The sequence below is a fragment of the Anastrepha obliqua genome, chromosome 1 (assembly GCF_027943255.1).
Source record: "Anastrepha obliqua isolate idAnaObli1 chromosome 1, idAnaObli1_1.0, whole genome shotgun sequence".
Lineage (NCBI taxonomy): Eukaryota > Metazoa > Arthropoda > Insecta > Diptera > Tephritidae > Anastrepha > Anastrepha obliqua.
In genome coordinates this window covers 104,453,691-104,583,597 of record NC_072892.1, presented here as the reverse complement: position 1 = coordinate 104,583,597, position 129,907 = coordinate 104,453,691, and the positions used below count along the sequence as shown (strand labels likewise).

The 129,907-nt window shown below is 36.6% G+C and overlaps 3 protein-coding genes across 10 annotated transcripts; 1 reads left to right on the top strand and 2 right to left on the bottom strand.

Moving 5' to 3' along the window:
- Positions 1-11,641: 11,641 nt before the first annotated feature.
- On the top strand, positions 11,642-23,079 carry LOC129253501 (ionotropic receptor 93a). Of its 2 annotated transcripts, none has more exons than XM_054891912.1 (14): positions 11,642-11,766; positions 11,834-11,986; positions 17,549-17,685; positions 17,753-17,861; positions 17,935-18,476; positions 18,534-18,642; positions 21,086-21,231; positions 21,311-21,493; positions 21,573-21,641; positions 21,710-21,865; positions 21,926-22,076; positions 22,142-22,362; positions 22,423-22,840; positions 22,900-23,079. In XM_054891912.1, the coding sequence occupies exons 1-14, from the start codon at positions 11,649-11,651 to the stop codon at positions 22,986-22,988; spliced, it is 2,601 nt and encodes an 866-aa protein (XP_054747887.1). In that variant the 5' UTR covers positions 11,642-11,648; the 3' UTR covers positions 22,989-23,079. The 2 variants fall into 2 exon arrangements, with proteins under 2 accessions (XP_054747887.1, XP_054747886.1); XM_054891911.1 differs by having other exon boundaries at positions 22,420-22,840.
- Positions 23,080-23,088: 9 nt separating this feature from the next.
- Positions 23,089-24,070, bottom strand: LOC129253502 (FAU ubiquitin-like and ribosomal protein S30). The gene is made up of 3 exons (XM_054891913.1): positions 23,987-24,070; positions 23,667-23,757; positions 23,089-23,553 (listed from the first exon to the last, which is right to left on the bottom strand). The coding sequence occupies exons 2-3, from the start codon at positions 23,742-23,744 to the stop codon at positions 23,233-23,235; spliced, it is 399 nt and encodes a 132-aa protein (XP_054747888.1). The 5' UTR covers positions 23,745-23,757; positions 23,987-24,070; the 3' UTR covers positions 23,089-23,232.
- A 10,279-nt stretch (positions 24,071-34,349) lies between these two features.
- On the bottom strand, positions 34,350-129,705 carry LOC129253500 (protein single-minded). Of its 7 annotated transcripts, XM_054891907.1 has the most exons (10): positions 129,250-129,705; positions 128,904-129,130; positions 58,406-58,600; positions 51,538-51,704; positions 50,236-50,337; positions 49,943-50,140; positions 49,644-49,843; positions 42,113-42,219; positions 41,735-41,882; positions 34,350-36,172 (listed from the first exon to the last, which is right to left on the bottom strand). In XM_054891907.1, exons 3-10 carry the CDS (start codon positions 58,578-58,580, stop codon positions 34,834-34,836), a joined length of 2,436 nt encoding a protein of 811 aa, XP_054747882.1. In that variant the 5' UTR covers positions 58,581-58,600; positions 128,904-129,130; positions 129,250-129,705; the 3' UTR covers positions 34,350-34,833. The 7 variants fall into 7 exon arrangements, with proteins under 7 accessions (XP_054747882.1, XP_054747879.1, XP_054747885.1 ...); XM_054891904.1 differs by having other exon boundaries at positions 128,904-129,705; XM_054891910.1 differs by lacking the exons at positions 128,904-129,130; positions 129,250-129,705 and adding an exon at positions 98,369-98,435.
- Positions 129,706-129,907: the final 202 nt, after the last annotated feature.

Sequence of the window (129,907 nt, the reverse complement as noted above, 5' to 3'; positions counted from 1 at the left end):
GCAGTGCGGCTCGATTTAAGAGTTCAAATAACTCGGGCGTTGCAACAGCGCTGCTGTAGTTGACACATCAAATCGGCCTACCGCCGCTCGAACGCAATTGGTTAAGGGGTCCCGGTGGTCTAGGGCTCGAAAATGTTGGGTATTTTCAAGAATTTTTTTTACAATAAAAAAAAATTTAAAAAAACTGGGAATATCCTTTCAAAAATTTGACAATATATTCTTAAAAGCCTTTCGAAATATCAAAAAAAAACAAAATCGATTTTTTGAAAATTCTAGACCACCGGGATCATTTTTCTTGTAACTTCTCTATTAAATCTTATCAAAAAAATCATCAAAATGAGGCTTTTTGAGTGACCGCTATTCCATTGCGGACATGTACGATATTTATTTGTGCATGAAAAGAAGGGAAGAAAATAAGAGGAAAAAAGGCGATCAATTCGGGGACAGGAAATATAAAAAAAAAAACCAAAACGATTTTTGTAAAATTCTAGACCACCGGGACCCCTAAATTTTACTTATTTACTTTGAAGGTTATTTTTTTTAATACAAACTTGTACTTTGTTGATTTTTTGGTATACATTATTCGGTATACATTTTACATTTAAAGAATCGCAAGATGGCACTACGCAGTAAATCAGTAATAGGAAATTTTGCTTCATGCAGTTTTTTAATGGAAAAACCAAACTAAAACTTGTAAAAAAACATAAAATTTTCAATCAAAAATAATTAAAAAATTTTTTTTTCGAATCATAATTTTTTTGTACTATTAACGACGATTTACAATTATTTTAGTTTTATATCCCTTTTACTTTCAACACGAAGTGACTTTCCTTCTAACAATTTCATATAAAGTCGGTGTCCGCCAGGAAGTCAGGACCGGAAAGAAATTGCAACGGGGCAGCGAGTAACGGGTGGTGATCAGTTGATCCACTTCCGCCGGTTAAACACAATTGCGACAGGGATGGAAAACACTATTGCGATGGGTCGATTTTCAGCAGACATTTTGTGGTTACAATAAAATTAATTTCGTCTATCTATTTGTGAAGCAACTCGTTAAAAAAACTCCTTTCTATAATAAATTATTGATGATATGCAGGGTTGCTGTGCAAATCGAATATTATTTGCTTGCTGTTGCTTGTAAACAAATAAGTCGTCATGAAGTAATCAGAAAAGCAGTGAGCCTGAGTGTTCAACCCGTCAGAGGAAATAGAAATGAATCTAATTATTTTGCAATTTCATGCTATTCTGTGCAATTTCATGCTATTAAATGTGTTATAATTTTGACAGCGGGTATCCGTCAACCCGTTACCCGTTGTCCGCTGCAATTCTGTTCAAGCGGGCAAAGAAATCGTTCCATAAAAAATAACCCACCCTAATGTTTGTGCGTACACATACTAGCCTTACAATTTACTGGAGCTACATACGTACTTACGTTCTAGTAAATTCGCAAATCTTTAGGAACTAACAGGAATTCCGCACTAATCCGCTGGCTTCCTGTTCAAGTAGCGATTTAAACAAGGGCGACCCTTTGAAAGGTGTCAATCATCTCCCCATTTCCTTACATCTTTCATTCAACACAAAATTCATACCATATATTTCGTTAAGATCAGAAGATAGATTTGTTAGACAATCTGTAACAGTAAACTATCTAGGCATTTCGCTAGTCTGAAGAGTTCAACTAATTCAGTAGTGAAACTAACTTCTCTTAGCTATTTCCACTAGAATTTGCTGAGCAAGGTAGAAATAAAATGTACAACTGATATCTATAAACTTATATATATTTTTTTGTTCAATTAAAACACTTTCATTAAATTTTATTTTAAAATTACATACTCATACTTTGGAAAATGGAGGTTAATTAAATTTGTCGCTATAATCGCACTTTTAGCTTTCAGTTGATTACAAATTTCAAAAGTAAAGCTATTAAAAAAACTAAAATATGGCAACAAAAATTTTGATTAATTAAACAGACTTAATTTGGAAGAAAAAACCACTTTTATATAAATGAAAGCTTCGAAAGCAAATTTTTCTCCTTGTGGAAATACTTTCTCGACAAACTGTACATATTTGTTTATATTTTATTTGCATATTTTGTTGTTGTTGTAGCAGCATAATCATTCCCCATACATATATGGAGAATGCTGCTGAAGTGACAGTCCTTGGCCGGATATACCTAAAACCGGGTCGTTCCGGTAACATAGAACCGACTGTCGTGGGAACGTTGCATATTTATTCTTATGTATTTATGTATATATATGTATATATATTTATATTTATTTTAATATATATTTGTTTATATATTTTCATATATTATTTTCTTATACAATATATATATATTTTTTATATATTCAGATATTTGTTTTTTTCTAAACGTTTTCAAATGCACTCATAGATTTATTTTCAATGCTGTACTTCAACATTTTAATATACATATATCTTACTCATATAGAAGTACTGAACAATAGGGACCACAATTTGTGCGGATGAGCTATCTAAAGTATATTTTTAATGCAGTTAAATTACTTTCCTAAGTTGCTCTTATACAGGTCTCTTACTTCTTTTTCTTTTTCTTTATTTGTGTAGGTGGGAGGAGAGGCGACCGCTATTAGAAAAAAAGTTTTCTATTATTTGGTGTTTCATACACGGAGATTCGCACCTGTGCACCTCCGAATGGTAGTCACGCACCAACCCAAACCAAATAATGCCAAATCATCTTCCTTTTGGTATTTTGAACGCATAGGAAGTTTTCCACACCTCTGTCAGCACTAGCAGGGCTGCGTACGACATGACATAGTATATGTCGATTCCATCGTCGACGGTACTCCTTGCCTATAGGCGAAGGAATGTTCATCGACTCTTTGAATATTCATATCGTCCAAGCTTTTGTGCCGCACAACAAGTCTCATCACATGTGTGACGAATAAAGCAGCCTCGCTTTGTTAGCCGAAAAAGCACTTTACTGTTCAATTTCCTACTCAGTACAATGAAGGGCAAGAGAGCTACACCATCTGCTAATGCTAGTTACCATTCGCCTAGCGTCTCTGTCTATTTGCTGCTTAGCAAAAACAGAACTAATGGCGCGGTTCTTGATCTGATTATTGATATAATCATATCATCGGTGTACGCCAGCTATTGTACGCTCTTATAAAAAATGCTGTCTGAGCAACACAATTCTGCAGTTCAGACAATGTTTTTCCAGCATCAGCAGAAAGAATTAAACACTAGGGAGGCATGATGCTCATCCGCCATGTACAGAATGCAAAGATATCGCCAACATCAAGCCACTAATCGGCTCTCAGCGAATTTTAAGGGATCAGAAAGCGAATTTTCTGGCGTATTAAGGGGTTACTTAAGTCCAGCAGCGCCAAAAATGCGCTAAAAGAAAAACTGTTTTTAGAAGGAATGGCAATAGAAATAAATATAGAAAAATTGTATACATTGTTCATTAGTACTTAAATTTTATAAGAAAATTTATTTCAATTTTTCTTTACAAAAATTAGTATATAAAAAATCACGTGACTCAAAGTACAGTGAAAAAAGTTGCTCCACGGTCTGCATCATTTCTCCTTGAAATGTTGATGGATTTGTATTATATTATAAAAAGTAAAAAAAATCTTCTAAAATAAAGATGTAGTTATAGTCTGCCGAGCGCGACTTTTGAATTTCGAAAAATTTTGCAATTTACAGCGTTTAAAAAAAAATTATGCGTTTTACGTCATAAATGTCACACTTTAATTATGTTTATAAAATTATTCAATGAAAATATCAATAATCAAATTGATAAAGAAATCACTTTCGACTATTTAAAAAAAACTGCATCAAAAATAATAAAAACTTTATGAATTTTTATGCAGATCGTGCCGGAAAAAGTAGTTTCGAGAAAAACGAGTTTAAAGTTTGAGGGAGCGCGCGGACCGCTTTCTACCTAGGTAATGGGCTGTAGAAGCTATAATATTGGCAATTTCCACATGAAAATTTTACAGTGGATTCTTAAGATACTATACTTTCGCAATATCGAAAAAAATCGATTTTTTGAAAATTCTGGACGTATGTAACCCCTTAAACGAGTTGGCAGCGGTCTAGTTACAAGTAACTCGGCGAATGCGACATTTGCCACAACTTTTTAGCTATATTTTTAATATTAAACTAACCTCACTTTAGACATTTTGTTTTAATTTCATTCGCGTTCGTTTTTGTCAAATCACCTTTGAAGTAGCAGCCACAGTTACTCTCACACTTTTGTCTCGCATGACCAAATCCTTTACCTATCATTCCTGGTGTTTATCGGCCATTCTTACCGAGCTGTTTCAAAGAATTGGCGTGCTGCGAATATCTGTCAAATGATAGATCTACCACGTCTGAAGTGACACTGATAAGGTCCTAACCTTATATGAAATATTAAAAATACTTTTTGGAAATTAAGACACGCACACTTAAATTTCAATCGACAGTGATGACAGAGGCATGTGACCATATTTGCATACGAGTTAATGCCTCCTCCTTCACCTCCTAATCACCTTACCAGCTCTTCACCGCATAGTTGCATATTGTAACGTCAAATCCATCGTTGACAATTGGGGGATCAAGGTCTTCGTTTTCCCCGTGGCTTCCACTGCTGTTATTTTTTAAAAGATTTTAGATTTTTTACCTTATTTATCCTTCCAACAGCATCTCAAGCCCGTGCAATTGTCTTTACTTATAAAAGGAGTGCAAGGTTACTCCATATATTACTCTCTATATTAGGAGTAAAAGAAATAGGGTCTAAAGAAGTAATCAGGCGCAGATACCCCCAAAAGGATGGCGCAAGCAAAACGAAAATAACTAAAATATCCCTTTCATACATTACGAATACCCTTTTGAAGTAGGTAGCGAAAAAAATGCTAGTTATACCATAGAAAAACTAAAAGGTAGCAAAGCAATTTTCTTTGTTAATTACTAGAAGTAAGTAAACGGGCATTTAATATTTATAATAATATTGGAATTATGCTGTAGCATACAAAAAACAAAAATCATCTAATCAAAACTTGAATATAAAAAAATATCATTTATAAAAACAGAAAACCTAAAAGATATATAGCTAAGAAAAATCAAACACTTTATTAAATACGCACAAAATTACATAAACTGCTAATTTACGGTCTCAATATCTGCTCACATTAATCTTTACAATGTAACAATCATAAATCTACATAAACAATGCTTTAAAATTCCCCAAGCAAACATATTTACTTATATACATACTCCAATGATATTTACATATGTATTTTATATAAAATATTTGTATGTATGTAGGTGCGTTCTTCCTTTCTGTCATCAGCCCAATTTAGTATATTAAAAACGAAATTGTAGTTGTAAGCGATTGAAATGTAACAATGTAATCATATTACAATTAGTAATTCATAGTTAAATAAATCAGAACTCATACTCGTACACACATAGTTACATTCATAGACACGCAGATACATTTAAACGATAAACAGCGGTTCACTAAATGCACACAGAGATATGTATTTCTAAACTAAAATAAAATAAAATTGAAACCCAAAACAAAGGTATTTTGTGGTGGGCTCATACACGCAATTCAATTAATTTTCAATTCGAACTCAGTGAAATGCCAACCACACACCGACAGGCGACCAAATGCATATATAATACATACTCGTATATGCATATGTGTGTACATACCCTGCAAGGAAAACGTGAAGTAGTAAACCAACCAACTAATTCACTAACTGTTACTCTTCGAATGCATGCGAATTTGGCTTTGAAAGACTAAATCGCTATTGTGATACCACTGGATCTTTTCCTTCCACAGTGGGTTCCTTTTTAAACCATTCTGTAGCTTTTGTAAACGAGCAAATCTTCTTTAGTTTTAGATGCGCTATATCTGGGACATCTCGTCCCCTTAGTATAACAATAGCCTATGTGCTCATAGGCTATTATTTTTTTATTGAATTTTTGGATTCTCCATCGTCGATTTTATATGTGGTCAAAATTTTCTCAAATTCTAGTTCCACAAAGTGGGTCAAAACGTTAGTCAAAAAATAATAAATATTTACAGACATAACGAGATTTGAGTGAGAGCTACTTTCGACAAAAAGTTTGAAATTCATTTTCTCAAAACATCAAAAAATTTATAGGATATATTAATACTAAGGGGACGATCTGTTAATACACCTCAAAGAGTGCGATTTTTCCTTCTGGCTAAGCCTTCACACTCATATAACTTAAGTGGTGTCTGATTGTTTTCTCTTCTCCGTCAAGACAGCTTCCGTAGCATGGAAGTTCCAAACTTCTGGCGTGGTTACCTATCAAACAATAACCAATTAATACGCCTATCATTTTTCTTGTAGCTTCTCTGTTAAATCTCATCGAAACAATCATCAAAATCAGGCTTTTTGAGCGACGCTGTTCCATTGCGGCCATGTGTGTTGGCTTAAGCTGGGCACAGACGGAAAACAAATCCAAACAATCGGTTGAAACTCATTTTGCCACACATCTTTGGATTTTTTTACAGTTTTAGTTTCACGCTTATCGTCGATGAGTAAACATGGAACGAAAAAAAAAATGTTAATAATGCATGGTATTTATTTGTGCATGAAAATAAGGGAGTAAAATAAGAGGGAAAAAACGCGATCAATTTGGTGGCAGATGATTGATGTTGCAATTTTTCCGCTCGTGTGCACACTTCAAAAACTCAAAAGAAATTTAAAAAATTGCGTTGAAAATCGGGTCATACACACGCAACCGATTACAAAACCCGAAGGAAAAATTGTTGATGGCACACGCAATCGATTGCAAGTTGACCAAAATTGTTGTCAATTTTTGATCGGTTTGTCAACTGCGCCCCACGCACCATGCATCACTCTGTTGAAATTTTCCTTGGATTCTTCTGCTTTGGATTGGTTTTCCGTCTGTGCCCAGCTTTAGTCCGCATGTTGTCAGGTTTTGCCAAATTGTATTTACCATGTTGATGGTTACCCTATGTATTAGTAATTTAAAAGTGGCTATAGGCATAGATATCAACGTTTTATCCAATTGGATATTAAGAGTTGTACCTGTTCTAGCAAGTTTATTGGCTTTATAGTTTCCTTCTACAGTTTCCTTGTGGCCTGACACCCAGATAAGGTGAACTTTAAAATAGTGAGATACATCATTTAGAAGTTTAAAACATTATATGACTGTTTTTGACAAAAGTGTTCTGGATTCTAGCGCTTTTATAGCTGCTTGACTGTCTGAGTAAATGAAGACTTGATTTCTGGACAATACCCTCGTTTTTATCGCTGTAAGTTCCTCCTTTATAGCTAGAACAGCTTAAATAAATCAATATATTGTAATGTTCCCTAAAACATCTTCGTAGGAAATCTTATTATAACCCGAAATGTACAACAACAAAAATTTTCCTGATTGTTTATATACCGGAAAGCCTTGCAAAAAATATATTTTTTAGAGCATTATAAGACATTAAAACAATACTTTAGACGATTATTTTCTGAATCTTTTACAAACTTTCCTGCTCCTTAAAAGCTTTTTACAATATTAATATTATAGCACCACCGATTATAATAATTTTTTTCTGATTTTTTTATAATTTATGTTCTTATGGTTACCATAAGAAATATTATTACAACATAACCTGCAATTTGCAAACAAAAAATTTTCCGAATTGCTTATTGAAAATGGAAAAGGCCTACAAAAAATTATATTTTACAACAGCTGTAATAAATAATTATTTTCTGAATCTTTTACAAATTTCTGCTGCTTAAGCCAAACTTCTAATCTTTTATATTATTCTTACAGCACTACAGAAATTTGCAAACGAGAAATATATATATATTTTTTTGTTTTTTTTTTGTTAGATTTTTCATAAATTATTGTTCCAAAAAGCTTACAAAATGTTATTATATCGGGTGTTTTTTAAGCTGCATGCGAACCATCGACACATGTCTGGCAGCTGAAAATTGCAATCTAAGTTGAGATTTCTGTTCAGTAAGATTTGGCAAGTCATCATGAAACGTTTAATGCCACACCGCTTTTAAATTGTGGAGGTTTATTTTGAAAATAATAAATCTTTTCGCGAAGGTCTTAGAGTACTTGCCATACAGCGCGCTTAACACTCGATTATGCGCTTTACAAAACTCTGTAACTAATACATTTAAGGACATAAAACCGCAAGCTAATTAGATATAAATTCAAATTCCTAACATTTCCCAGCAGGGTATTTATACACTAATCCAAGCACACGATTTCACAGCAACTTGATTTTTATAGTCAATGATGGCAATAAACGGCAACACGTCCTTAAATCGTGCGCCCACTGGCTGCGCACACCTGCGACGAGCGTGAGGTGTAATCGGTGAAAGGTGCAAAAGAGCGTAATATTAAAATATAAAATGCATGCAAACAAATGCTATACTGCGTAAAAAAGGGTTAAACCAAAAATACTATTGCAATAAAGTTAGAAGCTAGTTTTCGCTTTTTCTATTGGGTATGGGAATAAGTTTCCGCTCTAAATAATCCTGATATTACGTAAAGTATGTGCCATTGGAAGCTTCAACTTTACTCCATCTTGCAGGTAGCATACGGATTCCTCTGACGAAAAATTCGAGTTCTTTTGACTTGATCCATTCATTGAGTCAGTTTGGGATTCTCTCTTAAGATGTAAGGGTTTTCCAATAAGGTCTAACTGCTCTGATCAAAACAGATGGTAATCCGAAAGTGCAATGTCTAGGGAATACGGCAGGTGGGGCAAGATTTCCCAATTCAGTTCCTTTAAATGTTTCTGAACCGATTTAGCGACGTGTGGCCTGTCGTTGTCATGCAGTAAAATCAGTTTATCATGTCTACCGTCCCATTCCGGCCGCTTTTGTTTGACAGCTCGTTTCAAAAGCATTAGCTGCAGTCGGTAACGATTGCCAGCGATGGTTTCAGATGGTTTAAGGAGTTCATAATGACCCCCCTTCCGATCATACCAGATGCACAACATAACCTTTGAAGTATGAATTTTTTTTTCGCTGCCGATGGACCTGGTTCACCTGGCAGGCTCCAACATTTTGGACGCTTAGGGTTATCATAATAGATCCATTTTTCATCGCCAATGACGATGCGATGCAGAAAACCTTTTCTTTTCTGCCGTTCAAGAAGCATCTCACGTGGCACCAAACGTCTCTCGATATCCCTCTCCTTCAATGGATGTGGGACCTAGTTACCTGCTTTCTGGACCATTCCCATCGCGTGCAAACGCTTACCGACGGTTGATCTGTCCTCATCCAACTCTTTAGGCATATCGTCAAGGGTTCGACATGCGTCTTCATCCAATAATTGTTGTAATTGCCAAATCCAAATTGCCACTTTGGAAGCGTCAAAACCACTCTTTACAAGTTGTAAATATTTAATGAAGCGTGATTACCATAAATGTTCATCAAAATATGACACGCTTCAGCTGCACTTTACTTTAAAAGGTAATAATGAAGCATGACTTCCCGCAAACGCTGTTTTTTTTCGGGACGAGCATAGACATTTTTGGTGTCAGATAAAAAACAACGACTACGATCGAGACCTTACATATACACGATCAAATTACCATATTACTAGAGCGAACACAAAAATAGTATCAGCAGCGCACCTCTTTTACGAGGGCGGAAACTTATTCGCATATCAATATTACAATACATACCTACTTACATACATTTTTTTCTTGAAACTCGTGACCTATTTGTTAGCAACTACTGAAAAAATGACAGCATTAGTATGTTAGGTAGTCTTCTCAGGCTAAGTAGACTACTCCCAGGTGGTTTTAAAGCTTACTTATTCACACTTATCTTTTTTTCTCGCAAAGTCTTATTTAAGCGAATTTGAAGATCTAGAGGTTGCAAGTTCAGAATGGCATTAAGGGCATCACCAGATGTCGTACTTATGGCACCTGTGATACCCAAGCACACACTTCTCTGTAGCCTGTTTAGGGATTTTACTCTGGAATTAACCATTGTGGTTTTCCCTTAAAAGAAAAGTATACGATTAATAACCTGCAAGCTTCCCCTATTACCAGTACCACCGCCAGGAAGACACTGCAAGTATTGGGAAGACGCACAGATTTTGCAATTCGAAGTCTATGAGCCCAACACCGCAATGCATTTTCGAGCCATCTGTATAGGCTGTAGTGTGGAAGTTGTTTAGTAAGAATCCCTTAGTCCATTCCTCCTTAAATGGAAATAAAGTGGTAAAATTCCTAATGAATGTTACCGTCGGGATGACGTAATCAGTCCTCTGCGAGGTGTACTGAGTTTGTCCCAATAATAGACTGGCATGACGAAAAGTGTTTTTTTTTTCAGCGACCCATTTCATTTAACCTAAATACACTCATGGTTGCCATCTTTTTCAAATGCAGATCTTTCGGAATAAAGTTGTCAAAGCATTAAGAGCCTGGCTAGGACATGGCTTATTGCACAGGCTGACCTTTGTATTTTGCCAAGTAATTTGATTTTTTAATCTCTCCCTAGAGTTTTCCACCAAACTACCGATCCATACGATAAAAGTGGTCGTAAAACCACCTTATTCAACCATAATGTATACTTAGGTTGAAGACCTCATCTTCTTGAAAGTATGCATTTACAGACATATAAAGCAATTTCTGCTTCCCTTATTCGTTCTTCAATGTTTAAGCCAAGTTTGGAGTCCAGAATTACCCCTAAGTACTTTGCACTGGGGGAAAGTGAGAGAGTTTGTCCATTAATATTTGGACGGGTGAAAATTTGGTGCCCTGTATTTGGTGCCCCTAATCAACCTTCTCATTTAAATTTTTTTTTTAAATTGAAGTTCTTTTTATTCAGCCACAATACAACAATTACCTATAGCAAAATCCTGCGATGCATTTGTTAGTTACCACTCTTAAACCCTACTCTGCTATTTAATTCACACCTTCATGCACACTCTGCTAAGTGAGGATACATGTACTACATATGAATGTGTTTATATGTACATTTGTAGATGTGCACGGGTATTCTTCGGCTCGCAGTGCAATGGCTATTCTTTCAATTTCAATCGTTAAATATTAACAATGCCAATCTGGCCTATGCTCTCTTCCACAACACGGTTCATGGGCAATAGGCAACATTAGGGCTGAGCGATTGTTGACTACCAAATCGTATGAACTAAAAAAGTTCAACAAATTATGCTCAAAACTAATAATTAAGAAACCAATACTGCGGTTGCTTCAAAATATTATCCAAAGCTAAAGAAAGTGCGCATAGCCAAAATATTTTTCGGAGTATAATAAGAGAGTTGTGAATTGAAGAATAGATTTGTGTTACATATCCAGATACTTAAAGCAAAAACTAAATTTTCAGTGTAAAAAAGTAATATTTTTTTAAACAAGATTGTCTAATATACAATTTTCTGTCACACAAATCGACCCAGCCTAATGTGCATATATGAGTATTTTGTTGTGTTAGTTAGGCGCACGCAAAATGCAATCAGAAATTAATAAATATTTTTTTCAGCTATCCTTTTGTACGATATACCTGCGTTTTATTTAACCTCCTTCCCAATTATTATAGCATTCAATCCATTCGTGGTTAATTTTTGAGTTAAAACCCCATTCGTATTCACTGAAGTGCTTAGTTAGTTTTAGAGTGCTGACAAATAAAGCGATGCGCTTTCACACTTCAATATGGTCGATTATCCTGCCTCTGTGCCTCTTTGTACTGCTGCCTAAAAATGTTGAGGCCAATGACTTCTCTTCATTTCTAACTGCTAACGCCTCTTTGGGTAAATGAAATTATTGTTACTTTTCAAGTGTAAGAAAAACAAAAGCTTTAAATTTTCTTATCTACAGCCGTAGTAGTGGATCAGGAATATATGCACCGACGTGGTGAAAATATTTTGGCTAATTTTCAAAAAATTCTGGGTGATATTATTCGTGAAAATCTAAAAAATGGTGGCATCGAAGTGAAATACTACTCATGGAATCAAATAGCATTAAAAAAAGGTAAGTAAATAAACTGCCGTTTATATATTGAATATTAAGGTTTTATTTTGAAATAAAAAATAATATTAGGCCATGTAAAAAGTTCTAACCATTTTCCACTAGGTTTAGTTAGTGAACCATATTTCACGGTGTGTGCATTGCATTGGGTGATACAGAATATATCGTAGAATAAAAAAAAGTACTTTGACAGTTTTGTGTTCAGTGAAGCTCATTTGCGTGTTACAGCGCTCCAAAATAGAGGTGAAAAGAGAAATTTCGTTTCATTCTCCAGAACTATTAAACTGAAAAGTCAGATCAGGCGGATAATAAAATGTGTACTGTTTATGCGCCCAATAAGAATAGTATCGAGTTCAACAGCAAAGCGGTGACTCCATTCTGCTAGTCCAAAATCGTAGCTCTAAACATGGAAACCGAGAGTTGCACTGGCATGAAAATGGTTTCATTGTTGTTTAAAATATTCTCCTTAGAAGTCAATACACTTCTGCATTCGCTTGACTTGGATACTACCAAAACAAGCTATTTAAAGGTTTTACACCTTCTTCAAGCATTGAAAAATGTTTACCTAGCAAATTTTGATGTTAGGGTACAAAAAGGAATTATTAGGTGCCAAATAAGGACTGAAAGGTGGATGGCCCATTAATTCGGTCTTTTAAGTGCTCTAAAACACTGAAGGTGAAGGATAATTCGTCTTCGGCGATTATATATAACTTCCTTTAACTCTGGCTGAAGCCTAGTGCCAGATGTTTTCCTTCCCAACGGTGGTTGGTTTTCCATAATTATCCAAAAACTTTTGGCAAACAAATGGCTGTGTACCAATTAGAATTGGCTGTTTTGAGTTTCTCTAGTGTTACAGTTGGTCATTACCAGCTTTTTCGAAAAAATAGGCGGCCCTTTGTTTTGAGGTGCATCGTCTGCAAACAATGTTTGTTGTACGAGGTGTGTTGAAAAAGTATCGCGAATTTTGTGTTTTTTTTCAAAATATTTATTTATTCATTAATATCTATTTTGTCCCCTTCAAAGTAATCCCCATGAGATATTATGTACTTGTGCCAACGTTTTTTCCAATCTTCGAAGCACTTCAAAAAATCATTTTTTTATCTTGTTCAGCTCCTCCTTCGATGCCGTCTTTATCTCGTCAATCGTAGTGTAGCGTCATCCTTTCATGGGCCTCTTCAGTTTCGGAAACAAGAAAAAGTCACAGAGGGCCAGATCTGGGGAATACGGTGGCTGTGGCATCATTAGTGTGTTGTTTTTGGCCAAAAAGTCGCGCACAAACAACAATGTGTGAGCAGGGGCGTTATCGTGATGCAAGAGCCACTTTTTGTTCTTCCACAAATCCGGGCGTAACTTGCAGGTAATATTCATTATTGACCGTTTTACTCTGTGGCAAAAACTCATGTTGCACAACGCCCCTGCAATCGAAGAAAACAATAAGCAAAAAAATAAGCCAAACTTGGCGCGCTTTTTTCGGTCTTGGTTCGTGCGGCAGCTTTCATTGAGATTCTTGAGCTTTCGCTTCCACGTCATAGCCATAAACCCACGATTCGTCACCAGTTATGACCCTCTGAAGTAAGTTTGGGTTGTCGCGGACAGAGTCCAACATGTCATTAGCAATGTTCATGCGATGCTGCTTTTGGTCGAAATTGAGCAGTTTTGGTACGAATTTTGCGGCGACCAAATCATTGAAAAAAATCGAATGGCACGACCCAATCGATATGTCTAGGTCCTCAGCAACTTCTCTAACGGTGATTCGATGATTGGCCAATACCATTATCTTCACTTCGTCAATTTTTTCGTCTAATGTTAAAGTGCTCGGGCGTCCGGCACGCTTTTCGTCATTCACATCTTCTCGGCCTTCTGAGAACATTTTGTATCACCGATAAACGTTGTTTTGGTCCAAAGTAGCTTCTCCGTATGACACAATCAACATTCGGAATTCATCCGCGCACTTAATTTCGTTTTTCACACAAAATTTGATGCAGGTTGTTGGATCCATATTTTTGAATAGGTAAAAATCGAAGACGAGCCAAAACTCGTGCAAGCAAAGCAGCTGCCAACAATTAGCTGAACATTCAAAATGGCCGAACTCGTCGACATGAGTGAGAGACATGAGTACCAACATATCGCCACAAAAAAATCGAAATTCGAATATATTTAACCTGCGAAAATTTAAAATTCGAGAAACTTTTTGAACACACCTCGAAACAAGCTCGTCCTGGAATACCCATAATGTCGATTGCTGTTTTTTTCGGCTCATATGAATGGATCCAAAATTCATCACCTGATACGATGTCATGATGTGCTTTGAATCATCGCGGCTGAATTTCTTCACCATTTTTTTACATCGACACGAGCCCTTTTATGGGGCGATTGTCAAATTGTGTGATATCCAATGCAAACAAATCTTCTTGCTGACCAAATGTTCATGTAATATTAAATGTATGCCATTCCCAAGGAAGCCTCTATCTCGCGATATATCACATAAGGATTTTGCGTTATCACTTCACGTAGAGCATCGATTATTTGTAGCACAACAACCGTTTTTGGGCGGCCTTCACAAAATTCAACCTACAACGTTGGAGCTCGTTGTATCAGCTTTTCATAGTGGCTAAGTTTGATACTTCAACGTCAAAAGCTGAAAAAAAGCAGGAAAATTTTCACAAGTTAATTCCATCTTTTAGGCGAGATTAATTGTTCAACTCATAAATACTCAACTCAAAATATCAAATTACTGCTCATCTCACGTAGTGTTGCAAATGCGTAAAATATCATATACTACGAGTATAAATGGCAACGCTTTTTTCATTGAGAAAAATATATAAGGACAGCAATGAAGTGGTCGATTCAACTGACCCTCAGAGGATCCGTGTATATATACATATATACGTAATATAGTCCTGTAGCAATCGGGTATACTTTGCCGGAACGAGCCGAATTTACAATAGGCTAAGGACTGCATCTTCAGAAAAAACCTCAAAAATGTATAGTGAATAATTAAGCTGTTACAAAAAGCATATATTTTTTTGGCAACGAAGGACATTTCTTGTTTTATTAGATTCTAATAGTAGTGGCGCAATATTATCATCAATTTTTTTTAATAACATTTTACTAAACAAAACAGTTATTTGCATTGAGGAAAATCTTTATTTTGGCCTTTACGCGCTCCATTACTTGTCTGTATACTGCAGCTGTCTAGTTCATAAGTGTGAAATACGATTGACGTGCGACGCCATTTGCAAAAATTATAAATTTTCCGATAAGGTAATTATTTTTGCGCCACTTTGTTTTACATCTTTCCTGATCGAATGGCATATACGAGAGCACCCTTTCAATGGGGATTTGGACGATGAGAAAGATGCATAGAATAGCACACCACTCCTCATAACTTATTGTTCTGTGCATAGCTGGAGTATTTAGAGGAAGCATTTTTACTGCTCTAAATCAAGCACTTAAATACCTCTTGAAACACTTTCAGAATTAATTCTAACTGGTTAGATTTATCACCACCGATAGCTAAATATCGATGATCTTAAGAAATGATGACTGTAATGTAGCACCTTCTATATTTGTGGGATAGCTTTTCGTATTTTCAAATGGAAGGTTTTAAATAAAAGAAAATTTTAATCAGGAACTACATAGAATTGACTATAGCACGATGAGAGCAAAGTTAACTGTTTAAGCGCCAGTTAAATAAAACAAAAAGAGTTATTGAAGTGAAAACTTCTTTAGAATCGTTGGGAGTGATTTGAGAAAAAGTGAAACGAAAAAAGCGACATTCTTGGCTACGAAGCGTTGTATTATATGTTTATATAAACGTAGCGACGAACTAAATAACTTTTAGGCCAGCGCCCACAGCATGGCGCGATAGCCGAGCGGCTAGCAATGTGAGCTTCCGATCCAAAATCCTTGGTTCGAATCACAAGAAAAAAAATTTTTTTATACAGTTATTTTATTTTATTTTATGATATGTTTATGAGGAGCTTTTTTTCATAGCAGAAATACACTCGGTGTTTTGCCATTGCCTGCTGAGGGGTGAGCGCTTTTAGAAAAATAGTTTTCCTTAATTTTGGTGTTTTCACCGAGATTCGAACTGACGTTCTCTCTGTGAATTCTGAATAGTAGTCACGCACCAACCCATTCGGCTACGGCGTTTGTTTAATTTTACTGATGCAAAAATGAGGAAAAATATAAGAATAAAGTTTGCTTACTGTTTACACATTTTCCAAAGGTGACGGAGAACCAAAAAAAAAAGTCGATTTTCAAACAAATACGAGTGCATATGTGTAATTGTGTTAGAGTTTCGGTCACGCCCCAGCAAAACCTGCGTGCATATGTGTTTGTAACATTCAAAAAAATGTAATTGTGTTAGAGTTTCGGTCACGCAGGTTTTGCTGGAGACGCTCATAATAGCAACCGCGTGTGTATTTTTATATTCGTAAATATTTTCATTTTTAAATATTTACCGCAATTATGCCGAAAAATAATGCAGAAAAGTGTCGTGAATATCGACAGAAAAAAAATCAATAAATAGCATCACGGAATTCATTCACGAAAATTTAATAAAGTACAGGGTTGGCCATATTAAACTGACCCATTGAGTAACCCTATAACGTTTTACTGTAATTTGAAATCTAAGGTTTACGTCAACAAGCCAAAGACACTAGGCGCACTTAAGGCCAATATCCGACGGGAAATAGCCGCCATATCGGCCGAGACGCTGGCCAAAACTATGGAAAACGCCGAAAAACGGGCACATTACGCTATACGAGCTAAGGGCGACCACTTGCGCGATATCATATTCAAAAAGTGATGTAAACGAATCTCCTTGAACTAAATTAAATGTTTTTCACAATGAAACACAAAAAAATGTTTCTTTTTCCATATTTTTTTAATAATCACATGGGTCAGTTTAATATGGCCAACCCTGTATACACCAGAAGTATCGCGGATACTTAGAAAAGATTACGATAAAGTTCCAATGATTTTAAGTGGCGATTTTAACGGAAATTTTGCATTGGACACATCGGTTCCTTTAATTGACTTTCTCAATACAACATTCAATTTAAAAATGTGTAACAATCGCACTGAATCGACAACACGATCAAAAACAACCATTGACGCGGTATTTCAAAGATATGTTGACAACATCGAAACCAAAGCATTTGTATCATATTTTAGCTATCATAAGCCACTCGTATCATTTGTTGAAATTGAAAACATTAAGGATGAATAATAATAAAATGAAGAAAATAAAATATGAACTTTATAGCAATATTATAATGAACCTATAATTATCCCGCCCCTAATGCTGCTTTCGTCTCATTCTCTCTCAGTTTGTTTTACGGAAGGTTTCACTTCTATCGCGTCTAACCGTTTGACTGGTATTTTTATTATTATTATTACTATAAAATTTTTTCAGCGATAAGTATGAGCTTTAAGGCAATAATATTATAGTTAGTTGTAATTTAAGTTATTGGAGCTTATGCTTAATGGCAAGCAATGTCGATTTTTGATTTGCATCCTTCATTCATTTGTCATTTCACTAAAAATTAAACATTTCAGATTTTCTTGCTGCTATCACAGTGACCGACTGCAAGAGTACTTGGCGTTTCTATGAGTCCACCCAACAGGCTTCCATACTACTAATAGCTATAACAGATGCCAATTGCCCCCGGCTGCCGTTAAATCGAGCCATTATGGTACAAAAAGAAAATCACTTTACAACGAATATTTACACAAGAAAAAATTTTCGATTTTCTTTTCTAGATTCCAATACTCGATGAAGGCCAGGAGTTGTCGCAGATTATTTTTGACATAAAGGTTCAGCGAATATTGCGTTGGAAAACGGCCACTTTGCTGATCGATCAGTCAATATGTAAGTAACAAGAAAAATTTCCAGAATCGCATCAGTTTTTCATCTGTTTCTCTACCCCCTCGCCCCACAAAAGTGAATGACAATCCCACATTGGTGGAATCGGTGGTGCATGAAAGCGCCAAAAATCACATTACGCCATTCTCTCTGCTGCTCTATAAGATCGATGATTCATTGCGCAGCCAAAGAAAGCGCACCGCCATACGCCAAACGTTGACCCATTTCCAGGATCAGGCACATACGCCTCGGCAATTTATTGTGGTCTCTAAATTTTATGAAGATATCGTGGAAACGGCTTCTAGTATGGAATTGTTTCATGCGTACAATCAATGGGCCTTCTTTGTGATGAGCGAGCAGAAGCGTAGCTACGACGCCATGTCGGTGACACAAAGTTTGGGGGAGGGCGCCAATATTGCGTTCATCTTGAACTCAACAACACCGACTTGCATCAGCTCTATTAATTGTACACTCGCTGAATTGTCTATGGCATTTGTTACATCCATTTCGCGTATGATTGTTGAGGAGCAATCAATCTATGGCGAGATTTCAGATGAGGAATGGGAAGCTATAAGGTACACCAAGCAGGAGAAGCAAGACGAAATACTGGGTTATATGAAAGTATGAGTAAAAGAATTGAACAACTTGTTTAAGAAATAATCACTTAATTTATCACAGGACTATCTTAGGACAAACGGAAAATGTGGCAGCTGTTCGTATTGGAAAATTGAAACGGCATTATCCTGGGGGAAAAGCGAAGAGCATCGTAAATATCAATCTAATAAAGGTAAACGTAGTGCCTAAGGCATATTTTGAACATAAGTTGCATATCGTTTAAGAAAAAATAAACCATTCGAAGCAAGTTAAGAAATTTGTCCAAGGATCCCGTAGGTAGAATTTGGCCGAGCTTCTTTATCTGGAGTTTCTTATGCGGCTTGGTTTTTTGTGCAATTGAACTTTTACGCGAACAACACTGCTGCAGACCTTTCGAATTTTTAAAATATATTTATCCACTTTATGTTCATCCTTACTCAAGAAGTATTTAAGAGCAGCTTTTTCATGACAAAAAATACATTCGGAGGTTTGCCATTGTTGGTGTTGAAAGCAAATTCCCCTATTTATAGTTATTTTTAGGTGATGGGTCAGTTTCTAAGTTACCATTTTCCAAGAACCTTCTTTAGATAACTCAGGACATGTTTCGATATCTAGGGGTCCATATCAAAACAACCAAGAGTTGGTTACTGAACTAGTCCCTAGAATTAGAACTCTCAATTGGCAGGGCTTCAAAACGCAACGACTTTTGGTGATAGCAAACATTTTTGATTCGAAAACACTACAAAATTAGGCGGAGGGCAAATAAATTTTTTGGATCATTGGGTGTAGATATCAAAGCGGTGTCCTTCCGCCTTGCTTTCCAACTTCAAAACCTATATTTCTTCAACGACCAAAGTTAGTTTCCTCGATCTCATACGCTGACAATTCTTCTACATTAGCGTCCGGCAACAACATCGATAACTCGAGTTCCAAAGTGAAAGATTACCTCTCCAATCTTTCTCGCTTCTTCATGGCAAGGAATCTTCAAGCTTCTTCACTTAATCCACAGGGGCCTTGTTTACAGAATAGTCGAAGCTGGTCATCCTTTCACTTGAAGTCAAAGTCTACAATACACCGATTCGGCCGATAAATACCCCTACTTTCGATATCTTGCTTGCAAGGTTCAAAACCGCAACAAAAACCTGAAGACGCCAGCCCTTAGCCCTTTAAGGAAAGACCAAGAAATGTTACTGATGGCATTACGGGAATCGGCCGGTTGGTTTTGAATTATGCAGCAAGCAGATAAAAGTTTGGGTGGAGTATTTGTGGGCTATGAACTGTGGCTAATTTGCGGCTGTGTTAGCCGCTTTATACTGCTGATGAAATTCATCATATTTCTGATATCAAGACCTGCTATGTCAGCAGGCGCAAAAAAAGTGAGAACCAAGATGCTTAAATCTTAGTCCCGCGAGAGCGTGGTAGCTAAGGAGCAGGTGCTGAGATGATTTCCCCTCATCCTCCATACAGCTAATGCAAAAAGGACTCGAAATAATTCGGAGTCTCACGGCACGTGTACCCCGCGGATAGTGCCCCATGAGGATGCTCACGAAATTTGAGAGCTGAGATTTTGTCATCCTCAGAATTTTCTCGAACGCCTCCGATCAAAACGTGGCTAGAAGGATTTCGCGACCTTACACGTTGGTGTACTTGCCCAGTGCTCGCTGAGTTGGTGCAAAACCCATCATTCCAGGAGTAGAGTACCAGGTACCCAGATTAACCTTATGTCGAAGAATTCTGATGCAATCGAAAGTGAGACCAGGCTCTCTCTGACCAGTTTCGAGTGCAGCATAATAGAGCCCAGGGCCCTAATTGCCGCTGGGCTATCGGAGTAAATATTTACGTTCTTAACAGTTATTACACAAGTAAGTAGCCAGTTAGCTGCTTCTTTAATTGCGACTCTGACAGTGATACGGTAACCTGAATTTGAGTTTGATGGGGAGCTCTTTGTAGAATACTCCTCCTCCAACCCTACCGTCCAACTTCGAGCCGTCCGTGAACAGGTTAACCAGGCCATGTCCCCAGGTGAGGCCTGGACCTTAACTTTATGCTCAGCTAACAGTTCTTGCTGGAGTGCAGCTGTAGGAACCACCCCAGTAAGCACTTACTGGAAGCTAAGTCCCCTTCTAGATGCGTCAGAATTGACTCAGACAAGTTCAACATATGTCCGGTATGTAAAGGTACACCGCACGACGCTATCCACATGTCCATTTAAAAGTACTCATTTAATACCAACTCGTCGAAACAGTCATTTTCCGGGCCTTCCGTTAGATGAGATAGACGACGTCAACCGATGACTTCACTGCGCTCTTCGCTGGGTTTTTTTGAACCGTGACAACAGTAACAACAAAATAACAACTGGAACTGCGCTGTTGCCCGTACACCTGACGGGACTGTTACTTCACCAGAATTCATGAGAATTCATGTACGACAACAGCAATGGAACAACCGCCTATGAGAGCCTTTACTATACTTATGTATGTACCTGCCTGCATTCATATGCACATACATACACACAAATTAAGGAATAATTTACGTATGCCAATAAATCATCTTGCCTTTAAAATATCTACTATCTGAGACTTAATTTATTAATGACTAAAAATGCATATGTACATGTTTTCGTTTCCATTCTGCAGAGCTCCGCGATACACGCAATAAAAATTTTGAATTCATAGATGTTGGCTACTGGACGCCGATATTGGGATTTATAACACAAGAGGTGATGTTTCCACATATAGAACACTTCTTTCGCAACGTTACATTAGATATTCTGACGGTGCATGTAAGTCATATCTGAGCGATATGTTTCCTATGCCAAGTCTATTTATTATTTTTTTTAATTCTTTTTTACTAATTTGAAGAGCCCGCCGTGGCAAATACTGGAGCACGACAGCAGTGGTAAGATTGTCCGGCACAGCGGTATTGTTATGGAAATCCTTAAAGAAATGAGTCGAATGCTAAATTTTTCCTATAACCTCCATGAAATCAAGGTAACTGCTGTTGATTTAGCTGGCGAGGATGCGCAGCAGATTGGCAATGTCACGGTATGAATACATTTTCACTATAACATGCAAAAAAAACTGTTTCCAAAAAATATTTTTGAATAAATACTTCTAATTGTAGGATGATCTCTTGGGTTCATTGACATTCAATATACCCTATCGAGTAATTGAAGTAATGCAATCGAGCAATGTGAGTAAAAGCAAAATAACATCTTTTACAAAACATTACAAAAATTCTTCATTCCTTCTTAACTACAGTTCTTCATGGCCGCTTTGGCTGCTACCATCGATGAGCCAGATAAAAAATCATTTAACTACACGATACCAATAAGCGTGCAAACATATGCGTTAATCTCTAGACAGCCAGATGAAGTTAGTCGCATCTATCTCTTCACTGCGCCCTTTACAGCCGAGGTGAGTAAGACAAACAAGTTACAATTAAAAAATCAAAGAAAACCTTTATAATCGCTATAGATATGGGGTTGTCTGGTGGCAATTATTATTATCACGGCGCCTGTGTTGTACTTCATCAATCGCTTTGTGCCTAAGGATCATTTGCGCATAAATGGACTCAGTACGCTCAATAGTTGTTTTTGGTACATTTATGGAGCGCTGCTACAACAGGGTACAATAATTCCAAATTGGCATACTTTTTGTTAATTCATAGACTTCTATTTTTGACTTTACAAGGTGGCATGTATTTACCCAAAGCCGATAGTGGTCGACTGGTGATCGGTGTATGGTGGATTGTTGTCATTGTTCTTGTGACGACATACAGTGGAAACTTAGTTGCCTTTCTCACTTTTCCACAGTTTCAAGCAGGCATAGATTACTTTTTTCAGATATTTACCTCAAAAGATATTCAACAATTTGGGTTACGGAATGGTTCTTATTTCGAGAAGTATTCAACAGTAAGTGGGTAATACTATAATCAATATTATGAATATACAACTAATCTAAAATAACAGCAGATCACTACCCGCGACGACTTCCGTAACTACGTACAACGCTCTATCATATACAATAATCTTCAAGGTGAGGATATTAACGCCGTACAGCAAGGTAAACGCATTAACATCGACTGGCGTATCAATCTGCAATTGATTATCCAAAGACAGTTTGAAAAAGACAAGGATTGCAAGTTCTCATTGGGGCGTGAAAATTTTGTTGACGAGCAGATTGGCTTGCTCGTTCCAAGAGGCAGTCCCTATCTGCAATTAATCAACGACAGAATAGTGCGTATGTTTCAAATGGGCTTCATAGAGCGTTGGCACCAGATAAATTTACCCTCGATGGACAAATGCGGCGGTCATGGCGGTATGCGTCAAATAATGAACCATAAAGTGAACTTAAATGATATGCAAGGCTGCTTTATGGTGCTGTTGTTTGGTACGATTTATTTTTTGTCATTTGCCAATTTTTCTGCGCTAAATATTAAATTTTTCCAGGTTTCATGATAGCTTTGTTCGTACTATTCTGCGAATATTGGTACCGATGGTACTTCGTTGAGAGAAAGAAAGCCGCTTTTGCATATTAGAATATTTAATCTTTGTGGAAAATTTATGTACAATACACACTATGTCTCTCTAAATAAACTCTTGTTAAAAGCACTTGAAATAATATTGAAACAGTTGGCATTTTTCATCTTTCCACTAAAGCTTTTAATAATGGATGCACGGAATTTTTCACATATATATATTACTTTAATACAAGTTTGTGAAAATCATTTTTTATTTTACACGTAAAAAAGGAATAACCCAATCAATTAGCCAGTAAAAAGATTAGTTAGAGTTGGCATTGGGGCCACGGCGGCGACCGAAACCTTGTACAACGTTCACGAAACGGCGGTTGTATTGGATCCTTCGCTTTGCACGACCGGTCTTCTTCTTCCTCTTTTCCTGTTTCTCCACCTTGGGTGTTTGTCCCTTGACCTTTCCGGCACGCGCCAAAGAACCGTGCACTTTACCACCCAACATTGGGACTGTGATATCCAACTCGAAGGATGCCAATGAGGTCACAGCGGCATCATTGCATAGGGAATTACCTTCACAATTCAATATGATTTCTTCGGTATTCAAGCCATGGGCTTGAGCGATTTGTGCCTGTAATGAATACCTCAAATTAGCGCTTAGGGTAAACTTAACGAATTGAGGTTAGATATGGTAACAACTACAAGTCACCAGCTATAGACCAATGAAGAAATATATTTATTCACCTTAACATCGCCAACAGTAGCGGTGGGCACCACCTCGAAAGGTTCGACAGTCTCAAAACCACGCACAAACAATTGCATTTTGTGTTTTTATCTACAAATAGAAAAAAGGAAATCGATATAAAATTTCACCACTTCCACTTGTAATATCACAAGAAACACGTGTACACGAGCGTGTAATAAGCTCATGGCAAATAGACCAAACTATTTCATTATATCTCTTAACAACTAATTGTGTTATATCTAACTATATATTTTAGGCTAAATTTACAGACATTTTTTATAAAAATATAAGGAAATTTAATATTTTTAAAAATTATCACCTTCACACTAGCGAGAGGATTCGCGAAAAAGAAAGATGGCTGAGTTTCGAATATGGCAAATCGATTTCGAAATAAGAACGCCATTGATAATGTTGCAGGGTTGTATTTGGGTTAAATTGGACTTACACTCGGCGTTTATTTTATTTTTTTATAGGATTTTTTCTTGAATTTGACAATTTTCACTTGCTTTCACTTACTTTCATTTTTTTGTCAGCTTATTAGCAGCACTGACATCACTGGAAAGACACAATCATATATGAGCAATGTTGAATCACTTTGCAAATCGGCACGTGTAAGTGCTTAAAGAAATTTACTTCTCAAAAGTGTAAAATTTTTTCTTAAAAAAAATTAGCACAGAATCATTAGAATCACATTAATTTAATTGGCGTACTAAATAATGGCAACAATGTTAGCAACGAATTTTTCACGCAGAAGTTTATTTAACCGCTTTGGTATTTGCAACCTTGCGCACTATCGCAATGGGTATGTTCAGTGACTACCAGCTATAACGATGAGTACTCGTTACTTTCGTATCGTTACGTTACTCGTTACTTTTGATACGTTATCCATAAGGCATTGAATCGAATATGTTGTATTGGTATGGTACGCGTACCGTATGACGTTGCGATGTCACAAATGAAGAATTGGCAGAATCTCCTAAATTATAATTGAAAAACAACAAATAGGTGTCAAAAATTATTTATTGACAATAACATTTAAACAACAAAAATCGTTCATTCCTGACCTGAAATTAAACATTAAATAAAAACATATTTCAGACAAAACAAAAACTATTTTTGATAAACTAAATTATTAATATATTAAATAAAATTTTCATGCAATAATTGGTTCATATTTAAAAATAAAATTTTTTCCATTCTCTTTGGCTGAATAGAGCTGCGCTTCTCGCTTAATATTTGGCCCGATTTCGAAAAAGTCCTTTCAGATGGTACAGAAGAAGCCATAACTGATAAATATTTATCAGCCAAGCTCGAGAGCTCCGGGTATAGAATTGCCCGTGCTTGCCACCATTTCAAAGGGCACTCATTTCGAGATATAATTCTTTCCTCTAAATATTGCCTCATAGTTATAATACTGCTGCTAACTACAGAGTTTGAAGCTGACACTGACGTCGCCACAGCGTCAAAATCTATCCAAATTGAATCGTTATCAGCGTCAGTGTTGCTAGTAGTCACAGCTAACGTTGATTCAGGTTCTAGAGATTGCTGATGAAAGTTGAACTCGTTTTGCAGCTCAGTTTTCAATGCATCTTTCGCAGACTCATAACTTGATAAATCAAATCTAAGGCCCCTATTATGAGCAACATTCGATCTTCGACTGTAGTCGAAAGTGCTGATCGAACGAATTTTCATTTGGTATTATGGTGCTCATTCGTTGAAGAATAGGACTATTGTGAATTTCGATCGCTCGATGCATTTACAATAGATAATTTTTTCTCAGCTGATACAGCAAATCAAAATAAAAGAAAAACCGATTATGTTGAAATTCTTTGCTAACATTATTTTTAAAAGTTAAAAAAAGTATTTTTTGTGAAAATGAGTACAACGGAGTTGTGGTGCGACGATTCATCGGACGATGAAAGATTAGTGGAACTAGCTAGAAGTAGAAAACAGTTGAGGGACGCATCCAACCCCATAGAAATGGCTTCCACTGAGTAAATTTAGAATTTTCAAAATGTATTGACGTACTTAATATTACAGAAATTTCCTTACAGATTTTTAAAGAACTTTAGATTATCTAAAGAGGCGTTGGTGAACCTACTGTCCAGTACAGAAAACCAGTTGCAGCAGTGCATCCGAGCCAAATTGATTCCAAATATTTTAAAGCTAGCCACAGTTCTGCGATTTTGTGCTCAGGGATCGTACCAATTGAGTATTGGTAATCAAGGTATGCTAAGACTTGCTTAGCCCACTGTGTACGATGATGCTGAAGATATTGAAGTGGAGCCAAATAACGGAGAAGTAGAAAACATAACAAATTAAATTTTGAGAATATTATAGAAAAATCTAAAAAGTATTATATAGAAACCTTTACGCCACAGTTTCTGTTTTATTTTTGTTATAAATTTTCTTTATTCAATTATTCGTCATTCGAAAAAATATGTATTTCAGTTCCTCTACGTATTTCAGCCCATACCTACCAAGGGAAAATAAAAATGTATTTCTATAAACATCACAAATAAAAAGAAAGTGTGTGGTAGTTCACGGAACCCGCACGATTGAAGTGAAACTTCTTTTATCAACAAATCAATAATTTAACTATTATTTCAATATAATGCATGCAGAAGTCATGGAAAGCATGGAATGGAATTTTATTAAACAGAATTATTTATTTATTTTAATATAAAAAGAAATGAATTTATTGTACTCAATTACATTTGGTTCTCGGCATTGTCATTATCATTATTGGATTCGTTTTCCAAAAATGAAACAAGGGCTTTATGGTAACTGAAATACGTAAAAAATGATCTACATTCTAATCTATCAAGGTATCGATGAAATACTGCATCAATGGTAGTTCCGCATCTTGTTGTTGGTACTACAAATTATCACTTATCGTACAACCGGAGGATTCACTGTCACGGTGTTCAACAGTAGCTCTTAATTTTTTACGCTCCAAATACTCACGTTGCCGTTCAGCACCTGTTTTCGGTTTCCGTTTTTGTTGATTTGATGCCATATTTAACAGAAATCAATCAACAAAACAAAATATGTTTGTAAGATTTGCTCAAAACTACACACACACTCTATGACGCGTCTCGCGTTACTAATAATATTGTGTTTGGGATAACTGTCAACTGTTTCCACCGAAATGCGTTCGCAAAGTGTATGGTCTTTGGTATGGTAAACAGATTTATGATACATTATTTTGCGGCGACAGCACAGCGCGATAGCCCAGCGGCTAGCAATGTGGGCTTCCGATCCGAAATCCTTGGTTCGAATCACAAGAAAATTTTTTTTTTTTTTTTTTTATATATTTATTTCAATTTGTTTTATGATATGTTTATGAGCAGATTTTTTTCATGGCAGAAATACACTCGGAGGTTTGCCATTGCCTGCCGAGGGGCGACCGCTATTAGAAAAATGTTTTCATTAATTTTGCTTTCACCGAGATTCGAACCAACGACCTCTCTGTGAATTCCGAATGGTGATCACGCACCAACCCACTCGGCTACGGCGGCCATCAATCAAATGTCATATTTACAAATTACATTCGATAAGACGACACGCCACGCCAGTCTTTTAACAGATGGCGCTGGCATAGCGTGAGTTTTACGTAGTTTAGCGTAGTTTTACTCCTCACAGCGTTTCATCCACGCCACGCTTTTAACAGATGGCGCTGGCGTAGCGTCACATATCGATGAAACGCTATGGTTTTACTCCTCACAGCGTTTCATCCTTCGAGACAAAAGAAGTTTCACTTCAAAAAAAAACCATTATGAAGCTTAATCCATTTTGCTGCCGTTCTCACTGGTGGTCCCAAGCAATTCAGCTCCTGTAAATTCCTCCCATTTTTTTGCTGCTTGAACTTTGGTGCAAATCCCTTTTGCGAATTGTGGATTCGCCTTTCTAATTGTTGTTTGGTACTCACGACTTTCGACCTGCATAAAATTAACAAAATTAGTATATAATTATTATTTGGTTACTATAAAACCATAAATAATCGCAAACAACTTACACTTTAACAAGTTTTCCCTCAATACGCTACCCAATCGAAAGCAAAATTGCATTCGACTCTAAATTCGGTAAACAACGAAAATTTCGATAGGGTTGCGCCGCTCATAATACCAAATTGACATTCGATTTTCGATCTTCGACAACCAGCGAATATCGAAGATCGAATGTAACTCATAATAGGGGCCTAAATGCCAGCTTCTTAAAACGCGGGTCTAATAGTGCTGCTTTAGATAACACAGGGTGCCTGGGACAATTCTTAAACCTACTTTTATATTCCGTTAATATTTTATTTGCCAGTTTCTTTCCTGTATCTGTTATTATATTCGTAGTTAAACTGACCAAAATTCTGGTCATACTTTCCGTCGAAGCCAGGACCATTGAAACAGTCACCTTTTTTTCTGAAGACATTTCTTCAGTGAGTTCTTTGAATGGCTTCAGAATTTTTATTATTTCTGGCAGTGACTGCCATTCGCCTTCTGAAAGATTTTCTACTGGATTGTGTAAGATTCCGAGAGACGCTTCTAAAGTTTCTTGAAGTGAATAAATCCTCTCAATCATATCTAGGGTACTATTCCATCTGGTCACTACGTCCATTTTAAGCTTTAATGGTTTTTGATTAGGCCTCAGTTGCTCCTGCATGGCAATTAGTTTTTTGGTAGCTATTGGACTCCTGTGGAAATGTTCCACAATAGCTTTTATTTTTTTTTATCAGCTCCCCGAGTCCACATTCCTGGAGTCCTGCCCGCACGATTAAATTAAGAGTATGAGCAAAACACGGTAAATGCTCATAATTTGTCAATCGTATAGCAGCCTTCATGTTCGCTGCGTTATCTGTAACGCAGACAAATATTTTAGTTTGTATGTCCCAATAGCAGAGCAACTTATGCAACTCATTTTTGATGTATTCGGCCGTATGACGCTCATGGCATTCAAAACATCCTAGTAAAGCAGACTTAATCTCCCAATTTAATAAATAATGGACTGTTACAGCTTGGTAAGAAGTTGTTGCTCTTGAAGTCCAGCCATCGGTGGTAATCGATACATATTTAGCATTCTCCAATTCTACTTTTAATTTTTTTTGGACTGCGGAGTAGTGAGAATCCAACAAAGTATTGCTTAATATATATCTTGAAGGTATTTTATAACTTGGTTCTAAGTAATTAATAAGATCTTTAAAACCCGCGTCTTCAACTACAGAAAAAGGCTGAATGTCTTTAACTATCATTTTAAAAATTAAATCATGATTTTTTTTTTCTCTTACTACACTTATTGGACGTTTAATAAAGGCATTTAAATTAGTCTGCTTCGAATTGCTTTCATTTGTTTTAATCACAAGATTAGTTTCAGGATTAGACTCTGCGCTTGTTGAAGTTGGTGGTATAGGACCTTCCAGGCCTAGCGCATTTGACTCGGAACACAGAATGACGGTTTCATATGTTGGTCTGTGTTTCTTCATGAGATGCTTTTTCAAATTTGTAGTAGAGCCACCTTTCACGGAATACAACGAATTGCAAAGATCACATTTTACCTTATCGTCTTTAGCCTCCGTGAAAAAACCCCATAGTTTACTCCTTTTCTTATCCATTGTACCAGTAAAATTATGCTCTAAAATAATAACAATAATAAGTATAAACAATATTTTCTTACGTTATTCCAATTTCAAACTTTGTCTACGTACACAAAACTTGAACACCAAAAGCACTGAAAAACTTTTACGGACGATTAACTTCCAAATTTTAATATATTTAGGTACTATAATAACAAACAAACATCAGTCTTTGTAACGAGTCTTTTTAAATTCACCGAATGAGGGCATGCGCAAACAAACGTACATCAGCAAACATTTTTATACACGTATAAACTTATTACACTGAACTGAACTCATACTACAAAAAATGCGAGTAACGGAATATATTCGTGAGTAACGTTTCGTTACTCGGTACTAGAGAGCGCACCCGTTACTCAGTACCGAATACATACGGTTTGCTTCAGCTTCAGTAGCCAACATCAAACCGTTAACCGGCTTTCAGGGATTTTGAAGGAATCGGCGGCGCAACAGAGAATGCGGCAGATACCCTATTTTTAGTAATAAATTTATGTATATATACAATAGTAATAACTTACGATTAAAAGAAATGCACAAATTATTTGGTTTTTAACGCCTTCAAGCTGAAGGCATTTATGCAACTGTCTCTCTTGCTTGTACTAGAAGAAGACATATAATCTTTTACAACATGCCGCCTATCTTTCCGAGCCATGGTCTAATGCTAACATGAACATCAACCTCCATCTAAAAGGGATATAGAGTCCTTTGCCCAGTTGGCACCTTCAAAGTGAATTCAGAGGCCAGTCGCCTCCGTAATTTAATACTAAATTTTATAACAAATTATTTTAAAATAGTTAAATAAAAAATTGTTTGTTTTCATTATAAATAATTATCACTTTATTCACATAATTCTTTAGTTTTTCTATATATATTTATTAATCTGTTATCCAGCATTAATGTCAATTTTTAGAAAAAAAGGTAGATTTTATTTTACATAAATACAGTTCATTAAGATCATTATTATTTATAGTTTTATATTTATTTTGATTTTATGTACACATTTCAATTTATTTTGCGTACTGCAGAGCTTTGCAACATATTTTTTCCGTTCAAAAACAATTGGCAAATTAAGGTGAATAATGACGAAAAACAAGCAAATAAGTGCATTCTATGCCCATTGTTTTTAAGCAATGCATTTAGGTATGTATACATATACATATTTATGCAATAATAGTACTTAATATTTAAGAAAATACACAAATGATTTGGCTTGACAATTCATATAGCATTGATTGATAAATAAAAATAAGCTTTTGATCAAATAAATGCAGCATTTCAAATAAAGCATCATTACTTGCTTAGCTTCTGCGACCCAATGACAAAAAAAATTGTAAACATTGCAACAGGGAATTAAAAACTAGACGGATAATGGTTAGATCGACGAAAAATTAACTAAACAGCAAACACTCACGCAACGAATTAAATTAAATTAAATTAAGGTTATTAAAGTTAGAAATATCGATGTACTCGTACACTAGCATGTCGAAAAAATCGCGCCGCACTACTTTTATGAGATCTATAGGCAATGGGAGCGAACGCAAAATTTTATGATTTGTGTAGTCTACGACCAAGAAGCACACGTTTTTGGCTCGAATTTCAAAAATGCAGAGCAATGGTTGCAATTTATTGTACTTATATTACCATGGCAACACAACAACAAAATGTATATCTTTCCCCATTACAATTTAGAGATGCAATTATTCCAGGTCATTTGCATTTAATTGTTGATTGCTATATTTTTTTTTTAAATTGCCACTATGTGCAGAAATTGGAACTTATTACAGTGAATTGAATAGAGTCTATAGACACTTAAAGAAAGTTGCCCATTTAAAAAATGTTTTTTAGTTTGGGGAAAAAGAAACCCACTATTTTCTCGGTAAATGGCTGTAGTGATCGATATCTCATAAAGTATCGATCAAACAAGTCAAAGTTTATGCTCATTGTCACGGTGGCATTTCACACTCAAAAAATTCGTTTGCTGTTTTTGTTTATTGCATTCAGTTGTGAGTACAGGGTGTAGACAATGGAAGTCAACAAAGAGAAAATTCCGTACAGTTTTTCGTTGATAAAGGCGAAAATTCAATCCACACTTCTAAAATTGTGAATGGTGTTTATAGTGTCGATACTGTAACAGCGAATTACGTGCAGTTCGTAATTTTGGTTTCTTCGATTCCGTTCAGGCATTTTTGATGTTAAAAATGCCCGTAACACAACCAGACCCATTTTCGAAAATACCGGTAAAATCACTGAAATAATCGAAGTTGATCCGCAAGTTAGTAGTCGTAGCATCGCCCAAGAGCTAAAGATCGACCATAAAACAATTTTAAAGTCTGCGCAAAACAAGAAAATAATTAATGGATTTATTTTTACCCCAAATTTAATAGCATATACGTGAGGGTGGGTAAAGTTGTTTCCAACTCCGTTCCTAGTAGATTCGGGTTCTATCTTCCCCCAAATTTCAAAGAAGCTACCTTTAATTAACATACATTTAATAGTAGAGAATAATTGTAACTAAAGTAGTATGAGGGTTATTTCTATTTTTAATATAAATTTATACCTGGGGATTTAACGTTTTTAATTTTTTTTTTTTGCATTTTTTTTATTTGATTTTTTAAATGAAGAACCTTTCAAGAATATTCTGTGAAAATTTTAGATGAATCGGAGCAAAACTTACAAAGATACAGCCATGTAAGTGTTGCTACCTACCTGGCTCAACCGCGTTTAGCGTTAGCGTTAAAGCGGTTTTCCCACAACTTACGTTTTCAAAGTCGGTGCCCCTCATAACTTTGAAACTACTGCACCGATCCTTTTGAAATTTTGAACACTTTTTCTGTAGATGTTTTACAAGGTAACGCCGCAGAGTTTTTTTCGAATTTGTTGATACTTTTGTTTTTACGGTAACTAATTCACCGATTTTTTACGCGAAAATCGTGTTTTTGACTTTAACGTGTTCCCAAAAAAAAAAAACCCCCCTCTCGGCGTTACCCGGAGAAAACGATTATCTAACGAAATAACTTTGGTTTTTTGATTTCAGATGATTTAACACCGAGTTATGAGGGGCACCGCAAAACTACTTTTTTTGAGATGCGTCCGAATAATTTCTGCCATTGCCGTATTTTTAAATATTTTTGGATGAAAATTTCACAAAATATACTTGAAATGCTATAGTTTTATGTAGTAAAAGATTTGACGAATAAATTTTAACTGTGTCATAAAAAAAAAAATCATAAAAATGTGCCTTTTTTCCATGAATTAACGTTACCTCTCCCTTAAAGAACCCTATGATGGCGCTGCGAAGCAAATGATATGGAATTTTTAAGTATCGTAATAGAAAGTAGAAATTCGGCCGCCGTAGCCAAATGAGTTGATGCGTGACTACCATTCGGGTATGCATAGGTAAATGATAGAAAAAGATTTTCTAATAGTGGTCGCCCCTAGGGAGGCAATGTAAAAAGCCAAAATGAATTATGTTTTATAATATTTCAAAAACTTGTTCTTTGTATTTTTATTCTAATCATAATCCTTTTAATATCAACAACGTTTTCACAATTATTTTTAGATCCTTTCACTTGCAATAGGCAGTTTATTATTTCTACTTTCTATATTCATTGCCATATCTCCCTCGCACTTTTCGTATTAAGGGGTTACATACGTCCAGAATTTTCAAAAAATCGATATTTCGAAAATATAGTACCTTAAGAATATACTGTGTAATTTTCATGCGGAAATTCCCAATATTATAGCTTCTACAGCCCATTAGCTAGGTAGAGAGCGATCCACGCGCTCCTTTACAACAAACTTTAAACTCGTTTTTCTCGAAACTACTTTTTCCGGCACGGTCTGCATGATAACTCATACAGTTTTTAATATATGTTGAAGCGGTTTTTTTTTTGTAATATTCGAAAGTGTTTTCTTTATAGATTTGATTTTTGATATTTTTATTAAACAATTTTATAAACATAATTAAAGTGTGACATTAACGACGTACAACGAATACATTTTTTTTATACGCCGTCAATTGAAAAATTTTTAGAAATTCAAAAATCGGGCTTTCACAGACTATAATTATAACTTTATTTTACAAGAATTTTTTTACTTTTTACAGATCCACTAACATTTCAAGGAGAAATTATGCAGACCGTGGAGCAACTTTATTTTCACTGTACTCTGGGTCACGTGATTTTTTATATACTAATTTTTGTAAAGAAAAATTGAAATATTTTTTTTTATAAAGTTTAAGTACTAATAAACAGTGCATACATTTTTTATATTTATTTCAACTGTTATCCCTTCTAAAAACAGTTTTTCTTTAAGCGCATTTTTGGCTCTACTGGACGTATTTAACCCCTTAATTAAAGATCGCCTCTTTTAAAATTTGGAGTCTCGGAATTGACTTTAGAACTATACTCTAGTAGACTTCTTTCTAGGAATTCTATGTAGAACCATGTCAAGCAAAATCGCCATGTCAAGCATTTAGCCACACTAATAATATACAACGTGGCACAAAATTTATCACCTAATTTAGTTTTTGAATAACTTTTTTACTAAATACAAAAAAATATCTTTCTTTTCAAAAAATCTTTCAATAAATCAAAAAATCTTTCAACAGCGTGATGAATTTTGTGCCACCTTGTATAATTGGTGCGTGAATTCTTTGTTAGATGTTTGGTCAAGCTACTTCTCCAATTTGCAATGTGTACCTTGAAGTTGTTGCTCAAATGAAAGGACCCTCAGTTTTATGCCGCCTCCGAGCGGCAGATGATTTGTTTTTTTGAAAAGATTTTTAAGGCAGAATAACACTCGAATATTTGCCATTGCCTGCCGAGGGGACCGCTATTATTTGATCTTCCACCGATTTTCTACCAAATGGTAGTTACGCACCAACCCAATCGGCTATAGCGGCCGCTCATGTCCATACTCGTACTCTACACTTTATAACAATTTTTCGACTCCTAAATAGGTATTAACTTAATCTTTGAAGAGCTTTTGAAGAAATCACCTGACATACTATTAGTGAAAAACTAAAAATGCAAGCTTACTTCAATTGAGCTCCAGAAGTACTGTCGAATCGAATATAGTTTCACTTAATAAAGACCATAAGTTCAATACGTAACAGTGGTGTAGATGTTTTGTCTATTAAATTGAAATTATTTTTTAACAACATAAACAAAAAAAAATGGTCGCAATATTTTCGAATAAAAATTATCGAGCGGCTTTTTCTAACCTCTAACGTACTTAGGCATACATATGTACGTATGCTCGTATTACCGCTAAACAAGAAACTCAGGCAACAGTGTCGGCAAGTGTCGTACAAATACAACAATGTTGCATGTATATATGTACATATATACTGATATTAAATATTATTTCTTTGCGACTCAGTCCGATTTAATTAGTAATTAAAACTATTACACTAAACAACAACAATGCGCTGCGACCCAAATAGAGGCCGCAACGACGCGACGACCAAATGTCGCCCACAACAAGAGCACAGCTTATGCTTTAATGCTACCGATCCTCCGGATCGCACCAGCTAGCATATGCTAATGCACGAAATCGTTGGGTATATAGTGATGATGGGGGTCAACAATGACGCTGGTGTACTGTGCCGGCACACTTACACCCTTCTCCACGGCGACCGCGAACGTGCGCGCAATGTGCTCCTGTTGTTGTTGCTGCTGTTGCGGATCATGTTGCTGCAGCTGGTGTGCCACCAGCACGTGTTGCTGTTGCGCTTGTGTCTGATGATGTGGATGCATTTGTTGATGATCCATTTGCGTTGACTGTGACTGTGGCTGAGGTGGCGCCTGTTGCAGCGCTGCGACATGACTGCTCGCCAAAGCTTGTTGCTGCTGTAGTTGATGTTGTTGGTGATGATGCGTATGCGGATGATGTTCCATGTGTTGTAGGTGATGTTGCTGTTGCTGCTGTTGCACTGACGCAGGACCCACCATAACTGCCTGTTGGTGCGAACTGCTGTCCGACAAATAATGCAGTTCGAATGTGTGACTCAACTCGCTGTACGTCGTTTGCGGGGAGGTGCCATTCACTATCGAAGCGTTGCCCGTAGACATTTGTCGATCACTTTCCGAACTGCTCGAGCAGCTGTTGGAATTTGCGGAGTACGGCCGATTCAGTGCCACTGATGCTGACGTTGACGCCGACGAAACATCCACTGCTGCATCATAGTAGTAATGCTCGCTGCCAGAATTATTATTGTTGTTGGTGGTGCCAGCACTGCTGCCACCGTAGTACCCGCCACCGCCACCGGTCGTTGTATCCGGGTATTGTATTTCATGCGCGAGCGCGCTGCCCGATGACGAGCTGACGACGAGATCGTTGATCGGCGGGAAGAGCGGCGTATAACTGAGGTTGTCATGTTGCGTATGCGGTGGTGGCGGCGGTACTTCGTGAGCGTGTGCATGCGTATGCACGTGATGCAGGTGATGCGGATGCACGTGTGGCTGTGATGGGTGTGCGTTGGCATGCGGGTGTGCATGCAGATGTGGATGCGAATGTTGCGCATGCATTAGATGTCCAGGCATATAGGCATTATTGTTGTTATTGTTATTGCTGTGGCCGGCGCCGCCGCCACCGCCGCTGCTGCTGCTGCCGCCAGTTAGCACTGGTGTGAGCACATTGGGTGGTAGATGAACGCCGGCACTCTCGTAACACGGGTCCAGTTTAGGACTGACTCTGAGTCCTGCGCAACTTGGTGATGCGCCTGCTGCAATGCCATTGCTAAGCGCCGGATGTGTGACGGTAGCAGCCGCATGTACCGCATGCAAAGATGGCGTCAGTGCAGCCGAGGCGGTGATTGGCTCACACTTAACCACACCCGTTTGGATTTCATTGAGAATCAAGTCTTTGGCCTCTTGTTCACTGCAAAGGTGGATGGAAAAAGGCATGATGTGAGAAATTTTGAATGAAAGATGTTTAAATAAGTGGTATATTTTTTAACTGTAATGTAATGTTAACTTTAACGTATGTATGTAATCTTATGAGACTAAGTACATATATATATATATGTATATATATAAATGGCGCGTACACTTCTGTTAGGTGTTTGGCCGAGCTCCTCCTCCATTTGTGGTGTGCGTCTTGATGTTGTTCCACAAATGGAGGGACCTACAGTTTCAAGCCGACTCCGAACGGCAGATAATTTTATGAGGAGCTTTTTCATGGCAGAAATACACTTGGAGGTTTGCCATTACCTGCCGAAGGGCGACCGCAATTAGAAAAATGTTTTTTTTTAATTTGGGGTTTCACCGAGATTCGAACCTACGTTCTCTCTGTGAATTCCGAATGGTAGTCACGCACCAACCCATTCGGCTACGGCGGCCGCCTAAGTATGGAGGTTGAATTAGTTTTAAAGGTGACACACAGATGGCGCTATTTATCACTTTATCGCGTTGGCAATACTGAATATATATTCATGACAAAGCCTCATCCCTAGGCTTTGTTTATCAGTATCTGACATTTCGCTGAAGTATGAACAACGCAGTGTTTTCGTGCTCCGAGTATGTCAACTTTCGTGCCGTCGAAACGCAATTTGCGGGAAGCTTTGCTTTTCTGCTTCAATTTGAAAAAAAAATACAGCCCAAGCCCGTGAATTGCTGCAGGAGGCCTACCCAGACCATACTCCGTCGATTTCAACATGTGAGTACTGGTTTCGACGATTCGAAAGTGGTGATTTTCACACCGAAGACAAGGAGCGTCTTGGCCAGCCCAAAAAGTTCGAGGACGCGGAATTGGGGGAATTGGTAAACGAGGACTCGTGCCAAACCCAAGAAGAGCTTGCTGAATCATTGGGCGTTGATAAATCAACCGTTTGCAAGCGTCTAAAAGCGATGGGAATGATCCAAAAGCAAGGACATTGGGTCCCGTACGAGTTGAAGCTGCGCGACGTCGAACGGCGATTTTTTACGTGCGAATTGCTGATCGAGCGACAAAATCGGAAGGGTTTTTTGCATCGGTGGTGACTGGCGACGAAAAATGGATCCACTACGATAACCCAAAACGCAAAAAATCATGGGGTTTGCCCGGCCACGCATCAACGTCGACGGCCAAGCAGAATATTCACGGTAAGAAAATCATGCTCTGCATTTGGTGGGATCAGGTCGGCGTCGTATATTTTGAGCTGCTCCAACCGGGCGAAACAATCACGGGGGATCGTTACCGACTGCAATTGATGCGTTTAAGCCGGGCATTGAAAGAAAAACGGCCGGAAACGGTAAAAAGGCACGACAAGGTTATTTTGCAACATGACAACGCTCGGCCGCATGTTGCTCAACCTATCCAAAAATATTATACCTTGGAACGCTTGGCTGGGAAGTGTTACCCCACCCGCCGTATAGTCCAGACATAGCTCCCTCCGATTATCATTTGTTCCGGCATATGAGTCTCGATTTGGCGGACCAGCGGTTCTCCTCGTACGAGGCTACCAAAATATGGGTTGAGTCATGGATAGCCAAGCAGCGGCCAGAACTTTGGAGAAACGGCATCCGGAAATTGCCCGAAAGATGGGCGAAAGTTGTAGCTAGCGATGGCCAATACTTCGAATAAAATATTTTGTACCGTTTTTTCACAATAAAGCCCCAAATCTTCGAAAAAAACCTTTAAAACTAATTCAACCTCCCATCAAGAAAATCGAATGGCATGCATTTCGAACTCTTTTGAAATATTTCAAAATATTACAGTAAGTTTCATTAAAAGATTATTTTGTATTAAAAACTCTATATAGAAACTACCTACAAATTTTTTCCCTTTTTTTTCTTCAATTCCAAATTTATGCTGAAAATTCGGGTCGTTATATGTTATTCTTTGTAATCCTTTTACGAGGACATATCTTTGAGTCAATACCATCAGTTGGGCGCCAGTCAATATCAAGTCAATATAAAACCCTCTTTTTGTAATTTTTAAACTCATATTTTATTTAGAATTTTTCTAAATTATTGTTTCTCAATTTATTTGAAAACTGTCACAGCTTAAGTACTTTTCCCTAACCAGTTTTTCAGATTTGGGCACTATTAAGGGCTACTTCTTTCTGACCAGTTTTTCGGGTTGCGTTGTAGCTTTCACGTGAAGAAAAGTGTTTGTCGGTGTTATAGGAAGTTTAACACTCCCAGTGTTAACTAATATATTAACTTGTATCCGACGTCACGGTCAACAGGAAACAGAGGAAATAATAAAAAAAATCCGTACTTTTCTTCTTTGTAATAATTATTGAAATAAACTTTTATTATGAGGAACTCTTTTTTAATTTAGCTTTTAATTCCAATTTACGAATGACAGATTCTGCTCACTAGAGAATTCCAATTTGGGATTATTAAAAAGTAGTTGAGTTGCATAACAGTTCAAAACGAAAATAATGCAGTGCTGCGAAATCACGTGCAACTTTGGATTCAAAAGAATTTTTTGCCTTATTCACTACTCGTTAGGTGGTTTTTGAATCAAAAGTAGCTAGATTGCGAGACTTCATTTTGAAAGAGTGCTTGTTAATCACTCAAAGGTTAAGGCAGCCAAGCAACGAAGGATTTATTACTGTTTAATAAGATTTCTCATTGATTTAAAAAAAATCTTACTAATTTTATTAATTACAATGATTTGTTAATAAAAATATGCCGACATAAATTTAATGAAGATTATCAAACCCAAACCATTTGGTATTGAGTAATATAAAATATTTCTTCTTAGAAACAAGTGATATGTATGTATGCATCTCTAAAAGGAAATATGGGTAAAGCCTTGCTAAGCCTAAATATTAAGAAAGCTTTACCAATCAATTACAAGACGATCCTTGTCAAAAGGCGGCCGACATTCGGCCTTATCCAAATAAGTTAGTGGGTGACTACTAGTCGGAAGTGCACCAAATGAGAAAAAACTTGTTTCTAATCACCCCTCGGCAGGCAACGGCAAACCTCCGAGTGTATATGTATAGGCTCTGTTCATGTAAAAATTATCTAGTAACTTGCCAGTAATTTATTTTCCGAGAATTCTCTCTCAAAGAGAAAAATATCAAAAAAGTACATGAACGAAAAACCAGTACAAATTTGCAAACGAACAGCTGATTAAATTGTTGGCGGGAAAAGTCACAAAAATTAAAAATTTTTTCACTTGAGCTACTTCGTATTAAATTTAAAAAAAAATAATAAAATGAAGCAAATAAAATTCAAAATAACGAGCTTCAGAATCACATGGTTTTATTTTGCCGACAACAGTTTGTGTCATTTCATTATCGCTTTCAGATGAAGAACATTCCATTAGCAATTGCAATTCGCAAATTTAAATTTGTACTTATTTTTACTTTGCGATCAGCTGTTTTTCTCACTTGCAAATTCCTACAAGTACAAACTTATCCAGTAAATACTTGCAACTTCCCCTCAAAATGAAATGTCATTTTGCTCTTCCAGTTTCTCCTACTTTGCAAGTTTTTTGGGTACACGAACACCAAAACGTGATAATTTGTAGTAATTGTTACAAACTATTTCCTTAATGAACAGACCTTTTTTCTGCCATGAAAAAGCAAAAGCTCATTTACTGTTGTTATGAATAGAGGCAATCGAATTTAAGACTTTAGTAAAGCTCATGTGGAAACATTTACTGATATTAAGGAACGATTTGTTTCTGTTACTGGATTGTTTAAATCAATCAAACCGGAGCCGACTTAAAACTGTATGTCCCTCCGTTTATGGAAGAAAATAAGGGCGTACACCACAATTAGAAGGCGGACCTCGGCCAAACACCTAACAGAATTAGATGCGCCAATTATATATACAGAGTATTTCAAAAGTAATGCCTGGATGTCAGTAGTGAATGATTCCTAATAGGTACATTTTTTATGTCATCTTTGACATTTTTCAAGTAAACAGATGCTCGTTAAAATTATTAAAACTTATTATGAAAATGGTAGTCAGAATTTTCAAAAAATTGGATTTTTTTTGGAATTTTCTTAAAGTATAAGATCTTAAAAATATTGTGTGAAAATTTGAAGTGAATCCGACAAATACTTTTCGAGTTATTAAACAATTAACAAAGGGCAGGGCGCTCGGGCGCTCGGGCGCTCCGGAGCGTTTGAGAGCAAGTAGCTGGATGTGGCGTATGAAAGTGGCAGATAAGCGCGCTAACGATAACACTCGAGAAGGTAGAATGCTACGTGGGCAGCAGCAAATCGATATTTTGAAAGCTGCTATGACGGCTGAAGAGCTATTATATGGCCCAGGAATAGATGACACAGTGTAAGTAATTAAATAAGTCATATAACTCTACATAAATCAACAGCAAAACTTTAAATGCATTTTTTCTCAAAACTAAGTTTTTTGAACTGATGATCACTGTAACTTAAAAACCGCTTAGTAGATTTCAATAAAATGTATACATACATACTGCTTTTGAAAAACATAAAAAACTCTTGCCTGATCGAAGGATTTTTTTTTTCAAAATTTCAATTTTTTTAAGCAATCAATTGTCGGTATTTTTCTCGAAAATCTGATAAATATTTCCTGTGGCCAAAAAAGCTTCGATTAGCTACAAGATTATCTATTAATAAAACTAATTTTCTTGTCCGATTGATTTCAGATGAGTCCCCAAGGACTTGTGATGATCATCGCAAGGGACTTCTGGAGAAACACAAACAACGGTAACTTTTACAATTATTAATTTTTTTTGCTGAAATTTTGCTAAAGTTAAGTCGAAATATGATATATTAATGCTTTGTTTTTATTTTTGTAAAATAAAGCAAATGACTAGCAAAAAAAAAAATGATTGAAAATCCTAATTTTTTCGGGCCTCTGACTACCCCTAACCCCTAAAGAACAACAAATCGTAAAGGTCGAATTTTTTTGGTGGAAATAATCGTCTGAATGAGATGGCAATTAAAAAGGTTGATGAAAAAATTTCAAGAAACTGGTTTTGTCGAGTACAGAAAAGAGCCTGGCGGACCGAAAACTGGACGTTATGTTGAGAATATTGCTGCTGTAGTGCAAAGTGTTGCTGAACAACCTTCAACACCGATATTCGCGACGATCTCAACAATTAGGCATTCATGAATCGACGGTTTGGCGAATTTTATCTGTAGACGAGTTTTAAATAAAAATAGTGAAACCTGAAAGAATCTAAATTTTTACATGTTTTACTTTAAAACAACATTTAAGCGCGTCTTTCGAAATACCCTTTACATATATATATACATATATATATGTATGTATATGTGCTTCTAAAAACGTACTCAACAGCGAGCCCCGTCTTTTGCGAACAATCCTATTAAAACACATCAGCGTGGCCAATGTTTTTTTAACACCAACGTTTCGTAATCCACCCATTATTGGCTGGTCTTACGCGTATTATTCAACACTATTTTTGTAACACACATACACATCTACATATGTTTGTATATATGAGTACTTGCAATATGTTCGCACAAATTTTGCCCCCCATTCAACTCACCTCAGGACATAATTCACACTGACAATACAGTGTGTGCGCGATGAGCGTGTATTGTGCACCACTGTGGCATACGATTGCACCCAGACCCAGCCGCCGCCCTTCGTCAGAAACCGATAGTATTTGGTGGTGACTTGTCCTTTATATATCACTGCAAGGGAAAATAGAAAAATAATGCAAATTAGTTGGAAAAACAAAAGCGTATTGTTGAAAAATAAATAAATAAATATTGTAAAAGCGTTTAAAATGAATTGAAAGGATTTCAACATAATTTGCAGAGAATTAAACGATTCATGAATGAAGTTTATTTACATATTTTTTCTATTTTCTTTTAAATAGAAACAAGACACTGCGGAGTGACACACGCCAATCAGTACTTACGTATGTTGTGGGCACAGCTCATTGGTCCAATGTCCGTAACGTGTATGTATTGATAGAGCGTTTTTTCAATGAGGTCTTGAGGCTCATATCCAGTAAGTTGGGATACCCTGAAATTCGTCAATTCAATAAATTAAATTATGGTTAAAGATAGATATTTAGACTAGCCCTTTAAAAATAATTTGTTGAATTGTGGGGCGTTGTTAAAAATGTAGGTAATTAAATAAACAGGTAAAATAAAATAATATAAAATAATTTTTTTTCAATAAATTAAAAAAAAAAATAAATAAATAAATAAAAAAAGTGTAAGAAAAAGTAAAATATCTTACATTTATTCAAACATAAATTCAAAACAAAAACAAATGTAAAATAGGTAAAGAGAAATTTTCAAAAAAGAGAAAACAAATACAAGGTGACATAAAATTAATCACCTAATTTTGATTTATTAATTAAATATAAATATTAAGTATGTAAAAAGGGTGGAATTATGCTGGTGAAGTAATAAGAGTTGCATGATAGATTTTACACTAAGTTACTGGAAGTCACAGAAATTTTAAAATTTGTACCCTTTTTCGTTTCTTAAAGGGACAATCACTTGAATTTACTTTTATAATAAATTTATGATTACATTTGCTATTAAAGACTTCACGAAATCGGGGCATCTATTTTGCATGTAGCCTATGCGGACGATATAGCCATTGTCGCGCATACGCTATCTAGACGACATCTTCCGAGCGATAGAAAATATTCGACATTGGTAGAACTGGCAATAAACATAAATAAAACCAAATACAGTAGATTCTGTTTTTATGCGGTTTTGAAATAGCGCGGTTTTTCAAAAAATTAAAAAATGCATGTCGACCTATCGGGAATTGCACATAGGTATAAACAAGATTCTAAACCAGCTAAGCAAAAACTCATCACAGATTACATCAAAAATGCTAACCCTACAAGTATGGAACCGCCTGCATCACCATCCAGATCAGACGTGTACATTTCCTCAAGTGACGAAAGTGATTTTTCGCCAAATCCTAAACGAATGCGCAACATGCGGGTATTGTCTGATTCTATTTCTGACGATGTAAATTTATTTTTCGACTCTGACGTTTCTTAAATAAACATATAATTTTCAAAAATACAATTTTTTGTTTATGCGATTTTATTTAATTATTTCAGACTCATGCGGTCTATAGAACGTATCTATAGTTATAATATGGGACTAGTACCCTTTTTTATGCGGTTTTATTACATTATTTCAGATTTATGCGGTTCTTAGCACTTTTGAAACGTATCTATAGTTTTACTATAGAACTGGTAGCTTTTTTTATGCTGTTTTTTATGCTGTTTCTTGCGGAACGTATATACCGCATAAAAACAGAATCTACTGTATATGATGATCTCAAAAGTGAAAAGGAAAGTGTCTGGCGTTATTGACATCGAAGACTTTTGAGAGCATGTCCAAATTTACATATCTCGGTGTACTAATAAGTTACGACAGCAGCATGCAGGACTTCATATCTGACAGGATAATGGCAGCGAATCGTGCATACTACGCTTCCATAAATCTCTCTCACTTAGGTGCAAGCTCGCTATTTATAAATCGCTCATTCGACGTGTGTTGACCTACGGCGCAGAAATTTCGAGCATGAATCTTGGTTAAAAATATTTGTGCGCAAAATATTGCGTAAAGTGTCTGGCCCAATATGCGAAGAAGATGGCGAGTACAGAATCAGGCACAATAACGAGTTGCTAAGTCTGTGCAATGTCAGAGACACTCGTATTGTAAGATTTAGTATCAGATCAGATCAGACCTGCCCGTTCACATCCTTTACGCTCAAGAACCCGTGGAAGACCAAAAACAACTAGGCTGCATATGTCACCGATCGCGGCACTGGATCGTGTTTTGGAATGGAAGAAGATAGCTGAGGCAGCTAAAGCCCACCTCGAGCTGTAACGCTAATAGATGATAATGAATACATAAATATATAATTAGAAACTACTTTTCTGATATACGCCACTGAGACAATTAATGAAGCCAAATTTTAAGCATAGATAACTACTTTTTTATTCAAATTCAATACAAGCTTGTATTTTGCGGCTGCCGTAGCTAAATGGAATGCCGCTTGACTACCATTCGGGAATGCATAGGTTCGAATATCCATGCATGAACATCAAATAATAGAAAAAGTTTTTTTCTAATAGTGGTCGCCCCTCGGCAGGCAATGGCAAACCTTCGAGTCTCCGTTATGACTTATAGAGTTTTAAATTAATTTTATGCACATGGCGAACTCGATCACATCTTATAAGGACCAATTTTCGTAGCCTGATCTTAGATGTATCTGGGAAAGTGCCAATTGTGCCCCATTATTTCGGCCGCTAAAAGTCCCTCCCAATAACTTGATTGTTTCTTGCGCTGTGTATGGCTTGTTGCATCATCTTGCGAGAAAATTTACAGTCTGTGTCAGAAGAAAAGCATCGGTTTTTTTTCTTGTAACTTCAAGATATATTTCGTTCTGCTTTTTGCTGCGTAATACTCCCACTCAAGGGCTACGACGCCAGTGCTAACTCAGATTAGTGTCGTGCGAAATTTTTCCGTAAACGCAACGAAACAAAAATGAGTGAGAAGTACACGAAGCGTTTCGAGGCGGTATTTTTAAGCACGCAATAGAAAGGTCCGAAATTATCTTATGCCGCGGCTGCAAAAGTAATTAAAAAATCAAAAAAGGTTTTTGTGATGTGGAATCCGAGCGCGGCTTGAAGCGAGTGACGACCAAAAAGCAGGATAAAGTGATCGTCCAACTTTTTAAGCGGGAATCTTCTTTGCGACTACGCAAGCACGCACACTCTTTGCTAAAAAGGGAATAGAGTGAGTATCAATACCATCGAATATCGACTGAAGTAGGCGAACATATCGTACCGTCCCACATCATCAAAACCACTGCTCTCAGAAAAAAACATTGAGAAACAACAAAACAAGAGAATGGCGTATTGTTTTGCGATAATTAAACTAGAACATTAAGAAATTAATTAAAAATGATAGGAATTAAAAAGGTTTAGACATTTTATTTAATAAAAAAATCTTCAAAATTGCTCCATCAATACAATTCCTGCATTTTCTGCCAGCTTTGCGCTCTCACTGCACTGCACTACGCTTTGGTATTTGTCAAGTAAAAATTACAAGATAGAACAACACGTTAAATTTATTAGAACTTATTCTGAAAGTGATCGATCTTTAAGAACACATATCGTCAAATTCGTTATTTTTCTGGTGGAAATAATCATCCGAATGAGTCGACAATTCCAAGTTTGGTGAAGAAATTTCAAGAAACTAGTTCTGTAGCTGATAAAAAAAGGACTGGCCGATCCAACTGGACGTTGTGATGAGAATATTTCTGCTGTAGTGCAAAGTGGTGTTGCTGAACAACTTTCAACATCGATATCTCGACGTTCACAACAATTAGGCATTCGTGAATCGACTGTTTGGCGGTATTTACCTGTAGAAGTGCTGATGATGTTCATTTAAATTATGTAATTTTTCGCATATAATTGATAAGAGGCGTATTTTCAATAAAAATAGTCAAGCCTGAAAGAATCTAAATTTTTTACATTTTTGATTTTAAAACAACATCTAAGACCCTTTTATATTCGGAGGTGTGCCATTGCCTGTCAAAAAGTGACCGTTAGTAGGAAAAACCTTTTCAATCAGTCGGTGTTTCATACCCACAGTTAGTTTCGAGTCCGGACCTTTTGAAATGGTATTCACGCACCAACTCAATCAGCTACGACAGCCCACAAAATTCCCGATGCAAAATAACAGGGATTCATCGAAGATATGTATTTTCACAGCGCTAAGGCACTTCGAAGCTGATAGAAAGTACATACATACGCAAAATAAACTCCATTGCCATTTTCGACTGACAATACGCAATATTACTAATACATAATAGGACTATGAATAAGTTCGTGCAGTTTTACAACAGATGGCGTAACTTGATTATTATCCCATCGATCCACATTTCCAAACATTCATTGAAGAGCTACTGTCGTAAGGCACAAACGTCAGTATAAGTTTTTTATTTGAAGCGTAAACAACAATATTTTTACCACACTTGAAAATGTCGAATTTCGTGCCAAATAATGTGTTTTTGCGGGGAATTCTTCTTCATTATTTTAATATGAAGAAAAAAGCAGCCGAAAGTCATCGTATCTTGGTGGAAGTTTATGGTGAGCATGCTCTAGCTGAGCGAACGTGCCAGAAGTGGTTTGCACGCTTTAAAAGTGGTGATTTTGGCTTGGAAGACGAAGAACGCGAGGGTGCGCCGCCAAAGTTCATGGATACCGAATTGGAGGAATTGCTCGATCAAGATCCGGCTCAAACGCAAGAAGAGGTTGCAAAAACTTTGGGAGTTGATCAATCAACCATTTCCAAACTTTTAAAAGCCTTGGGAATGATCCGAAAGGTAGGCCATTGGGTGCCGTATGAATTGAAGCCAAGAGACGTTGAACGCCGTTTTATGGCATGCGAACAACTGTTTCAACGGCACAAAAGAAAGGGTTTTTTGCATCGAATTGTGACTGGCGATGAAAAGTGGGTCCATTACGATAATCCAAAACGTCGGGCAACGTATGGATACCCTGGCCATGCTTCAACATCGACGTCGGCGCAGAATATTCATGGCCTGAAGGTTATGCTGTGTATCTGGTTGGACCAGCTGGGTGTTGTGTATTATGAGCTACTGAAACCGAATGAAACGATTACGGGGGATGTCTACCGACGACAATTGATGCGTTTGAGCCGAGCACTGCGAGAAAAACGGCCGCAATACGCCGATAGACACGACAAAGTTATTTTGCAACATGACAATGCTCGGCCACATGTTGCACAAGTGGTCAAAACATACTTAGAAACGCTCAAATGGGATGTCCTACCCCACCCGCCGTATAGTCCAGACCTTGCGCCATCCGATTACTATCTCTTCCGATCGATGCAACATGGCCTGGCTGACCAGCACTTCCGTAATTACGATGAAGTCAAAAAATGGATCGATTCGTGGATTGCGGCAAAACCGACCGAATTTTTCACAAAGGGAATCCGTGAATTGCCAGAAAGATGGGAAAAAGTAGTAGTAAGCGATGGACAATACTTTGAATATTAAATTTGTAACCATTTTACGTCAATAAAGTTTCAAATTTCGAAAAAAAAACCGCACGAACTTATTCATAGTCCTATTATATACATCCTCATGAGGGTAATTGAGTGTCGGTAATAACCAGACACAAGCGACTGGTAGCTGCCCAATCCCCTCGTGTCTGCCCATTCAACTCGTACCACAATTTCATGCGATTTTATCATCTAGCTACTGTAGACGGAGGGATTGAGTATATGAAAATCAAAATCATCATTCTCAACATCCTTCCACTCTTCCTAAACTCATTCACAACAATGTTGCAGCACTTAGTTAAGAGGGAAATGGTTTGTTTTGCCGTTTTGTTTGCTCAGCCAAAGTGGGTGGATGGAATGGTAAGTGGTTGTTGGTTCCAAGGCAGTGTTTTTTTTTTTGTTTTGTTTTGTTACAAGTACGCTTTCCTGTTTTGTTATCTTTGATTTTTTATGGCCATTGTCGCTACTGACAATGGAAAGTGTCGCTATTAAACATTTGTTCGGTGTTAAATTTCCAGTTTCATTTATTTTTTAGTATTTAAAAAGCTAATGAAATTTGGACGAAAAAATAAAACAATTGGTATTTTATAAACATTCGTTTTGTAATTTAATATGCTATTCAATTGGTAATTCTTTGCGAGTAATTGTAATAAACAAGGACTGCATTAAAACATCAAGTGGATCCTATAGAAATGTGGTTACATCCCCTATCACTTTTATTTTTATATTTTTGTTTATCTACTACCGTTTCTTGAAAAGACATTGACAAAAAGGAAATTAGTACCCAAATATTGGGATTGATGCCCAACCCTGTTAGATAGTTATTCGCTCTTGCTGCAGCTCTAGAACTATCAAGTTTATATTGGTTTACACCAGCTCAGTTTTAAGTAATCTCTCCTGAAAAATCTATTTTCCAAGTTCCTAGAAAGTTCCCATTTGGGTAGCAAAAGCTACTCGCAATAAGTTCATTAAAAGTCGAAACAATAAAAAGATGTTTCTTGTTTTTTGCGTACTCAGTATATGCAATCTCAGTCCCTTACGACTAGGTTGTAGTTTTTTTTTTTGTTTTAAGGCCCAGAAATGATGCTATTTCGACGGAATCGGTTCAAAGAGAGAAAGAAATCCTCTTGGGCACGTGAAAAGTAAACACGTAAAGAAGTATTTAGTATCATGCGCGTCTTCTTCACATTTTAAACTTATCACAGACGAATTACCCTACAGACAGGTTAGAATCAAATCAGATGATAGTGGCCACCATATTTATGTTCACGGCTCAAAGCTGGAAAATGCCACTGAATCGGGAGTGTACTCGGAACAATTATCCTTAAATTACTCCTTTGAACTCCCAAACCGGTGTGACGCCATAGACAAAGCATCGAAAACGATAAGACTTACCTCCGGCAAACCTTACCATTTTTGTTGATAGTCAAGCAATGATCAGCGCACTGTCCTTAGCGCGCATCAATTTAAGATATGTAAAAGAATGCAAGGTCGACCTTGCTTATACAACAACACATTACCACACTTAGTTGAGTCTGCGGCCACTCTGGAGTGGAGCGAAATGAAAGAGCGGATCAGTGTGGAAGGAAAGACTCTGAGCTTGATCTTCAGCGAGTGGTAGAAAACATTAGCGTTCCTCTTAACGAACTGTACAATGCGATTGACTTGAGCGTAATCGCGGAAACTAATAGAAGGTGATATCTGACTACTAACTGCGGGGTCTCCGAAGCGCTCTTGCCAAAATTTGAATCATCAAAGGACAAAATGTCTGCATGGACTCAACAAATCAAATACCAGCGTCCTCATAGGTGTTATAACGGGTCACTGCACTATTGGCACCCTAGCCGGTAGAATGGGTCTACCTCATGATGTGAAGATAAAGAAGAAATTGCGTCGGAATGTTCCGCACTTCAAAGAAACCGTGTCAAATACCTTGGCAATTACTTTTTAAGACATGTAATATTTGCAAAATGTTTCACTGGAGGGTTATTTGCCTTCTTAAAAAGATCTAAGCGGTTTAAGCAACTTAGTTAGGGAATGAAAAATTAATGCAAGTATAACAATGGGGCTTAGGGCCAACGAGTATCTTGTTTTAGAGAAGCCACTTGGTTAGCCTAACCTAACCTACCGAAAAACCTTATACCCGACTTTGATATAAATTTCATACATTAAAGTTGGGCACAACATTCTGTCTTTGGTGAAGATTCATAAAGAATAGCCTACTACGCACATTGTTGGTATACCATCATAGGGTTTTGTATGAAGTAGGATGATATGGGTGATACTACATATCTAACATAAAACTCAGTTGTGGAAGATAAATATTTATGATAATCGTAAGAAATAGTGTTAAAAATATATACTCGCACCCACCTCGCATCCAGAAATATCAGCTTCAAATCCATACACGCACGAAACATAAACATATTTGTATGAAGTTTAATTTCCGTTATCGCAGACGAAGGCAGGGAATGACCAACAGCAACGAGACCCAGATTTTGTATACAACCCCCATGACCGTCGCCATAATCAGGAAATATACGCGCTTTCAGATAGCCAGAACAGTGGATGACCTGAAAAGCAAACATTTTTATATTCAAATTCCAGCTAAAGAAAACATAGGTGAAAAAGCTAAAAAATCTAAATTATAAAACACTTTCAATTCTACGCACCTTATATCCTGACGTTGTGAGTCCAGCATTGCGTTTCGCCAACACACACTTCATGCGCAGGAAGAAGGATTTTTGTATTTCAATCGTATGCGAACCCCGATCACTGCCGTAACTGCCGTTCGGGCTGCCAATGACGGTCGCATTACCGGTGGGTGGATTGCCGCTCTGTGTTAGATGCAATGAATTAATAAATGCATCCTACAATAGGAAAATATAAAATAGAAAAAAAAAGAATGCCGAACCGATCAGGTCACTATCACACACTGAGCTTTGGCGTACATTGGAAAACTTACTGGATTTTGATACATGTAAGGATGTAGTGAGAGTATCGCATTCATCTCCTCCTGATCGTGGGTATGAATATATTCAAATATCGAGTTTCCAGTAAGCTCAACCTGCAAAGAGTGCAATAGAGGTGAAAAATTATAAACAAGTTTGAAAATTCGTCAATTTTTTTTTTAATTTTTTATAAAGAAATTTTTTGATAAAATATGATTAGCTCTTTGTGGTGAAAATGTGTGCTAACGACAAACTCGGTTTTTTCGCTATTCAGAAATGCAAATTTTCTGAAACTGTAAAGGAACAACTTCAGAAATATTCATTTGCATATTTTAAGTATAGAAGAGGCACTAAAAGGAAATTATGCGCATAAATCAAGCGTTGCAATGTGTTTTACATATTACCGTGTTCAGCGTACTATGGGCAAAATCAGTCAATTTTTAGCCAATTTACTATATAGCAGCTAATCGAAAAGAATTTTTCAAAACGATTTATCAAGATAGTTAATGGAAATGTACTTGTAATAATTTTAATAATAATTTAATTTAATTTTTTATCAATTTTATATTTTTTATGTAATTTTGAAAGGTGAGGACTGATACTAGATTGATAATTTTATAATAAAAATAATAACTATAAAGTTAAAAATAATAACTATTTATATTGCCTGCCAAGGGAAGTTAGGTTAGGTTAGATAGTGCTGGCTGGTCAGTAAAAAGATCTCACTTAGACCTCTAGACCAGTGTTATCTATTTGAAGCCGAAGATATTATTTTATGTAATTCTTAATGCATGTCTTAACGAGTTTTAACAGGCCGTTCAGGCTTTTGTCAGCTATATCCTTAAAGGATGGAAAATATGCTGATCCTAGGAGCATTTTTCGAGTCCTACGAAGAGCAGGGCAGTGGCAGTGGTGTTCCAAAGTACGCCTAGCATTTGCTTCGTTGCATGTGTTACAGGCAACGCTTTGCACTAATCCCATTTTGGCTGCGTGATGTGGGGTGAGACACTGTCCCGTCAGTGCTCCAACCGCTAAAGGAAGTTGCTGGCAGCAAAATTCTAAATTATTCCGATAACTTTCGGATTACGAGACGCCACGATTTTTTTACGTAGGAGTGATCTATGGCCAGCAACTCCAACCTTATCGATGGACTTTTGATTAGATTAGAGCTGCGACTAATTCTCGTCTTTCTCCCACTAATCTACGACACAGTATTTATTATATGTACTTATGCATCAAGCTAAGGTTTGAAAACTATCGATCAATTTTAATTAAAAATAAATATTAATATACTAATTCACTACACTGGAGCTCACCTGACTTAAACCTAACTGCACGGATGCCGTTTCCGAGATGTACATAATTTTGCCATCCGGTGCCACAACAAATATGAAACCATCCAATGTTTGCAGCAAATGTGATCCAAGCTCTTTGATAGAACCTCGTTGCATTGCCGTTGAAGTGCCCCACGCCTCGCCCAAACCTAAATGGAAAAGGAAAAAAGCAAAAAAAGTAGAAATAAATTTGTGATGATGGTGCTACATATAAAACAAAAAAAAAAAAAAACAAACGAGAAAAAGTCATTTTTAATGATTACAAAAAGGCGCGACGTAAAACGTATGCCAGGAGAACAATCCACTCATACTCTGTATATGCGCGCCTCAACACTAGCGTTCGCCCTATGCAACTCACTACACCGCTCAAACTCTCTTACTCACAACCCATGATGACGTATAAATATTATTCCCAATTAAAGTCATCAGCACAGTGGGATACTCGTATACCTTTTGTGTCACAATTCAACGGATGTTTCAGGCGACCGCGCGACGACGTTGCGGTGACAGCGAACAACAGGGTGGGGATACTCAGTTTCGAGTCGCCCACCGGCAGCGATACAAACGCCCGTTGGTAGTGCGAGCCTTCGCTCGTCGGCTGGTTCTCACAGGACTAACAATACTATGTTATAAAGGCTAGTCGAGCCGAGGCAGATACATACATATGTATATGTATGTGCATATGTTTGTATTGGTGTAAGAGAGTGTGAGGCCAAGCGGAGGGTAGCACAAAATAAACACAAGAAGGTAGAACAGCAAAAGTGTTATGTCCCGTTTTTTTACGACGACATTGTTGTTATCGTCAAAGCTCGTTGTATTCTGTTCTTATTGTAGTACTGGTATGAGTGCATATTTTTTTTCTTGTTTTTCCTTTTTCTTACGCCCATTTGCTTATATCTCATGACTTGAGTCACTTTTATGCTTTTTATATTTTGTTGTAATATTTCTTTTATTTCTATTTTTTCTCAAGTATTATTGAAATAATTATTGCAATAAAAAGGCACAAAGAACATTGAGAGAAAAAAAGCAAAAGAAGTATCTTCAAGTTGCACAAGCCGCCCTGCTTGGCTTTAGCTTCCGCCCCAGTACTTAGTAGTTTAGATTGAGAAAAGTGTTGCCAATGTGTAACATATGTTTCGAAACCTGCTTGTATGCTTGTATTTTGACGATTCGTAGACTTTAGCTCAGCAAAATTTTCCCCACCAGACTACACAATGCACTGGAGGTTAAATGTGTATGTGTAGCTCTTCTCGTGTGTGATTACGTGGGCGTATTTGTTATTGAGGGCATATTCTCACGTATTCTCATTGTTCTTGATTACTCTTAAATAAAATCGGTTTTTTGAATTTAACTTTATAGCAAAGGCACATGAATTTATTTAATACTCCCTATTAACCGACTTGTGTAGATCATATAGCAACCCTGAGTATAATATTAGAAGGAATCAATGAACTGCAAGAGCTGCTGCATCTAGTTTTTGAAGATTTTGAAAAAGCATTTGATAGTCTCAATCGTGACAGCATATGGGATTCACTTGAATGCAGGCGTATACCGGTTAAGATATGCAACCTAATAACCTTGGAGTTCCAATGCTGGAGTTCCAATGCTGTCTCCCTTCCCATTTCTAGTTGGTATCAAAGACATCTTAAATGCTGCTCCCGATAAAGAACTAATGAAATACCTCCTGTCATCAAACAAACAGTCGGTGCAATCGCGTGTCGACAGGTTGTAAAAGACTTCGTTTATCTAGTAACCAGCATTAACACCCATAATAATACGCGTTAGGCATAGAGTTTTAGCATTCAAAAACCACTAAGTTTCGTTCCAGCGCGTACTCCTTTTGAGGTTCTAAAGCTAAATGAAGCTACGGTAGATATAATACAGAAGGGGCAACCGCTATCCCGCTCCCATTGAATTTCATTAAATCAGTAGATTTTCTGACGTGCCAATTGGGGTTTTATTTTAATTTAATAATTGTATTATTTTTCATTTTTATAGCTATTAACGAGCAAATTTATCATCATCTTTTCACAATCTTGTAATCTATCATTCTTGAAATGTAGCTTTGCATGAAAAGCCGCACCGGTGCAGAAGTACATATCCCACGTATTCTACCACTACACAGCAGATGCAAGGATTTGATAATTCGGCTGATAGAGTCAAATGCGTTTCTGCGCGACTACCATTCCGTAGATATCGGGTTCGAAACCCGTTATGTGCACTAAACACCAGAATAATAAAAAAGGTGACTCCTCAGCAGTCAATGGCAAACCTCTGACCTCCATGAAAAAACTCCTCATAAAAAAATGATTCCTGGAGGAACAACATCAAAGCATGCACTACAAATTGTAGGATCAACAGATCCAAGCACCAAATAAAGGGTGTACCATCAAGATTTGTGGCATATGAATACTATACTAGAGGTCTTAGCAGAAAATCAAGAGCGGCAAAAGATTTTGCTATAAATATTGTTCCTAAATAATTTAATTCTGTACGAATATACATTACGGTATGTGTAATTAGAGGCGTCTATCATGGGAATCATTGACAACCCAGTATGCCTATCTTACCAGTCCACCCGCCCACAAACTTAATCTAAGTGGGGGGATGAACGATGTCTAGTGCAGAAAACAGCATTAGTAGTGGTCAATTCAGCGGGTAGGGTTTTTTAATTATACCAAGTCTGCATCATATTTAGAATTGTTTATGTGTCTCTGAAAACTGCTGAAACAACAGACAAATACTAAAAATAAGATAGCCATATTTTAACTGTTTCGCAATCTACTAGACTTAAGGTTAAAGTCTCTTGATTAAGGTTAAAGTTTAATGTGCAAAAATTAAGTCAGTTACAATAAATTTAAAAAAGAATCCTAAAAGCATTGCGTTTGCAGTTGAATACCTTTGTGGTCGCAAATCTCTACAGGACTAGAAATTACCCAGGAACATTATCAAGTGTTATTTCGGCCAACCAAGACTTCCACTTAATTTCCTTTTGTGCAAGTACATTTTTTTGCGAATCGAAAAACAGATTTTCTTAATATACGACTTTTGCACTTCCAACAAAAAGTGACGTCCTGCTGAGCTCTATAACAATTACAGGGACACACACTTTTATTGAGTTATATATGTATAGGTGTATTAACGTATGTTGTATCGCCAGCCATCAGCGCTCTCCTGTAGCACACACCACGACGACCTTAACACTTCATTTAGCATAGCCGGCGGGAATTTACACGCTTAATATGACTCGTGGCTGCACTGTTTAGTGCTGGTCGACACCCGCCACCTACGTGTAAGGCGTGTGTCACTGTCAAACGGTCAGTCAAAGTGAAACCCATCGAGCTTTGAAATTTTTCGCTACGGATAATAGTCGCGCGCCAATTGTTCCAATTATAGTTTAATGAAAACAACAACACACTTCCAATTGTTATATGAAGCAAAACAAAATAATAATAATAATGATGATGAGGAAAATAAGAGGCAAAACTTTCTTTGTGCAAATTTAATAGAGGTTTAAAAACTTTTCGCATTGACATTTGCTGTTCGTTTTTGCTTAGCTAAGCCCAACTTCTTCGTTATGACGGCCGTAGGCAATCTTCGTGTATTTTTTGGTATACTCGTAAAGGAGTTTAGTCGCACACTCAAGTCAACGGAGAAATTTCACCTATTAGAAAATTATACTTAAAGAATTGCTTGGAAAATACATTCAAGCTTTCTAAAGTCCTCGAAAAGTACTTCTCTAGAAACCTGAAGCACGCCCTTCGAAATGTTGGATTTTTGCATGGGACGAGTTTAACAGATTCTGCCTTTATTGTTGTAAAAGCGTTAAAGATTCACCATAAATTTTTGGATACTGCTGGTGAAGTAACAGCGGCCGCCGTAGCCGAATGGGTTGGTGCGTGATTACCATTCGGAATTCACAGTTTTTTCTAATAGCGGTCGCCCCTCGGCAGGCAATGGCAAATCTCCGAGTGTATTTCTGCCATGAAAAAGCTCCTCATAAAAATATCTGCCGTTCGGAGTCGGCTTGAAACTGTAGGTCCCTCCATTTGTGGAACAACATCAAGACGCACACCACAAATAGGAGGAGGAGCTCGGCCAAACACCTAACAGAAGTGTACGCGCCAATTATTTATTTTTTTTTTTTTGCTGGTGAAGTAACAGTCTTTTGTCGGATGCAAGTACGGCATCTTCCTTAGATCAAGCTATTACAGATTCCATGCGTGATGAGCTGAGATTAGCTCCAGTGTCTCATTAATACTCCCGTAGGCCGTAGGGTGTTTAGTCTAATCCACCTGTTTAAGTATAAATTCTAGTCTTTCGCTCGACTTGTGAATACAGAAAATTAAAGGAAAGTTAATTGCTTGAACTTGGTTTATGAAGTTCTGCATCTTCTCTTACTTGTTTGGTGCGGTAACCGATTAACTGCCAGGTGGATTACACAGATACCTACGGAACAGAAGCTTTTCTTAGAGAGAGTTTTTCTAGAAAAATGTCAGAGACTGTTCCAATTTACTTATTTGATTCAATTGAAGATTGAAATTTCTCAATCGCTACGACATAATTGGCCATAGCTATCATTTCAACATTGGCCAGAGTTCAGTGTTGAAGTCTTTCATTTGGTAATTTCTCGTTTGGATGGTTCTCGTTTGTTGGAAGAACGTCATGACTCAAGAAATCAAAAATTAGGGAATTACCATTTCAAAGTTTTCAATTGTAAGTAAGGACACATTTTCATCTAATGAGATACTGTGCATAAAAGAAGAGCTGATGACCATTTCTTAATACTTATCTAGAAAGACTTTGTTTGGGCTCTGACGATTTTCCAGCAAACGAGCGGTTCAATCTCAAGCGCTCTCGGATTTTTCGGTTTAGTTGTAGGTATCGGTTTGCAAACTCTTTTTAAATCACATAAATTAAAAATTCACTTAAATGGATATCCAGTTAATAGCTATAAAGTTTATAAAAATTTCTAACTGTCTACCATGTATCTTTAATACCTAGACCCCTCTCACTCAAGAATGATAGATTGTAAGTTTGCCACATCCGTGAGAGTACTTCTAGCTGTGACTTAGCACTTCAATAAACAAGAAAGAGAACAATTGTACAATACAATGAATAGGTTGATAAGCGATATGGTTGAAATACCACTCTGACACTCCCCAAGTAGCACTAACGCGCCGTTTTGATACCATGATGAAACCTCCAATGGACAGATATCTACAACCAACCAGAGCTGTTGATGTAGTGAAGAAGATTGATGGAACTTAGGTTGGCGCACTGCCCAAGGCTGTCGAAGAAAAGAGCACCCAGTGACTTTAATCATGTAGCTGCCAATTCTGGAACAGAGAAAGTTCTCAACAGTCTCCTTTTCTGAAAGGTCCCTACTGCTTCTGCAATGGGGGTTAAATGGCAAACCTAGCTTTGCCGCGTGTATACCGATCATCCAGTGACTACGACTTTCTGAGTTCGCCGTTTATTGCATTGGAGCTAAAGAGTTTTTCTCGCACACTCATCAGCAATTTGATTTCCCTCTTTGTTCCTATGTGTTGGAACCCAGATCAGAGAAATTTTACCAACACACCCAGGAGATTTCATCTCCTCCTCACAGGAGTTGACTAGTTTGGATCTGCACCATGGCGTCATCAGAGCCTTGATCGCGGCTTCACTATCGGAAAAAATGTTAATGTCTCCCTCGTTCTCACAGTCCCTAAGAATTTTGCATGCCTGCAGGATCGCAAAGGCAAAGAATGCAAATATTCAATCATTGTGTCAGCAAATCAGCTGGTTTTTCGGCAGGCAATGGCAAACCTCCGAGTGTATGAAAAAACTCCGCCTCAAAAACCACCATTTATGGCAAAATATTAAAACGCACACACAATGGGAGGAGCTCCGCTAAACACTCATTAAAGGGTGTAGATACGTTCTTGGAAACATCGTGGAAAACTAAACCGTGTAAAGCGATCTAAAGACGATAAGGAAAGTCGAAAATATGTTCATTATAATCGTGTAAAATGTGATAAGAATTAATTAAATTCCAATTCAATTTATTTTAGAAAATTAAAACGAAAACATTAATTAAAAATATTCCTTTTTCACCCTTTTTACGTGTCTGGCCGAGCTGCTCCTCCTATTTGTGGTGTGCGTATTGATGTTGGTCCACAAATGGAGGGACCTACAGTCAAGCCGACTCCGAACGGCAGATATTTTTTAATGAGGAGCTTTTTCATGGCAGAAATACACTCGGAGGTTTGCCGTTGCCTGCCGAGGGGCACCGTTCCATTTGAGCACCATGCAAATAGAGGTACTCCAAGGCAATGCTTAAAAACGTAATAATTAATGAATAGAGCAAAATTGCCAAAGGGAATACTTCTAAGTTAGTTCATTCCATGCCACACCGACATGCGGAAAGGTCATCGCACAAGTTAGTAACAACTTTTTTTTTTTGGTAAATATGAATACTTCAACCGTATATTGCAATGTACAAATACTTTTTCTGCTTCATTGAAGTGAAGTTTTTTGTTTTGTGAAATTTAATTTTTAAAGGTGTACTTAGAAAAAAATGTATTAAAAATGTAGAAAAACTACTGACTAAACATTTCTCATGAATATTTAAAATGCTTTAGTTTTTTTACAATGAATTTCTTAACATGTTGCTTTCATTTCATCGTGTACGGATATTTTTTCTGGCAAGTGTATATAAATCAGCTGATTCTGACAAATTCACCGGGGCCAGGATAGCGATTTGCGTTCGCGGTTCGCGGGTATCGCCACCTTCTCTATTCGCTCCTCCGCTCCGCCTCCCACTTGCTAAGTTTTCGTTATAGTTTTTACTTTATTTTGTACTCACCATCGGGAAAGACTTGACGCATTTTCAGATACGATGTTGTTAATCTTATGATGGACGCTTTGTCCAACTGTGATGTAATTGCACTTGGTAGTGGTAGTAATTTGGCCAATTCGAAGAATTCCGCATTTTCCTTTTCACGTCTGGTGCGAGCGGCATTTTTACTCTTCTCCTTCATGGCACAAGATTTAGCTAAGCCTGCAAGCGAAATTATAAACAAAATGTACTTCGTTGTTTTTTATCTTTTTTATATAAAAAAACATAAATATATAGTAATAATGCAAAAGAGTTCATTCCAAACATTTTTTTTATTTTATTTTTTTTATAATAATATACAACAACACACACTTGATAAACTATGCCGATTGCGCTCCATCAACACTTTTTTTTGGAATATCATCTTAGCTTAAGTACTCGATCTATCACTCCAATTCTTCAATTCGCAAATCCTCTACCACTTTACTTGCGCTCAACACTCTTGACTGCTTAAAACCTATTTTGTAACTGTTTCGGATTAAGAAATGCACAACAATTTTAAGAAGCCCTCGCACACTTCCTCTTCTTAGGGAGTGGAATAATCGAAAACAAGTGTATTTACCTGTCTGCCACTTGGTCAGCCATTGGCTGTAATTTAGCAGGTACCTGTATGCGAAACCGTAAGGAATCTATGTATAGGTCCCATAGAAAACAGGTTAAATGGTTTTTGGTAGTATTTTGCTCGCAAAGTCAAACCAATTGACTTCTATGTAACATAATGGTGCATATTATGTCCAATCCCAAAGCAATCCAATACGATCGCATTCACTCATTCTTCTCTTATTTTCACTCATCGCACCTTCCTTACTCGTATCTCTATGCCTGCTGATGGTATTGATTGGCATCAGCACAATTGCAAGCCAAACGTAAAATGTTATGAATGAATTCTGCACACAATAACAAATGCATACATATATACATACATACATTTGTGCATGTATTTTATACATTGTATAGGTATTAGATACAAATACATTGTCTTCTGTGACGTGAATTGTGCGCGTGTCTCAGATGCGCTTGCATGGCTTTTACTATTTTGTGGGCGTCTTGTTGTCTGCAAAATTTGTCTACCTCAACTAAATTGCTAGCGGACAACAGGTGGTCTGCCGTATTATATTCGTATATATTTATATAGATTCAAATATATGTGTGTATGTGTGGGTGTGCACATATATATGTATATTCAAGAATGTGATATGCTATTGCAAATAGTTCATATGTTCGGTCGAGCATAGCACTCATACATAACACCCATACCCATGCACACATATACATATACACAAAAAAAGTTAGTTATTATTCTTGGTAATTTTAAAGTTGAATTGTATGTGTAGAAGGAGTATAAGGTGTAGATAATTGACCTTTCTTGCATTAGTTTTTTATGTATTTTATTTATATCCCACAGTCAAGAAAACGCAGCATTTACTTGTTGGAATTTCGGGATCCATATGAAACGAATTTTTTATATGTACGTATATTTTCCTTACATGTGTATATGTTATATACATACATACAAGTCCATACATACACATATAAACACATCAGTTTGTATATAGTGTTTCTAGACCACCGTTGCGTCTTGGCCACTAGCCTCTGGCGTTTGGCACAAAAATGTGTATGTGAATTTTCCGGAAATTTCCCAATGTGATTGCATACATATATTTCCTTTGTTGATGGGGTTTTTAAATTTTTGTTCATTGATCGATTTCACTTGCCGTACGTGATTTTAGTAAAATTTGCAACATTTTCTAAATGCTTCCAATTCCCATTATTCTTAAGGGAGCAGATGTGCGGAATATTTATGTATCTACATATGTATTATGTATAATGTGAGCCGAAATGCACATTTTCGTTAGTTTAATTTATTCCTAAAAAAATTAAATATAATTAAAACAACAATAAGAATGTTTTGTATCAATGGATGAGTGTTGATTGATTAGTTTAAAATAAAATTGGGTCATAAATGAAATCATGGTTTAGTTTTTGCCTTTTTATTCAATTTTAGAAAATTTGTCCATTCGAAGCACAGTAACTCGAGCAAAAATTAATATATTTAAATAAACTTTTGTACACATATCGCACTTTATCCAAGGTAGTTTGTTATAGACAATGGACAAAGTGGGTCAATAACCACGCCCACTTCCCTTGTAAAATTTCATATAAACAACGAACACAAAAAATGCCACGCAAGTGATTCCACGCCCACTTTTGGGTAAACGCGTATATTTCGATAGCCCCTTAATAAAAATCGCCCAAACTTGATATACGTATTGCGCTCTCCACCTCATTTGGATCCAAGATAAATATTACTGAGATCACGGCCACTTTCTATACATATCGCACTTGTTACGTTAAAGCGTAACAACTCAAAATCTGAACATTTTCAGTAGAGACGAAAAACTGTTTCCGTAAATATTAATAATATAGGTATTACAAGGGAAAAAATATGTAATTGCACGAAAATATCATTAAAAACAATGTAACGGTTGTTTCATTCTTATTTGTTTATTAGTTGCGCTAAAATAACAAATTTTTGAGTGGTTACTCTTTTTCTTTTCTTTCTGAGTTGTTACGCTTTAACGTAACAAGTGCGATATGTTAAGACTAAATTTCTGTCCGGCCGTCTGATATTACATAAGTCCAGAAAAAGTTTAGATATTTTTACGAGACTTAGCAATGCAGGGAAAGTATTAGGTTTAGGAAAAATATTAATATATTCTCGATATGTAGTAAAGTATGGATCAAACAATTTAAAGTTTATGCTCGTTGTCAAGGCGATATTTCACACTAAAAAATTTTAATTTCAATTTTTTGTCTGTCAGTCCTTTTTCTATCCTCAACAGAACCACTTTCTTCGACTCATTCGGACGTCATTTGCTAGCACGTCGTCTGGGGGCGCAAAGTGCCGAAACAAATAAATTCCATTGGGATCGATCAGCTACCTTGAATTCATCCCGCATGCTTCGTCTCCAAGATCCTTTAAGACGACCTCACGGCGTAAGCCTTGTGGATTCCAGTCTAAGGACATTCTGCTGATGTCAGTCGCAAATTTTCGCAAAGTATACCAATCTATCTTCACTTACGCTCGCGAATCTCAATTTTAAGTGCCCTTTGCCTACCTTGGGTGATTATTTGACACCCAGTTATCGGGTTACACCATATGCGCAAGTTGACTCTAAGGCAGCGATTTACATATGAAGTTCTGAAGCTTTTTTTTATTGCAATGGCCACAGACACTCTTTCACGGTCATATAGAATCACTGGTTTTACGTTGGAGTCAAAATTCGTGGGAATCAAAATACTTTTTAGTGAAGCAAAAGATGCTTTGGTTTTAATTATTCTGCATGCAATGCAGTACCACTGTCAAGGGTTATTTGGCTACCTAAGTAGGTAAATTTATTGACATCCTCAGTGGGTTATCCGTACAACGTAAATGCGCCTGGTCCATAACCATTAATGGACTTTGACTTTGTCTTCCAAACGTTTATGCGCAACCCAACACGTTATGCAAGCGTAGCTGCATCGTTGAGTTTGCTTTGCATACCATATGTCCCCTTTGTTGCGATATTAAGGCAATGTCATCAACATAACCGAGATCATCTAATGCTGATTCATTTTGATACTGATTAGGCTACAGATAATGCCTCTGCCAGGTTGAGCGTCAAGGGTATTGCCAAGAATATCATCAATTACGATCATAAACAGGAGCGGCGACAAAATACAGTCTTGTTTCACTCCAGAACACGATTATTTTCTTGACGGACGATTATTTCCACCAAAAAAGTACAAATTTTGCCAAATGTTGCTCTTAAAGTTCGACCATTTTCATATCTAATAAGTTTAAATAATTTTAACGCGATGTAAAATTGTACATCTGTCTATTTGGCAAATGTCAAAGAGGGCACGGAAAAAGGTACCGTTATTATCTGTGAAAATCATATTCTAAGGATCAAAATAAAAAACTTTGCCGAAGGAACCATACCTCTAAAACGAATTCTGATGTTCCCCAATTTCACTTAAATTAATTTTTTCATTTACATATGTTCTGACTAAATAAATTTCTTAAGAGAAAAAATAGATATTATTATAAATAAATAATAAATATTATTATAAATAAATAAATATAAAGAAAAAACATAGCCATTTAGCTGATTTTTTCATGTAAAGGCCAAAAATGATGATATTTTGAAATTGGGGAACATCAGAATTCGTTTTAGAGGTATGGTTCCTTCGGCAAAGTTTCTTATTTTGATCCCTAGAATACGATTTTCACAGAGCAATGAGCGATTTTTAAATCGACCCGCCCTAATGCACATTCATATGTATAGTTTTTCTTCTTCTTCTTAATTAGCGCGGTAACCGCTTACGAGATTTTGGCCGAGTTTAACAAAGCGCGCCAGTCGTTTCTTTCAAGTGATGTTCCCAACGCAGAGGTGGCCTTCCTCTTCCAATCCAATTCCGCATCCAATACTTTCAGAGCCAGATCGCTTGTATTCATTCGGACGACATGACCCAGCCAGCTAGCTGCTGGATCTTTATTCGCTGCGCTATGTCTATGTCGTCGTAAAGCTCATACAGCTCATCGTTCCATCGCCTACGATATTCGCCAAAAATCTTGCGCAGAATCTTGTGTAGTTTTTACTTAAAGAAATTTGTTGATTTATAGCCGTTTTTTTTTACTTTTGCTCAAAGAAATGGATGACTATGTATTTTTTATTTACTTTTTTACGCTCACGATTGTTAATGTTTCTTTATTTATTTTTCGATATTTATGATATTTGATATTTTCAGAAACATTTTACGCTCAATGGCACAATAAAGTATTTTTAAAAGAAAATTTATTATGTATCATACAGAATAATATCAGCGTAATTTCATAAGTTCATTCATAAGTGCTTGTATGTTTGTACATAAGTTTGTATAATATATAACCACACATACAGAAGTATACAATTTAGTACAGACAACCATCGCTACATCGCTCCAAACACACATCTGTATGTGTAGCAAAGGGAATATAAATTCCTTAAATAATTTTCGCGAAACCTCCAATGTAATTCACATTCATTGCGTCACTGTACATCATAACTTCCCATAAAAATAATACTAATTCGCTGAATTATTGAGCACTGCATTATAACGTAGCTGTCCTGTACCGGAATGACATTTGCATTTCCATTCAATTTGTACAAATCTAACAATTTGTTAGCCTTAATTCGCTGCCAGTTTTTTTCATCGACCATATTTTTTTTACAATAGGTACATATACATATGTTTGTAAGTATATAAAATACAATGCCATAAAATCAAAGTACCAACTAAATGACCTTAGGGAAGGGCATCAAAAATCACATCAGGCTATATAAACTTCTATGATACGGCGAAAATAGGCCAGTTGGCAAAAGTTAATGTACTTCTCCACACACACAAACGAACAGATACGTACATATACGCACACTCACTCACTTGTCCTAAAAGCAAATAAACAGGCGGTATGAAATCCAATAAGCGGCGCACTTTTGCTACAATACCAGTAGCAGTGAGAACAACAACAGCAACGTTGAGTTACCGGAAGAAACATATTGTACGGATATCAGGAGCAACAGATTTCCTCAATGGTTTTAATCCTAAAGAGCCGTCGCACACTAATCCGCCACTCGAATGCGCCAACATGTGCGCGGCATCTCCGACATTACCGCCACCATCCAACAACACCAGCGGCGCGGCAGGGCAGAGCGCGACAGAGGCAGCGGCGTTAGCAATGTTTTAATGCCACTCATCGTTCATCCGTTGCTTTCCCGCAGTGGCAGTTTGTCGGCGCTTCCTTCATCATCATTAGTTGTTGACATGCCAGACTTACCGGCGGTATTGGTGACTTCGACACAGCGGGCATTCACGGTTTTTACGAGCAATTCATTCAACGTTTAGTCTTCAAATGGAAAGCGGAGATTTTGGTTTTCAGCGGGCGTACTATAAAATGTGTGAGTGTGCTTCTTTTTACTCTTATAACACTTTGAAAAATATTTAACGTATTAATATTGCTGCGCATAGACAGATTTAGGCCGAGCTTATGCGGTAATTTAATGCAAAAAAATATATATTTTTTTATAAATAGTCATTAATAATTTTTTTATTCAAATTTTTTGAAAAAACATTGTTTTTTGGAATATTTGAAAACATTCCACCTCAGATTTCTTGCTAATTTTTTCATTAATAGCTGAGGCTATACTCAGCAATCCTTGAAAGTTATTTATTTATTTATTACTTTGAAACTCTCCAGTAGCAAGAATTTCGCATACACATACATATAAACATGTTAACAAAGCTACCAGACCACCGGGAAAGTTGTCCTAGATCCTCAAAGGCTTTTAAGTAGTCCCTGATTAATTTGGCAATTTTATGCACTTCGGAAAGGATTATTATTGCAAAGAATCTTTTTCGTGACAGAAATACGTATATTTCTTGATTGATGGTTCACCCCAGAATTTTAATTGAATCCCAGACTTATGTCTGTATTTTACGCGACAAACACTGAATATCGAATTCTGGGTAGATGTTGGACCGATTGTACAAGAGTAACATTTTAAAATCAATGCAAGATTAAGCACCTTAGAAGGCATTGAATTCTCTCTCCGGAGTATTTGTGTATACGGACCATAATTTGTAAATGATTTATCGCAAAGGCAGCTGCTGCAGACAAATGGGTTGTAGCGTGGCTAGCATTCGGCAGGGCCCCGAGCTCGAAACCCAGTATAGGTATAAAACACCAAATAATAGAAAAGAACTTTTCTAATAGCGGTCGTCCGCTGCAGACAATGGAAAACCTCCAAATATATTTCTATTATGAAAGAGTTCCTCATTAAAAACCATCTCCCATACGGAAAAGGATAACAGGTCTCTCCATTGGTGAAATAACATCACATCAATAAATTGGAGGAAGAGAAGCTCGGCCAAACACAAAAAAGGGTGTAAGCGTCTTATATATGTATATATGATATATTTTTATCAAATATACATATATATGTATATATCACAAATAACATATCCTTATTTGAACTGGCCTATCAGAAACCCAATGAAAGTTCTCAGACACTGCCGACTACATTTCCGAAGCTGAAGCGCTAAACCTTTTTAACCATAAAATTATATATTATATTTAAAGGTTATTTTAGCTCGCAGTTTTCTAAATATCTTCTTATTACTTTGCTTAAGTCTCATTGACAATTGGAGCTCTCGGGACCAAACTACCTCTCTCCAAACCGCGGCGGGTATTCGAACGATGTCATTCCTCTAGATGTAATATCAAATAAAAATAATATTTTCGTTATTATCTCACACTTATGTAGCTTGTTTTTATTCCATTTATTCCACTCGAGCCGTTGGTTTAATGATAAACGAAAATAATTCAAAATACATGAAAATCTCAAATTTGAAGGCAGAAGAAAAGTATCCAATACCTCAGTCCCTGCTTACAACCTTGAAGTTGTGTCAAATTTCAATTATCAATTGAATTGATGAGCAACAGCAACGATATGAAGGTCACCATTAAGAATAGACTGATGGCAGCCAGCTGTGCCTCTTATGCTAATATTAAATTGCTCAAATTGAAATCTCTCTCAAGAAAATCTATGCTTTCCATATACTCGTACGTGCATATGCTCGTATCATGCAATGGTGAAGCCAGAGCTTGCATACGGTGCAGAGATTTGGTCCTTGACTCGGAAGAAGAAAAACTTCGGATCTTCGAATGTATTTTTTTGAGAAAAATGTTTGATCCCTTACGAGATAACAAAGGCGGGTACCGAAAACGGTATTATAACGAACTAATTGGCCTATGCAACGGCGAATACGTTGGCAGGCAGCCAAAATGGGGATCCCTTGCAACATAGTTATATACTACAATAGTTGTAATCAACCGGAGAAAAAGAAAACTGTCTTCCATTTCCTCTCTGAATGTCCTGCCCTATGGAAGGCGAGGATGTTAACCCTTGGAAAACCGCTTCCTAAAAACCTCGAAAACAATGTTATAAAGTTTCTCAATCGTACAAACTGGATATAACCGTGAAGAAATAATCGTATACCTTGTTTGTAGAGAGGATGTGGGAACGAATTGGTACAAAGCACTAATTGGATTCTTGGTAAATCGCCACTTCAACCAGCCAACCAACCAACCAGTAAAGCAATCATCGTGGGAAGCAAAGGCAGACCCCAGCTGACATGGCTACTAAACATCACCTTAAAAGTAAAATACTGGAAGATGGAAGCTCTCGACTGAATCATATGGAAGAAAATAGTTGAAGAAGCTAAAGCTCACTCGAGCTGTAAAGCTGATGATAGATGCTGATCTGAAGCATTTTAAGTATTATATTTTCATTGCCACGGGTTTTTTAAGTGGCAGATTCTAAGACCACCACTCAACATATTATTGAGAACTCATTATTAGCTTACAAACTCCATCACTCTTACTATTTATAACATTTTTCAGACTCACTCAGCTGCGTCTTATGAAAATCATCCGAGCGGTACATAAATACCTATTTTTCCAATAACTGGGCTTATCTTGATAATAACGTCTTAAATGATGGACTCCGACTTGGCTTCACTTGATGTGTCCAACTGGCACAGATTAGCATGAGAAGGAAATGAGTGGCACGCTTTGTTAAACTTGGGCCAAATCACTTAAGCAGCTATCGCGCCAATCAAGAGGCAGTAGAAGAAATGGTGGATTCCACATTACTTGGCACACCCGCACAAAAAGAGCGAAGCGGTGAAATCATATTTCCTGGAGGACAAATTTACACTCCCATGGCTTGAAATGATTCAAACACTAAAAATTCGTCCCAATTAATCGATGTTTTCATGCAGTATTTAACTAATTGCGGTAATTAACGTTGACTCTATTTTCAGTCTTGAAAAAATATAGAACCGTGACACCTCAGGTAAGCAAATTATACCAAACAGCGCATTTGTCGGCGTGTATTAGTTGATGAGTCAACTGTGGATTGATATCCATTCCGAACGCGATTATTTTCTCGGTTCACGATTGCCACGCGTGTTTCCTTCACAACTAGTTTAAGAGCTATCCTTATCGGAAGTTCTATGAGTCTAACAAAACACCCGTTACAAGTTATGCGCAAATAGCATTATCACTTTCATAAATTAGGTCCGAAGTTGGGTATGAAGCTGCAACGCTCGTTTTACTAGCCGAAATGTCGCATATGTTTGTAAGTAAAATGACACTAGACGACAGTGAAGACAGACAGACACTTATGCGCTGGGTATAAAAATTAAAGCATATTTACTTTCTTTTCCACTAATGATGATTTCTTAACATTTAATAAACGATTAATACTACCTTTTCAAATAAATCGCAGAATCAAAATAAATATAGAATTTAGTGACACTTTCAATTCAATTAAAGTGCTTATGAGTTTCGCGAAATTAGAACCGTGAAACAGCGAAATTTAATAGAGCATTGACCAAAAGAAAATAAAAACAAAACCACCGACGTCTGGCGAGTAAATTACACTCGTCACCCTGGGAAGTCTAGCACATACAAGCATGCATACACACACACACATGCCAACCCAGATTACTAAACACATACATATACATATATAATAGTATACACATAATAGTACATAATTCTAAAATTCACGCTTTAACTTTCCCACGCCAACAGACAAGTCCACGTTTGCAAATGATCGCCGATTGAGGTCAAACATTTTGCTTGAAGCAATCAGAGTTATATGAAGCACTTGCCATTCACTCAAATAGAGAATACAAAAAAATGCTACTAAGTGCTAACGAATAACTATGGAAGCGGATCGACCGCTTTCAATAAGCCAACAAAGGCCGCTCGCTGCTTGAGCTATCATAAAGTAAATAGAAAATACATATCCTGGCAAGCGCCCAGGACTAGCTACAAAAACCAAAAAAACATTTACCTAAACATAGAACTTAGCTCAACCAATTATCGGAATAGCCAACTAGAAATTTGCCGATTTTTAGAAATTTTCTCACGGCAAAATCAGTTGTATGACCATCAAATGGGGGTTTCCCAAAGATGGCGCACACATTGTGCAGAATTCACGTGTCGACGAGAAGTGTTCGCCACGATTTGGAAATTTTCATAGTCACAACATTTAAAAATGCGTAAGGACATGTTCAAACAATCTTAGTACGTGCACATGTGCATAGCCTAGCGATGCTGGGCGCTAGTGTGGGAATGTCCTTCCGCAGTACCATGCAGAAGCATTAAAGTGTGAAAACGTCATTCATTTACCTGTAAACACTGCGAAGATCAGCGCAAAAGTCAAATTCCCACGCTTTGGCATACAGGTTTCAACTAGCAAAGGAAGCCTTGAGGCACTAAGGGGTCTAAGATTAAGGCGATACCACTCAGTGTCCTTTTACCACACCGTGCGTGTGTAGTGTGGAAGGAAAGTACGTTGAGACGTTGGTTACTGATTTGTTTAAGTATGCATACGAATCTGCAAACATGTGGACAGATGTATGTATGTATGTGTATGTAGATATGAACGCATATGTGCGTAAAAAGTGCCCATAGTGCATGGCATATGTGGTGAAATTGCTCCTAGCCTTTCGTATAACCTGTGAAATCCGTGAGCGTTACTAGAAAATACTTAAAAACAAAACTTCACATGTAGATATGCATATGGAATTCTTATTGTCACCACCATGAATTCACACCCCTAACCAGTTATCGCTTTCATTTCAGCTTGGCTCACTTACTTTTATCAGCAAAGGCGCACCACATCCGCTGCCACCAGCCAGTGTTTATTTTGCAGATTAAAGCCCTTAAAGTAAACACCCGCGAAATCAGATTTGGTGACAGGCCGCTAAAACAAATTTTGTGGGTGCCATTGTAGCTAATTGTTATATGTACAGAAGTATGTATGTATTAAAGATGTCCTTGGTGATTTTTGACCATTTTCGCTGCCTACTCATTAGCCCAATTACAATGCTAATGTGCAATATTCAATTGGATTTGCGATTTCCTTATTTTTATGGCTGTACTAAAATAGTATTAAAGTGAAGTTTTTATGCTAAGAATTAATTGTGTGCAAAAGAGATATTTGTGCTTAAGAAAACAATGCAAATAACAGTTAAATAACTTCAAGCAAACAAGTAATTACAATGGAAGGGAGATGGGAATACGAGCCAATTTGAAAATCCTCTCAAATGAAAAATAACCAAATTGAAAGACAGAAATTTATTCACCAACGAAACTAAGTATTTAGGCATCCTATGGACGGCCGCCGTATCCGAATGAGCTGTTGCGTGACTACCATTCGGAATTCAGAGAGAACGTAAATTCGAATCTCGGTGAAACACCAAAATTAAGGAAAACGTTTTTTCTAATAGCGGTCACCCCTCGGCAGGCAATGGCAAACCTCCGAGTGTATTTCTGCCATGAAAAAGTTCCTCATAAAAACTATCTGCCGTTCGAAGTCGGCTTGAAACTGTAGGTCTCTCCATTTGTGGAACAACATCAAGACGCACGCCACAAATGGGAGGAGGAACTTGGGCAAACACCCAAAAAGGGTGTACGCGTCAATTATATAATATATGCATATATATAGACTCAAAACTCACATCCTCACCAAAAAAAAATCGTTGGGCATAAAACTCATTTCTCTCCACTGGTTGCACTCAAATACTTTGATGTCCTGCCTAAAGAGACAGAACAGACGTCATAGGATCATAAGCAAAACCCATCTCGAGTTACTCTATTGAGCTTATATTTTTGTTGGCGGTCGAATCACTGGATGCATCCGCTTAAATTAATCATAAGATGTTTATAAAAATAATTAGTATTTAAAAATATTTTTTTTTTTTGTATTTATGTTAGGATTGAATTAATATTATTTTAAAATAAGTTTTTAAAATGCTGAAATGAAAATATGCCTCGGTTAAACTGTACCTGAGAAGCGAAAGTCAAATGAATTTTCACCTGCATTCAATCGAAGAGTCTACCCCAAACTTGCATACAGCAGACGTGACGGGTGCTTTATTTTAGCCACTTACTGCTTGCACAACGCAACACTCACTTTAAGAATAATGAAATAAAAAACTCAATGCAACATTGCATATGATTTGGCAGCACTGCATTATTTTCATTTTGACAAACTATTAGGTAACGGCATTGCTCCTCAAAGTATGCAAATTATGTAGGTTGATTTCACATATGATAATTGCCCGATGGTCAAAAGACAAGCTTCCTGCCCTTTATCACATGTCGCTCACTGTGTTATATAATTCGATAGCTTTTCAAAGAAACCACCCTAAAAGTACGAAAAATATAACAAAAAAATGTCCCTTGTTATTCTTGTAAGCACAGGCCTGAGTAGGTCTCTTATGAGCTAAGCGACTATAAATAAAATCACTTGACTATAACTAAACTAGTTTTGCTTTCACACACAAATTCTGCGCTTAGCGAACAGCGGACTTCTCAAACAAGAAGAGAAGTGATGAATCGAAAGCAGGTATTCTTATAGAGACAGACAATTGATTTCGCTCCTCGGAGCTATTGTACTAACTGGTAATTACAACTTCGTACGAAAACTGCTACAAGTAAAAGTGCTACAAACAAAATTGGACTTAGTTTAGGCTACTCTGCATACGTTAATGTAGATTTGTCATGAAGTTTATGAAGGAATTCTAATTCTCTCTTTATTGGTGTTATTTTGAATAGGATTGCGCTATCGAAAGATGATTAACGATTTTGGATGGTATTGATCTGGACAACGTTTATTTTCAACAAGACGGCGCTACGTGCCACACCAGCAACGAAACCATTGATCTTTTACGGGAAAGTTTCCGGACCGTGTCATCTCTCGAAGAGGTGACCACAATTGGTCACCGAGATCTTGTGCTTTAACACCTTGTGACATTTTTCTTTGGGGCCACGTGAAAGAGAAGGTCTACGCCAACAGCCCAGGGTCGATTTAAGACCTCAAAGATGGAGTTCGTGAGGCTATCGAGGACATAGCGCAGCCACTTTGCAATTGGGTTATGGAAAATTTCATGAAAAGTATATTGTCCTGTAAGCGTGGTCGTCATGGTCATTTACCTGATGTTATTTTCCACTGTTAACGGCAAATCTTCCTCTTTATAATGAAATAAACATCCGATCATTTATATTAAAAAATAGCACTTTTAAGCTGCGCTTAAACATTTAGCCTTGATAAGAACTTTATTTTATGCTGGAAATTTCATTCCATATCAAATTTGGTATGGTTTTAGATAAGTAGACTTCTAAAATAAAGGAAGTATTTCACAAAATGGATTAGGGCACAGTACTTTTATTAAAATTTCCAGATTGCAGAGGCCGAAAATGTCTGCTCTAATACCAATGTCTAAGGAGTAAGCACTAAGCAGTATACTGACTGAAAATTGAATGGATAGATACTCAATTCATTCACAAAACACATATCTTGTACAATGAAAGGTGCCGAAAATTTATGCTGAGCCTGCTTTCTTCAAAGCCTTGGCTTTCTCTATACTCGATAAATAATCAAAGCGAAATATTCTGGATGAACAAGGTCGTTGACGAAGGGTGTGTTTTTTTAGCTGCATGAGAACTATCGATAACTTTGGTTAGACAGCTTAGAATGGCAAACTGTGTTGACATTTTTCTTCCGTAAAGTTTGGCATGTCATCGTGAATCGTTTAACGCCAAGCTTTGGAAATATACTTTGAAAAAATTAATCTGTTCGCGAAGTTCATAGAGCGAGGTGTTGGCCTTTGTCCTTCGACTACGTGGAAAATTCTACGTAAGGATCTTAGCTTACGGACCTATAAAATAAAACTCGTGGAAAAGTTGGAAGCAAATTACCATCATTCGAGTCGCATTTTTGCTGATTTGACTCATTTAGATTTATTATTAAGATTTATTGGAAATAGTCAAAAATTGGACTGATCGAATGAATTCGTAGCCACGGTGGACATAGGTATGTCCGATATCATATTCAAAAAAAAAAAATGTCATGAAATTATTTACCAGATTATAATTAAAAAATCCATTCCAACAATATTTCTGCTTTTATTGTAAGTTCTCACGCCCTTAAAAAGACATTCGATACAATCTTAGATTTTTTAGGAAGCTTGTATATGCCTTGGTGAAAGTTTCATGGATTTGGGTTCATTTTCTTGGTATTACATAGATTACATTATAAGAATCGATAGTAAAATCGACAAGCTTGAGCGATATTTTTTGTATGTTCAACTGAACGATTGAGCGATGAAACAATAAAATGTCACTTAAATTTTCATACTGCTACTACTGGTTAATTAAATATTGGTGTCAGTACTTTTTAACCAACCTGTAGAATACAAGTATTTTTAGTTGCATTAAAATATTTAGTTATTCTGCTTTTTAAAATAATTTGTTCCTATTATGTGACCTCTTAGAATGAGCGTTGCCTATGTAACTCTGTTAACGAGTAATAAAAAGCAAAACACAAGGGAATATTTGGGAACCGCAGATACCAGAGACTTTTGCAGCACCAACTTGAATGAAAAAAATACTTGTTAATACAATTTTAATTAAGATTTTTCAACATTTATTCTAAACCTAGTTTTAATATCATCAATTCTTATAATTCTAAATTAGAACAAAAAATATATGTATGAGCACCACAATCGTAGCTATTTTTAAAAGCGCACATATTGACTAGTTTTATTTATTTGTTGATTTAATTTTTAATTTCAATTATTTTTTTATAAAAATAGTAGTAATAGCCCAAATTTCAAACTTTGATTTTTAAATTTTTTTATTTCTATCAAAATCTCAAACTTTTTAATAAGAACTTAAAAAGATAAAATTGAGTACGCAGTTGCATAGCGCATTAAATTGTAGGATATCAAATTGAAAATTTTAAGTACTTAGGACAAATTTCCCGTTGGTTTTTAATAACTTTTTTCCTGCCGGTGTTGTGCATAACATTTTTTTTATATTTTTTTTATGAAAATTTGTTGAAACTTGGATTATTATAATCTTTGTTATATAAAGAATTATATTTTTAGAAAAAATATATGAAATTGTAAAATAAACTTCTCAATATTATATATGGAGCTTTTAAAATTTAATTTAAAGTTTATTCCTCAGAAGTGATTTTATCGTCTTCAATGGATCCATAAGAAATGTTCCAGTGCTCTGTCAGCTCTTTGGTGGTCAATTTGCAATTACTGATCCACTTTTATTTCACTTTATTGACGTTTCGATCAGTTTTCGATATCGACGGCCTGCCACTACGTTCGTCATCCTCGATAGACTCACAATCTCTTCTGAAGCGTTCATGGCACTCGTGAGCGGCCGTTTTCTTTAGATTTCCAATACCGAAACAGTTTCCCAATATTTCTAAGTTTTTCGCGTCATCGAATCCATTTTAAACACAAAATTTAATACAAAGTCGTTGTTGCAAATTCAAATTTATTTTTAAAACTGTAAATACTCGAAAATACGTACAGAGATAGATTTACTATAGATAGAAAATGTCAAGCAATGGCGATAAAATATTGCTAGGAATGTTAATTACAGATGCGGGAACCTAACAAAAAAAAAACAGAACTCAAATCAGTTGATCAAGAGCGTCGCCTAGTGGTTGTTCCTGGAATTTTTGGATCAAGGTGGTAAATCCAATGCTATATACCTATACATACATACATTGGTACAAAGATTCGTTAATTTTTATATTTTTATGTGTTCGCCATAACTCATTGAATTTAAATACATCTCTCTACCGGTTTTACTGTAATATTTAAACCAAAACATTCAATGAAAAGCTTCGCATACTTTAATAATACTTTAAATTCGAACTTTGCATCAGCTGTATCTGCCATTATTACAGTTGCAGATCATCAATAATTGCAGAATTTGTGAAAAGCGCTGCCTGCTCATTATGCAAAGCAATTCTTGTATTTCTATCCCCAGTGTTATTTTACTTGTTGATTATTTTTTCGACTTCATATATGCATACATATAGACGTGCATAGCAAGAACGTTACAGTCATATTTGTTTAAATAAACCAGTGCGCCTAAACAGGCATACATAAATTCTCCATTTTACAAATGCGAGCATGAATTTTGTCTTTCAAAAGTTTTACTTCCAAATTTTTCTCTACTTACTACAAAATAATGCAAACTAATTTCCAACCAAATTAAAACTGTAAACAAAACTGTCGTCCCATCTACTCGGACACTCACGCAAATCCCACAACGACTGGCTGTCATGGCCGAAAAGCGAACGTGTGCTGCCATCCATCCATATGTATTTCATACGCATATTTTCACATGCGTGTATGTATATGTGCGTATACTTTAGGGCTGTTAGCCAAGCAACACTTGCTAGTAATTCAACAGTGTTTTCCAAAATAATTATGCATTTAGTATTTGCATTTGCCAAATAAATATAGACTACTGTTTATGAAATTTCCACTAACAATAATTCGTCAACAATTCAAAAGTAAACTTTAATGTATAGTCTACAAGCGCATATGTGCATATATGTATTCATACACAAACACACACAAAATAATATGGTATACATACATATGTGGAGACGAAAGCAAATAGCCATGCCTACCATTTTACTAGAGTATAGGCAAAGCTATTTCAGTTTGGGTGGTTGTGTGTCTGTGTTTGTGAGTGTAAGTGCAAACGGCATCGACAAATATGCATCATAAATACCAAAAATCTTGAAAATATCACGTAAAATCGATCAGCAACAAAAACCCAATTGTTCAACAATGTAGCTACAATTTGTTTAGTAAAATGCAGTCGACGCAACAACAAATACAAACCAGAATATACAAGTATAAGTAAAAACAACAAGAAATGAAATTACAGATACACATACTTATATGTACATACATACATATGTATATATGTACATGCCGTTGCTGTTACATAAGGCTTCTGAAATGGAGGCACAAAAATCAAACGTACATACATATGTACATAATTGCATGCTTACCAGCACAGGTCAACAACTATAAAAAATAAATGTGTATGCACATTTATAAATACGTATGTATATGTACATATACACACATACATACATTCTTATGTACATATATAATGGCCTAGCACACATCTACCAGGGCCCAGTCACCTGTCGCTGTCTTGAAAACAACGAAATTTCTTGAAATCTCAGTCTAATAGCAAATATTAATAACCAAAAGTTTTATTTTCAAAGATAAGACTTCATCACTAATGGCCCCTAATGCCTTTGAATGAAAACGTGACTCTTTTACTATACCTATGCGTATCTTATCGCTCAGAGCGACCGACATCGCGAGACTTGCAGCTAAGAACTAGCGACACGCGTCCGGAATGGTAAAACGGATTAGGCGGCTATATGCTGACACTCGTCCCTAAAGGGTTAATATAATGAAAATCGTCGAATCGCCCCCCTATTAGGTGTATTATAGTCTCAGTAAGCAAATGCTTAGCAGAGACCTCTCGCGTCCGACAAAACTAACACTCTACAAGACGCTCATCTTGTCTGTGCTACTCTATGGGTTGTGCCGCAGACTGATGGAGCAGCTCTTGGGGTATTCAAGAGAGAAATACAGCGGAAAATCTTCGTTCCTCTTCGTGTTGACGATAACTACTACCGCCGGATGAACCACGAGCTCAGCGACCAGGTGGACATAGTGAAGCGTATCAATATTTAGCTCTTACGCTGGCTGCACCACGTCAAGCGTTTGAATGCAGAAGCTCCAGTAAAGAAGGTGTTCGGATGACAAGTTAGAGGACAACGACGTAGGGGAAGACCATGCCCCCGATGGGAGGACCAAGTTGAGGGAGCCCTATCAGCGCTTGGTGTAACAAATTGGAGAAGGTGCGCGCAAAGCAGAGACCCTGGCGAGACATGTTACAGTCGGCCTTAATACCTTATTATTTAGTATTGCGAGGAATCAAACCAGCTCCTCAGGAGGGAGAAATTGTAAGACTTCGTCCTCCAGCACTCTTCACTTTTCACAATTGATGATTAAGTGATCCATGGACCACCCTTTATCACAGCAAAACCTGCATAAACTAGTGCTAGATGGTCCTATTGTATTGAAATCTTTATTGCAGGCAAAGTACCCTATAAGTGTTCCACAGAGTAATCTAAGGCCGTAGATAAAGGTTAAGAGCAGATTTTTGCTCTGTTTGCATTTAAGTTCAGGAACTTTTTAGAGTGATTAAGGCCGTTTGTGCCGTTCTAGTACTCCCTGGGCTTTATTTGGATCAATTTTTTGGTTTCCTTTTTTAGGTTGTTTTCGTTAAAGTCTGTTTGGCATAAGAAGCTTAGAGGATGCGGCTTGGTTAGCCTTAGAAGCCCCCTCGAGCGTCCCCGATCTAGCCGTTGACAGAAGGATCTCGCGCACGTATGCGCACTACCCCAGCGCACAGTTCGGCCGATTCCCAAAAAGCTGGCCAAAAGTCGAAAAAAAAAGTTTCTAGATAGAGTTTTTTTGTCTTTGGATTGGGTACAGTACTGCCTTGAGTAGTGAAAACCGTTCATAGCAACGTCCTGTACCCTAAGTATCCTCTGTATTTTCAGTCGCAACGTGGCCTTCGTTTGAGCATCGTATTACTGTCGATGAATAGTGAAAGTTGTACACATTTGAAAGATTTTGTAATGGAGTAAATTGAACAAAACCAAATGGAATCATCTTCGGAAGGTTAGTAAAATACGAGAAATCTTTAGTACATATCAATACCTCGACACAAAATTTTTAGCTGCAGCAATACGTAGATACATTTTTTGCAATTTTTTTTATAAAATTTGAGTTTTCAAACTGTATAGTAATACAACGCCGTCATATGCTGCTTTGAAACCTATTAAAGGTTACTCAAAAAAGTAATGGTTACTGAATAAAACAAGATTCAGCTGCTACTACTTGCTACCTTGTGACCCCGAAAACATATAAATTTACATGCATCTTGATTATGTTCTAGAATATACGCTATTTCACGTGAGGGGGTGGATTTTCAAAATTTTAAGATCAAATTCGTAATCAGCGACCCCGACAACCCCCGAGTAAGAAATTTTGAATCAATTACTTAATTTTTTGAGTTTTGGCTCGCTGAGTTGACACGAAATCCATCTTTCCAGGAGCAGACCACAGGTTCTGAAGGGAACTCCAATCTTCTCATTTTGAAACCTTCTCCAGGGTCTTCTGTCTAGCCAGCTCATCAACCCAGCAATTCAATTTTAGTACAGTGAAATGTAATTTGGAAATCGCTGAAATTTCGGGTTGAGTTTTGTATTTTTTTGTTTGTTTTTCCATACGACGCTGTAAATTTTCCTCCAATATAAAGCACACGCTTGAAAGTATTTTTATGGAAACAGTTTCAAGCTTCTACCAAACTCACATTAGACCTTCTAACTACTCGCCCCAACCAATCCAAATACCTTAGCCCACCACCAAAAACAAATACCAACTATTTGCATCCATTACTACAAGTCCCTAATGCACCAATACACCTTTCTTGTTGTTGCTGATAGCTTATATTAGTAAATATGTACATATGTATGTATAAGTATATACATATGGATGGGGGCTATTTGTTATTTTAAGCTTTGTTGATATTTTTATTGTTCCTTATATGTTGTTTTTGTTGCTACCGTGAACCCATGATTTCTACGTGATTTTATATGAATTTCAATTCGTTATTGAATTTGAAAACAAATCAAAAACAACAACAAACACAACAAAGCATCAATCCATAGGAAAAGAGAGAAAAACGCAAATGAAATGAAAATTAAATGTAATAGGGTAGAACAACAATAATTTACATACAAAGTTAGAACGTAAGCAATCTAAACAACAACAAAACCAAACTTAAATGGTGTAATGGAATTTCATCTACCTTAGTACACCATTACGAGTACACACACACACACATACATACGTGCATAGTACTTATAGCACAAGAAAGTTCCTCAGATGCATCGAAGCAACAAAATCAACAATGAAGCGAAACGCTTACTTCTAAATTACGGAAAAACACATACAGACACACATACATGTACATATGTACATACTATTGACCATTCACTAAACAGGGAGTATTTCAGTTATTCCTTTAATCCACACACCTTTGCCAGTTAGATGGCAAAAAAAAACGCAAACTGCTACAATTTAAATTTTTTTACCTCTGGCTTTCCAAGCGGCCCATATCATTTGCTCATTCTCGCTAATGTGAGTGTGTGTATGTATGTGTGAATGTTTAGTAATCAATGCATACATTGTTGCTGCGCTATTTAGCAGTCGCCGTCGTTCAAAAGTCGACGCTAAAGCCGGAGCCAGCCAGCCAGCCACAATCATTGTTGCCGTCGCTAGCAGTAGCTGTATGTTGAAAAAAAATCAATAAAAGTCACGTTTTTGAAAACATCACGTTTCATAGATATTCTGAGGCTCAATATGGCATTGCAACGAAGCCAAATAACAAAGTTAGAGAAAACAAAAACAATTACAAGAAATATAAAAACATTAAAAATATTCACAGCTATGATGATTTGCAGAGTTTTTACGTAAAAATACTCATACACAATCACAGACACGCTACATCCCAGCCATAATTTTTTTTTTTTAATTTTTAAACAAAAAGTATTAATTATTTTCTAATCAAATGTTGTCGGGAGAAGAATTTCAATTATACATATTTTTATACATTTCTACTCATATTTGTACAAGGTGCCACAAAATTAATCACCCTGTGGGAAAATTTATAATTTTGTAAATCATGTTTGGCACTTGCAAACGAGGGCTGCAGCTGCAATTTACATACAAAGAGACACGCAATGGAGCGCTTAAAGGTCGAAATAAAGATTTCCATCAATAAAAATACTTTTTTTTTGTTTAGTTTAAAAGTTATTCAGAAATTGGATGTTTAATTTTGTAGTTATTTTCTGATTGTAGTTCTTCGAAATATCTTTCTGGTAGTTTTGGAAAATAATTCGTGGTAATTTTCTGACGTTATTCGTTTTAATTATTAATTCAAGTGCTATGTCGCCCAAGCCACGATGTACAGAATGCAGAAGTGTGGCCAACATCAGACTGTTAACCGGCTTTCAGCGGTTTTAAATGAATCAGCTAATTCGCTGACGTAACCGGGGCTTTGACAGCGCTTTGTTTACGAGAAAACTGAGATTGTATTAGTGATATAAGAAAAAAAGTGCATTTAGCGTAGTACACATAACAGAAGTGAAACTGTCAAGGCAGACAAAGAAAGAGGGAGAGAACCGAGAGAGAATGAGAGAGAGAGAAAGAATATATATCTAAATAAATTCACAACATTTGCAGAGAATACAAATAGACAAAATTTACAAAAAACGGAGAAGGGTTTACCGGTGTAGGTAAACGCCGGACACAAACCGTGGCAACAACTCGCACTACTCCGAGCATTTATCACCCGCACAAACGCAGCGATTCCAGGACCGCAGCAGCGGCACAAATTTCCGCAAGGCAATACCAATAAATCCGACGCCGGAATGGATAGGAATTTATACTACGCACAAGCACTAGCCAGGAATCGGAAATAAGCACCAAAAAGTAGGCACCAAAAAACGCCAAAAAAATTGGGACCAAAAAACGCCGCAAACGGTAGGCACCAAGGAAATATAACGCCAAAAAGTAGGCACCAAAAATATATAATATTTTCTACAAGCTTGCACCAACAAATAAGCGCCAAAAAGTAGGCAGTGTTATTTCTCACTAGAAATTAGCAAGCACAAGGAAAAACTCAGGAAAAATAGCCTAAAGTGTATCTAAGATATATGTATATAAGCTCTCTCTCTCTCCTCTTCCTCTACGTTATATCTTTTTTCTCTCTCGCGGAACGAAAATGCCCAAAACGTTGCATGGCCTTGAAATTTTACTCTTCATTCTCGCTCGTCCATCGGCGCCAAAGAAGTTTCACTTCCAATCCATCAATTTGTGTGAGAGCGCGCCCAGAAACTCGTTTTAGTATTCTGCAGCACTGTCCACCAACGGGGCTAATGAGCTGCTGATTGACGAAATGAAGCTAGCTGCTCCACTAGTCATCTGTCCTAGTTCAGAGCAATGACGAGAGAGGCGCAATGTTTTTATTGATATTGCTGCTAAGAAGTAGTTAATGCAATGGGGTTTCACACCTACTTACGCACTAAAGACTTTAACCTATACTCAAATGACGATAAATGGATGTATGCAAGTTCCAAAAAAAATTTAAGTTTTCAATAAAATGTGTTTAACCCTTGAAGGTCCATTGATTACATCAGATTCCAAATTATTGAATAAGAATTTAGCCAAGCTCATAAAAATGAATCCTCGACGGTTTTTGGGGTCCCTGATTACAAATCCGTGACAGTTTTCAATAACTCAAAATGACTAATCCGGGTTGCCGGAAACAAAATCAGTGTTCAGTTTGATGACCTTAACTCAACTGTTTTGGACCCCATAATAGCACAGTGCCCAAAAAGACTTTGGAAACCAGTCTCATATAAAAACAAAACCATGTAGACCTTTCTTATACAGTGGCAATCCAAAATTCCCTCCAAATGCTGGCTGGGATATCTGGCACGAGTATGTGCGCAAATACTTGTATATGTATCTATGTGTGTTTTATTGTAAGTGTTTGTAAACATATGATTTTTTTATCAAAAATATGAGAGTAATTTTAAAATATTTTTAGAATGTGTAATATATTTAAAAGTCTACATATTTAGTCTCTATATGAAATAAAAGCTAATATTCAAGATCGGTATTTTAGGTGATTTCTTTTTATTTAATTTTACAAATAAGATCGACCATTTCCTTAATAAATTAAGTTCCAATAATTTTAACGCGTTTAATTGACAGTTGTCAGAAATGGCATAGAAAGGTATCGTCTAGGAATTATTCACTATTGACATCCATACGCCGCTTTTAAAAGACTCTTTATATAGTATTTCGCTCAATTACGTGTATTTTAAGATATCAATTTAAGACTAAAAACCCAAAAAAAATTTTATCACAAATTTTTGCTTTTCGAAATTAAAAACAAGTTGTTTTGTCTCAGCAATATTCTTTCCAAGAGTTATATTTTCTATAAAATTGCCTGAAAAGTGTAAGGGAAGTAAACATTAGGCCTCTTCTATTCGCTATTTCACCGCTCGCTATCTCTATGCTCTATTAACTTGACGAAAAACTTGCATGCGAAAGCAACAACAAACTTATCGAGTAAAATTCGCTGTTAGCGAGTATGGCTATAGCTCATTAGACGCACTGCCTTACCAACACATGTAATTTCAGGCAGCTCTCTTCCCGCATTACCGACATATGTTCATTTGCAACAGTTGCCTCATCTATTCGCCACTTGCTTAGTCTTGGCGAAACGAAGGGGCCCATTATGTTAATATCTGCAATCTCATGCTCTCTGAGAGGTATTATGAGAGTTCTCATAACAACTGTTAACGAAACAACTGTTAATGAGAACTTTCATAATGTCTTTCCCGTAATCTACTCTACTTTTGTAATAGTCGGCTTCAACATTTCATTTGTTCTTCTAACAAAGTCAAAATTATAAACAGGCTTAATAGTCATTATTGCCACTTTACCTAATTAAATATATAATCATATGGGGGTTCCGAATAACACCTCTGTATTTAGTGGAAAAAAATTAGGTGTTCACTCTACAGAGTTGGTTGGTTGGTTTGTTAAATTGGTGATTCATCCAGAACCCAACTAGCACTCCGCACCATTTTATTATCATATTATTTTATTAGGTTGTTGACCTATAAGCCAGACAGTTGTTCGAAACTCTCGAACAGTGGTTTACCCAAAGTTGGCACTCTCTGCTTCCATAAGGCAGGGCATTCACAGAGGTAATGGAAAATCGTTTCCTTTTTCTCTGGTGGCTTTCAACTGTGGCAGTATTTGTTGTGATGGATGCACATTTTGGCTGTCGCAGGTGGGCCGTAACATTCTGCTGACTTTGGAGGTTATCTGGTCTCTCCATCTGCATTCCGCGTTTTGTAGATATTTTAAGGAAATTGCATTATTGATTGCACCCAGCGATATGGATACCGATTCTGCAAGAATGTTACTCATGGCAGATGCCTCTATTGCCAGTACGTCCTTTTTCGTTTCCTTTAATGTTTCAATGTCCCGGGACCCAAAATAAGGTAACTTTATGGCTTATACTCAAAGTGGTAAGGCTATTTCTGCTTTGTTCCACCAGCTTAGAGGTTGTTGTAACTGAATCTAGTGCCTGAATTGCAGCTTGGCCATCCGAAAGAATAGCGATATTGCGCTTAAGGGGACCCGGTGGTCTAGAAATTTCAAAAAATCGATTTTTTGTTTTTTCAATATTTCGAAAGTATAGTATCTCAAGAATGTACCGTGAAATTTTCATGCTGAAATTCGCAATATTATAGCTTCCACATCCCATTAACTAGGTAGAGAGTGGTCCGCGCGTTCCTGTACCTCAAACTTCAAACTCATTTATATCGAAACGACTTTTTTCGGTCTGGTGTTGTCCAAAAAAAAAATATTCAACCGAATCATCTGATATATTAATTGTTGTTCACAATATCAATGGCTATCTGCCGTACTAGAATCCTATTATTATTTCAATTATTTCGTTTTTTTTTTTATTAAAAAACTGAAAAACCCGATTTTTAGAGTGCCAAATTCAAAACCGTGCCATTTTGTCAATTTTTTTCTAGTACGGGACATATGTAGCTGCAGTCATACTGTTTAATAATTAATTAATAATTTTTGGTTTTTGTGTTTCAGATAACTAGAAGAGCCAAAATGGCCAACATCGTCCAGGTCCAATTTTTCGGGAGAGTCAACTTCAGCAACATTTTTTAAATTATTAAAATTAAAAAAATGTCATTTTTGTATGTAAAAGAAGTTAAATAAAAAGCCTAAAAAATTTAAAAATCGTTTTCCATTTTTTATTGTAATGAAAATAAATTGGAGGGACGTGTCAGCTGAAAAAAGCAGCTACTGTCGAAAAAAAATATCAAGGTGGGTTTGTCTTTCGCATTGACTTTCCAAAGCCGACGGGGCTTCAACCCATTAAAAATCTGTGAAACGATATTAAGGTTAACGTTGAAGTTTGCCTCGCAGTTTTAAAAAATAATGGATACTCAACAAAATACTAATCAGGGAAGTAATTAAAAACAAATTTTACCAATTTGAAATACGTAACTAATTTCTGTTTTTCTAACAGATCTATAAAAAATGTGATAAAGTCCGATTTTTCGAGCTCCTTATAATTGTAGATATTGAATTATTATTTATTATATATATTTTTTTCTTTTTGGAGATACTGAAATAAAATAATAGATTTGTGCAAAAATTACTGTTTTACTAGGTCATCTAGTGAAAATAATCATCATTATATGTTATTGTGGGGAAACGCGCTATTGGTCTATTCATAACTGTGCATGGAAGGGTATGTATATAAGTAAATGTGTATGGCATTTGATTATATTGTAATCCAAAATCGATGCAGAATATTGCAAGCGGTATACACTGCATGGTAAAAAAAGCAGTGAAAACATTTCCTAACGATGAAATAGAGACTATTACTGCTCCAAAATAACCTAGTTGCGCGCTAAGCCTCAATTACACATGCATCCACGTAAGTACGCACGCACTTAGATCAAGCCATTGTAGATACTATTATATGTGCATGAGCAGCATTAAACTTTAGTGCGGAAGTAATGCTTGAAAAACCAGTTAGAATAGGAATGCCCGAAAGTCGATTGCATTTGAGAAGGACGCTCATTGCCCCGTCCATTTCCATGCCGACCACAAAACAACAAACAACATTAACCCAAAGCACAAAATAGTGCACACAGCCATTGCGTAGTGAAGTGAATGTATTTATATGCATGTGCGTCTGATTATGTGTACTCGCCAAACAGTCGGTTCATTCACCGGCCACTTATGGAAAAAACTGGTTTTCAACAAACCAAGACTGCTGCTGCTACTTGTGCTTTGTTGCAAATAGCAGAGCAGCGGCAGTGACGAATAAACAACAGCCCCAAGTGCATAACAAAGTCTCGTCACAGAATGCCTCACCACCATTCCTTCTTTCACATAATCACCAGCTCCAACACAAACGCGCAAACGAACATCTGATTGGTTGTCCCGTGCTGCAGCACAAACACACATGCACGTGTTAATACACACAGCCTAAAATAAATACACAACAAAAGTATAACAGCCGCGCAGCTGGCAGCTACCAGCTGGAAAGTCAAACTGGAATTGTTTGGAATATTTTGTTTCGTTTCACTTTCATATTCGTATTCGTATTCGTCTGCGCGTTTATATGTGTTAATGTTGATTGAGTTGGTGTTGTTTGAGTTGTTAGAGTAGTTGCTCAGTTGTTGTTGTACGTTTGTACGAGTATTTGTTGTATCTCGACATGCGCTTGTCAACGCCCGCCGCCGTCGCTGTCATGGGTGTGTATGTGTCACTTATCAAATGTATGTGGATTTTGTTTGTTTGTGTTAATGTCGCTCGTCTGGCAACGCCTTTTCTATTGTTATTTGAATTGCATTTGAATGTGTGAGTACTTAACATGCCGGATGCGTATGTGTGTGCATCTTTCACCCCTCATTGATATCCGGTACTACAAGGCATTTGCTTTCTCTTTCATGCCAGCGCTGTCTGTGGCATGCCACATGCGGCATGTGCCACACAATGTCTGGCAACACATCCGTTTTGCTGTCATTTCATTTCGACTCTGATTCTGACAGAGTTGCAACTCTAATTCCAATTTTAAAGGGTATCTAAAAACCAGACGCGTAACCACGATTTTTTTTTGGGGTGAAGGGGTTTTCTATAAAATCCGCTCATAAATATTTTTGTAGAAAAAAGTATAATAAAATATTTATAAAAATTACAAACATAAATACATAAAACAAAATAATCTTCTAAAAAAATTAATAAAAAACAATGGAACATTTTTTTTACAATGAAAAAAAATTAAATCTAAATCCCAATGGAACAAATAAGGGCACTTATAATTAAGCACCTATAAGTCCACCAAATTAATCTACCCGTTCAAATGTGGCAGATTACCTGAAAAATTGACAATCAACTGTCAATACTGTTTTGGGAGGGTTTTCTTCATAGAAATTGTTTTGGTGGAATATTTCGGTGTTTTTGGTTACTTTAACTATTATTAACGATATGAAGAAAATACAAGGAGAAGGTATAGCTAATTTAATTGCGCAATTGGCTGCTAATAATAAACAGTTGGAGGAAATCCGTATGCGACGTTTACTGAGGTTGCAAAAAATTATGGCCGCAATACGCATGGGAAATTCTATATTACATTTTATAATAGGAAATAAAAGGCAAAACGTTTATGGACACACGCTTTTTTCTGTAAAATGAATCGAACATATACGGATTATTTAATAATCTCAGATTTTGGGAGAGAAATTTTATATGGGAAATCGCAGGAAGATAAAAAAACTATAATTCGTTTTTGACTCATTGCTTGTTCTTAGCAAATTTGTTTTAAATTCTTTCCACCGTGGGAGTCAGATGTCTAGAAACTTAAATGTGTTTTGAGTCGGCAAAGTATTCAAGTGATTATTTCATTATCGCAAGTTTTCATGGGTTTTCATATGCAAAGGGTTCTCCAAAAGGCGCGCCTAGATGTTATTTTAAAATAAAATACGAAAAATTACAATTCTTTCAGATCTCACTATTTTTATTCGAAATATGGATCTTACGAATTATATTAATTTGGGAGAAAAGAAATGCATTATCTTTGCGTAAAATGTTTGCACAAAGGGTTTAAAACTGTATTATGGTCGATCTCTTTATCTCCTGGGCGATGCTACGACTACTAACATGTCGGTCAACTTCGATTATTTCTGTGATTTTATCGAAATTTTTTTAACATCAAAAATGCCTGAACGGAATAGACGAAACTGAAATTGCGCGTAATTGACTGATACAGTATCGGCACAATTTAAGCGGTCTGGCTTGCATCTTTGCCTTTATCAAAGAAAAGTTGTAAAATGTACGGAATTTTCTCTTTCTTGACTTCCATTGTTAACACCCTGTAAGTAACTCACAACTGAATGAAACAAACAAAAAAGAGCAACATGATTTTTTACTGTGGAATGTCGCCTTTAAATTGCTTGATCGATGCTTTACGAGATTTTGATCACTACAGCCATCTACCGAGAAAATAATGCATTGCTTTTCAACCTAATATGTGAAAATTTACATCATTTACATGTCCACCATGAGCACATCTATAGATAAAATCCGCCAAACAATCCATTAATGAATACCTAATTGCTTATTGTGTCGAGATATCGATGTTGAATTAGTCGCATTAGAACGTCCAGTTTTCGGTCCGTCAGTACTTTTTCTATCCTCGGCAAAAGCAGTTTCTTGAAATTTTTCACCAACCTTTGCATTGTCGCCTCATTTTGGAGGATTATTTCACCAAAAAAATCACGAATTTTGTGTTACGTGGTTTTTAAAGATCGACCATTTTCATAATAAGTTTCAATAATTTTAATGCTCTGTTCTGTCGCGTAAAACTGTGCATCCACTTGAGAATTGTTAAAAATTGCATAAAAAAGGCACCGTCTAAGATTTATTCATATCCAGGCGTGACTTTTACAACACTCTCTTTTAGGCAGTGCATCTTTTCGGCACAGCTTTGAAAGCTGTTTTTGGTCTTTGATAAGACTTCATATTGCATTTTTTAGCAAAGAAATATTTCCTCTGGACTTCCGCAAAATCTCCTTCCAAGTTAAAATTAAGTAGCATGAGTAGAATTTTTTTTAATGCAGTAAAAAATTATAGTCTCAAGTTCTTATCAGGAAAAAAATGTTTGAAAGCCCAGTTGTATATGTTTATGTTTTAAAAAATCTATCTTTTAGATTGTGAATAAACTAAAATTACTTTTGAACCATTCCTACTGGCATATGCGTCTGTGACAAACGAAATAAACAGCAACCGACAAGAGAAGTGTGTAAATCGCGAAGGCAGGCTGGATATTTTGTACGTTTGAACTGGCATTATTTTATATTCTTTGGACAACAATTTTTCACCAACGATTGCATTTTAAGCTGCTTTTTTTCGACCTCAGTGTGTTGAGAAGTTGCCTCCTTTATTGGTATAAATTATGGTAATTTCAGGGGGTATTTGAATCCCAAAGCGCACCCTCTCGGGTGCGCGCATGCCACATAGATATGTATGCAAGCGCTGCTCGAATGGCAGAAGTCATTGTCTGCAGTAACTAAATACGCCTTTGAAAATTCAATGTCAATCTCGTTACTTTATTGTTAATTCAAAACCATATGTATGTGCATATATATGCAAGTATGGTTATATGTATGTAAACTTAGTATGTATAGCTATACATGGAAGCACTCCTACAAATATTACTGCTTGGCAAGCATTTGACGCATATTTTCCGGCGTTTAGGCTTAATGCTTTCAACTATTAAATTCTATAGCGTTTAACCAGTTTAAAATACACTTCTACTCTTTAGTTGGAATTAATTTGTCGACAGAAAAGTATAGTGAAAAAAGAATAAAATGTATGTATGTACGAGTATGTATGTGGCAATACGATAACGCATTAGTGGCACTTTAAATAATATAAGTATACATATATGCATATATAATTGGCGCTTACACCCCTCTTTGGGTGTTTAGACAGGCTCGTCCTTTCATTTGAGGTGTGCGTCAACAGTTTTAAAGCGACTCCGAAAGAGTTGTTTTGAAAGTTTTTTATGAGGAGATTTGTCACGGTAGAAATGCACGTTATGGTTTGCCATTGTCTGCTTAGTGACCACAGCTAGTAGAAAAAACGTTTTCCATCATTAAGTATTTCGTGCCCATTTCGAACGCGTGCACTTCCTCATTTGCCCTTGCTTCCCTAAATTTTTCTGATACCATCCCTCACTGTGAATTATTTCTCATTTTAGTTAACTTAAGGTCCCTTGAAAGCAAAGCCATTTCTCCGCGCAATAAATGGAGCTATTGGTACTTCTGGCTATTGAGTTTCTTATTCCACAAATAACTGAGGACTTCGGGAACCACTTTACTTTGCGTGTTCCATTACGCTAGATTTTTCTAAACCAAAAAAGCGTTTTCGTAATTACCAAACTCGATCTTATTTTCGATTTTTTTCAAAATTTTGTAACCTAGGCTAGCGTTTTAGTCAGTAATAACTATTGTAGTTTATTGACTTTTCTAATAATTAAATAAACAGTATGCTGAGCAACTCACTTCGATTTTCGGTGATGAAGCACCATCTCCAGCACCCTTGTTTCGCTGGCTTTGCGTTCGAAGGTCTTCCAAGATCAGTTGTTGTACCAGATTATTTGAAATACAGTGAGACTTTGGCCTACGTGGGCATACATTTAATATTGCATGAGCGCTTAAGCGCCAACAAATTTTACTCGGGGTATATACAGTATAATTTCATAAACACCCAAACAAAAGCATTAGCATGTCGATCGGTCACAATAAATGTTCAAATGCATATTTTGAAAAGCAATAAGACCATTTTCGTTTATAAATATTTATTTGTCATGTACAAATATCTCAAAACTTAATAGCCTCACCAAAAAAAGTCTGTTGCAGAGCCACGTTTACTCGACAGCCTAATTGATTTGTTTTGCTTTAATGGATCAGAAATAAGACTGCTGAAAAGCAACCCACATAACACTGTGCCCTCTACTATTATGTATTTTCTTAAATTATACATTTTAAGAGATGTGCTTCCAGTATACAAGGAAAAGCATCAGCATATTAATAATGATGACAAAATGACTTTAACTCTGAAGCTCAAATGTTAACACCTCCTTAACGTAATGCTAGACAAAATATTCATACCCTGCAATACTCCAAGCCCACTTCACTTTATGTCACATCAGGTGGGTTATATCTAGGCCTGCTATAACCACAGGCGTAGCAAAACAATGATACGCAAGTTGCCTAATCCATAGCAATGCGACAGCAGAACGGCTGAGGAGAAGATGCTGAGATGATTACATTTCCTTCTTCACACAGGTTCCGCAAAAGGGAGTCGATGTAACGAGGTGTCTCACACCATGTATGCTTAATAAAAATGTCCGGTTAGGCATCCCAATATGCGAGAATTGCGGCTTTGTTAGTCTTAGATGTGAGCAGTGAGTAGGTACCCATATAAAAGGAAAATCAGGCACTCCCCGACTAGTTTTGAGCACACTACTTAGCTATTTACTTCCTTGACAATTGTTACACAAGTGAGCAGTCACTCAACTGCGTCTTGTTGTTGGAAAACTTCTCGTCAAATATGTGCCATGGCACCAACATTTCAATTTCAAGCCATCCATGGCCATGTTAAACAAGGCCTCCAAATGCCTGCCTACTCTTCACTTGAGAGGATGTGAATAAAGAAGGTTCCGCTTGTATCTGATCAGTCACCACAGAAATGAACTCACGTAGCTTAAGGTAGCACTAGCCTCTTAGTCTGATTTACCGTCGATGTCCAGAAGTGCCGCATTTAGCATTGCACTGATTCTTATGAGGGCAGGCCTTTGAATTCTCTCAATATTGGAACTCTACGGGACTTTCTATCAAAGATTAGTCTCAGGTGCTTTATTCTGTCAGACGGTACCATCACAGCTTCGGCTACTGAAGGGGGTTCAGCTGTGGGTATCTTAGCTCTCCTTCACCCATCCACTTAACAAGTGCGTTTAGGTATCCCTGCATCAATTCGTACAGATTGCAAAGAAATTTTGCCGCGTATGCGCCCGACAGCCCCTTTTTCTCAGCTCCTTCGTCCGTAAAAAAACATAATAATATTTTCCATTTTGTCTAAGCTTTTTTAGAGTTTACAAAGCAGTTAAGTGCAAAGCTAAAAATGTAAATTTATTCTTCATTGTGAAATTACAAAGATGGAATGTCTTTTATAGAACTTCCGCGTCACCAAACAACAGTCATCAAACAAAAGTCATCAAGCACACATTTACTCATCGAAAAAGCAGATAGTAAAATTATAATGAATGAGTAATGCATATCAATAGTGATAAACCTGTAACACCAGTAAGTAATCAAAGGAATATTTATAATAAAAATATAGGTACATGCAATTTTTTTTAAGAGACTTTAATAAATGAAATATGGAATGCAGCAGCGAAACGCCTGTTCTGGCAATGAGACTCGCTCTGATACGAGTAGAGCAATAGCTAATCTTATTTAATGGCCTAGAAGCTGTAAATTTGCTTGAAATAAATGCATTTAGTTAATTTCGAAATAAAGATAAAAACGTTAAACACTTTTTCCTGCAGCTAATATACTTATATATATTTTTTTGTTGTGTTGCCTTGATAATTCGAAGTTCGAAGAAAAATGAAGTTCCCTAATATTTTTATTATATAAGTAATAAGTTTTATTATTTTGGGATATACTTTTGTATGCATACACTCGTATATATTTATTACATACTATTGTTAGTTGGTTGGTAGAAACCTACAGTTTTATGCCACCTCCAAATGAGAGACGCTTTTTAATGAGTCACACACAACCCATTCAGCTACGGCGCCCGCCTTATATAGGAAAAAATTAATTTTAATACGAAAAACCCTTAAATTCAACTTTTCAAATGTAAAGTATGTCAAATAATTTTCCTATAAATATTTATATATTTTCCTATAAATATTATAAAAGGAAAAATTGCAATTAAAAAGTAAGTGTTTTTGATTCACAAATCATACCTAACTAACATAAATTGTATGTCGATTTAACACACGCACATTGAAAACACACTTTTTATCCCAAATCTATAAATTAGCTTCTTCTCAAAAAATGGGCGGTTGCCATAGCCGATGATGCGAGACTACCATTCGGAAGCGAGTAGGTTCGAATCTCCGTGCATGAAACCCCAAATGACAGAAAAAGTTTTTCTAATAGCGGACCCCCCATGGCCAACCGCTGACTGTATTTTTGTCATAAAAAAGCCCCTTAAAAAAACATTTGCGTTCGGAGTCTATACAATATACCTATATTTGAAAGAAATTTGCAATTTGGTAAAGAGAATTATAATTTTTGTTTTTTTGCTGTAATTACTTTTTAAATTTATCAAGATTATGAAGCAGTTATAAAATAATTTTTCGAAATTCCCATCCGTTTAGAAGTGGCAGATAGTGTCATGCAAGTGGTATGCGATAGTGGTGCTTGTACAAATAAAAGTACAATTTTTCAACGCATTTTCTTCAGCACCAAGCATTGATATCTATGATAAAAAACTAATGCGCAATCAAATTTGTAAAAATTTGTAAACTGCTAAACTATTTTTTACGAAAAATAACAGATCAAGATATTAAATTCCGACTATGGCCACAGGTCTACCGACTAATATTCTGGTTGAATCGTTGATTTCAAGCAAGCAGAACAGCTGCCATCGTGTCGACTGTTTTTGACAGAATAGTCGCTCCAGATATTTGAAGTCGATTTGACTGTATATTTTAATGCGAACAATTTAAAATATTATTATATTAGTAAGTTAATAAATATATCGTGTAAGCACCAAAATATTATCTGTTTGTTGTTTTTCAGAAAAAGTGAGTAAAGACAGCCAGAGCTTGTAGTGACCGAATTGGCTGAAGAAATTAGACGCCATTAGACTTCTTTTCGTGGGCGTACGTCAAAGCGCTGATTTATGCTAATAAACCAGCTACTATTAAATTTAACCAACTGCGGCTCGTTATAAAATAGAAATTCAAGGCGGGTGATGTTAGAAAAATTGTTCAAAATTGCATTAGCCGGATGATCTTCATAAAAAGCATTCGAGGCAGTTATGAACTCTAAACTATTTAAAAAAAAAATTGGCAATGTAACGGATGAAAAATATACAATTTTTTTCTTAAATTTATCGATTAGTCCGAAGAAATGTTTAAATATCCTCGGTAAGTTAATAAATATTATATATTAAAGATAATTTAATATATATAAAGAGAATGTTTGATAATGGTTGATTTTTAAATATTTAAAGCAACATCTAGCGAAAAAATATAGCCCCTCAAAATTTTTACCAGATTTGACTAATTTTCGTTTCTTTAAGGTTCTTTATTTTTTTTTTTTTATAAAAGTATAGCTTCTTATATTATAAGGCGGCCGCCGTAGCCAAGTGGGTTGGTGCGTGACTACCGTTAGGAGTTCAAAGAGGACGTAGGTTCGAATCTCGGTGAAACACCAAAATGAAGAAAACGTTTTTTCTAATAGCGGTCGCCCCTCGGCTGGCAATGGCAAACCTCCGAGTGTATTTCTGCCATGAAAAAGCTCTTCACAAAAATATCTGCCGTTCGGAGTCGGCTTAAAACTGTAGGTCCCTTCATTTGTCAAGATCAAGACGCACACCACAAAGTGAGGAGGAGCTCGGCCAAACACCCAAAAAGAGTGTACGCGCCAAAAATATATACATATAGTAAGTATATAAATCCAAATTTTAGACTTTATACAAAAAATATAAATCATTAAATATTTTCGCCGAAATTTTAACATTTTTATTCAGACTTTATATAAAAATTGCAAAAACTTAACAAATTTTCGCCAAAATTTCAACATTTTAATTTTCAGGAAAAAAAATTGGGTACACAGTAGGCCGGTCGATTTGTGAGGAAGCAAAAAAATCGCTCATTGCTCTATGAAAATCGTATTCTAGGGATCAAAATAAGAAACTTTGCCGAAGGAACCATACCTCTAAAACGGATTCTGAAGACCCCCAATTTGGGTCGAACTTTTTGTTTCTTTTCTCATGTAAAGGCCAAAAATGGTGATATTTTGAAATGATTGTATGGGGAACCCCCCAGGGGAGTTCCAGGGGGTATGCCACTGGCATGGGTGGATCGGCCGTCCAAAGTTAGTGGGGGTCGGTCATACATTTGGACTCGATTGGAGCACTCTAAATGGGCCAAAGTGGGATTTTTCGTTCGACCCAAATTGGGGGATATCAGAATTCGTTTTAGAGGTATGGTTCCTTCGGCAAAGTTTCTTATTTTGATCCCTAGAATATGCCCTAGTACATAGCCCAATAAATACAATTAATTTCTAGTATAAGAAAGTGCAAGTTTAAAGTTGCTCAAAGTTCTAGATGTTGTTCGATCTTTTTTTTCAGAACCGAAGTCCTCGGTAGCCAGCGCTCTTGCTAAATTTTAGTGTATTATTAGTAATAATAATAAGTGGCGCGCACACTTCTGTTAGCTGTTTGACCGAGTTCCTCCTCCTATTTGAGGCGTGCGTCTTGATGTTGTTCTACAAAATGATTGAAAAATTTTTTTCTAATAGCGATCGCCCCTCGGCAAGCGATGGCAAACTTCCGAGTGTATTTCTGCCATGAAAAAGCTCCTCATATTTATAATTATTACTCTTGCAAATAAATAAATATATAAAAATAAAATTAAAAAAACAATGTCGTCCATTGGTACGCTAGGGAAAATATTACCAAAAATCAATGAGACTTCGAGCCACTTTAAACTTGAACTTTCTTTTCCTAAAATTGAATGGGTTATGAAACTGCGTACCTAAATTTTCAAAAGTGTAAGAGATTCTGATTAAAAAGCTTAAAATCTTAATGAAAATTTGTCGAACTTTTAAATATTTTCTACAAAGTTTGAAACCTTGATTTATATGTCGTTCGTTATAGAATGCGCTATATTTTTGTAAAAAAACGCATTAAAATTAAAAAAAAAAAAGAGGTTGTCTGCAAAGTCGGTTTACTGACGATAGTTTAACGTGATAACGTCATAAGAAAATACTGATTGAATGGTTGCATTTTTCAAAAGAAAATTTTAATTTTATTTGTTTGATACATATTTTGTATGGATATAGAGAATGAGTTAACATTAACATAACATATACTTTAACATAACATAACATAACATAACATAACATAACATAACATAACATAACATAACATAACATAACATAACATAACATAACATAACATAACATAACATAACATAACATAACATAACATAACATAACATGACATAACACAACACAACACAACACAACACAACACAACACAACACAACATAACATAACATAACATAACATAACATAACATAACATAACATAACATAACATAACATAACATAACATAACATAACATAACATAACATAACATAACATAACATAACATAACATAACATAACATAACATAACATAACATAACATAACATAACATAACATAACATAACATAACATAACATAACATAACATAACATAACATAACATAACATAACATAACATAACATAACATAACATAACATAACATAACATAACATAACATAACAAATTACCCCGTATTAAAGCACTTATCTTTCTTAAACCACTTATCTTTCTCACTTAGCTTTCATTTGATACCCATATTGTACATACACAACCAAAGGTTACCCGGGTCCACGTTTTGACCTATATCTCGAGACCATATCTACCAATATGTACCCAAACAATACGGAAACCATCTTCAATACCTCCTTAACAATGTGTGTAAGTTTGGTTTAATTCGGTGCAAAGACCCGGCGGGTCCACGTTTTGGCATATATTTCCAGACCCTAGTCATCAATAGGTATGAAAATTACCCCCTATTAAAGCACTTATCAACAGCTTTCATTTGATATCCATATTGTACAAACACATTCTAGGGTCCACGTTTTGGTCTCTATCTCGAGACCCTAGTCACGGAGCGGATGGAAATACTCTGAACTAAAGCATTCACCAACAGCTTCCATTTGATACCCATAATGTACATACACATCCGAAGGTTACCCGGGTCAACGTTTTGACCTATATCTCGAGACCCTATCTACCAATAGGTATTCAAACTATACGGAAATCATCTTCAATACCTACTTAACAATGTGTGTAAGTTTGGTTTAATTCGGTGCAAAGACACGGCGGGTCCACGTTTTGGCATATATTTCCAGACCCTAGTCATCAATAGGTATGAAAATTACCCCGTATTAAAGCACTTATCAACAGCTTTCATTTGATACCCATATTGTACATACACATCCGAAGGTTACCCGGGTCCACGTTTTGACCTATATCTCGAGCCCTATTTCCAAAATAAAATATAATCCATGTTACTCGTGATGTAGCTTTCGAATGGTGAAAGAATTTTTAAAATCGGTCCAGTAGTTTTTGAGCCTATTCATTACAACCAAACAAACAAAGTTTTCCTCTTTATAATATTAGTATAGATATGGTAAATATTACCATACATTTTTTCCTTCAGATATAATAAAAAAATAATAATAATAACATTAAAACAACAGGTATTATTAACAAACTTGGTTTTATTTGAAATTCTCAAGTAAATCAAAATAATAATAATCAATAAGAAGGCATATGCCAATACAAATACGTGAATTTATATATGTACATATGCGCATATACATACATACATATATACGCTCACTTAAGTAGGGGAGAGCAAGATGTCGAACGTTGCCGTTCGTTTGCTTTGTTTGCTTTGTCGTTCCTTCCGCTCTTTCGCTTGCAGTTCATTCAATGCAATGAGCAAGGTAACTACATATGAGCAAGGTAACTACATATGAGCAAGGTAACTACATATGAGCAAGGTAACTACATATGAGCAAGGTAACACTAATATGAGCAAGGTAACTACATATGAGCAAGGTAACTACATATGAGCAAGGTAACTACATATGAGCAAGGTAACTACATATGAGCAAGGTAACTACATATGAGCAAGGTAACTACATATGAGCAAGGTAACTACATATGAGCAAGGTAACACTAATATGAGCAAGGTAACTACATATGAGCAAGGTAACTACATATGAACAGTAATGAGCAAGGTAACACTAGTATGAGCAAGGTAACGGCAATGAACAGTAATGAGCAAGGTAACGACACATTTTTTCGTGCGTGCAGCCTGTTAAATCGAATTATAAGACGTTATCACGTCAAAATAATAAAGGTAGCCAAACTGTTTAAAATGCTGAGGTGTTATAGTTTTTCGCAGGCTGTAGCACTACCCGTTTTCCAGTCGTTGTACCTGTCAGCGCTTTATTCAGCTACACCAGTACACATTTTTTATCTCTCTAAAGCCTTCAGTACAATCGAAGACTGTTGGGTCCTTACCTGCTATTTTGCATGTATTTTTATACACATGTACACACATATGTTGCGCATAGAAAATTTTGCCTACACTTCTTATTTTTTAATTTCGTTTTTCTTGTCCTATAAATTTAATTCTCGGTAATATGATTCAATCAGGGTCGAAAATATTTGTAAATTAGTTTGACGGCAATTTTTCAATGTAAATGTGTACAATCATATTTTATGTAGTGCAACTCAGCATAAATATGTATGGACATGTGTAAATATGTATGTGAATATAGCAAATTCATTCATTCAGGCAATGCGCATAAAAATCAAAATACTGTGACGCATCCCCATTTGTCTTGCTCTTTAAAAATTGGTTGTTGACTTAATTTTTTTTTTATTATTTATTTGCATTGTTTAAGTACTTTTTGAATGCTCGCTTTTTTTTTTTGGTTGCTTTGCTGTCATTAAATTCACTGAAGCTGCAACAATATATGGCTGCGTTATACGATATCCCAACGCCCAGCTGCAGTCTGCAGTGTACAGCGAGCAGTGTTTTGCAGCTAATGGCAAAATTCATTTTGCAGCTACAACAATTATGCTGCTGACAACCACCGTCAGGCGCAACAGCACCGTGCAGCCATTTGCATGCTCCAGACGAAACAAATTACAAGCTACTGAACAACGTTCATGCATAGAGTTGAAAGCGGGAAGCTCGCGATTCTGGACGCCAAACTCACACATCATATCGCACATACTCGAATGTATGTACATATGTATGTATGTGTACATGAGGGTGTACAGAACAGCAATAAAAATATCCAAATTAAAAACAAACAAATCTCTTTTTTTCATTTCCCCATAAATATTACGAACCAAAAAATGAAATGTAAGACTAATGTGCACAATTATTACTCTTTGGATCCATCTCAAAGTGCTGCTGGAGTTGAAGCAGTGTTGTCGCTGTCCGGCATACTAACTTTGTGAAAGGACGGCGGTGAGTGCAGCAGTTGCGGCGAACGAGCCAACGACAATGATAACGGTAATATTCGTATGCGCGGGAAGCTGCAGCGGTCGGTCGAACTTCGCGATTCAAGCAAAAGGCTGAAAGACAGGCAGGCAGGCAAGCGGGCAGACGGACCTCAGCTCCTTTAGAACTGCAGCATTTGATGCCTATCACACAGTTGCAATTGTGTTGCGCACAAACCTCTTGGCTGGCTCGGTAATTCAAAACTCAAAAATACAACTTACGCGGAGGACGGCGACGACTACATCAATAATAGCAACGGCACTAAACGCTATGAACGATCGTATTAAAACCGAACCGAAAAATCGTAAATTATGCTTAAAAAAATACCAAAAACAATAAGCGCATGCGCGACGTACGTTATGGAGCGCACAAAGAACTCGCGACCAACAATAAAAACAACAATACAGTAATCGTACAAATTATGTGCCTTATATTGCAAGTACTATTTGGTGCAAAAAAAAAAAACATCACACAAAAACTCGAAACACGAACAGCAAACAAATTCAAAACAACGACTTAAACCTGAGATTTCTTTCTGCCTTGTGGGCGCTGCTAATGACAGCAACCCTAAATTCACTGGCAATGGACGCGATGCAACTAAATGCTGAAATGTCGCCAAGCCGCGATTGGAGCGAACACCCCAAGCGTTGCACTGATCGCGTGGCCAAATATGCAGCGGCTGTTGCTGAGAAGCGCGGGCATTAAGCGCGCACGGGCGCCGTCATATCATATGCGACGCCAACAACACTAACTACTAGTATTGCTGTAAACTCGAGCAAAGCTGGTAGCTCTTACCCAGCTGGCATTCGGCAAGTGCGCAATGCGAACTCTATCGCTTGCTAGTTGGCACCAGCTGTTAGCAGTACACTTTTCACTCAATTTCAGCTACTGCATTGGAGATAGTGTGCAACATACAAATATACTTTTACATACAAACATATATGCATGTATGTAAGTGTGTATGTACGTACTATGACCGACGTTGTCACCGCGCTTAACCAATGTCAGCCAAATCAAAATAAATAATAATCATATATTTTACACTCCGTGACTTGTGTTGACTTTGCAAAATTTTGCATTTCATATGAAAATTTCACTTTGCCAACTACACTTTTACTCAGCGAGTACTTGAGTGTCCACTTTTTGACTGTTCGACTTTCGGGCAGATTAGTTTGCTTGATCTTTATTTTTTTACTTTTCTGTTGTTGTTGTTTTATTGCTTTTCTTTTTTTTGTGTCCCGAAGTTCAGCTACTTTCATCAGCGTTTTAATTTTTCGCTTACTAAAGTTCTTATTTCAAGTACAAGTACATTTGTATGGTGGCTTTCTTCGAAGCTAACCGAAATTGTGCTGATACAGAAGTATAATTTTACATATAAGAAAGTGCATACAAATATATCCACATACATACTTACATACATACAAACGCTTATATGCATTCATATTTATATAGGTACATGCACATGTATGTCCATACTCGTATGTGAATATGTTTGCAACCACTCAATGATTTACCTTTGTCAAAGTCCAGACCTTAGTCAATATCCATTGGCCAATGTTGGGCATTATGTAAAGTGTTGGTGTTTGTTGCTACGGTTTTTATTACGAGTAATATTTGATTTTTATAGATACAAGCAATTTATTTGCGACAGAATACAAAGCCGGGTTGAAAAAATAAGCTCAAGGGCAAGGCGAATTCGTATACGAGTATGCTGACATCGATAGTACAAAAACAAAATTCGCTCATGGTAGGTACATTGTATACGCTTCGTCTGGGGAAATGGTGAAACGAAGGTTTTCTGAAGGTTTGGGTTGCATATAGAAAAGTCAGTTCTTAGTTTTCCCATTCTGGCGCTTTTAAGCGTTTTTGAAGCGTTTTAGTTTGAAGTTGCTGCTTCCGGAGGAGTATTTAAAATAATGTAAACTAATTTAAATGCAAACACTTTTACCATCAAAAGTTGTTTCTGGGCGTTTACAGGTACGAAGAAGCTTATTATTAAAACTTATAAAAAAGAAAAATGTGTGAATTTGTTCTATAGAGAAAATGCGTAACACCTCAATGAAAAAAAAAAATTATAAAAATTCAACGGGATTTTCTAGCAACTTTAAACTTGCATTTTATTATACAAAATCAACCATCCACTTCTGTTTTTTGAATAATTTTTTTTATAAATAAAAATTATGATTTTGAGTGATGGAAATCTTTATATCGACGCACTTCATTGCTTATCTGTTTGTATGTTATACTGCAGCTCTAGTTCACTATTGTCAAATATGTTATGGCGTCGTACCATTTGCAAAAATTATAAATATTCCGATAGGCTTATTAATTTTGCACCGCCTTGTACTAAAATTTCTGCGTACTCATTTTATTATTCTCATTAAAAAGTTTAAAATTTTGATTTATATGGTTTTTTATTTATTTATTTTGCATATTGAGTCTATGAAACAATAATTTCTTACAAATTAATTAACAATTATACTTAAATTTGAGCAGCGTTTTCAGAGTATAAATAAAAAAATTGATTTAGGCAAAAAAAAACAAGATCGATAGATTTTGAAATTTGGTTAAATTCGCAAACAGCCCTTCCAATAGGTGCATTACGGTCATAATTCATCCTAGCATTAATAGCATAGTCATTTTTCCCCCTGTTCACTCCTTTCGGGAGCATAGAGCCTCGACAAGACTCTTCTATCGTACACGATTCTGTGCTGTTATTTTTGCACCGCCCCATGGGATGTCGGCATCTGCTAGATCGCCCAGCATCGACCTTCTTCAAGTGTGTTTTGGTCGACCGCGACCTCTGTTCCCTTGCGGGTTCGAGTCCAGTGCCATACTCATGATGCTATCTGGTGGTTTTTCCAATGTGTGACCTATCCATCGCCACTTTCTGCATTTGATTTACCTAAGAATGGGTCCCTCGTTCGTTCGGAGGCATTTCTGGGTGAAGGATTGTAGTATCTGTGTGTTGGTGTTAGAGACTAGCCAAGTTTCGCTTCCGTACAACAATACGGACTTCACGCATGGACCGAATATTCGTAGTTTATTGCGAGATTTACGAACTCCCCCATACTGTATGCATTCGCCCGAATGCCGCCCTTGCTTTGTTTAGCCTGCAGTTGACATCTTCATCTTCTCCACCCTCTGCCGTGATGATGCAGCCGAGGTAGCAGAAGCTTTCGACGAATTCCACCGGGCATCCGTCAACCAAAATCTCTCATAGAAAAAAATAATGACCATTAAATAAAAGAAAGATAGTCAAAACTGGTCAAATTATCAAAAAGGTAATTTTATTTGCTGACTGTACATAGAAAATCTGCCTTAGGTATCCACGGCAGTAATGGGTAGGTCTCTCATTGAAATTATTGCAAATTATTGTATAATAATTGTCGTGTGTTTTTGAATCGGATTCTCCAAAGGAATTTGTGATCTTCTTCAGTACTTCAAAGCATTTATTTTATAAAATAGGCCTTATATGATAATAAAGTATGTATCTTAAAATTAGTAAATGGCTGTACCACTGGGTGTATTCCATAAATGTTTTTTCTCTTAAATAAATTAAATAGATTTAAGTAAAAATATTCCTCAATGTTTAAAAAATAGATCGCAAGAAAAAATGGATTGAAAAAAATAGGGTAACATTTTTGAGATAAATCATCAACCTTTGCAGTTCCGATCAGTATTTTAGTATTTAGACCTAATGCGCAAGGATTCCTCTTTCTACCAATACGTCACATGACGATCTTGCAGAGTAACGATTGCTTCTGGCGCAAGCATCGTTTTTGGACGGCATTCATCACATTCATTCTGCAAAGATCGACGGCCACGTTGGAACTAGTTGTAACAGCGTTTTACAGTGGCTAAGTGTAATGATTCAACCATAAAAGTCGAAGTGAATTGATCAATGCACTCCTGGTATGTTCTTCGTTATTTATTGTAACCAATACTAGTTGTCGTGGCATCGAACTTACGAGTGACTGAAAAGCACTAAGGACGCTGTCTTCCCTATCCTATTGAATAGCTTTTTTAAGGTGCAATAGGCTAATAAACTTGCGCCCGCCTTTATAGACTTGCTAAGCTAAGCTAAGCGTACCCTGCTGAATATTACCAAGGAAAGCTTCGAGAGAGAGAAAAAGTGATGCCATCTGAAAACATGGAGGTGCTAAGGCTGCAGCTCCCACTTACTCAGCTACCCAGAGATGATATCACTAAAGTATTCTAACTCGAAAAGAGGTTCAGAATTGAACCGAACAATACTGGAGTATATCTGCAATTTAAAAGAAACTAGAGATCAAATTCTCACTGGACCTGGAGTGTATCGAGAAACTTAAGCTACTAGGAACGCAGAATTATATATATATATATATATACCCTTTTGGGTGTTTGGCCAAGCTCCTCCTCCTATTTGTGGTGTGCGTCTTGATGTTGTTCCACAAATGGAGGGACCTACAGTTTCAAGCCGACTCCCAACGGCAGATATTTTTATGAGGAGCTTTTTCATGGCAGAAATACACTCGGAGGTTTGCCATTGCCTGCCGAGGGGCGACCGCTATTAGAAACATTTTTTCTTAATTTTGGTGTTTCACCGAGATTCGAACCTACGTTCTCTCTGTGAATTCCGAATGGTAATCACGCACCAACCCATTCGGCTACGGCGGCCGCCGTGCGCAGAATTGCATCCAGATAATTTGGGTCCCAGGACACAAGGATATAACTGGGAACGAAATAGCGAACGCATTGACGAGGGAGGACGCAACGTCGCCTTTAATAGGACTCGAGCCCTTCCTTGCTATAGGACAACACTCCATAAAGGAAAAGCTTAGGAGTGAAGAACTAGGGCTTGGCGAGGTTTGCTTGCACCAAACTATGGGGGTAAGCCAAGCGAAATCCCTACTGGGGGGGTACAACCAAAAGCGGTTTAAAAAATTCATAAGTCTCCCCTTCCTAAGGATAAACTGGGAATGCTCAGGCGTATTCTCAAAGGCCATTGCAGACTGCGAAGTCATCTGCACATGATCGGGATTTGGAATTACCGTTTCTGTGACCAATCTCAGGAGTCCAAGACTCACCGTAAAATTCTTCAGCAAAATTCAAAGAAGCACTCTCCAGACCTTTACGTAACTTTTTACGTTCATCTTATGCGAAATAAAACTAATTGGGGTATTGTCACGGTAGCTCAAACATTACAGGTCATAAGAGAGCCATCGTGGAAGTTTCGGGAGAGACGCGTTTGTCATAGCTCGCGAATGTCTCTTCAATATTTCACCGCTAAATATGGTGGATTGCCAGAACTTATGATTACAGGCGAATTCAAGTCTAGCTCTTTGAGGCGTGATTTAAGTTTCGGTTCATCGAATCTATTTTGATATTTTAAATTCGAACCTTCACTCAAAATTTTCTGTATTCTTCTTTTCGTAACATTAGGAGGAAGTTCCAATCTAATTTGGTTAAGGGGTTAGATGAGTTTCGTCGGGTAAAAAAAGGCCTATTTTCAATATATTTTTTTCTATGTAAAAAATTATTTATTTAATTCAAACTTTTTTCTGTCTTATAAATTTAAAATTAAAAAAAAAAAATCAAAAATCCTCCATTGTGACGTCATTTCCGGTGACCCCTCGAAAAAAAGGTGTGTCCGCGTTGTCAGCATAGCTCTTGACAGGCTCATCAAAAATGAAAAAAACAAAAATAAGTGCTTTAGTTAAGACCATAAACTCGTGCTTGAACGAAGGAAAGAAAAAAAGTAAAAATTGGAATTTTGGCAGACATTTTTGCAAAAAAATGAAATTTCGGTAAAATTTGCTTGACATTTTGTTTTTTTTTTAAATAGTTGTAAATGAAAATGAAAAAAAAAACAAAATTCTTCGTTCAAGCACGAGTAAATTGTGTTTCGAACACCTGTGTAAAATTTCATCAAGATCGGTTGAGTAGTTTTCGAGAACATTTGACAACCGACTTTGAAAACACGGTTCCGAGAAAAACGCGTTTAAAGTTTTGAGTAACAATAAAAGGGGCTTGGAGCGCACACCTTCCAAAGGCTGTATCTCCGAATTTATTATTCGGATCGACTTGAAAATTTAGGATAATATTCCTGAGAAAAAAATAAATCGATTTTTTGAACAAACGAAACCCATGTAACCCCTTAAGCTTGGTATTTTTATTGGCAACCAACAATCTTACCTCTCTGGAACGCCTGTTGTCAATCGAAGCCTAAGACTAGTTCTTTTAATTTTTCTATAAAGTAAGCATATTCTACCAGAGGAGGAAATAAAACTCAATAAAATAGAACAAATACGAAAATTTATTGGTGAAGTTGGGCTTAAAGAAATACTCTGAATCCATTAATGCATAAATCCATTATAGCCCCAATAGATCCTTCAAGTCGCAGTGCTAAGTCCCTTCATAAAAATAATAATAATCATAACTGAAATCTCCTATTCTATATGGCGTTGGAATTTCATGGTTACAGGTTAATAAAAAATTTAATAGAAAAGAATAGCTCAACCCAAGTTGATTATAATATCCATAGAGAAAATACAGCTTCATAGTTCTGTTCTACAAAATGCAAAAACACAGTTACGCTGTTAAGGCTTTCGACCACAGAAATATCAAATCCACTTGCTTACTCGGGCAGCTGGCTTATAGATAGCACAATCGAAAGTCCTATGCAACTAAAAGGCCACCCGTTAGCTCATTCATTACCCGCCACAAAACCAGTAAGTGGAAAACCTGATTCCTACTTTTTTATAGATTCGTACGCCCACACACATGCACATACCTGTAGGTATATTAATTCAGAATCAGAATTACTTTCACACCTTCACTAAGAAGCGCAAATAAACTCTAATCCCGATCGGTAAATATTTTGTTAAAACACATTAATAACTGATAATGCTAGCAAACACAAATTAAAAATAAATAAATGGTGTGAAAAATGCTATAAAAATACATATTCGTACTCGTAAACGAACAAGGAATATGAACATTTGTAGACACCGCCAGACACTGTACAATATTTGAATCATAAATATTATTTTACCTGATGTGGATCATTAATAAAGCTCTACAAACGAAATCATAAATAATAATAATAAAATAAGATAAAAAAATTACAATTAAATAGTAAAATAATCATTCTATTCAATGACTTAAATTTCGTTTTTTTAGTAAATTAGTAGTCGAATATATAAAACTTAGTGTATGTACATGCATACATATGTATATAAGCAAGGCCATATCGCTCGTTTACTTCAATAGTGTCATATTTACAAACAGTACATAATTTTTTTAGATAATTATCCACAAATGAACACAAATTCACACAGAATAAAAAGATATATAAAACAATTCAGAAGATGTGGCCAACATCAGACCGTTAAGCGGCTCTCAACGATTTTGAAGAAATCGGCTGAGGTTGTGTTTGTGATATACGAAAAGCTTAACGCAGCCATTACTCATATTACTTCGTTGCCGTCTGAATCAAAGATAATAAGATGTGAAACTCTCTTATTTCGAGTGAGAGCGCGCCCATTATTGCATACGTTATAATATGCATGTTTTTATTATTGTCAAATTCAATCAGACTTTACTGAACACATTCTGTAGACATGTAAAACTGGGTATTGGTTTATGTGTTTAAATATGTATTTATGTAAATTTATGATTTAAAAAATAGAGGTTATCTTAGTTAATCGTTATTCTTATTTTTATACTGCTTTAACTTATTCTAATAGGTGTTTCAAAAATGTATGTATTTCATTGTTACTAATTTTTTATGTTATATTCAAAAATTGCAATATTTAATGTATTTCTTTATTATTATGTTTTTCGTGTTCATTACTTTTGTGTTTCAATTTCGAATAGTTTCATTTAAATCTCAATTTTAGAAATTTTCGCTTATTTATGTATTTCATGCTGATTGTGCCTATTTTTATTATATTCCTCTAAATACTAACCCAAATGGTGGTTTGGTAACTGAAAATTCACAATTTTTGTTTAAAAAATTCCCAATCAACGTTTCCTCCAGTATGGCATTACTGACGAATGTTATAAATAAAAAATAGTTTAAAAAAACTAAAAACCACGCTTTTATTGCCAATCGAACGAAAAAGTATAAAATAAATTTTAATGACAAAGAGACCTATAATGAAGTAACAGCAAATCGAACGATCAGTCATAGTCAACAACCTCAGAACAGAATTATAACAAAAATTAAGATACAAATAGAATAATTCAAATTAAAGTTAAAAGCGTGGGATGCTTGATATAGTAAATATTACAATCATTCTATTGGCAACTACCTATGTACAGAAGGTTATGAAAGTGAAGCAAAATGCATCCCACGCTTTTAACTCTAATTTGAATTATTCTATTTGTATCCTAATTTTTGTTATAATTCTGTTCTGAGGTAGTTGACTATGACTGATCGTTCGATTTGCTATTACTTCATTATAGGTCTCTTTGTCATTAAAATTTATTTTATACTTTTTCGTTCGATTGGCAATAAAAGCGTGTTTTTTAGTTTTTTTAAACTATTTTTTATTTTCTACTTTTTAGTTCGATTAGCAAAACAGGGTGTTTTTTAGTTTTTTTTTTAACTATTTTTTATTATGAATGAAAATTATTGTTATCATTGCAGTCAATGAATTAATGATTCGATATATTCGTGTTATATTTAATTCCTTTCTTATCGACTGTGAGTCTAAAGCTATGCAGTTATCGGCCGTGATAAAGAAGTGATCGGGATGAAGAACTTATTTCGTGGAGGGAGCCTGAGAAACGGCTACCCCACTCCATTGGCCAGTTTTTTTCGATTTTCGTGGTGTGGTGCGCTATGAATTCCTTCCACCTGGCCAAACTGTTAATAAGGAATATTATTTGAGCGTTATGCTTCGTTTACGTGAAGCAATTCGTCTAAAAAGACCAGAATTATGGGCCAACAACTCTTGGTTTTTGCATCACGATAATGCACCGTCTCACACTGCACTCGTTCTTCGTGACCATTTCGCCAAAAATTCCACGCATATCGTTCCGCAACCACCGTATTCGCCTGATTTAGCTCCGTGTGACTTCTGGCTATTCCCAAAACTCAAGAGACCACTCCGGGGAACGCGTTTCGAGTCGACTGAGGAGATAAAAGCTGAATCGAAGAAGGTGCTGATGGCTGTATCGGAAATGGACTATTTGGCATGTTTCGAGGATTGGGAAAATCGTTGGCATACGTGTATTTCATCGAGAGGGAATTATTTTGAAGGAGATGAAATTGATTTACAAGAATAAATAAAGATTTTTCATTTTACAACCAAATTCACCTTACTTTTTGCCCACAGGTAAAAAAAGAAAATATTAATCCTGGCAATCCTAATAAGGATAATGGAAAACTTTTATCAAATTATTGCATTGTCATCGGTCTCTGATAGGTGTGCAAAATTTCAAGTCGATCAGATTTTTAGAAGCCAGTGAAAATTAAGCTCAAAGATTCCGTTACATGCATACATACATACATACATACATACATACATACATACATACATACATACATACATACATACATACATACATACATACATACAACCCGACCTAATAAAAGTGTGTTAAAAATGCACATTTTCACAGCGCTCTCACAAGAAAAAGAGTGTCGCATCTAGTTATCTATGGTCTGAATAACGAGTGATTGGACGAGTGAGCAGAATTCTACTGCCGAATCTCCGTTGACGTGGCAGCCGCAGCTGTTCTCACAATTTTGCTTCAGATGGCCAAAATTTTTAATCTATCATCCTTGATTAACAATATTTTATTTGATGAAAATATGTCTTTACTTTTACTAAGAGAGACGTAGTAAATTGAAAACTTTGAAGCCGTTTTTCTCAACATTTTGGTTTTTTCATTTGGTATATGGCACGCTTGCAGTAAATGAACGATATAAATACATATATGTATGTATATGAATATATTTATACGCACTCCTGAGCCATTCATGTACTTACAGTAAAATTTTGGTGAGCTATTAGGTGGCGCTGGATTTGTAATACTTATTGCTCTTTGCTCATAGTTGAAAAATGTATTAGTTTCATGAGAGGAATTATGTCGGCTGTGCAAACAATAGATCTAAAAGCCTCTAAAAGTCATATTTGCAGACTCATTCAAAAAATCGGTTTTTTTTATATTTCGAAAGTATAGGCTTTTACTGTGAAATTTTTGGACGGATAGTATTTTCGATTCTACAGCCGTTTTAGCAGATAGAGTCAGATTCGGCGCGCGACATCTGGTATTATTTTTTGAATTATTTCGTTTTTTTTTTTTTAACTGAAAAACCCCGATTTTAGAGTGTCAAATTCAAAACCGCGCCATTTTGTCAATTTTTTTTTATTCTAATACGGGACATAGCTACAGTCGTACTGATTCATAATTTTTTTGGTTCTTGTGTTTCAGATAAATAGAAGAGCCAAAATGGACCACACCGTCCAAGTCCACTTTTTCGGGAGGGTCAACTTCAGCGTCATTTTTTGAATTATTAAAATTAAAAAAAAAAATTTTTCTTCATTTTTAATGTAAAAGAAGTTAAATAAAAAGCCTAAAAAATTTAAATATCGTTTTTCATTTTTTATTGTAAAAAAAAAAATCCTAAAAATATTCTAAATGTTTGAGCTCTAGACCACCGGGACCCCTTAATGATAAATCAATGATGCTGAAGCTCAAAAGTCATTTCAGCTATACATCAACCAAACATTCTATTTATTTCTACACAGGGTGGTAAATCAAAAAATGTAGGTTGGTATAACGGTGTTATAAAAAAAAAAAATAATAATTGGCGCGTACACTTCTGTTAGGTGTTTGGCCGAGCTCCTCCTCCTATTTGTGGTGTGCGTCTTGGTGTTGTTCCACAAATGGAGGGACCTACAGTTTCAAGCCGACTCCTTAATTTTGCTTTCACCGAGATTCGAACCAACGACCTCTCAGTGAATTCCGAATGGTGATCACGCACCAACCCATTCGGCTACGGCGGCCGCCAAACGGTGTTATACGATGGTAAAATTTATTTCATATTTTATTATATACATATATACTTATTTTGATTTACTTAGGAGTGCAAGTGCTAACTCTCCCATCAATCAAGCTAAACTCTGATATAACGGACATTAAAGAAAAAATAACTATGTACATTTTGCAATATTTCAAATTTGGTTTAAGACATTTTTTAATGAGGGTGTTATGCTTTTTCTTCCATACCAAAATAAATAAAACCAACGATATTTTGTAGTCACTTGAAACTTTTCCTTAATGCTACTGAAATTAAGTGGTCTATAAAATTTCGCACCCAGAAAAATTCTAAAAATTCTAGTTAAAAAGTTGAAAGTTTTGATGAAATTTTGAAAAAAATTTTAAAAGTTTGAAATATTTTGAAAAATTTTGATAAATCTTTGCGTTTTTTGGTTTTAAACCAAATTGTATTTCACAACTGCACAAGACTTAACCAAATCAAATACAATGTATGTTGAGTGTTCATATGTACATACGTCAGTAAGCATTTAGAGTGCCCTTTTCCTGAACATAAACCTTACATAAAATATAATTTCCATTTTAACTTAAAAAATTTTATTTCTATTTTCAGTTGAATTATGTCACTTTTCTCGATGGTTTTCGAGAAAAGTGACATAATTCAAAAATACAAAATACTGAGTTGGGTCAGTTTTCTAGATAAGTGACGCGCCAATTCGATCACCTGACAAAACGACACTAACGCCATCTCTCAGAATTGCTTCAAGATTTATAAGATATATAAACTCTGTAGTTGATTTTTGCTTTTAACGGCAAAACTCCGGATTTTGAGTTAATTTTGAGTTGTGTCGCTTTTCTGGAAAACCATCGACATTAGCTTGCGATTCGACTCAAGCCCACCCACGAAGCTTCGGTTGTCATTTGAAAGGAATTAAATTGTTTGCCTTTGACTTGGTAACGGAGTCTTCGTTTTCACTCAGATCGAAGTTTGTCACTTCACTTTTGTATCGACACTTCCACTCTTCCTCTTAAAAACAAATATAAAATAAAAATTACTAGATCTAATTTAATTCTCACACATTTCTCGTTTAAAGTAATACCACAATTATTTCGTCCTCTCTGTGATTTGGAATCAACAGATTAGGTCTATGCACACATACTTGTAATGACACACCTTTACACAAGATAATACAATTGAAAATATGTATTAGCTGTCATACAAAAAAACAATTGTTTGTGAAACCTAGACGTCCAGGCAGTTATTAAGGCAATTCACTTTTAAGCAACCGTCGTTAGCATCGTTTAACTTCGATTTGTTTGGGTATTATTTGAGTGAAGCGTATATTATAATAATATTTTAATAACACTTATCAAAATCTCCAAATTCAAATAAATGTGTGCTAATTGTGCGCAATTCAAAATAAATTAAAAATTAAGTTTAAAGAGGTTGGATGCGCTACTTCCGCTCAACCGACACGAGGAGCGTCAGCTGAATAAAAAGCTAGAGATACATATGTCATCGTGAATCATTAATTGAGAGAGAAAAGTATCATAGAAAAATATGTTAAAAGCAATTTTTGCAGTGAAAATATAAAAATTTGCGTATTTTGCCTTTGTTTACACTTCAAATTACTTATTTAGGCTTGCTCCAAGCAGCTAAACCTAAATTCTATTTTCTCTACATTCTCTAGTAGGTACTTTTAAAGACCAGAAATTCGTTCACAATACCTACAAAATATGCGCATATATTTAAGGAAACTATCAAACTCTATCTAGATGAAGTGATAATTACTAAAATCATACATATGTGAGTTAAAAAAATACCACAAGATTTCAAATTTGTTTTTAGAAAAAAAAACCCGTGCAACTGATACCGACGTAATACTCGTACATTCACTTGTTTTCAATTCGACAGTTCTTCATTTAGTTATTTGTAGCCATAAATGCACAGTAAAGAAACTGCATCTTTGTCATGTTGATAACGACTTGTTTCGCGAGGGAATGTGTGAAATTCTATGCGGGCTCCAATACAACCGTGGGCGATATGCCATGGTAAATTCTATTGAAGCTTTGACAATGCAATAAAAAAACTAAGAAAAGAAAATATAAACAACACCAGCTATAACAATAGCTAACACATTGAACAAGAGCAGTAGTAATAAAATTAAAGAAAAAAAAACAAATTACGGTTGAGATTGAAATTTGAAGCTTGTCAACGGCGCGAGTGCGCAGTCGTGGAGATATTTTCAAAGAAAATTAAGCACAAAGAAAAGAAAAATGAATGCAACAAAATTGCAGACGCAATATACACACGAGAGATGCCAATATTAACGGGATTTTGGGATATTTTTAGATTAACCCGGGATCCCGAAATTCACCTTGGGACATAATTTTTTTAATGCGAGCAAAAATTTAATAACTGTAAGCAATAAAATATAGCATGGGATAAAATCATTCGAAATGTTAGAAAAACTTATTTAAAAATTGCATATTTATTAAAACTGACAAGCCCTGATATTTTATAATAATTTCTTTTAATTGTTTTAAAACACCCATGCGATTCAGGTGATGAGTCACAAATTAGAATGCAATGGAGATTTCAGAAGCAATAATTATATACGAAAAAAAAAAATCAACAAAAATATACAATAATTATTATTGCATTTAAAATATTTACGTAAAATCAGCCAAGCGTTTAAAGTGGGCTATTTCAATCTGGTCGCCGTAGCCGACTGACCTGTGCCTTCGAAATCTCCACCTAAACCCAAAAAGGGTGTACGCGCCAATTATATACTCACATGTGTATACTTGTATAATACTCTCAGAGGTTTGCAATTGCCTGCCAAGGAGCGACCCCTATTAGAAAACACTTTTTCTTCTTTTTGGTATTTCACCGAGACTCGAACCTACGTTCTCTCTGAATTCCGAATGGTAGTCACCCACCAACCCATTCGGCTACGACGGCCAGGGCCGTAGGGAGCATATCCGGGCCCCGGGGGAAAATTGCAAATGCGGGCCCTTTCCAATTATGGCTAATTCATATAAATACGTATTATCTCGAGTCCGGGCCCCTCTGAAAACTCCGGGCCCGGGGGAAAAAGTACCCAAAGTACCCTGTGGACTTTATACTCGTAAATCGAGTTAGTCTAGCTAATTTTATTATATATTTGCAACATCCGCGATGCTCTACAAAAAACCGATTCCCAGCAAATTCAACCTTCTTCAACAAAGAGCCATACACCCGCATGGAAGGTGTTCAACTGTCTCTTCCACTTCTATGTACATCCTGACAGCTTTGTAAAAGTCAAATTATGGCACAATTCTACTGGCATGCCTTCTTATAAGGCAGTGCCCAGATAGGACTCTTACTAATAATGTTAAGTCCATCCTGCTATATTTAAGTAGACTGTTAGTGCGACCCATAATCCACTCTGGCCATGTCTGTCTACTAATACTACAGGTATGTAACTGTCTCCAGCGATTGTTGGCAATACTTAAGGTGATAGAAACACATGATGCCAAGGGCATAACTATATCACCTCTGCCTTGAGCAATTTGGAGCGTAGTGCCCCAGTTTAACTAACCCGCCACACAATTACGCCCAATTTTACTGTAGCCCGGCACTCAGAGTTGAGTTAAAGAGAAAAACTGTGCGAGTAATCTTAACTGTTCATAATACTTTACCACTGTTTTCGAAGAGTGCTTCCACGATTAAGGCGTTTGCCTCTCTATCGGAATATATGTAGATATTTCTGACTGTAATTCTTTATTTGTTTTGCGCTAAAAGGCCTCCTTTAATCGCCAAAACTTCAGCTTAGAATACCCATCAGGCAAGCGGAAAGGTATGCTGATGCCTATAGCTTCCGAATAGACACGCCTCCCACTTGTCGTTGAGGTTAGAACCATTCACCGCTCCATTTTCATAAAATACTACACCATTTTCCCAGTTCTCTCTAGATGGAAGCTTGATCGTATAAGGCCTATCAAAGTGTAAATCCACCGAGTCGTAAAAGTCGGTGGTAACTGAAACGCAAGGAAAAAGCCCGAGAATACGCAAATGCCCCTTGTTAGTGACGCTATATTTTATTCATTTAAATCTTCCTGACAAACAAAATCAGACTTCTTGACTTTAAACTCTTTCTTGTTTGCTTGCATTTGTAAAAACAAAAGCTTCTCAGTTCGACTGGATGAGTTGATTTATTGGTAGGTATGAATGAAATTATAGTAAGTTTCTGGAAATTTGATTTATTTTGTGGAAATCAAATTTTGCAATAAACAAGTTTCGAATATTTTTAATTCTTCGGGATCCCGAGTTTACCTTGTATTAAATTCCGGGACCTGAAAAACTCCGGCATTCCAGGATTGGCATTCCTAGTACACACATGCATATATAAGAATATAGGGAGAAATGAGCGCAACAAAGAATAAAAATTATTGCACGCACAAATGAACCAGTTAAATGTATCTACCCTGCAGGGAAAACCAAACTAGTTTGGAAACATTATAGTTCACATACTGGTATTTAATAAAAGAAATCCCACCACTTCGTCATTGACTAGAGTAGTACCATAGCAAAATGATCAATTTGTTTCGAAATTAGTTGATTTTTGGATAAGAAAGTTTAAGGCGCGTATATGACCGCACCAATGTACGAGTATTGGGATGATTTGAGGATTATTTAGTAGTACATAAGTAGATACTAATGAATATATTTATTTGAAAACTACTCTAACCAAGTCTATTAAATTAAGGCAACAGTTAATTAATATTTGCTTAAGGTCCCGGTGGTCTAGAGCTCGAAAATTTAAGGTATTTTGATGATTTTTTTTTTTACAATAAAAAAAATGAAAAATGGTATTAAAATTTTTTTTGGCTTTTTATTTAACTTCTTTTACATATAAAATGGAAATTTTTTTTTAATTTTAATAATTCAAAAAATGGCGCTGATGTTGACCCTGCCGAAAAATTAGACTTGGACGGTGTTGTCCATTTTGGCTCTTCTATTAATCTGAAACACAAAAAGCAAACAAATTATTAATCAGTATGACTGTAGCTATGTCCCGTGCTAGAGTAAAAACAAACTTGACAAAATGGCGCGGTTTTGAATTTGACACTCTAAAAATTGTTTTTTTACCAGTTTTTTATTAAAAAAAAAACGAAATAATTGAAATAATAATATGATTCTAGTACGGACGATAGCCATTGATGTTGTGAACGACATATTAAAATTTCAGACGATTTAGTTGAATAGTTTTTTTTCTGAAAACACCAGGCCGAAAAATGTCATTTCGAGATAAATGGGCTTGAAGTTTGAGTTACAGGAACGCGCAGACCGCTCTTCACCTAGTTAATGGGCTGCAGAAGCTGTAATATTGGAAATTTCCGCATGAAAATTTCACGTATATTCCTACGATTCTATACTTTCAAAACATCGAAAAAACAAAAAATCGATGAAATTTCTAGGCCGGGTTCCCTTAAAATGTATTCACTTTATAATGGAAAAGGTAATCAATTTAGAGGTATCTGGTTTTAAATTCAAATAAAACAACGAAATTTCACATTCATTGGGTGATCTTTATTATATTTGTGTAAAACCATTCGTTACATTTATTTTTTAAAGATAATCCCTTTCAAATGTTGGGCGCCGCTGCGCCGTAATTCGGTCATCCGTAAACACCAATTTTTAATGGCTCGCTGGAGGACTTCGGTCGGTATCTCGTGAATAACTTTAGTAATGTTGGCTTTCAAAGCCTCAATTGAAGATGGTTTATCCGCAAAGCATTTAGACTTTACATACCCCCACAAATAAAAGTCCAAAGGTGTGACAACACACGATCTGGGAGACCAATGCACTAGTCCGAAACGGCGACGCACGGGCTGTATGGCAAGTAGCGCCGTCCGCCGTCTTGTTGGAACCAAATGTTTTGGAGATCACGCACTTCGATTTCCGGCATCAAAAAGTTGTTTATCATCGTGCGATAGCATTCACCACTCACTGTTACATTTGCGTCAGTCTCGTCTTTGAAGAAATATGGGCCGATGATTCCTCCAATCCATAGACCACACCAAATGGTTATTTTCAATGCATGCAATGGCTGTTCTTGAATGACTTCGGGTTGCTCTTCAGCCCAAATACGGCAATTTTGCTTAATAACTTAGCCTTTAAGTCAAAAATGGGCCTCATCGGTGTAGTTGGCCTCAGCGCGCGATGAACACTTTTCACAGAGCGTTGATTCTCGTAATAAAATTGTACGATTTGTAAACGTTGTTGAGGCGTAAGTCTTTCCATGATGAGATATCAATGAATACTGAAAAAACTATATATTTATGAGTAGTTTGACCATAGTCATGCGTGATTTGTCAAAAACACTCTATTGGAAAAAGCAACTCCAATCTGTTCACCCCTTAAAAGAGTAATCTCAAATGTATTTACAAATTCCATTTTTAATTGAATTACTTTATTTGAAAAAAAAAAAATTAAAACCAAATCTTACGAAAATACGTGTTACTATTAAGTTGGCAGCAGCTGTGTATGCGTGAATATGGATAATTGTCACTAAGGGCGTTTATGAGCTGTGGCGGACATTTTTCAAAATGCAAATTACGCATGGCTAATTTGCATATTTTAAATTTATATAGAAAGAGGGAAAATATATTACTCTGGTACATAATAAAATAAAGTATCTGTAAATAATTTTCACTAAACAAACCAAAGCAAGGGGGTGAGTATTTAGGTGAATACGAACGTATGTATGTAATTTTTTTTCATACATACATGCTTACATATATTCAAATTAATATGTGTATATGCGAGTGTGTAACAAGATTTGCCGGAATTTCGTAGGAGCAGCTCCACAAGACCAAGGGCACATGAAAATATTTACTATTATACTTCCAAGAACCATTGCATGCAATGAAGCAAAGCAACTCCAACAACTCAAACTGGCAAATATACCTTCATACACTTAGTATGTGTAAATGTGTATAAATATAAGTACATACATATGTATGTATGTATATGGTACGTGTGCAACGTAGCTTTGGTAAATGACGATATTGAGAGGCGACAACTGTAATAACAATAACAACAACTGTGACATCGGTAAAACTCATCAAATTCACATTTCAACTGAAAACAAAAACATTTTTAAACTTATGACAACTTACGTTACATAGGCACAGGCTACGCTATACCTACCTACAGACATACAAATATACAAACATTCGGTCATAAGCATGCGTAGTTGCTTGAATTTATCTGCATATGCATATGCTCGCATATTAGCGCAACGAATCCTTCTGGCAGATTCCGACTTCAACTCTCTAGAAACTGCCAACTGGCCAACCAACTGATTAACTAACTGACCGCAACACCCGCACCATTATCGGCTAGCAACAACTGCACTACAGCGCACGCGTGGCAGCTCGACTTCATCCTTTCTGTTGGCGTACTGGTTGGTTAGTTCGGTGCGTCGTTGGCTTGTTCTAGAAACTAGCGCAAAATTAGTATGTGTGACAAATTGATTGACGACTAACGACTGCAAGTACAACAAGGGGATTAACGAGCCACACAATTGCATTAAAGAAACAGAAATAAAACGAGAAAAATCAAATCGAAACCAGCGCAGCTGCCGCTAAAGGCGAAAGTTGTGATATGGTTAATCCCACAGTGATTCAGAAGAATTGAAATAATGATTTATGTGCATAATTTTGGATCACCAACAAATAATAAATTTAATGTTCGGTAACGTCTTAAGCCACTTTTAATTTGATATTTACTCTAAAAACTTTAGTTTTAAGAAAATACTTTGAGACAATTTTTCATGATTTGGTAACTCGAAATTGGCTTAACTTTCTGACAAGTCTTGAGCTGCGCTCTTTTTTCGTAGACTGTACCTTCTAATGGTTCAAGGAGTTCGGCCCTGGATATTCGTCGTTAAGAAATTTTTTGGAATAATTTTCCCACGACGAGATAAGAAGGTGCCAAATTAGGAAACTTATGAAAAAAAATTAAAAGTTAAATTGTAAAACCCTATAACTAAGACAGATCAGTAAATGATTCTGTGAAATTCATTCAGAACCGAAAGCGGTACAGCGCTTTGCGCGACCTTCAGTGTTCTCTCAAAAATATTATGGACTCATATCATTTTTTTGAAGATCTTTTCAACTCTTCAAGAACATTCCACAGCGTTTTGCTAAATTGAACCACCTTAGAGAAATAAATAAAAAAATAAATAATTAGTGCATATACTTCTGTTAGGTGTATGGGCGAGTGTTTGGCACAAGTCTTGATATGGTTTCACAAATGGATGGGCCTACTCCGAACGGCAAATGGTTTTTTATGAGGAGCTTTTTCATGGCAGAAATACACTAAGAGGTTTGCCATTGCCTGCCGAGGGTCGACCGCTATTAAAAAACACTTTTTCATTTTGCTGTTTCATGCACGGAGATTCGAACCTGCACACTCCCGAATGTTAGTCACGCACCAACCCATTCGGGTACAACGACCGCCCCTAGAGGGAATCATAGTATCTCCAAAATATATACTTAATCGACCTTGCCGATCTCATCCGTGTCTACCGCGACAGTTCGGATGCAGTTTGTCTAAAATTGCAGCTCTGAGCAGCTATTCGTTTGTTCTATACTAAGCTACTTGTTATGAGCTTTCATCGTCTGTATTTCGGGTACTATGAACCGAATTGCTTTCAAAACTTGCTTTGACCTAAACATGACCTCTTTCAAAACGTTGGCTTTTAGATCTATGCTTGTAGAGTTATAGGATTGTTGATTGTGCTGAAGTCAGCGCATGTTGGTCAAAATTCTCTTGAAAACAACTTCCTGAGATAGGAAGTCGAAACGTAAAAACTTCTTGCAGTGGAAATGAAAACAGTGACCCAGCTAATATTTCCCATGAGTAAAGCATGAGAAGAAAGCAAATATTTCTCATGAGTGCATTTACCAAGCCTGCGCACTTAGCGAATTCCATACTACTATGGACAAGGGAAAAATCTTTAATTAATATCCCGAAAAATGCGACTAAACCTTCGCTTTCGAACTGAGATTCATTAAAACAATATTCAGGATGTTTCTTTGCTCGCTGGAGTTCGTGCGCGGGTGCCCAAAACTACATATTTTCTGTTTCCTGTGTTGGTTCTTTGAGAGGGTAATTTGTAGTTCACACTAACCCGAAGTCATGTAAGAAGAGGAATTAAAAATAACAATAAATAATAACAAATATCTGTGGCGTCTTGTTTCGGGCACGAAATTGTGTTCTTTGTTTTTTGATCCAGTGCTTCTGTTTACGCTCTAAATTTCACCGAAAATGAAAAAAAAAACAGACCTAGTACCTAAAATCATCACCTTGTAGCCAAACGGTCGGCAGCTAGTGCAGCTCTAAGGCTTCTTATTTCATCTAAGGAAGGCAGTCTTACAGGCAATCTACAGGACACAATGGAAAGAAAACTAGAGTTCTCCAAGAATTTCAAGGTGGCCATCAGTAATCGCCCTACGTAGAATCTTTGAGACAAGACGAACAGGTGTGGTTTACTGATGGCTCCAAAATAGAAGATCGGGGCTGGAATTGTCGGACCACATTTCAAGACGGTAATTGCAATGGGAAAAACGACTTCCATTTTCAGGTAGACGTCCACGTCTTAGAGCTATGTGCCAGCTAATGTCTTCGTACAGGCACGAGTGGTGCCAATATCAACATTCTCTCTGACAGCCAAGCAGTTCTAAAATCGCTATATAGCTTCTTATTTCAATCAAAATCCTCGAAACTCAAGCAACAAGAAACTTTGTTGCTCTGATGAATGATGAGGGGACATGAGGGACATGAAGGGAATGAAATTGCGGACACCTTAGCGAAAAAGGGGCAAACACTCCCTTCATATGTCCTGAACCTTTCTGACGGGTAAATAACAGCTTTAACAGCGCCTTTCAAAATGAGCCTGAATAACGAGACCTAATGGAGTACTGGAGAGCCTAAACGGGCATGCGGCAATCAAAAAAACCCATTGATCCAGAACGTATAATAATAATAATACTGTTTAAGTAGGACACATGACTGCACAATAGTCTTTTCAGGTTGCAGTGTACAAATAGCCATTAATAATAATAGCATCAAAAAACCAATCAGGCAACGAGTCTCCAAATAGAAAAAATTGAAACTAATTCAATCACATTGTGACATGCTGAAGGGCAATATTTTTCTACCATAGGTATCTTCGGCAACCCAATATATGTCTAGATCAAATTTTCTTGGAATACACAAATTATTTCAAATCTCCCTCACCGGATTTCTCACTTTCATTAAGGTGACAGGATAGTTTGAAGAAAAGTAATTAAACAAAACCTCTTTTTCCCCCATTTCCCTATCGTTTTATTATTTGTTAGGCTTCAAGTACAATATTCGCCTGGCAACAAAAACGAAAATCAGCCCACTGTGCAGTAGCAGGATATTGTCGCAGTTGTTGTAACGCATGCGTGATCTTGCCGGACTATAGATCACATACGCATATAGAAATATTTTTGTGGGTGCGTGCGCACGTGAGTTTGTATGTATATGTGCATGCGTGTGACATTGAGTTTAAATGTAACAGGCGCATTGCTACATCAAAAATTTCACACTCAATCAGAGACGTAATTGAGCCGCAAAGGCAACTGTGTTGTCGCAGCCTGCTGAAGAAAGGACCAAAATCCAAATAATGAATGTTTCGAAGATTTACATATGCCGCCTAGAGTTCAAAGCATTTACCAAACTTCCGTTTTAAAATGGATAGTGCCACTGAGGCGTAAACTAAAAATGTATTAATACATTTTCGGGCTAATAACGAATAGGAAATGGGGCTGAAGATGTACACGTAAATACTTACATATGTATATGAATCTTGGTGTATAGAGGAAGCGTATTTCTGCTGCCATTAAGGTAGCAACGATATTGAATAGAATTGCGTAAAACGCCCCCACTCTTTGGAAGTGTACTAATTTGAATCTGTTCACAGCTAAAGCACATTTATATTTGTACTTACAAGCATTCAGTGCGTGCACACATACCTACATACTTAGGTAAATATGTATAAACATACATATATAACTAAGGCAAAACACACTTCCGTACGACTTCCAATTTCACTTCGAACTATGCCTTTTGCTTTTCCAGCTTCTTTCTTCATCCCATCAATAGGCTCATCATTCGTGTCAGTGACATTTAATTTATGCGCAGGCGCGTACAACGCGTTAAATGTACCTTTTTATACTTTTTGCCTTTTTGCACTTTTTTCACGCCTCTCAAACAGTACTCAACAGTCTCGCCAATTCGTCAACAAGCCATAAGCAAATTACAAAAAATAGCACGCCAAATGAAAGAGTAGCAAAGGAAAATTTGGTATCAGCAAAATTTGATCGCAAAAATTGAAATTTGTCAATTCTTGAAAAAGATGTTATCCTTTTGCGAATTGCATGTGCCACAATAAATTTGGTAGGCACATACATATGTATGGTATATACCCGTACATAGCAGACATACACACATATGTACATATGTACATGCATACATGTGAGACTGTCGCTATTTGATTAAAACTATTTGCTTAAAACGCGTTTACGGCATTTTTCACTACGCATTTCTTCTATACCTACATCAACAACAATTCAAACAACAAATCGACATGGCATCTTTTGTTTGGATCACGTCCGACGACAGTATCGAATCACTTCGATCAACAGTGTGGCAAAGTGGCAAGCCACTGTGTGGCACGAACGGCAGCGGTAACAGCAATAATAAGGACGTGCAATTCCTTTAAATTACGCTTCGTAGAAAACAACCACAAAACATTGGCATACACTTTCATCACCTCCAATTTGATAGCGAAGATGTAAGCAATAACATCGAATATCTCAAATAGTTGTTCAACATCGCATCAACGAGTACTTGCTCCTTTTTTCACTGCTGTCCTGTGCGGTCCGCTCGCACAGGACGTGTACGCATGCACGCTCTCGCAGCCCTCTCGTGTTGCAACATTGCAACATAACTACCGTCTATGAACTATACCATATCATCACTCACATTATTGACCCGCATTGGTTTGTTGTGTTGTTGCATCTATTTTTTGTTTTTTCCAATTACAACAAATTCTGGTAAATGCTTTTTTACTTGTATTCCTTTTGATTGTTACAATCTTAAGGAAAAAGGGGTAACCAACTGATCGTCAAGAATGTTGACATGTGAATCCTTCGCAAGGCGTCCGCTTGAGGCTGAGATATTCGAATCAAGATACGCAAGGATATTCGTTGGCGATAAGATTTCATGCATGGGAAATTAAACTTTCTGCTTGTACATATGAATTACTTAATAACTTGTTTACATATTCGCATGGACATATTAAATAAAAAATAAATGATATAATCACTATAAAACGCAGTAAGAATAAGGATAAGGAAGCCTTGGTACAATTTATAAGAACTCGTATGCATATATGTACTTTACTTATACATACATACAGTCCGGTTCACTTGATTCGAGACAATCATTTTTATGGAAGAAAATGGTTGTTAAAGCAACCATATTTGATCCATATAACGATATTCCGCAGCAGTAAAACTTCAGCAGGTATAATACTGTGCTTGATTTATGGGATCCTCTCCAACATCAGTTTGAAGAAGTCACACGACAGCGAGTCACCCTGTCTGAAACCTAGTTTCGTATCAAACGGCTCGAAGAGGTCCTTCCCAATTCTGATGGCGCTATTGGTATTGAGCAGCGTCATCTCGCATAGCCGTATTAGTTTTGCGCGAATCCCAAATTCAGACAACGCGGCATATAGGTAACTCATTTTCGTACTGTTGAATACAGCTTTGAAGTCGACGAAGAGATGTTGAAAAATCGCGCTTTGATGCGGATTATTGCGAGACGCTCGTCCACCGGAGTGAACGACAGTACTTGGCGACGAAGTCTCTCTCCAACACCGAATTTGCGCTCCTTTACATGGCAGCTGTAGTAGACGTCGCAAGGTTTTAAGTTTTTCCTGCCTTGCCCCGTCCATCACATCTCTTGAGTGGCAGTGATGTCAGCCTTTACTCACGAGGACATCAACCAGCCCGGCAGAGGCACCTTCGCCGTTAAAGGACCGGACATTCCAGGTGCATGCCCTCAAATCGTAGTCCTTAGTTCGTTTGCAGGGGTCGTCATCAGTACAGGAAATTCTCATCCGAAGCTTTGTTCGTGTTTTCATTGAGCGGATTTTTATGTGGCGGGTCCCAAACCCAACGCACAACTAGCTATCCTGGGATGCTTCGCCTTCTTACGTTGGCTCGCTCTCGAATGAGTGTTTGAAAGCTTCCCAGAGAATACTTAGGCTAATCCCGGAAGTTGTGAGCTGCTTGAAACATATGTAGAAGAATCGTCCTGGCCACTCCCAAGTAAATGGCGATCAGTAACTTTCCCCACTTGCGTGGAGTTCTACATGTCATACTCCTAGGGGCAATCGCTTTTAGAAAAAATGTTTTCTATCATTTTAGTGTTTCATCTAAGGAGATTCGAGCCTACGCACTCCCAAATGGTGGTCACGCACCAACCCATTCGACTACTGCGGCCGCATTACCTTGCGTTGAGGTGATCCGGGATAATAAAACTTAAGCACCGCACCATGCGTCGTGGGCGTCCTAGACAAATCCTATTGAATAATTCTTTCAATGGGATGATTACTTTTACGCCAGCTGACATTTATGTACTTACATACCCACGCGGCCGCCGTAGCCGATTGGGTTGGTGCGTGACTACCATTCGTAATTCAGAGAGAACGTAGGTTAGAATCTCGGTGAAACACCAAAATGAAGAAAAAGTTTTTTCTAATAGCGGTCGCCCCTCGGCAGGGAATGGCAAACCTCCGAGTGTATTTCTGCCATGAAAAAGCTCCTCATAAAAATATCTGCCGTTCGGAGTCGGCTTGAAACTGTAGATCCCTCCATTTGTGGAATAACATCAAGGCGGACACCTCAAATGGGAGGAGGAGTTCGGCGTATATATGAATAAGTTCGTGCGGTTTTTTTCGAAATTTGAAACTTTATTGACGTAAAATGGTTACAAATTTAATATTCAAAATATTGTCCATCGCTTACTACTACTTTTTCCCATCTTTCTGGCAATTCACGGATTCCCTTTGTGAAAAATTCGGTCGGTTTTGCCGCAATCCACGAATCGATCCATTTTTTGACTTCATCGTAATTACGGAAGTGCTGGTCAGCCAGGCCATGTTGCATCGATCGGAAGAGATAGTAATCGGATGGCGCAAGGTCTGGACTATACGGCGGGTGGGGTAGGACATCCCATTTGAGCGTTTCTAAGTATGTTTTGACCACTTGTGCAACATGTGGCCGAGCATTGTCATGTTGCAAAATAACTTTGTCGTGTCTATCGGCGTATTGCGGCCGTTTTTCTCGCAGTGCTCGGCTCAAACGCATCAATTGTCGTCGGTAGACATCCCCCGTAATCGTTTCATTCGGTTTCAGTAGCTCATAATACACAACACCCAGCTGGTCCCAACAGATACACAGCATAACCTTCAGGCCATGAATATTCTGCGCCGACGTCGATGTTGAAGCATGGCCAGGGTATCCATACGTTGCCCGACGTTTTGGATTGTCGTAATGGACCCACTTTTCATCGCCAGTCACAATTCGATGCAAAAAACCCTTTCTTTTGTGCCGTTGAAGCAGTTGTTCGCATGCCATAAAACGGCGTTCAACGTCTCTTGGCTTCAATTCATACGGCACCCAATGGCCTACCTTTCGGATCATTCCCATGGCTTTTAAACGTTTGGAAATGGTTGATTGATCAACTCCCAAAGTTTTTGCAACCTCTTCTTGCGTTTGAGCCGGATCTTGATCGAGCAATTCCTCCAATTCGGTATCCATGAACTTTGGCGGCGCACCCTCGCGTTCTTCGTCTTCCAAGCCAAAATCACCACTTTTAAAGCGTGCAAACCACTTCTGGCACGTTCGCTCAGCTAGAGCATGCTCACCATAAACTTCCACCAAGATACGATGACTTTCGGCTGCTTTTTTCTTCATATTAAAAAATTCCCCGCAAAAACACATTATTTGGCACGAAATTCGACATTTTCAAGTGTGGTAAAAATATTGTTGTTTACGCTTCAAATAAAAAACTTATACTGACGTTTGTGCCTTACGACAGTAGCTCTCCAATGAATGTTTGGAAATGTGGATCGATGGAATAATAATCAAGTTACGCCATCTGTTGTAAAACCGCACGAACTTATTCATAGTCCTATTATATTTATATATATATACGTGTACATTGTGTATATGTATTTTCGGAAAGTGAATGCAAATATGTCCTTCGCCTTTCCATTGTTGTCAATGATGGTTTGGCATCTTCTCGTACAACTTTGCCTTAGTTCTTGGGCATATACCAACGGAAACTCTCTCCAAAATGAACTGTTTTGTTGTTGATTTTTCCCCCCCTATAAGCTCTTGCCTCGTTAATGACCAAATAGTTTCGATTTAATTTGCATCTGCGCTTTGAGATGGCCAGTCTAGCATTTCCATTTCATTTTTCAGTTTCCAATATCTGCAAAGACAACTTCAGTGTCATGAGCCATTATTTTGCAATCCATTCAACATTTGCGCAGAATTCATTAATAGTTTGACCATCTTTTCTGCATTAAGTTTATGCGTAAAGGCAATCAACTTGCCAAATCGACTTGATAAAAAGACCCGTTACAAATGGGCCTTTCCAAGGTGTTTACTGCTCCTTGTAGTAGCCTCTCCAGTCACTCTTGTAGCAGTTAAAAACTACAAAAATGTATTCATCTGAGAAGAAGACGTTATTTCAATTTCGCATCCAATTCTCTTTAGCCCATTTCAGACGCGTTTCAACGTGGTTTTCTCTCAATAGGGGTTTTGAGATGGTGCATATGTTACGGATGCTCAATTCCATAAGTCGGCATGGGATAGTATAGTTGACACATCAGTTCCCTTTTGCGATAATTTTTCCTTCGCTTGCTCAGGCTAACCGTTGAGGTACGATCAAACAACCAGACTATCGAGTTGTTAGATTTTTTCGGAGTGGTTCTATTTCTGGTTATATTCCTATACAAACGTTACTAACATTTTTTTGTATTTTGCAACTTTTTGGGACTTCATTTATGGGCTCTTGGATGTTTTACCACTTTAAAACGCTTTTTAAAAACAACATTTTTTTATCTTCTTTTTTCCACTTTTATCAACTAACTAGACACTTTATTGTGTAACGCACTGTGCAGGATTCGGCAGGTTAAGTGTTACCTATTCAACAGGCCTAGGTTTTTTATTTCAAATTATTTTTTATTGATTTGAAAGGCTAAAATATGCGAAAAAATTCAGGATTCGTTTACTTTAGCTCGATGTGGCCTTAACAAGGTCGGAAAATAAGTTTCATGTTGACCAAATGTGATCCTGTGTTACTTTAGCCAATTCATGCTTAATCGTTTTTTTCATAGTTTTCATACTGACTTATTTTTTGTGCTCACATTGCCCTATAAGGGCAAGCAAAGGATTTTTGTTTGGGGAATTCGAATGCCATAATATCGACTTATTGATTCATTAGCTTTGTGGGACGGTGCCTAGTCCTGTTGAAACGTCCACGGTCCACGACCAAAATGTTTGGGTACCCCCGATTTCAAATCAGTTTCCAAAACTTTTTCCATAATTAATATTGTGGGTTTATGGATTGTTCACCTCGGAAATTCTTCTCGTGCGAGAACACAATGCTCGGAAGTTAGTCACTTTCAAGCAAACGCAGTAACTCCTTTGCTTTAAGCTTATTTTTGAATACATTTTGACCGCTCAGTTCGGATATCTCTAAATCTTTGGCCACTTGATTCTCACGCCATGAGTTTTCTTTCCACAAATTGGGCCGTTTTCTACGCACATTCTCTCTCAAATGTCGCATAACTTCCAATTAATATTCTTTATATACCGCAGAACCATTTGGAAGGAATTCCGAGATTCCGAGTGTACAACACCAAGATAATCAGAGAAAACGAGTAGCATGACTTTCACTTTTGACCGACTTTGACGTGGTTTTTTGGGGTTCAACTCATGTGGATAGCGCCATTCAGCCGCCTGTTGATTGGTTTGCATGGCAAACTCATATACCCACGTCTCATCGTCTGTTATGATGCGCTGGATAAACGTTGGGTCCGAATTCACTTGCTCAAGCATGTCTTCAACCGCACCTTCTTCAAATGAATTCTTTGAAAGAAATTCAACTCTCTTGGAACGAGTCGAGCAGACACGCGTCTCATGCCCAATGGATGGTATAAAATGTTGCGAATTGATTCGCTCCAACGAGCTATCTCCCTCAAAGTTAAACGATGGTTTTCCAGGACCATTTCCTTGACTTTGTCGACGTTTTCATCCGTTGATGGGCGACGAAATCGGGGCAAATCTTCCACGACTTCTCGGCCCTCAGCAAAAACCTTATACCACTCATAGACCTGTGTTTTTGATAAAGCAAACTGGCCATAGGCTTTCTACAACATTTTCAACGATTCGGCACACGATTCCTTGTTCGATATTTTTATCCATAGTGAAAACCGCAGAGCACACCTGTGGTTGACTGATATAATTATTTAATTAAATGCCAAAAACAAACTAATTGGCAGATCAAGCTCAAACTCTGCGACACTATAGAGGACAGTTGTACTAACATTCCAGCTAAAAAAATGTAGACATATGTATATGTAACGCGCGCTTTTTAAATGAACAATTCTCGATATTTTTTTGACAGAATGTATATTCGGAAAACTCAAATACAATTTTATCACTCAAAAGTGATATCATCGCCGTCAAAGTACTCCTATAAACTACAATGCGCTTACGCCAGCGTTTCATTCAGCTCTCGAAACATTTTTGGAACTCTATTTTCGGTATATCCATCAGAGCCAATTCTTTCATTTAGTCAATTTTTCCATTAGTTCCTTTCGGCTGTTAAAACGCGTTCCCCGTAATGGTTGAACAAACAGAAAAAAATGACAGGGAGCCATATCAGGTGAACTCGGTTCCAAAAATTCAAGCATAATGATGGCACAGTGCTCTACTTTTTTTTTTGTTGCAAAATCCACGAGCTCCCATGAGACTCCCACAATTCCTTACAAAAATTCGTGGTGTACAATACCCTTGTAATCCACAAAAACCGATGACATCGCTTTCTTTTTTGACTGAAAACGACGTGATTACAATGTTCAGTACAATGAGGACATACTCAATTAATGGCTATGACTTCTAAAGCTAACTGAAATATGAAATAAAAAGACCGAGCGGAGAGCTAAAATATGATACTTGTGCATCAGAATCCTACCTAGACAAACATTGGAATTACTGGCTAAGCTCCATACAGACTGCTGTAAAAGCTAGACTATACAGACCTCATATACGAACCTGTGCATGTAGAACACTTAATGTGCCTTAAACTTATATTTTGTTTTTCAATATGGACGTAGCGGGTTTGAGTTGAAATAAAATAATAAATGAAAAAAAAAAATTAATTCCCCAAAAAACAAAAAAAAATGGAAATAAATAATAATAAAATTTAAAGAAAAGGACCCTGGATGTAGGAACCAATTGTTGTCAATGGACACAAACACGGCACAGATAGAGACATAAGAAGACGAGCCTATAGCATGAAGCTGGCTGCAATTATGGTGGACCCAGACGTGTGTGAATAGAACTGGTCCACTTATGGAACTCCCGAACTAATGCAGAAAGTAGTCCTGGGTAGAGAATCCCCCCAGAAGAGGAGCATTAAAGCATTGCTTTAGTGGCCGCACCACTCAACGCAGTAGACGACGTTCGCTGTAAGTGCGAAGGCATTTTGAACCCTACCTTACTCACAAAAAAAAGTGCAACAGTCTTCAAGTGCATATTTACATGCATTTCTAAACGTTAAGACACAAAAACATGTATCGGGTGTTTTTTTAAGAGCTTGAGAACTTAAAATGTTAATACAAAACAGAAATATTATCGGAATCATTTTTTTTTTTCTATTATAATTTGATAGATAGTTTTATGGCATTTATTTTCTTATGTTTGCACCTCGTAGGTGCGTTGTCCATTCGATCAGTCCAATTTTTTACTACTTTTTCCAATAAATCTGGCCGTATGGCATCAATGGTAGCGTGAATATTGCAACAAATCGATTGTTAAGCGCGGCAAATTGCACCGTCTTGTTGAAAGCAAATGTCGTCGCTGTTTAGCTGATTCATTTTTTAAAACGAAAATTCAGTCAGCACGGCTTGATAGCGCTCGCCATTCACTGTAAAGGTAGCTTCTTCCTCAATTCCAAGGAAATAAAGGTGAGATAAAAATGATGCCATCCGTAATCTATGAACTTCGGGAATTATTATTAATATTAATATATTTTAATTATTACAGATTATTTTTTCCAAACCAAATTTTCACGATTTAGAAGCGTTGTTCTGGCTTTAAACAATTCATGATGACTTGCCAAATCTTACTGAAGAGAAATTCTCAGCTGTCAAATCATAGTTATCGATATCGATAGTTCTCATGTAGCTAAAACAACACCCGATACTTAAGAATAAAAAACAGTCATGCTTTTCTTAGCTCATATATTAAACACAAATAACGCAAGCCTGCAATTCTCTTTTTTTTGACTTTTGTTTAAGATAGGCAAGACATTTTCTCATTTGGAAAAATGGAGGTTTAGACTCTCAAAATTACGTTTTTAAACATTTTTAAAAACTTGTGCCGGCTAAATCTGGTGCGCTGAGTAACTTTCAGAAATGCCAATACAAAGCTTGAACCTTAAAATGTACCTTTCGATAGCGTTGTTACAAACAACACGTCAAATTAGATATATTTTATGTATATCTGTTTCGGCGCAGTGTATTTCTCAACTTGGCTGGTGTTAAAAATCAAATTTGACATCAGCATTTCAAACTTAAAAGGATGAATTACTTTTAATTACGAATTTTAGGAATGAATACACTTCATAAATTTTATTAAAATACATGCGTTCCGAAAAAGGGGCTTTAAAGTTTTTAGTTTAAATAGGTACAATAAAAACAAAATCACTTTGCCTTCTAATGAGATACTGTTAATATGTAGATACCGCTATGAACTTCTTACACGGCATAAATTTCTGTATTCCAACCACAAACAATTGTTTTTGGATGTATTTTCATTTGTTTATATTGTATTTTATATTTATGAGTGCATTCGAAAATATGCATGAAAAACATTTGCATAGAAATTTATTTAAGGCTGGCTAGAGCCCATCTTAAATATCACACGCATGCAACGCCACACTCACCTTCGTGAAATATCCGTTTTGCCGCCGGTATCTTTGCAGTTTCCTGCTACAAATCCGTCTTCGCACTTATGAGTGTGTTTGTAGGTAGATATATTCCCGAACGATGAGAGAAACCAATAATCTAATCAGTTCACAACAAATCGGTGGAAATAACGATACATAACACTCGAAAACATATTCACTGAGAGAACTATTTGCTTTTGCTTTTACTACTTCCACAATAATCACTACGAAGCCACAAAAAAAATTATGAACGGACCGAGCCCGAGTTGTGCAAAAGTTGTAAAAAAATATTTATGTGCAGAAATATGGGTATATATGTGCATGCAGAAATGTATGTACATACATATACTCGTACACATATGCGTTGTAACTAATACGCTTTCGAATAAACACTTAAATCTCACTAAGAAGCGTTTTATTGAGCTTCGATAATGTTAATATGTACATATGTATATATGTACTCGTACTTAAATGTGCATAAAATATTTATTCATATGGTATGCATTTTTACACTGTTTTTAATTGCTGGACAAACTTTAAATGTTTGTCATTAATAGTCGGAGTACCGCCACTACTTTTTATTATTTTTATAAATGTTTCACTGCGTTCGTTCTTATAATGTTATTTTTATTAATATCCGCAATCATGAGCGTATCATTAGTAAATCTAATGAGACGCTCATTTTGTTGATCGTTAGTCGCGTTAGAACACTTCTATTACATACACAACTACAGCCCAAACAGGCAGATAAGAAAAGCTTATCGTTTAGTTAGTGTGCGACTGGAGTGTCGAAACACGATTGGATGCTGGAATCGAAATGAATGAAAGCTGAGACTTAACTCCACCGCAAATGGACCTCGTTCAAACAGTCGGAACCAACAGCGAGCAGCAGCATACGGCAGCAGGCAGCGAAAACATGCCGAAGTATTTCCTATAGACGGCTGCGAACTACACCGTATAGCCGAAGTGGATAAAAGCAGCAGCAGTGTATCGATGACGTT

Excerpts from the sequence above, each read along its gene's own strand:
- LOC129253501 (XM_054891911.1), top strand. The coding sequence starts at position 11,649 with ATGCGCTTTCACACTTCAATATGGTCGATTATCCTGCCTCTGTGCCTC. Across the intron at positions 17,686-17,752 it reads CGTTAAATCGAGCCATTATG|ATTCCAATACTCGATGAAGG; the intron begins GTACAAAAAGAA and ends TTTCTTTTCTAG. Across the intron at positions 22,841-22,899 it reads CTTTATGGTGCTGTTGTTTG|GTTTCATGATAGCTTTGTTC; the intron begins GTACGATTTATT and ends AAATTTTTCCAG.
- LOC129253500 (XM_054891903.1), bottom strand. Across the intron at positions 51,705-58,405 it reads GCGTCAAGTCTTTCCCGATG|GTTTGGGCGAGGCGTGGGGC; the intron begins GTGAGTACAAAA and ends TTTTCCATTTAG. Across the intron at positions 50,338-51,537 it reads TGCAGTTAGGTTTAAGTCAG|GTTGAGCTTACTGGAAACTC; the intron begins GTGAGCTCCAGT and ends CACTCTTTGCAG.
- LOC129253502 (XM_054891913.1), bottom strand. The coding sequence starts at position 23,744 with ATGCAATTGTTTGTGCGTGGTTTTGAGACTGTCGAACCTTTCGAGGTG. Across the intron at positions 23,554-23,666 it reads CTACTGTTGGCGATGTTAAG|GCACAAATCGCTCAAGCCCA; the intron begins GTGAATAAATAT and ends TATTCATTACAG.